The sequence below is a fragment of the Pleurodeles waltl genome, chromosome 4_2 (genome assembly GCF_031143425.1).
Source record: "Pleurodeles waltl isolate 20211129_DDA chromosome 4_2, aPleWal1.hap1.20221129, whole genome shotgun sequence".
Classification (NCBI taxonomy): domain Eukaryota; kingdom Metazoa; phylum Chordata; class Amphibia; order Caudata; family Salamandridae; genus Pleurodeles; species Pleurodeles waltl.
Genome location: NC_090443.1, coordinates 255,017,867 through 255,162,045, shown reverse-complemented (window position 1 = coordinate 255,162,045; position 144,179 = coordinate 255,017,867).

Below are 144,179 nucleotides of genomic sequence, written 5' to 3'. Positions count from 1 at the left end.
TCAAACTCACAAAAATACCATAGTCGATATTGTGATACAGGCAGTGCTTCTGAAGTTTATCCAGCACCCTGTCAAGCTCTAAACGAGCGTAAGCCGTTGTGAAACAGTCTATGAAAATATTAAATTGTTACATGCAGTAGGGTACTCTTTAGCATATTTTCAGTAGAGAGCGGCGGTCTCATCATCGATAAACTTGCAGCTGGACACATTATAACTAAGTGAAAAAAGGTACTTAAACAACTCCTCCGGATCTGCTATTATGGTGGTGTTTGGTAGGTTTGTACTTTGGTCAAATTTTCCCCATAAGGAGTTCAGGCAGAGCTTGGCTAAGGGACGCCTGGCGGGGTTGACTTTGATGAACTCGGGTCTCAATCTTGTGCCTTTGTGAGTGTGGTAATTGTCAATGTACTTTTGCTTAGAGGCCAGATCGACACACTATTCAGTAAAGCCCGAAACCTCCTGTTTGTCTCTCAGAAAGAAGTTGATATACTTAGAAAAGAGACGTGTTGATCTTCTTTCAAAGTGCCATACCTCCACTATTTTACACAGTCTGTAGCCTTTCTCAAGGGCCGTTTGTACCTCAATGCTACACCAGGTACATATGAGCATCCTCTGCTCATTGCTGTGTCTACACTCGTTAGTCTCTTTACGTTTGTAGCAGGTTCAACACAATGGGAACATGAGCTTGCCGTCGACTCTGAACAGTAGCACCAGAAAGTAAAGCCCCCATGGCGGGTGGGATATGGCACTTAATGAGCCCAAAATATTCACCTACGGGCCTAAAGTCCCTAAAGATGATGGTGAGGTGGCCTACAGGGTATAACTTCTGTTTGTTCACAAATGGGTACAAGCCTGTGAAGTCATAATAGTGTATTTTTTCACCCGCAGCCCTGTACAACTGTATAGCATTTGTACAACCGCCAAATGAGGCATTGCGGGGTTCCAAAGGCTTGGGTAACTGTTGCCTCAAAATAAAAAACGCTAGTTCCGCATCCGAAGTTAGCATGTCTAGCCACTCATGTTCTCATAGGGTTCTCATTACAAAGCCTCGGTTTTCAACATCTTCAGCCTTCATCAGAGTACGGCAGTGTAAGTATTCAAACTTGGTGCCCAACAGTCTGTTAAACTTGTGGGTCTTGTAACAGCGGGGCAACGGTGGTATAAACAACCATTGTACTCAAAAGCCATGGGCATACCATTAATTATAGCGTAGCCTTTTAGATAATAAGGCTCCACTCGGTATTCACCGCTCTGTAAGTCGTGTTGAATTAAGATGTTTTCCTTGTCAGAGATGTACATGAGCCATTGGATGGAGGGGGTTGAATAGCGCTTCTGTTGGCTGTTATAGAGGTTGGGCGGTACTAGGGCTGTGGTTCAGGGCTTCAGAAACATGTGTTTGTAGATAGACATACACATGGAAGCAAGCAGGATATTTTGGAAAGGGTCTATGTAGTGTACAGTCTTTTTCTCTGTTCAGGTATTGCGCTTCAAAACTTTAACCCTTTTGGTCATTTCCACCACTATGTCTCTGAAAATGTTGTAGTCTTTTCGTAATATCATTATATCCGCCTGACAGTATGCTTTCAACTCTGTTTGAAAATAAAAAGTGATTTTCACGGTTTTCATTGTACCACTGTAGAAAGCTCTCTTTCTCAGTCGGCATCATAAATTCGACACCGTTGCTGTCAGGTAGTAGCATGGGCCCTTCATGATTCTGATTGGCCCAGGTGTTAAAAAAGTGAGGGAAATAACCTTTGCACCCTGGGAAACCAAAGGCTTTGGGTAATTTGCTCAATTTCATGGGTAGAAAATTAAGGGTATTCGTGAACCTTATTTGAAAAGGCACCGCCTTTAACAACTTCAGTTTGGAACCCTGGGCAATGAGTTCTACAGCCATCTTTTCACCAATCATGGTCTGCAACATAAAGAAGGAGTCGTACACTTTCAAGTTATAAGCCAGCAGAGTGTACCTGTAGAATTTGGTATGCATGAAAGTGGTGAGGAAATCATTCATGCACGTACGCCCTTCAAAACCCCAGTTGTCATCAGAAGTTAGGATGATGAGCATAAATATAATTAGGCTGATGTACACTCTATATTGAACACTATGTAGACTTCGGTTTTGATCTGAGGGAACCCTTTAACCATGTAACACTTGTGTTCTTTCCCAGTGTGACAATATACCTTACACCTGGGACATTCGCATTCCTTTGCATTTATGCACATAGGTGACTTAGCACCTGCATCTCTTGCAGTCTGCTTTAGAGACACAGCAAACAAGCCTGTTATGTATGCTCAAGCAGTTTTGCGAGAAACAAAACATATTACATGTTCAGCACCGTAATTTTTGCTTTGCGAGATCAATACACCTGTCTCTATTGCACATTTTACAGTGCTTTTGACAGTGGTGAGCTGTCTGTGTGTTATAGATATGGTCGCAATGGGTATACATGTACTTGGCTCCTAGAAAACTCCTCAGGTTCAAAATACTGTAAATGTGATTTTCATGATGGAGAACATACATGGTCTTGTTTTTTGTCCGCTCCCTGGTCGGGAAGTACTTCCAGGACCCGTTGTGGTAAAGAACTTTTACCGTAATAGCAAAATAGTTCTCAAAAACACATTCTGTTGTGTGGTATTTCAAGCCCCCTATGGGCTTCAGAAGCTCTAGATATAATGTGAGCATCGGGTGTAGTGTGATCCATCACTAACCCTGCTATGCTAGCAGCCAGACATGTGTTGGATGTCCCTGTATTAAAGTTGAGCAACCACCTTTGTTTCTTACCAATGATCTTATTATACAAGATGCTCTTTAATGGTCTGGAAACACCACCTTCGCGACCATTGACAATGAGGGCAAAAACTCTTAAGGTGCCACATGCTACTATTTCAGCCCTACTCTGTAGCAGGCTAGAGAGGTTTTCTAGAAATCCGACAGCGTCAAACATGTTGTGGGCGTTTCTGATGGATGAACAAGGGCTGTCATTGCTCTGCCCATGGAAGCGTAGTTGGAAAAAATCATTAGGACCCACATTGTGTAACAGCTTTTCTAAGAGCGTTTGTACGGCTTGATGGATAGCTATAATGCCATGATTAAAGGAATTTATACAATCCAGGTTAACAAACCGGAATTCCTCATAATGCTCAATAGTGTTAAACCTCTCTACAGTATGACTGTACCTTCTAACACTTTCTAAAAATACCAGTTCTGAATCCTTGGCTTGAGGATCATCACAGGATGGTGGGCTCACTGAGGTATCATTCACTGGCAGTTGACTATGGCTCAGTGTTGGCGTATTTTTATACCTCCTTGGAACATTTAGTCTGGCTTTCTTTAATTTCCTTATTAAAAGTTTACAGTTTCTATTGCTACTAGCCCACTCCTGTTTCTTCCAAGCCCAGCTCCTTTTAGGTAACTCCTAATTTTATGTTTTGAGGCCTAGCGGGGGTCAATTTATAAGTTACGCGTGCTGATTGCGATTTTTTTATTTTGAGCGCTCGGAAGAAGCGTAGAGCTATAGTGAGTATATCCAGGATCTTCTTTTTATATTTAGACCTGTGGACACTAGTATTAATAAATGTGGTTCTTAAATTCCTTAGGCGACCCCACACGCTTAGTCACGCCTGTGTATTACTTATGTCTGCAGCGGCTGATTCACATGATTGGACCACCTCCCGCCTACACAACGCCATCCTCTGGGTTAAAGCCCTCAGGACGGCTCTGGAGGATGTGGTATTCTGGTTTTCCCCAGTTTTAAAGTCTTGAGGCTCAGTCTGAATTTTAGCTTTCTAACAGACCGGTGTATTTCTTTCATTTATGTGATCAGGACTCTAGTGCAGTCTACAATGTCATGTTCTGGGTCATTACTTGAGATGTTAGATGCAGGGTTTATATTTCCCTAAGCCATACCAGCTGTGGACCAGGACTAGTAAAAAAAACAGGGCCCCAATGCGAACACCTGGGTGTTTCGGAGGACTGTTCCTTGCTAGACGGGGTTCCAAAACTTAGATTTTGTGACCCGCTATCACCCGTACTATTGACATGGTATGTTGAAGAGGAAGAAGACTGAGGAACATATACACTTGAGGAGGGACTGGTGGGATTGTACGCTCCCGGAGGTATGATTGGGGACATCAGATATGGGGAACTTAAATGGTGATCACAATTGCTTAGAGCCATGGATGTGTGGGATTCGCAGGGGCTAGGATCGGGTGATTGTTGACCTGGAGATCGCTGCGCCTCTGGGTCTATGCTAGAAGGCCTGTTGTGCTCAGTGCCTGCTATTGTTTCTGAGAAGCACTACAAAGGCAGCATAAGAGTCCTCTACGGTGTGATAATTTTTCATACCTAGAGTCCAAAATAGTTATAGGAGTTTTGGGGACCGATCCATTGGTAACTGCCTCTACATTACCCGTTTTAGCCGTAAAACACTAAAACCCCTGTGGGCTACTGGGTCCTGTCAGAAGCGTAACTGTGTTTTTAACCGAGAGATCTTGAGGAACCATTTGTATCTCAGGGACCCGGTTGCTTCTTCTTATGATTCTTTAAGGAACAACAGTTTATTTTAGGGTTGTTGCACTGTTTGGGATCCCTGTCAGCGGTTTTAAATAGTAGCTTAAGTTGTGTGTCTGCAGGTGTAACGGCTCCATCGCCTGTGTGTCCCAACCCTTGCAGAAATGTACTTTCTGTTGAAGTGGTCGATGTACCGGTGGTGGTGCTTATTTGTAAAGTGGTGAAGTGGTTAAGGGCTGTACCTTGTCAATGCAAATTATCTGTAGACCCTGGTCGTTGTGTGTCCTGACACCCAGCGCTGATCTCCGTGGCTGTTGATGACTGTGTTTTGTAAGACTCCTGTGATGTCCTTTAAAGGTGACGCTGACCGCTTACTCTTACGGCGGACTTCTTCTGAGATCTTCTGTCACAGTTCTATGATCTGAAAGATAAAAAGTAAATTTTAAGTATTTTTAGAACCGCTATGTTCTACAGGGAGAAAAAAAAGTAGGCAGAGAGAGAGAGACAGAGAGGCGTTAGGATTTGTTTGGCACTACATTTTTAAAACACACCTGATGTGTTCCCACGTTTGGGACCTATCTTTATAGGGGGTGCATGTTCAGGCGCTGTAGATTTCCTTTTCTGGCCTGCCTTTTTAACGCCACCGTTCACATCTTGCGCCATTGACACACTGCTCGTGTGCACCCCCAAACGTTCTGTACAGAAGAGGAAAAAAAGGGCACACTTACAACATAGCACAGTGATTGTTAGTGTTCTCTGAGGCACCTGATAATTGTATTCACCAGTAAGAGGTGTATCTTGTTGCGCTGAAGACTTAGCGTCTTGAGCCTCTTGGATCCACTGTAGAGCTTTGACAGCCGTCTGTACTTCATCATCATATCCTGTATAAAGAAAGAAAAGTATCAGAAAACATTATTAGAAATAAAGCAAAATAAATAATAAGACTAGGTCGTTGACACAGGTTCCCTAACTATAAAAGTATAGATAGCTATACCTTGCTGAAAGGCATCCATTTCCTCACTGGTTGGTGATCCTACGTACAAAAAGAGACATACTTAATTTTAGACTCCATTCATTTTTATGGTACCATCATAGCACATTCATAAATATACCAAAAGACTGTAAAAGCACTTACTCAAATAATTACATACTCAATTCAGCAAATTCACTTAGGTTGTTGGCTAATAAGTACACTATCATCCTCTACACTGTTCTGAAGGTACAATACACAAAGCATCTTGTTCACATCCCCAAAAACCGTACCCTGTTTATTTTAAAGTCCACTGGGTGGCGCTGTTGCGCAACATGAGATGTAGGAATCTGTATATAAGGCATTATTTATATGGTTCCAGAGCCTCTGCTGCCTTATTTTACTCATATTACAATGCCACCTCAAGTCCTTATAATGTCATATAATTACAGTAATTATTAGAAATATAAAACATAAAACAATTAAAAAACATTACAGTTCATTATATATATACATGTACAATAGAATGGAAGCCGGATCCCAGGATCCACTCCAGGTTTTACACTGACTCCACCATGCTCTAGACCATGTGTGGGAGTTGAGCTCACTCTAAGCACCAGCCTACAGGGTGAAGCAGATAGGCAGCCTAGACACAATCTTTTTTTGAAAAACTGCAGTCTGTGCAGAGAACATGAGAGGCCCCCAGCATTGTTCTCAACATTTCCCCAGGACATCATGAGCCTAACCACAGGTCAGTGGAATGCCTCTCAACGCTTGATGAGCTTTTATTTTTTATTTGGTCATTTATTTATTTTTGTTACTTTATTTTGTATTTTATTTTATTTATTTATTTTTTTAAACATTACTATGAGGGCCTCTGGGGTCCCAAGCCTCGTGCTCGGGGCCCAAAGGCCCCAGCTGTTTTGGGGGGCCGCAGGATATCATAAAGGGCCTGAGGGTCCAAGGGCGTGAGGCTAGGGCCCTCAGTCCTGTACCTCGTGCCAGGTACGTCCTCCTCCATAGGGTGGCAGGAGGTCGCACACATCACGCTAGACACCCTTTAACCCCTGCGGCCTCTGAGAGCAAGTACTTATATTAATAACATGGGTCGCCAAGAGATTTGCTGCTCGGCGACCCAGACATTAATATAACAGATCTGTTCTCAGAGGCTGCTGTTTGTTATGCTAATGACGGAGGTCGCGGAGCCGCAAATCGCTCGGTGACTCGCATTATTAACTTAATAGACCGGCTCTCAGAGGCCACCCGGTCTCTGGGAGCCAGCGTGTTAAATTAATAACAGTGATCGCCACACTCGCTCTGCGACCCACACCCCTTCACTTTGCAGGCCTGCTCTCAGGGACCGCAGGCAATAAGGCTGCGGTCCCTGAGAGCAGGAATTGTTAGGTTAATAGTGAAGGGCGGCAAGCCTCATGTGCTCGCCGCCCAGTGCTTAATTTGTAAATAAAAATGTGCTGGTGCCCAAAGCCCTCCTCTTAAACACGCGGCTGCTGCAATTAAATGTGGGGACACGGAATACTGAGACATCGTAATCCTAAAGCCATCCTGGGCCTTTTTAATACATTTAAAGCCACTCACTGACTCTTTAGCTCACTCTGCACCTTCCTGCTTTCTCCCATTGTGACACTTTTTTGTTTTTCTCTTCCACTGTCTTTCCCAAATGTGCCTTTTGCACACAGCAAATGTTTGAGGCAGAAGAGTAAGTGCCCTCAAAAATAAGTGCTGGTGCTCATCACCGAAAACAACAAGCACAAATTCAGCACTGTCGGCCACCCTCCAACCCATAACTTTGCATGCATGCTCTCAGGACCCTCAGGCTCATAGCCTACGGCCCTGTGCAACAGTCTTTTTGGCACCCCATACACCACCAATAAAAACAAGGTGCCCTACATCTCACCATAGTCCTCCTTTCACACACATTTATATTATTTTAAAATGCTTTTAAAGGAATACTTTACCTGTGCTGGCAAGTATCCATACGAAATATAGTTCTGTTCTTAGCAGCAGACGTATTAACCATCCTCACTACTTTATGGAGAGTCAAAACTAGCGGTCACTAGTAGGTACATTAATTATAAGCGGTATATTGACAATTTTATTGTTTCCTAAAAGCTGAATGCACTAGGAACTTTTCATAAATGGCAAGCTTCCTCAGCTAGCACCCCTATCCAGAGTTGCATACCGTATGACCAGAACACCAGCCACCCATCTGCCCCACCTTTATGGTAATGGCCACTTAGGGTAGGAGCGCTTGATTGAGGGTGCTGAGGGATGCAAGGGTTCGCTATGGGCGCCCCAAAGCACATTTTATCACACTTATAACACATTATGTGTGCCACATAAATAGAATATAGTAATAATAAATAAATCAAATAGAAAACATGCCGTTAGATAATAGTGTTAAAAGTACATGGCACATATTACGCTCTGTGTGACCCAGGGAAAGGGCTAGAGACAACATCAGGTTGGAATCACATTACAAAAATATACTAAGAGGCCATAGTTATTTACCTTAAATAGAAGCTGGTTTGCATTACCAGTTTGCACTCTGCCCTTCATATTTTACTCCTTGATGGTCAGTGGAGAAGCCCTGCTTCCTACAACCTTCAATACCCTGCTCACAAGAAGAGTCTTGTGAGATGCTTGTGTGCATAATACCTTTTGGGGGGCTTTTATGCTTGCTACACCAGGCTAATTATGCATAGGCATTGTGAAGGGGTGGGCTTGGAAACATATTATGTTTAGAATTTCATAACATGTCACTTGAGGGCTACCACTTTCTACATGGACATCTGCTAAGCATGTATGGGTCACAGACGTTGAAAGTTAATTGTTTGACGTAAGCAGAAACAAGCAGGCCTGATAAGATAATTGGGGTGGTGGAAAGAAGCTCCTCTAGAAACTATGTATTTGCCTGAAGACCCCCATGTGGGCTGTTAGGCCTCACTTATTTTCCCCTTACACACAGCTACCCGCCTTAGGTAACTATGATTTGTGTTTTTAAAGATCATGCTCTATGTCCGTATATACCCTGCTTGGCCCTTTCTGTGCCTGTGGGCTTGATGATTATTTTCTTTAAAAATAGGTCACCATCGTACATTACATCTAGGTTATGCAATGCTCGGGAGGGTGGGTGGGGGCTCTGTAGTTCCACCACACCTCCCTCTGAGAAGCCACACTGCAGCTCAACCAGCCAGACGGCATGAACATGCCCAGACTTTTCCTCTTAGGCACAGAAACACGGTTCACACCTGACCAGCCACCATTTTACACAACACATACAACTAGACACTAGGGACAGCAACAGATTACGTCATCACACAGTGTCACAACACACATGACTCACCTACACATACGTCAGTTCCAGGGCGGGCTCCCAGGGTCACTGGAAGTCCCAGTAACGGATGTGACATCACTTCCTAGGGGGCAGAACAACTGTCACTTTTTGAATGATGAAGAAAGGTATCCCTGAACACTACTGATGCGCACCTTAATTTTCCCTTAAATCTGTCCCCAAGTGTGACACTAATTTCTATGGACCTAAATTTTATGGGCCTCCTTTAGCGTCTAACTTTCCTGGTGAAAATCATCTAACTTGTGTTTGTCATGATCAGATAACTTGGTTAGGTAACTAGGAGGAAGAACACTAAAAAAATGGAAACAGTAAGTGGAATGCAGGAGATGATAGCTTGCGTTGCCTCAAGGGCCAGATTTACAAGGCCCTAGCACCACCAGTGCATCACTTTAAGTGACGCACCGATGGTACTTTTAACAACACCATATTTACAAGGAGGTGTTAAGCCACTTTTTGTGGCTTAATGCCTCTTTGTAAAAGTGCCCCCAACACAGTTTTCTGCATTAGAGGGGCACGCAATGGATGTTGCCGTCGGTGTTCCACCACAACACCTATTGCTTTTGATGATGGTCCAGTTTTACAAGAAAGCATAAATCTGAGGCAGCACAAAAAACTAACACCACCCCAGGGTTGGTGTTAGCAAGGCATAATAAGGGGGAATAGTTTTATTCCTCCTCATTTTTTGCTCTGTCTTTCTGTGCTACATTCTGCAGCACACGTAGAAAGAGCAAAAGGCCATGAGTGGTTGTTCATGTGCAGGAAGGTGCTCCTTCCTGCACATAAACAATCATTCTATAATAACGATTTGTTACTTCTATGTTTGCTGCATTCTGCAGCACACACAGAAGTGCCAAATTGCCATCATAGATTTGTTATGTGCATGAAGGGGCACCTTCTTGCACATACACAATCAATTCCCTCAATGCAGATACCCTTGTACTATGGTGCAAGAATGCCTGCATCGGTGAAGGCAGCCTAATTCAGCGCCAGTGCAGGGGGACAAACAGGGGTGAGCCATATTTCTATAAATACTGCGCATCCCTGATTTCAAAAGTGGCACGGGGCTGCTATTTTTGGTGCATCACTGCGCTGCACCACTTTGTCATAAATCTGGGCCAAAGCCTTTGGAAACTCTATTCAGCTTTACTCAGTTGGCTCACCCTTTGCACAGTTTTCTATTCTTGTCTCTCACTAGTGGACAGAAGTTACAGTCTAATGTCTGAAATGAGCTCTACAACCTTGAAGGTAGTAGAGCATGATGAAGAACTGACCTCTTTCTGTGATTGTTGCTGGCACATCCAATTAATTTGAGAAGACATGCATTTTTTTGAACAGTTACATATTACTCTTGAGTGATGGTGACCACTTCTTGTAAGATTCTCACAGCTAAAGTCCAGCTGAAGATTTATTTTAATTACTTCAGGTGGATGGTTTGAGGCTGGTTGACATATTAAAAAGCTGATGCATACAAATAAACTAGTGGTCCCAAAATCTACCTGGCTCCTCCTGTATACATACAGGAACCAGGGTAGAAAAGCTAAGCTTCATGAAGAACTCATCGAAAGGCGTATGGATTCTACGATCTTCCATGATTACCTAACGGATATAAATGCACTTTTTCATGGCACTTGGTGCTCCTATGGCAGGTATGTAGGGCACAGCTAGCAGGACTATTTTATCTTCCTTAGAGCAGATAAGGAAGTTTTGATCAGCTCTGATATGCAGAGGAAGTCAAGGAGGGACTCTGAAATAAAACTATAAACATTTTCTCTTTTTCTAATTTCAAGAAATAAAAATGTATCTTCTTGATTGAAACCGTCACTATGCGCTCCATCTCGGGTTTGTTACTTGAAAGCCCTAATCGTATTGATGAATTTTCAATACCATCAAGGAAACAATGTTTCTCCTTTTCTTAGTAGCCTTCTTACAACCTGATTTGGCCCCACTGCTTTTTACTTTTAAGGCCTAAGATAGAATGTTTTAATCATCTAGTTCCTGACCTAACATTGCTGCCATAGCCCTATTCTTTGACATAATTAGTAAATTGCTTGGCCTTTCTTCGCTAACATTGGCCAGTCAGGGTACAAATCCACAAATAGATATAAATGTACACATTTGGATATTACTATTTGTGGAAAGTATCAGACAACGTTTTTGTATTGGTCTCCTCTTTCCCTGACGGTATGATTGTTGAGGGTTATTCACACGGGTGCGAGGAAACTGAAAGGGTGGATGGAGGACAAGCATAGTTTGTCAGACAGCAGAAGCCTTTTGAAAATGAGTTTTCATCCCATTCATTTTTGATGACTGGTCCATTTCCCATGTGGTATCAAGGGTGATACAGCATGGCTACTTTTTAGCTCCTTTCATGACCTAAGCGTAGAAAAATATTTCTTCTGTCACTCATTTCATCATAGTTCTTCTTGTGCTATACCTCTGAGTTAATGGGTTCTCCGCTCCAGAACATTTTTTGGAAATTTCAGTTCTAGTTTGTCAGTCTTCGATCAATTTCTGGGGCATAGGTTTCAAGGTCCCATTTCCTTTAACATAGTTGTGGCAAATATAATACTTTCGTTAATGCAATGTCAAGCTTAAGAGAGTCGTACACTTCAAAGCCCTGATTTTCTAGACACAAACTTCAGTTGGCATCAACCATGGAGCGGGTTCCTCTAATCCCAACTTGCATTCATTCACGTACCTAGAGCTCGTGCGAAACATTTTGGTGGCTTGGCTTTTCAGTAGCAGCCCAAAACATGGAACTCGTTCCATCTAAATCTGCGTCAAAAATCAAAACAAGTCATATGTTGGCAGACTTCTTTCAAGAGAAAGAAATTAAATAATTCCTTCAATGCTAACAAGAACTTAAACTAACTTCCACTGCAACATTGGGTCCTTCACCCAGAAAATAAAACAGTGGCTATTCGTTCCTCCATTCCATGGGAAGAACTCTGTTTTTCTGATACCGCCACCAAAGGCTTTATTTCCAAGATCTCTGCAGCATTAGGAGATATGGGCGTACTCCTTGTCTGGCAGAATATGAAGTAATGCATAGGATTGTGTGTGTTACTATATCAGTAGCACAGTTGCAGAATCCTGGTCTGACATCCCTTGCTTGTGCAAAAGTGTCCAGAATAGAGAGTCCATGTATAAGCATATGACAAATTGGCATCTATTCTTATCCCACATAAACTGAAGCATGCATAACACTGCTGATGGTGTGTGTTGGGGGGATGCAGGCAAGAGGGAGGGGACAATGCAATTTGGTGGGCGTGTAAGACTCTGTCATTTAAAGAGAGTGCTATACTACCCAACAAAATCAAATCAATAGACGATCATATTGGGCCTTCATCCAGCAGAGGTATTGAACCTTTCTATAACTGATTGGAGATGGAAAACGAATATGCTATTAGCAGCTAAGCAAATTATTTCACAGAGATGTAACCCCACAGCAATCTCAACTGTTGAGGAATGGGCAGGAAAATTATGGGTTCTGTTGGCTAAGGAAAATGGACTTGGAAGATCAATGAAAGAGGGGAAAATATGAGAAATCCTGGCATTCACTACTGAGCTATCAGTTGAATAAGTGGATGATGTTTGCATGTCCGGAGACATCGATATCACTGCAACTGTTATCACCAACATCAAGTTGAATGACAGCCTTATGTTTGCACATATTAGGATGAAAATGTCAGAGTGATGTTAGGTGTGGATTCATGATTTGATGGTAAGATTGGGGTTTGACTGTAATCCACTTGGAGTAGAGGGGGGACGTATGGAAGGGGGATATTGGAGGGGCTGGAATATAAAAGGAATTGAACCATTCAAGTTTTGCTCATGCATTCATGTTGGAAATATTGTGTGATGACTTTGTTTAAAAATGAATCAAAAAATGTAATTGAAAAAACCCACAGAAATAAATTGAAACTGCTGAAGACATCTCAGTTCAAACAATAACTGCCTTGACTCTATTGGGCTCAAAGCGGCCCCACTGAGCGGCATGTCCTTTCTCTTCTGCTCTTTTCAGTAACTCTCTGTCAGTGCCGGGCTTAGGATATTTCAGACCCTGCTCAGATTATACTTTAGGGACAGCCATGACACAAGTCGAATCATCTTTCATTGCTAATATTTTTATTTTTGCAGATTGTTATCCTTGAAAATGTAAAAGAAAAACAATAATAAATAATGTTAAATAAGTAGGCTAGATAAACAGGCCTAAAAGCAAGAAACAATGAAGGAAAGCATAGACATTTGAAAGAATAAAGCAAACAATGTGCAAAGGCTAACTTGAAAACGTCTGGCATCAAGGAGGCGTCTAATAATAGCATATAAGTAAAACAAGCATTTGCAATGCAACGGTTCTCGCGTTTGCTCATGTTAGAGCTGATCGCGTTGTAAACTCCTAACCCGACTTTTCATCTATCGGCAAAAGTGCTTTTATGTACGTAACCCGAAAAAGTGAAATTAACTGTGTAAAGCACTCGACTTCTGCCAAGCGAAATCGCGCTAGGAAAATAGAGAAAAAGTAGTCCACGATCCGACAGAAAACAGCAAGCCTCGCATGTTTTCTGTACTTGGTCGCTGCGCTCGAGGAGGGCTAACCACCGGAAAAGGCATGACGTGTGCATACCTTCCACTAATGAAAGCAAGCAGATTTTACTAGGCAAGCCCACGAACCAATCAAACACACTGACGTGACGTTGACAGGGCTCCGAGCCCTTTTCTAATAACTAAAGCATCTCGCTGCGATACGCATGCACGAGGGCACGCAACGCAGGCTCGACCCTAAAAATGATAAAAAAGTGTGTGGGTGGTTTGGGTAGTTGAGTGACTGCCTTGATAAGATCCACTCCAAATCCTGAAATACAGAAATATTTTCTGCCATTTATAGCGTAGATATTCAATGCAATCAATAAGGCCATGATGGATCGGTGATCTAAAAATAAAAAATAAAAATTACATTAATTTACACCAAATTTGGCACTCTGACACTTGCTAAATTTCTGTGAAACTTTCTGGGACATTTTCAGGCAGTCTGCTAAATGAGGATATGAGACACTAGTGACAATAAACTATTGAACTTTTAAAATTCTGTGAAAGCTGTCAGTATTCTGGCTATTTGGCCTCTCTGAGTTTGTGTTTCTGAAGCCTTAGTGAGTTCCAGTGAGAAGTCTATAGTACATTAAAACACATTGGAAAGGTGACAGGACCTGAACTACGGTGCTCTGCAGTAGAGGACGGGTAGAAACTACACCACATTCGACAATTTGAACTCCTAATCTAAGGTGGAAAAAAAGCTGACCACTAGCAGCCTGCACTTTAAACTGAGCAACACCCCAGGCTACAAGTTAAAACAACATCTGCATCATTACCGTCACACGTTAAAAACAAGTTGCTTGAACTTGTTTTGTTACAGATAATGAGAAAATATACTTACTGGAGATGAATACATTGAGAAATGCGTTCATAAATTGCTCTGCCCCTTGGCAGGGTTCCATACACAATGTACCGCACATACAGCTGTTTGTTTTTCCTGCTGTGCACACTTGAAAACTCACACAGGCCAATGTAGAGGAGGCTGCTGGCCTTCCTACAGTGCAGCAGATTATGACAATGAAGTTCCGACAGTTATCCAAAGAGGCACTGTGCCCTTACATTACCTTCTACTGTTCTGCGATGTCAGGGCTAGCAATTACATAGCCAATGTTTACAGAAACCATGAAAAGTCTCTCCCTTTCTGAAGGAAAAGCCAGTTTACAGGGATTCTGAGGCACACACACCCTTCTGCCTCCTCGCCCCTTTGTTCTTTGTTGCCTCCATAGCTCACTGTGCCCAGCACTTGACAGCGCTGGCCGACGAGAGCACTGGCACTGAGGGGTAGGGACTCTGATGTCAATGGTAAATTTATGTGAAATTTTTGGAAACATTTTGAAGTCCCCCTAAGTTGCGGGCCCTGCGCACTGTCTCTATTTTAAGTTTAACGTCCTACGCTCATGTTCTCTAAAACAGCAAGAGGCCTAAGTGAATGGGTGCTCCATAAGTTAAAATGAACATAATTAAAAAGTCCACACACACTTCTGTTCTGCAACTGCAGACCAACAGAAATGGCCATGCTCCATGACTCTGATTTAGTTGCTTTTCCCACTATTACTATTTGCCAGTATTTTCTAATTGGCAACTTGTCAACTTTTCTAATTGGTAACTTGTATAATATTTAAAACATACAGCGTGACTTCTCAAAGTCACATCCAATCCATTCTACATCCATCCAATTTCCCTGGAAAAATTATAGTTAAAAGAAATCACAACATCGAATTTTAAATTTATGAGTTTCATATTATGTTTTACATTTCATTGAATTATCCTGTATTTCAGTGATGGCACCAGTGAGACCCGGGTTATGCAAACAGTTTTTCTTCACGTACATTTCTTTTGTTGAATAGTTAATAATCATTCGTGTTTTTTTAATCATTTTGTGGTCATCGTGTCAAGGCTATAATTCACAGTTGTCAACGTAGGGTATAATTCCATTATGAGAATGCATGACATTTTAGCAAGTACCCAATAATGTAGACACACCGACTGATGCTTGCTTTCTTTTTAGGTAAATGTTTCATGTCCCGAATTTTCCTCCTTACTCTGGAAGAAACGCAATGTAAAGTGATATTTATTTTTTTCTTTTTGTGGATGGAACCTACTGCCATTATTACAATGTCCATATAGACATTTCAAATTCAAAATAAGTTCTAATTTACTGTGATATTATTTTCTTGACAGCATTATGAATGTGAATATGTTTAAACAGTTATCTTAAACATGTTTTAATTGGAATTCAAACAGTAGAGCTCCATGACACAGAGGGAATGTTTTTCTTTTAATAATGGAGGGGTAAGCCACAAGCAAGTGGTTAAACTGTTCAATAATTTATACGGGCAGCAGGGTGAGAAGGTAGGTGGAAATCGTGATCACAGACCTTTGTGCCAAGAGAGTCGCCTGGGCGCATAATTCCTCATTAAAAACTGCAGAGCACTGCGCCTTCTCAGCATGGAAAATAACATAAATGATAATATATGAACTACAAGTCCCTGCTGGCAAACACAGAAAATCTGATAACATCTCATTATTGTTTAATATTACTTTAAGTAAATTCAAATGTGGAACTTTAGGATCGCTCCAACTTTTGTTTTCGTACTTAATTAACTGTTATGTTGTCCTTTCTAGATTACATTTTTATCAATACACTTTAGTCCAATCTGCTAGGTGAATTTAAAACACCTCTGGAGCTCCATGCACCCTTGGCTGAGATTCTGATCCTACCTCCCAATCCACTGGCAGGGTTCTAAAATTCCTAGTTCTTGGTGGCCCTTTCCAAGTAAACTAGACCTTTACGAATCTAATAAAAGACGAACAGACTTATCGCTACTCACAGCAAATCAAGTCCCAGAAGTCATCTCTCATTGAAATCTTAGGAGCATATTTAAGAAATACGGTGCTGCACATAGTGCAGCACCACTTTTTTTAACCCTTTAGCGCCCCCCTACTACCACCATGTGTGTGCGCCGTATTTAAAATACAGCGCTCCATGGCAAAGGGTAGGGGGCAATAGCATAATTGTTTTAATGCTATTGATGTACTCTACAGGAGTAGGGCCAACATTTTGGCACTAATGCTAAAGTGTACATAGGGGCCCATTGTATTAAATGGAATGCATTCTTTTACCGCCTGCTCTGAGCAGGTGTTAAAAGTGCCAAAAAAATGATGTTCCTTTTTTCGCCCCCCCTAACGGGGGAACAACCCCTTTTCATACATAATGCCTGGTGCATGTGTAATATAGAGCAAAGAATTACAAAGTGGCACAATGCATGCATTACCTTTTAAAATATGCCTAGGGTCTGCCTCTGCAGCCTGTTGTGCAGTTTGAAACTTTCATTTTGACCTAGCAAAATAAACGTTTTCCCAGGCCTAAATCTTTTTTTAATGCATATGTCACCCCTAGGTTAGGCCTTCAATGCTCATAGAGCAGGTTGTCTGGTATTTAGAAAGTAGGGCATATGGGTTTAAGTATTACATGTCCTGACAGTAAAAAACTCATAAAGACATTTTTCACTTTTGTAAGGCCTATCTCTCCATTAGACTAATACTGGTTATCTTTGTACACCTAATAAGAGCAAACCTTGGATTGGGAACAGCTATAGAATTTATGCTTACAAGAAAATTAATTGTAATCTAAAACCTTCTTCAATGGTAAAGTCAGATTGTAAGTTATATTTTTTTTAAAAATGCCAGTTTTATAAAGTTGTAAAAACAACAAGGCGATGGATGGAATGCTAGAATTAATCTCAGCCACTGGCAATTGCTCGGTCTGCATCTTAATCCACTATTTTTTGGGCACCATGACAACTCAGTTTTGATCTCGCCATATGCAAATCAGTCTTAAGCCATGTATAGCTTGGTTCCAGCGGCACAGTGAGCCACATCTGGGCATACCTGGCGCACTTAGGGTGTAAAATGTAAAAACAACAAGGTGATAGATGGAGTGCTAGAGTTTATCTCACTCACTGGCAATCGCTTGTGGCTTTTTCTCAATCCATCGTTTTATGTCCACCATGCCACGCCCACCTATGACTCAATTATATGCAAATCAGTTTTGGCCCTGCTCCTTATGGGAACAGTCCAGCCTGAACTGCCAAGCTAAGTCCTCCCAGAACGGGAACACAAGCAACCTAGGACCAGCTTCACCATAGTTAAGGCTCTTCTGCCAGGAATAGCTTGGTTCCACTGGCACAGTGAGCCTGGGTCCCACATCTGGGCATACCCAGCGCACTTAGGGTGTCGAATAAAAACACAACAAGGTGATGGATGGAATGCTAGAATTAATCTCAGCCATTGGCCATCGCTCAGGCTGACATGAGGTAACATAGGTGGTCATTACAACCCTGGCGGACGGTGTGCCAACAGGCCGGCGGTAAATAAATTGCAACTACGACCGTGGTGGAAACTGCCAACAAAGACAGCCACTTTAACACTCCGACCGCCACGGCGGTACAAACAAACAGCTTGGCGGTCGCCACCAACAGACAGGCGGAGGACAATGTACCGCCCACATTATCACAACCTATCAATCTGCCACATTTTCCGGGGCGGATTCCCCATGGACAAAAACACTGCGGAAACAGGACTCCGAAGGGAAACCACTCACCTCTACAAACCCCGCGAGGAATCCGCACGCCATGGAACCCGAGCTTCATATCCTGCCAGCCCTCATGTTCTTGCTCCTCTACCAGGAGCACGAACGCCGGCAGCGAAGACAACGGTAAGTTCTGCACCTACGACACAGGGGAGGGGGGAGAGAAAAAACAGGGACACACACACGCAACACCCCCACCCTCACCCTCACCCACTACAACACACACACTAATACAGCATGATACATTACAGTTACACCCCCTAAACCCCCCGGAAGAATGCAAAGACAAAAGCAAATGAGTGTAACCAATGTTTTATATTAAAATCCAGGACGCAAAAATATATATACACCATTAACAAATATATACACCAAGAATAGTAGTCCAGGTAGTGCTCCATTGTAGTCCATGGAACACTGGGCCCACAGAGCATGGGCGAGGCCCACACTCAATCCTCGAACATGATGGAGAGGGCACTGCAGGGGCATCAGATAGCAATAAAACAGGCACCTCAGGGGAATGGAAAGGGGGGGCACCTCAGCCGGTTGAGTGCACGATGCCAAATCCACAAGTGGGCCACATGCCCACTGTTCAATCCTGGGGAGTGCAAAGCCATAGTCTCTCAAGTCTCTAAAGTGGGTGGGTTGCCCACTGCCATATCCTGGAGAGTGCAAAGGCACAGTCTCTCAAGTCTCTACAGTGGGTGGGTTGCCCACTGCCATATCCTGGGGAGTGCAAAGCCACAGTCTCTCAAGTCTCTACAGTGGATGGGTTGCCCACTGTGCAATCCTAGGGAGTGCAAAGCCACAGTCTCTCAAGTCTCTACAGTGGGTGAGTTGCCCACTGCCATATCCTGGGGAGAGCAAAGCCACAGTCTCTCAAGTCTCTACAGTGGGTGGGTTGCCCACTGCCATATCCTGGGGAGTGCAAAGCCACAGTTTCTCAAGTCTCTACAGTGGGTGGGTTGCCCACTGCTTTATCCTGGGGAGTGCAAATCGACAGTCTCTCAAGCCTTTACAGTGGGTGGGTTGCCCACTGCCATATCCTGGGGAGTGCAAAGCCACAGTCTCTCAAGTCTCTACAGTGGGTGGGTTGCCCAATGCTACATCCTGGGGAGTGCAAAGCCACAGTCTCTCAAGTCTCTACAGTGGGTGAGTTGCCCACTGCCATATCCTGGGGAGAGCAAAGCCACAGTCTCTCAAGTCTCTACAGTGGGTGGGTTGCCCACTGCTACATCCCAGGGAGTGCAAAGCCACAATCTCTCAGGTGGATGCCTTTCTCCACTGGTTCTGGAGGGGGCCTTGTGCCCAGAGTGCTTCATCCTGCCAAGGGCAGAGGTAGTGGATGTATCTCTCCACTGGTTCTGGAGGGGGCCTTGTGCCGAGAGTGCTTCATCCTGCTTGTGACAGACTCAGTAGCATCAGTGCCCTTGGCGCTCAAGGGCCAGCGGTGCTTGTTGTGGTGGTGTCCTTGGCAGCGGTGCTTGTTGCGGCAGTGTCCTTGGCAGCGGTGCGTGTTGCGGCAGTCTCCTGTTCAGCATTGCTTGTGGCAGCGGTGTCCTGTTCAGCGGTGCTTATGGCAGCGGTGTCCTGTTCAGCGGTGCTTGTGGCAGCGGGGTCCTTGGCAGTGACTCAGCTGCTGGCGGTCCTTTATGGCCCAGTGGGACTGGTGCTGGCGGTCCTTCATGGCCCAGCGGGGCTGGTGCTGGTGGTCCTGTCTGGCCCAGCGGGGTTGGTGCTGGCAGTAGCCTCCTGGGCAGCTGGGCTGGTGCTGGCGGTGGCCTCCTGGGCAGCAGGGCTGGTGCTGGCGGTGGCCTCCTGGGCAGCTGGGTTGGTTATGGCGGTGGCCTCCTGGGCAGCTAGGCTGGTGCTGGTGGTGGCCCCCTAGGTAGCAGGGCTAGTGCTGGCACAGCGGGGATGATGGCAGTGGCCTCCTGGGCAGCGGGGATGATGGCGGTGGCCTCCTGGGCAGCGGGGATGATGTTGGTGTTCTCCGCCGTGCTGCTCTTCCCAGACTTGCACACTTTCTTGTGGCCCTTTCCCACCTTGGAAGGTGTCGCAGCTGACTCCACACTCCCACCTGTAACCCTGGTTGCTGGAGTCTTCCCCCTCTCCCGCCAGGCACTGGCCAACTTTTGATGTTTGACAGGTGGGGGACTGTCTGTGCTGTGGCTCCGTGCCACACTGGCTGCCCTGGTGGCCGGTGCACTCCAGATTCCGGTGACTACAGGCACCACTGGTCCCAGAGATGTTGTGGATGAGGTGCTAGGTTGGGACCTGGAGAGTCGGGCCCTACGAGACTGACGGGGTGGGGGAGGTGAGAGAAAGAGGTCAAGGTTGGCCAGGAAAAGTTTATTTGGGACACTGGGACGGGTATTTGGAGGGGGTTTGGGAGTGGAGGAAGAGGTAGTGGTTGTAGGAGGTGTTCGTTTGGTGACTTTGGGTGAAGGTGCATGCGCTGGAGACTGTTGTGAGGTGGATGGCTGTTGGGTTGGTGTGTGCCTGCGTTTGTGTATCTTGGGAGGTGGCCTAACAGACACACTGGGAGAGGACACAGAGGACGTGTGAATGGCAGTGGGGGTGGTGACTGCATGTGAGCGGGGTGTGGTGGTATGTGTTCTGGTGATGGAAGTAGTGGCTGAGGATGTAGTGCATGCAGGTGTGAGTGTAGACGAGACTGGGAGGGAGGGAGACGAAGAGGAGGGGGACACAGTGGAGGCAGTGGATTTTGGTGTGTCTGCATGTGTGTGATGCTTGCGTGAGTGCCTGTGGGATGTGTGGTGCTTATGTTTGCCAGAGCTTCCCTTGTGTGGTGAGGTGTGTGCATGCTGGTCTGAAGGTGTGCGTGCGATAGGCTGAGGTAAAGGGGATTGGGTCTGGGTGGAGAAAGTTGGAGGAGGGAGGCTAGACACAGGGACAATGTCTGCCATCAGTGCTGATGCCAGAGTCTGAAAAGCCTGCAGAAGAGCCACCTGACCAGAACGAATGCCCTCCATGAATGCATTTCTTTGTTGCAACTGCCTCTCTACACCCTGGATGGCATTCAAAATGGTAGACTGCCCAACAGTGAGGGACCTGAGGAGGTCAATGGCCTCCTCACTGAGGACAGCAGGGGTGACTGGGGCAGGGCCTGAGGTGCCTGGGGCGAAGGTGATGCCCACTCTCCTGGGTTAAGGGGCACGGGGCAAAGGCTGAGGGGCTGCTGGGAGGGCGGTGCTGGTAGGGGGCATGGTGGCTGTACCTGTAGATGCGGGGGCACAGATGTTGCCACCACAACAAGGGAGATCCCATCAGAGGATGAGTTCGTATCACTGGTCTCAGCTCCTGTCCCCGCCCTCCATGGCCATGTGGGATGTAGCTCCCTCCTTCTCCGGTGCCACTGCTCCTCCGCCTGATGATGCTAATGCACACAAGAACAGGGAGACTACAAAAAGGGGGGGATGACAGAAGAAAGACATGTTGGGTGCATGCATTACCGCTACCATTGGCGGACACGACAGACACAAAACCCCCTGGCACTAGGCCGCACACTTGGAGTCCACTGTTCAATCCCCGGGACATGGCCTACAAGGCTATGGCTGACATCTGCACACATGGATGACACAGGAGCCTGACTAGGTGTAGGCACTGTACACAGGTGGGGTGGGGTGCCACAGGGTCTGCCAAAGAAGGGGACCTAACTAGCACACTCGCCCTGGCCTAGGGAAACCCACAGCCCACCTCCCCGACACAGACATCTCCACTGCACGCAAAATCAGCAGAATAGGCACCGTCCGCTGGGACATGTGAGGAGATGGCGGCATCCTCCGGTATACAGACCACCGGTGGACCTTTCGACAATGGAGGAAAAACATGTGATCATCACCTACAGGCTTGATCGTGCCACAATCCTGGAACTGTGTGCCCAGCTGTCCCAGCCTATGTTTTCCAACGTGTTGTCCAAAGTGTTGTCTGCCCTGCTGAGACACATGCGCAGCTACATAGTTTTCCCTCAGGTGGAGGATTTGCCTGTCATGAAAGGTGACTTCTATGCCCTGGGACATATCCCCAACTTCATAGGTGCCATTGATGGGACACATGTGGCTTTGATACCCCCGCAGGAGTGAACAGGTGCACAGAAAACGGAAGAGTTATCATTTCATGAATGTGCAGATGGTGTGTTTGGCCGACCAGTACATCTCCCATGTGAATGCCAAATTCCCTGGCTCAGTGCATGATGCTTTCATCCTGTGGAATAGCAGCATCCCTTATGTGATGGGTCAACTCCAGAGGCACCGTGTGTGGCTATTAGGTGAGCACCTGGAAGCAAGTCAGTGGGAATGGTTGTCTGGATCTGGGGATATCCCTATGGGTCAGTGTGTGTCTAACAGTTGTCCCTCGCCATTTGCAGGTGACTCTGGTTACCCCAACCTGTCATGGCTACTGACCCCAGTGAGGAATCCCAGGACAAGGGCAGAGGAACGCTACAATGAGGCCCATGGGTGAACTCGGCGGATTATAGAGCAGACCTTCAGCCTTCTGAAGGCCAGGTTCCGGTGCCTCCACATGACAGGTGGATCACCATTCTACTCGCCAAAGAAGGTGTGCCTGATCATCGTGGCCTGCTGTATGCTTCACAACTTAGCTTTGCAACAACAGGTGCCTTTTCTGCAGGAGGATGGTTCAGATGGCAGTGTTGTTGCAGCTGAGCAGCCTGTGGACAGTGAAGACGAGGAAGCAGAAGAAGAGGACATGGACAATAGGAACTCAGTGATCCTGCTATATTTTCAGTGAGACACAGGTAAGAATACAAACCTGCTTACTACATGTACTTTAACACTACTACCTCTCAACTGTCTGTCATTTTCACCCAGTGTATGGTCAATGAGTTGTCACTTTCACTTACGATTTCACAGATGTGGGTCCCACTGTGTGACATCTGCTTTGCTTCCTCATGGACTAGAGCTGTGTGACATAGGTATGTTGACATTCAATCTGAAAGAGCCTTTTCACAATGTAATTGCTAATACACTATTTCAAAATCACAGACTGACTCCAGATTGTTTTTTGCTTCAAGGGTGTTTATTTAAGTGCTCAATAGTGGAGGAGGTTGTAAAATGGTGAGGGGTGAAGGTGTAGGAATGTCCATGGCAGAGTCCAGTCTACTAGTCTCACAGGTGCATTGCCCAAATGGGCATAGGAACTGGAGCTGGGGCAGTTTGAGGATGGACAGGGTGACAAAGTGCGACAGATGGATGACATTCAGGGTGGTCTCATTTCTTGGCGGGGGTCTTGGCATCATTCTCTGTCTTTGTCCTGGATCTCAGGGACCGTTTGCGGGGTGGTTCACCCTCTGCATGGGGTGGGGTGCTGGTGTGGTGGTCCTGTGGCGGTGCCTCCTGTCCGCTAGCGCCGGCGGAGGTGGTGGGCAGTTCATCATCCAGGCTAGTGTCAGGGGCCTCTTCAGCACCCCTACGATGGTGACCAGGGTAGAATTGATTGATCTGAGTTTCTCCCTGAAGCCCAAATACTATTCCTCCTGCAGGCGCTGGGTCTCCTGAAATTTAGCCAGTACCGTTGCCATAGTCTCCTGGGAATGGTGGTAGGCTCCCATGATGTTGGGGAGGGCCTCACGGAGAGTGGGTTCCCTTGACCTGTCCTCCCTCTGTCGCACAGCAGCCCTCCCAGTTCCCTGTGTTCCTGGGCCTCCGTCCCCTGGACCGTGTGCCCACTGCCACTGCCCCCAGGTCCCTGTTGTTGTTGGGGTGGTGGGTTAGCCTGGGTTCCCTGTAGTGGTGGACACACTGCTGCTTGACGTGTCCTGGGGACAGAGGTATGGGCCAGCTGGGTGGGTGCTGTGCTGGTGTTTCCAGAGGGAGGAAGCTCTGTAGTGGCCTGTGACTGTGTGATGGGAACCGACTGTCCAGAGGTCCCCGATGGGTCGGGCTGGTCATCTAGATCCAGTTGGACAGAGGTGCTGTCATCACTGTGGGCCTTTTCTGTTGGTGGTGTGGACATGTGTGGACCCTCCTGTCCGGTGACGTTGGGTAGGGGTCCTGCAGGGGTATAAAAGGATGTTTATTACAAATTGTGTGTGACATGGTGTGCAATGTATGGATGACCGTGTACCCCAGTGCTTGCATTCTTGTGTGGGACCTTGTGTGATAATTTTTTAGGGGTGTGTGTGGGTATGTGCAGTGGCCATGGATTGGTGATGGGTGGCCATGCTTAGTAGTTGCATGCAGGGCTTGGTGTTGGGATGGGTGGGTTGTGATAGTGGGACATTTGTGAGGTGTTGGAGTGATGAGGGTGTGGGTGGGGTATGTGATAGCATGCAGGTAGGGTGGGGGATGTAGTAGTTAAGATTTGACTTACCAGAGTCCATTCTTCCATCTACTCCTGCGAGGCCCTCAGGATGCAGAATCAGCAAGACCTGCTCCTTCCATGTTGTTAGTTGTGGGGGAGGAGGTGGGGGTCCGCCGCCAGTCTGCTGAACTGCAAGGTGGTGTCTTGAGACCACGGAACGCACCTTCCCCCATAGGTCTTTCCACCTCTTCCTGATATCATCCCTATTTGTTGGGTGCTGTTCCACTGCATTGATCCTGTCAACTATTCTTTGCCATAGCTCCATTTTCCTAGCTATAGAGGTGTGCTGCACCTGTGATCCGAATAGCTGTGGCTCTACCCGGACGATTTCCTCCACCATGACCCTGAGTTCCTCCTCAGAGAACCTGGGGTGTCTTTGCCGTGCCATGGGGTGGTGTGAGTGATGTGTGGGGTGGTGTGTGTAGTGATAAGTGCGGTGATATGTAATTGTGTGTTGTGTGAGGTGCGTGGAAGTTATGTGGGTGATGGTATTGTATAACTGTGGATGCTTGGTAGTTGTTTGTAGTGTCTCTCTCTGGCCTTCTCTCTGTAATTTTGTCGTAGGGGTTGGTGGGTGATGTGGGTGTGTGTTTTATATTGTATTGAGTGTGTGGGAGTGGTGTGTGTATGTGTATCAGGTGTGTGTATTTTGTATTGTCCAATGTGGTGGTGTTTTGGAGATGTGTGTGTATTTTGAGCTTGGCGGTGTGTACCACCAATGGAATACCGCGGTTGAAAGACCGCTGCGTGGATTTGTGGGTCGTGATAGTGTGGGCGTATTTCTGTCGGCGTGACGGTGGAGGTTTTGTTTTCACCAGTTTATCACTGACCTTTGGTGTGGCGGATTTGTGTGGGTGTCTGAATTTTGGCAGATTCCGAGCAGTGGGTCATAATGACTGTTCAGAATTCCGCTGCCGCAGCATTGTGTTGGCGGTCTTCTGCACGGTGGTAAGCGGCTTTTACCGCCAATGTTGTAATGAGGGCCATAGTGTGCAAAATAACGATGGATTGGGATGCCGACTGGGTAATTACCAGTGGCTGAGGTTAATTCAAGCATTCCATCTATCACTTTTTTATATACTTTTAGAAAGTTGGCATTTTTCTGCCCAAACCAAATGTGCCTTTCATCAATGTGGTGGGTCATATGACTGTGAATCACACTGTTGATGTGGCATATGTATTACATCCAGATAGTGAAACAAAGAAAGCCTATTTGTGAGAGAAGCAGTTGTGTTCTGCCCTGATTAGACTTTAAAGGGCCCTGCTTCTCAGCACACACAAAGGAACCTGACCCCATACCTGCTCTTGCCTTTGTCACCCTAGACAGTTTGAAGTCAGCAGCAGGGAAAGAGTGAGAACTAATCAGAACCTGTTTTGGGGATAGGTCAGGGAATCCCCACACAGAGGGTGACACCAGGGATAAAAATTGAATCTTTAGAACCACTAATCCCCACATCAGAACACTTGTGGATATGTGGAAGACTCAGAAGAAGGACTGCCCTACTGTCTGGGGAAGATAAACTTCCCTGCTGACTGAAGGATGAGGATTGGACCTGCTTGCCTTGAACCCATTGACTACAAGGGGCAGTTGTCTAACCTCCTGTGTAAGGTACATGAACACAAGCTTCCAGAGGCCTCCCTGCAACTGTCCAGCTGACTAGCACCCACTGGACCTTCCTGATCTGTGCTGTTGGCCCCTGCTTGAGGGGGTCCTGAGTCCCAAAAGGTGCTGAAAGGTCCTGGACCCTTGGCTGACATCAGTGTGAACTCTTCCTGGAAAAAAGGTGAAGATACAGAAGTGTTGGGCACCTCTGGACTGCACAGTAACATTTGAGAATTGACTACCAAAGTGAAGCACCATCGGGACATGCTCTTTGTGCTGGCACCGTCTGTCCACGATAACCACCAATGTTTGACCTGTATTTAGCACTGACATCCCCTGACAATCGTCAACGCGAAGCTCCGGTCAGTTGCTGACTCTTTGAGCTATTGCAATGACCATCTGTCAAGCTCGACCTGCTATTTGCACTGACAGCCTCCTCCTAGCAACCCCTGAATGGCACTCCTCGGCATGTGTTGGGAAAGTAACTCTTCAGCAGGACTAGCCTGGTCCATGTCTCCCATTCTTGCTCCATCACGGTTGGTCTGACCTTGTGACCTTTTTCAGTTCCAGTCAGACAAGATAACCATAAGTAGCACCTTGTGCTTTGTGGTGCTATTTTAACTGAAACCCCATATCTCCAGTATTAGACCTGATAGTCTTAGGGTGGTCTTCCCTCAACTTTTTGCCTGCCTCCTTCCATTATTCTGATCTTGTTTTTGCTGGTTTTAGGACTCTGCGCACCTTACCCCTGATGACCAGTGGTAAAGTGCTTGTGCTCTCTCCCTAAACATGGTAACATTGGCTCCTACCCAATTGGCATATTTAGTTTTCCTATATGTCCCTTGTAAAGTGCTCTAGCTGTACAAGGGCCTGTAAATGAAATGGTACTAGTGGGCCTGCTGCACTGATTGTGCCACCCAGGTAAGTAGCCCCTTAATCATGTCTTATGCCTGCCATTGCAAGGCTTGAGTGTGCAGTTTCACTATCGCTTTGACTTGGCATTTAAAACTACTTGTCAAGCCTTAAATTCCCCTTTTATTACATATAAGTCACCTCTAAGGCCCTAGGTAACCCATATGGCAGGGTGCCATGTATGTAAAAGGCAGGACATGTATTTGTAGGCTTTACATATCCTGGTAGTGAAAAACTCCCAAAGTTGTTTTTCACTATTGTGAAGCCTGCTCCTCTCATAGGCTAGGATTGGAAATTCCATATATGCTTTTAAATGGTAATTTCTGATCACAAAGGAGTAACTCTTTCATGTTTGGTAGGGTTGGAATAGTAGTTAGAAATTATGCTTACTAGTGAAATTGGATTCAACATTACTATTTTAGAAATGCCACTTTTTAGAAAGTAGGCAATTCTCTGCACTTACTGCTTTCTGTGCTTTCCAGCCTGTGTCCAATCTTTGTCTGGTCTGCGCTGCTTGATAGCTCCCCTTGTGCATTCACCCCCAGACAGCCATAAACACAGGACACTCAGCTGCATCTGCATTCATTTGCACACTGATGGGTCCTCCTAAGCAGGAAGGCTGGAAGGGTTCTCATACTTCAAAAGCTAGTGGCCTGACCGCACACAAATGACTGATACCCCCCACATGTCTTTTGTCAGACAGGACTGGGTTGAAATGGAACTGATGCACTTCAAAATCACATTTTCAAAGTCTCCTCCACTTTAAAGGCACATTTGGGTATACTTACTGGGTGTGTGACCTGCTCAAATCAGACACTTCTGAACCTACAAATGGACTCTATCAGAAGGATTGCAGTGCTGCCGAAAGGACTCATCTGGACTGCTTTTCTGGAAGGACCACTCTCCTGCTTGTTGCCCTGCTGCCTGTTATGCCCTGACTCTGCTGGAAGGATTTGGCCTTCTCACCACAAATTATTTCCAAGGGCTTGTCAGCATGTCACCCGTTATGAAGTCTCAGGGCCATCAAAGACTTCACCTAAGAGAGAAAAAACACCGTTCTGGAAAAATCACCAAAATACCTACAGAATTAATGCAGCACATTTTTTGAGGCTAAAAAACTGATGCAGCGCCTACAGAATTGACACAGTGACTGATTCCTCATCACAGTGCATTTGAATTTCCCACACAATGCCGCTGGGCATCAATTTACCATCAACCCCACACTGCAATAAGGAACGGAGGCTGCGTGGCTGGACATCAATGTATCTCTTTGCCTGCGAGGAAATAATCAACGCATCACCTCGATCCCGCTGGAAAAATTAACACATCACTTTACTTTACGATCATCTCCTCTGCGGCCCTCAACGACTTTATTTTTGATACATCCCAGGTATGTTGTGCTTAAGAGAGAAATCCATTGATTCCTATGGATTAAGACATATTTAAACCTATGAAAAAGTGATATCTTGACTTATGCATATTGGATTTTTGTTGTTTTGTTCTTGTTTTATTCAGAGAAATAATATCTATCTTTCTAAACTGGTATGGAGTACGTTTTGTGGTGTTTTCACTCTGTTACTGTATGAGTTAGTGCACACATACTTTACATGTTGCCTTCTAAGCTAAGCCTGCCTGCTCAGTGCCAACCTACTAGAGGCTGAGCACAGAATACTTCAGGTTGTGTTGTGACTTACCCTGAGTAGGATTGTGGTCCCTACTTAGCCAGGGTGCTAAAAAGTTTGTGTGAAGAAGATGTGCACAGCCCCTAAGCGCCAGGGATTTTATCATAGGTGCAAAAGTTATAGCGCCACCACCACCGATGCTAGTGGGAAGGGCTTAGAGGCAGTCTAATTCCAGTGACGGAATGATGGTATGGAGGAAGTTGTTGCATTTGCATCCCGGGCTTTGACTACGGCAGAAGAGAAGTACTCTGTCATTGAGAGGGAGATCCTAGAATGTGTTTGGGGTCTTAGACACTTTAGGCACTTTGTTTGGGGCTACAAGGTGGTGGTGAGGAGATATCACAAGCCTCTTACAAAGGTACTCATTTCTTTGGGACTTAGTAATGTGTCACCTAGGATAACGGGATTGTCGATACAGCTTTTGGACTATGTGTATGAGGTACGGTTTGTCCCTGGTGTCCATAGTAAAACAGGAAAATATCTGATTTTCAAGCAGGTTACCGTTACCCATATGTGACACAAAGTCTGAGTGGGAAGAGTGTCTAGTGCCAATTCTTTTCACTGAAGGACTACAAAGCATTGAACCTGAAGTATGATCAACTTCTTTGGCACAAGACATTGTATTTTCTGTTGTCATGAAGCATACTAAGGAGGGGTGGCCAAGTAAAATTATTTTTGAATGAGAATTGACACCTTTTTGGGAGATAAAAGTTGAGTTATCTGCAGAGGAAGGATTCTTATTAAGAAGAGGCAAACTTGTTCCCCATAAGTATGTGAGTGAGACAATTGTTAACCTGTGCCATGAAGGTTACCTGGGCATTGTTAAGACTAAGAGCACAGTCAAACAACCTCATTGGTGACCAGGCATGGATAAAGACATTGAAAGTCTAGTAAGGGATTGTATTAAGTGTGCAAACTCTGACAAGACTATGGTAAGTTTGAAATCACCCTTACACCCCACTGAGGTACCATGCATGCCATGGGAAAAGATTGGTATCAACGTGATCGGCCCTGTATTAATGGGTTTACCAAATGGGCAGTAATAATAGTGGATCTTTTTTCACAATGGCCTGAAATCAAAGTAGTACGCAAAGCAGACTCTTGGACATTGGTGAACCAAAATGGAAGAGGTATTTGGCCGGGAGGACTTACCCAAAGTTATAGTGAATGACAATGGGGGACAGTTTATTTCTGATGTTTTAAAGACCTTTTTGAAAATAAACTGGCATCATGCACAGAACAACAGCCATATATATTCTTGAGGGAAATGTGGAGTGCTTTAATAGGGTGATTAAGCGTATAATTGAACTTGCCAACAGTAATGGTATGATTTGGGAAAATTAACTGCAGAAAACCATAAGTGCCTAGAGAGTGACCTGATGTGAACCACCTGATCATACCCCATTTGTGTTGATAAAAGGGAGATCTCCCCACACTAAGGACAACATGGGGAGTCTGGAAAATACCAGAAGGGTTAATTGGCCCCCGAATAAAGTAGAGGGAGGATGGAATCTGGGCAGGAGAAATACACGGCAAGATATAATGCTTTGCATGGGGCAAAGGAGGTGATACTTAAGGTGGGTGATCTGGTGAAAGTAAAAAAAAAGTAGGATTGTATGTATGTAGAGTAGAGAATAGGTATTCCGAACCTTTGAATGTTATCAGTATTTTGTGCAACTCTGCTCTGTTGAGATTAGCATTGTTTAAAGGAGTTGCCTGTGTACCCATGCCTCATTTGGTTCAAAAACTGTTGGAGCTAGTGGAAAGTATGATTGGATTGATAACATACCTTCTAGTTGTAAAGATGAAGCCATGGACACTCATATGAGTCAAACCAGGGTAAGGGAAGTAGGCAGTGATAGTGCCACTAGTGTTTCCGCCAGCACTACTTGTAATAATGAGAATCATATTCATGAGTAGGGACCACCCAATAAGAACAGGTCTGGAAGAGTAAGCGTGAAACCTAAATATTTTAATGATTATATAGTAACTTTGAATTCAGTGGTGCAACTGAAGTATGAAATTACTTAGCGTATCCTTTGACAAGTTGTGAATACAATTGTGAAAAATGTTTCACAATGCTATTTTTTAATAGAATCTGTTTTTATTAGGTATTTAGTATACATCAAGCCGATTCAGTACTTAATGAACATAAACCGACAATATTACCTGTTAAGCTCATTGCTACATTTAATCAATCAACATAAACATTGTTATTATCCACACCTTAAGACCACCTATGTATATTCAAACTCCAGATATATATACTTTTAAAATCATTACTTTATTTCCTTTTCCAAATTTGTTGTAAGGTTCCCTCTCGTTCTCATATGTTTCCTCATTTGTTGTGTCACTTAGGGGGTGATTCTGACCCCGGCGGTCACGGACCGCTGGGGCCAGGGTCGGCGGGAGCACCGCCAACAGGCTGGCGGTGCCCCGCAGGGCATTCTGACCGCGGCGGTTTGGCCGCGGTCAGAAAGGGAAAACCGGCGGTCTCCCGCCGGTTTTCCGCTGCCCTATTGAATCCTCCATGACGGCGCAGCTTGCTGCGCCGCCATGGGGATTCTGACACCCCATACCGCCATCCTGTTCCTGGCGGTTCTCCCGCCAGGAACAGGATGGCGGTATGGGGTGTCGCGGGGCCCCTGGGGGCCCCTGCAGTGCCCATGCCAATGGCATGGGCACTGCAGGGGCCCCCGTAAGACGGCCCCAAAAAGAATTTCAGTGTCTGCTTTGCAGACACTGAAATTCGCAACGGGTGCAACTGCACCCGTTGCACCTTCCCACTCCGCCGGCTCAATTCTGAGCCGGCGTCCTCGTGGGAAGGGTTTTTTGCACTGGGCTGGCGGGCGGCCTTTTGGCGGTCGCCCGCCAGCCCAGTGCAAAAGCCAAAATACCCTCAGCGGTCTTTCGACCGCGGAGTGGTATTTTGGAGGGGGGAAGTCTGGCGGGCGGCCTCCGCCGCCCGCCAGACTCAGAATGACCCCCTTAATGTTAGACTGTCCCTTGCTTCACAGCTGGATATTAATGTGCCCCAGCTTTGTATGTCTTTTTCAGCTTCACTGTCTGTTTTAACTTGTCTGAGATGCACCTCCTCCGCCACAGCCCGTTCCAGCATGTCCCTCTTCCAATGCTCCACATTTGGGGGGTCATTCTGACCCTGGCGGCCGGTGGCCGCCAGGGCCACCGACCACGGGAGCACCGCCAACAGGCTGGCGGTGCTCCCACGAGCATTCTGACCGCGGCGGTTCAGCCGCGGTCAGAAGCGGCAAGTCGGCGGGCTCCCGCCGACTTACCGCTGCTCGGGGGAATCCGCGCTCCGCCGCCATGAGGATTCTGACAGCCCCTACTGCCATCCTGTTCATGGCGGGAAACCCGCCATGAACAGGATGGCGGTAGGGGGTGCCGCGGGGCCCCTGGGGGCCCCTGCCGTGCCCATGCCAATGGCATGGGCACGGCAGGGGCCCCCGTAAGAGGGCCCCGCAAAGTATTTCAGTGTCTGCCATGCAGACACTGAAATACGCGACGGGTGCAAACTGCACCCGTCGCACCCCTGCAACTACGCCGGCTCAATTCTGAGCCGGCGTCCTCGTTGCAGGGGCATTTCCTCTGGGCCGGCGGGCGCTCTTTTGGAGAGCGCCCGCCGGCCCAGAGGAAATGTTAGAATGCCCGCCGCGGTCTTGTGACCGCGGTGCGGTCATTTGGCGGCGGAACCTTGGCGGACGGCCTCCGCCGTCCGCCAAGGTTAAAATCAGGGCCTTGGTCCCAATTGACCCAGCCAAGTGATAGCCACCCTGCTCTTGGCCAAGAGCGCCAAGAGAAGTGTCAACTGAGGAAGTTTATACTCCATCTTTCTCATCTTGTGAAATTGTACATGTCCCAGTAGCCCAGCCATTGGGTTATGATCTATATGTATCACACAGGATTCCTCTAGGTGTTGTATTACTGCCTCCCTGCATGCATTAACCAGTTGACAATGCCAAGCTAGATGCAGAAATGTTGCTAAACATTCTTGGCATTAGTGGCACCCTTCTGACTTTGACAGGTCCATATATGAAGTAATAATGGTGTAAGCGCAAGGAGGTCACTGGAGGCGTGTCGAGGGCAGGAGCCCTTTAAATTTCTAATCGCGCTCCCGCCGTCGCGGGAAGCGCAAGGAGGTCACTGGAGGCGTGTCGAGGGCAGGAGCCCTTTAAATTTCTAATCGCGCTCCCGCCGTCGCGGAAGCGCAAGGAGGTCACTGGAGGCGTGTCGAGGGCAGGAGCCCTTTAAATTTCTAATCGCGCTCCCGCCGTCGCGGGAAGTGCAAGGAGGTCACTGGAGGCGTGTCGAGGGCAGGAGCCCTTTGAATTTCTAATCGCGCTCCCGCCATCGCGAGAAGCGCAAGGAGGTCACTGGAGGCGTGTCGAGGGCAGGAGCCCTTTGAATTTCTAATTGCGCTCCCGCCGCGCGGGACGCGCCCGGGCAAAGCCCGGGCCAAGGGCGGGCCCGTCCTTGCCCGTCCGTGCCAGGAAGAGGCAGGGCAGGGCCACCCCCCTGACATTCATCCAAAGTTGCATGGACATGCCAATCTACACGTATGGCTGCCTGAAGGTACTGTGTTGATACTTACTCCTAAATAGGTCCTTTTATAGAGGGCCTTTGGACCGTATTCTCCACCTATTGTTGCGACGCTCTTTCCATTACCCGATAAATACTGGAGTGGGGACAGGCTGGGCCTCTGCCTTTTTTTTTTTCTTTTTCTCTAACTGGCAAGAGGTCTGCTTAGATCTATAGTGGCAGCTTAATCCATGGGAAAACGCAAGGCATCAGAACCCCCAAGGGGAAAGATGAATTCTGTAAAAAAACTTAGGAATGCGGGTGAGAACTGCACGATAGCTGAAATAGACGATCTTATTGAGGAGGTAGAGTCACTACTATGCAGTAGGACCACTATTCGGGAGGGCCCCGACAAAAAGATTACCTCCTATTACGCAAAAAAAATCAAACCAGTGGAAGATAAAGCGATAGAGATCGTTTCCCAGCAAGAGGGGGAGGCACCATCTGATGTCAGGACTGTTAGCCCTAGGGTTGCTGCAACTAGACCCTTGCACCTATGCACCATTGATAATGGTAGGAAGAAGAGCCATATCCAGGAGTGCGAAGTTAGGTGCTCCAATAAATATACAGTCTTGGCAGAACTTGATAGTAGTAACATACAGAATGCACAAGAGGGGGAACCCGTGGATGAATTACACCCATTTATCCCAACTGTACAGCTAGATAGTGAAAGGATCACTCCTTTCAATTCAGAACCAGGGAACCCTCTAAAAAATAAAACAAGATCTATAGCAGATCTTTATGATCTAATCACCGGATTAATCCAGGAAGTTAGGGATTTGAAACTTGAAGTCAGAACCTTAACAGATATTGTGGAAAAGGAGAGGGGTAGGGGCACCAATAGAGGCCAATGCGAAAGGGAGTCCCCCCCCATATCACCCCATCTACAAGGTAGATCCACATATCCTCAAAATTCGATTACTAACCCTAACCTTACCCCAGCTACAGCCAAGATTGTACAACAACCACAGGGATGCACGATAGGGGTCAATGTGGAACATATTGGTTCACGCAATTCCCAGAGAAGAAATGATAGTAACTTATGCCAAGGAACAGGGAAACCACAAAGAGATCCCCGCTTGGTAAAAGGACCCCAAAAAGGAATTTTGGAACTTACTTTGAACTCCTATCCCCAAGCATCTAATGATTATAACAAAAACACCATATGGAACCCATACTCTGAGGAGGATAGGTCTCCTACTAGGATCATTGTTGTTCATCTGCTAAATGTTCCAAAATTACCCTTAAATAGCAGAGAAGATGAGGACTCCTTAAAAAATAAGCTTATACATTGGATCAGGGCTAAAAGACACTGTTTATCCATAATTCGATCAGATATTAGGGGGGCAGAAAGAATCCCTGGAGAGAGGGGGAAACCTGACGTTATTGCATTAACACTCAAGGATGGAAGATTAATCAGAGGTTTGATTGACATGGAACAGAGAACCCCCGCCCCTAATTCCAATGCCATGAGGTTTAGCTTGGATCCATTAACTACCAAACTTCGAGCACAAAGGCATAAACTTAACCACAATGAGGGACTGCAAAAGAGAAACTGTGATTCAAACCTTGAGAGAGTAGATTGACTAATCCAGATAGATCAGGCACAAGTGGAACCCAATGGGGACCAAATAGTAGGGGAGCCCCATGAAGGGATTGATCTCCATGCTATAGGGGCAGGGAGCGCAGTGGAGCCTTTGTATGGTAGGAAAAATTTAACAACTCACCCGAGCCATACTCTCAATGCCACAAGCCTAAACGGAAGGGGTCCTATCACCATGATTTTATGGAATGTAGCTGGCTTAAAAAACAAGCTTATAGACCCCAAATGGCAGGACTATATTGATCGACACCATGTCTGTCTCTTCCAGGAGACGTGGCTTAAAGATCCACTGTATAAAGTAGGATATAAAACCTACTTTATCAGTGCAACTTCAGCTGCCAGAGGGAGACCGTCTGGGGGGTTGGTTGTATGGGCGAAGATCTCATTAAATGTTGAGATACGCATGCAAGCCACTGAGTCGGAGGACATTCTATGGTTGACAATGGGAAAAAAAAATAAGATAATAACCCACTTGTTTAATGTATATATAAGACCTAGAAAGTTAAACGTGGAGTCTCCTGAAATAACTCTACTAGACGAGCTGCTCAAAAAAATTCCAATAGGTGAGACAATTATGATAGGGGGTGACCTTAATTGTAACTATGAACCTATAATTGGATTCGAACATTTAGCAGAAGAGGAAGACCGAATGAGAACAATTCCTTACCTAACAATAGAAAAAACTGTCCCAGGCACAGTGGCCGCACTGCAAATCATGAGCCTTACATTAAACCATGGACTGAGGGCATGCAATGGCAGAGTGGGTGAAGTCGGCCTTAATCTGGTTACTTTCCAGAGAGGCAACTCAACTTCAAAAATAGATTACATTCTGCATAGTATAAGCACATGGGAAAGACTAGCGACCTTTAAAATTGATAAAAGAAGAGATAGCGATCACTTCCCGCTAATAATTGAATTCAAGGCACACTTCTTAGATTTGGACTCGAAATATATAGAACATGATAAAGTGAAGTTACAACCCACCCTCAGTAACAACAGAAGGGTTGTAAAATGGCCAGTAATACTTGGCAATCAGGTCACTTTGATAAACATTTACAACATATTTTCTGATCTCTTGGAGCCTTATGCAGAAAATAAACCTAGTGACATTCCTATTACGGCCATCCACCAGTCATTGAGCACTATGTTAAGACCTGTCCTGACTAAACAGTTACAGAATAAGCACATAAAGGAGAAGGCCCAAACCACCCCTAACAGTCCATGGTATACTATCAAATGTAGAGAGAGGAAATGAGTACTGGTAGAGGCACTAAAGCAAAAAAATCAATTAGCCATACAGCAGGCAAGGGCCAGTTATAAGAAAACGCTGGCTATTGCCCAACGCAACTGGGAGGACCAAAAATGGCAAGACCTGCTGGTAGCAGCGAAAAGCAATGATGCAAGAACCTTTTGGAAAATAGTTACCCATGGTAGCAAAGAGGGGATATTTACTACAGACCATCACATAGACCCCGAAACTTGGGTTAACTATTTTACATATCTTTACTCTGACCCTCCCACCTTCGATCTCTATCCCTCAAGACACAAAACCCCAGTGGCTTGGGGTATTTTACCCGAGTTACAGTTTAGTCTGGAGGAGACGGTGATTGCCATTGAAGCAATCAAGCCAGGAAAAGCCCCCGGTTTGGATAAGATCCCGGGGGATCTATTCAAACATAGCATAGAAATCTGGGCACCTTATCTAAACCTTTTAAGTAATGCTATAGCAAGGGGAGGCCCAATGCCCGAGACATGGACAGGGGCAGAAATAATCCCAATCCACAAAAAAGGATCCAGGGAAGACCCAGAGAACTATAGACCAATTAGCCTCATAGACGTCACACAAAAAATTTATGCTAGACAGATCCTGAATAGAATCAATATCTGGATAGAAGAGAACAGCATAATGTCTATATACCAAGCAGGCTTTAGACAACAGACCAGTACAGTTGACCAGGCCTTTAGGCTATTGACAATAATGTGGAAATACACTAGACTAAAGAAAGGCCACCTGTATATCGCGTTTGTGGACCTGCGCGCAGCCTTTGATCTGGTGCCGAGAGACTCCTTATGGGCAGCATTAGGAAAACAGGGCATGCCGGGGAACCTCCTGGGCCAGCTGGAGAGGCTACATGAAAATACATTTGCAAAGGTCCGGTGGGGGCCAAAAGGAGAGTTGACAGACCCAATACCTATCAAGAGGGGGGTGAGACAGGGCTGTGTGCTCGCCCCAACTCTTTTCTCTTTATACATCAATGATCTGGTTCATCATCTGAAACAAAGTAACCACGACTCACCAAGATTGAATGATGATCCAGTCCCCGCCCTCCTTTTTGCAGATGACACCATCCTATTGTCTCAAACTCCAATGGGCCTGCAAACTCTACTAGATAAATTCAGTGAGTATTGCAGCTTGAAGGGGTTAGAAATAAATGCAAACAAGACTAAGGCCCTCATTCCGACATTGGCCGGCGGCGGTCGCCGCCGGCCTGTCGGGGGCCGCCAGAATACCGTTCCGCGGTCGAAACACCGCGGCGGTGATTCTGACTTTCCCGCTGGGCTGGCGGGCGGCCACCTTCAGGCCGCCCGCCAGCCCAGCGGGAAAGAGGCTTCCACGATGAAGCCGGCTCGGAATCGAGCCGGCGGAGTGGAAGCTGTGCGACGGGTGCAGTTGCACCCGTCGCGTATTTCACTGTCTGCAAAGCAGACAGTGAAATACATTTAGGGGCCCTCTTACGGGGGCCCCTGCAGTGCCCATGCCAGTGGCATGGGCACTGCAGGGGCCCCCAGGGGCCCCGCGACCCCCCCTACCGCCATCCGGTTCCCGGCGGGAGAACCGCCGGGAACTGGATGGCGGTAGGGGGGGTCGGAATCCCCTCGGCGGCGCAGCTAGCTGCGCCGCCTTGGAGGATTCCTATGGTGGGAGACCGCCAGTGTTGCCGGTCCGACCGCGGCTTTACCGCCGCGGTCGGAATGCCCATTGGAGCACCGCCGGCCTGTCGGCGGTGCTCCCGCGGTCCTCCACCCTGGCGGTTTGAAACCGCCAGGGTCGGAATGAGGGCCTAAATACTTAACTGTTAACCCTCACAAAGCACTCAAGAGAAACATTTGTATTAGAGGGCAGGCACTGGAACGAGTTAAAAATTTCAACTACCTAGGGATACTGCTTGATGCCAAATTGTCATGGGCGCCGCACATCAATAAAGCTGCTATCTCCTTAACTCATAGCTCTATGGCAATCAGTAAAAATTACAAATGTTCAAGGTCGAGTACTGTGTCACCAGTATTCGAGATCTACAGGTGCAAAGCACAGGCCGCTGCTCTGTATGGCGCAGAACTCTGGGGATTCACAAAACTAACTCCATTGGCCACTCAGGAAAATAATTTCATGAGGGGGATATTGGACCTCCCTCCATCGACTCCGCTGATTCCCTTAGCCAATGACACTAATATGAAACAAATAGGCAAATTGGCAGCCCTGAGGCCCCTGCTCTACTGGTGTAGACTTTGGACAACCCCTGAACTGATCCAATACAGGCAAGCCTTAATTGAGATCATGGGCTTGGACAAGACTATTTCCCTCCCGTGGCTTTATTATATCAGGCAAAGCTTTTACAATTTAGGGCTGAAAATCTACTGGGATGAACCGCATATACTCACAACCCAATCAAAGATCCGACTAAAGCAAGTATTTTGGGACTTCATCTTTAATAGCCCTCTTCATAGCAAGGATTCAGGTAGACTAACCTTAAGTTTTCTGGATTTTAAACCACTACCGAGCGCTGAGGAATGGATTGATACCATTCAACCTAGACAAGCAAAAGCTTTATTTATGAAGTATCGATATGGGATTCTCCAGGTCAAGGCTTTTACCTTCAAATGGGGTCTCCTGAATGGGAGTAATCATGAGGCGACCTGCGAGCTATGTAATATGGAGACTCCAGAAACGACGGATCATGTCCTTTTAAATTGCATTGCCTACGATAAACTAAGGAAGAAATGGATCCGACCCATCTGCAGGAACGTTGGAATCAGGAACTACAATGAAGCTGCCCGATTTTTGAGATCCAGCTCGATACCATATGTTGTTTTTGGTCTAAGCCGGTTCTTAATAGCAATTTCATTCATCAGAGACAAGGCGGGCCTGAGGTTGTAGGCGCTCTAATTCAGGCAAAACTCCCAAAGTCAACCTATGGATCCTGAAATCGATAACTGGGAGTCACCCTCTGCAATTCAATGGCCTTGGGACCTATAATCGGCCAAGGATATATCTAGCTCAGGGGACACTGTCTATGCCCGGGAGGACCGTAGCTACTGGGAGGTTGATTAAGTTACCTAGAATGGTCATTGTCACCTATGAAACTTGTTCCTGGATTCTGATATTTATTTATTTTTTATCCCAAAAAATCTCCTCCTAGTTAGGCAAACAAGTGCCTGATGGCACGGGAGGTAAATTTTATGGGTTTTACAAATGAAATACTGTAATCGATTTTTACCTACTGTTTTTAAGATCAATATCAGATAACTTGTTTCTAGTAGATAAGTGAATATTTGCTGCTGCTAGAACAATGTGCCTTTTTGCATCACTCGATCGTATATGACCTCTAAGCAATATAGGCACGTAAGAAAGAAAGGAATCGTTGGGCCCTAGGGATTGTTAATCACTTTCTAAAAATTAGTCAAATAACCCCTCACGTGATGATGGTATCTATATTGCTAAGATTGTAGAGGCAACTTGAACCTACTGGAGGCAAATAATCATTCAAAAGCATATATCCTACTTTCATAATGGTTACTTTTTGAGCTAGTCTGTAGTTAATGATACTACTAGCAAGATAGCAATTTTAACTGTTTTTGTATTAAGGCTTATACTTTAGGGGTATTTTATAAAATTTTATAATATTCATATGGCGATCTGCATGATGATGTGTACTGTATATTTTGTAGTGTTTTAGTGATTAATTGTTGATTTTTTAATAACATTTATACCCATAACTCGCCTATTTGTATTGTATGGCCCTGAGGGAGCTTTGGTCTCGATCAGTTTTTAGTGTTTCTTTGTCTTTTTTCTTTTAAAAAGTGTCTTTGTTCCTTCTAGAAATGTAAGAATTTTGTCAGTGTGCTTTTATGGTATTGTTTTACCGAAATAAAGCTGTAAAGTAAAAATAATGGTGTAACATAGGGAAGATTTACCTAGTTATAGTGGGCCAATTTAAATCCTGCATTACTAGACACCGTTAGAACCAGAGAACACACCCTGTGCCATTGCGAGTCATCTATCTGTTCCCCCAGTTCTTCTTTCCATGCAGTTTTAGACTTGAACTGAAGCCTGGGTCTTTCGGTGATCAGGGCTTCATACCTATGTGTGATTAAATAGCGTGTCCCTCCCAGCAGGCCCCGAAGTAATATTGAGTTTGTTGGAGCACTGGGGTAGTCGGGCCAGATCCCTTTGATTATATTTATTATACTGGTGTGTAGGAGAAATTGGCCCTCCCCCCAGAGTGAACGTGTATTGTGCTGCCCCAAAGGAGTCTCCAGCCCGGCGGCCATGACTAAGCCGCTCATGGCATTTTGACCCCGCCCACTGCCATGGTTTCCATGGTTTCTGCACCTCCACGGAAACCACAGCGGTAGGCACTATCAGTGCCAGGGAATTCCTTCCCTGGCACTGAAAGGGGTCTTCCCCTACCCCCTCCCCATCCTGACCCCCTTCCCCACATATACACACGTACATGCACATACATACACACCCATACACACACGTGTACATACATTCACCCATGCATGCATACATACATACACACTCACTGCAAAACACGCATATACACACACACACTCGAGCACACGCATTACACATGCATGCTGTTAGACCTGACAGCCTTAGGGTAATCACCCCTAACTTCTTGCCTGCCTCCCTCCACTTTTGAGATACTGTTTTTGCTGGTTTTAAGACTCTGCACACTTTAACACTGCTAACCAGTGCTAACGTGCATATTCTCTCGCCCTTTAAGCATGGTAACATTGGATCACACCCAATTGAGCTATTTAATTTAGTTATAAGTCCCTAGAAGAGTGCAATATATGTGCCCAAGGCCTGTAATTTAAAAGCTACTAGTGGGCCTGCAGCACTGATTGAGCCACCCACTTCAGTAGCCCATTAATCTTGTCTCAGGCCTGCCATTGCAAGGCCTGTGTTTGCAGTTTCACTGCCAATTCAACTTGGCATTTAAAAGTACTTGCCAAGCCTAAAACTCCCCTTTTTCTACATATAAGTCACCCCTAAGGTGTGCCCTAGGTAACCAATAGAGCAGGGTGCTGTGTAGATAAAAGGCAGGACATGTACCTGTGTAGTTCGCATGTCCTGGTAGTGTAAAACTCCTAAATTAATTTTTACAATTCTGTGAGGCCCGCTCCCTTCATAGGCTAACATTAGGGCTGCCCTCATACATTGTTTGAGTGGCAGCTGCTGATCTGAAAGGAGTAGGAAGGTCATATTTAGTATGGCCAAAATTGTAATACAAAATCCTGCTGACTGGTGAAACTGGATTTAATATTGCTATTTTAGAAATGCCACTTTTAGAAAGTGAGCATTTCTCTGCACTTAAATCTTTCTGTGTCTTACAATTCACCTCTGGCTGGGTTTAGTTGACAGCTCCTTGTGCATTCACTCAGACACATCCCAAACACATGGTACTCAGCCTCACTTGCATACATCTGCATTTTGAATGGGTCTTCCTGGGCTGGGAGGGTGGAGGGCCTGCTCTCACACAAAGGACTGCCACACCCCCCACTGGGAATCTGGCAGACAGGAATGAACTGTAAGGGGACCTGGTGCACTTTTAAGCCACTCTTTGAAGTATCCCCCACTTCAAAGGCACATTTGGGTATAAAAACAGGGCCTCTGCCCTACCACCTCAGACACTTCCTGGAGAAGAATCCTGAACCAGAACCTGCACCCTGACAAGAAGAACTTCTGGCTGCCTAAAGGACTCACCTGACTGCTTTCTGAAGAGGACTGCTGCCTTGCTGTTGCCCTGCTGTCTTGCTGCTCTCTTGCCTTGCTACAGAAGTGCTCTCCAAGGGCTTGGATAGAGCTTGCCTCCTGTTCCCTGAAGTCTCAGGACCAAAAAGACTTCAGCTGAAATCCTATTGTGGTGAAAATCTGATGCACCGCCTGCCAAGAACGACACACAGCCTGCTCACTGTGAAAATTTCACAGCACGCCGAGTCTGGAACGACGCAGCCCGACTTCACAAACAGAAGATCGATGCAGTGCCTGCGGCGCAACCGGAACTTCAATGCACAGCCCTACTGGATCAACGCAAGCCGACTCAGAACGACGCTGCCCGACTTCCTTAGAGGAATTGACTCAGCGCCTGACGTGCGGAAGAAAAATCCACGCATTGCCTACCGGAATCGCCGCAGCCGCTGTGACTTCACTCCACAAGCCTAGGATTCCACGCATCGTCCCCGGGGCATCTGAAAACCCTGAAACCCAAAGAGGATCCAAGTCTGTGCACCGGAAATCGACACAACGTCTTTCCCACTTGGAAAATAACGGCGCACACTCACCGTTTTCCATGTATCTCCTCCTCTGCGGTCCCTTGTGAGGATTTTTCTATGCATACCAGGTATTTTGCCCTTTAAGAGACCCTTGTTGTTTCTAGGAGGATCTAAGACACATTTTATTGCTCTTACAGTAATCTTTTAACTCTAAAGACACTTGATATCACTTTCAGTGATATCCCTACATTCGTTTATTTCATCTTTAATCGTTTTGACCTGCATTTATTCAGATAAATATTATATATTTTTCTAAACACTGTGTGATGTATTTTTGTGGTATTAAATTGTGGTATTGTATGATTTATTGCACAAATAGTTTATACATTCCCTTCTAAGTTAAGCCTGACTGCTCAGTGCCTACCTGCTAGAGGGTGGGCACAGGATAATTTGGATTGTGTGTGACTTACCCTGACTAGAGTGAGGGTCCTTGCTTGGACGGGGTAAACTGACTGCCAACCAAAGACCCCATTTCTAACACATGCACGCATTCAAACACAGTCACACAAACACCCCCACACACACACCACACCCCCACATCCTCCCCTGTTGGAACACCCGACTTACCTGCTTGCAGGGGGTCCTCCGGCAGGAGACGGGACGTGGCGCTACTGCCAGCAGCAGCGTCCACCAGCTAAACACCACCAGGCTGTATCATGGAACATGATACGGTAGGCGGTGTTTTGCTGGCGTGGCGCTGCTGCTGCCAGCAGTGCCACCTTACCGCCGTCTGCCGCCATAACTGTCGCCGGAATTCCACCAACCTTCTGGCGGAATTCCAGCGACGGTCATAATGGCATGAACGGTAGCCACGGTGACAGTATGTTGGCTGCCGTCGCCATGGCAGTAGGCAGCATTTGCCGCCAATCTCATAATAAGGGCCTAAGTAATACATTTCCAAATTCAGTAAGGAGAGGCTCCCCCCGCGTTGGCAGGCATACGCATTCCTGTGCCACTCTGCATCTTCCACCCTTCCAAATAAGTGTGTTGAGCAGTCAATACAATCACTGAAATGTCGCCCTAGGGAGTGTATCAAACAAGTGTTGTAGTTTATATAGGCAACAAGGCAAAAAAACATTTTAGCCACTGCTATTCGTCTAATCATTGATAGTGGAAGTGTCTTCCAGAGTTGCATCTAGGCCTTGAGGCTCTTTACCACTCAATCTATATTATATTGTACACATTTCTGTTGTGTGGCCGCTATCATCACCTGAAGTACTGACACCTATCCGCTTCCCAGTGCAGTGGGAGTGACAGAAGCATCCCACTCACATTTATGAAGAGGCCATTAATGTCACCAAAGGCATTCAGATATTGTAATAATAAGGGTAGCGACTCTCTAGGGGTTTTAAGGTAAGAGATGAAAGAGCATATCGTCCACATATAACGACACCAGATGTGTTGTCGCACACCAGATGGCCCAATTCCACAGGGCTTGTCTAATTTGGATCAACAGAGGCTCCAGGGCCAGCACAAAAAGCAGAGGTGACAGTGGGCACTCCTTGCTTGTCCCTCTACTCACAATCCAAGGGGTTGAACACACCCGCACCACTCTCACCCTAGCCGTTAGTTCTGGGTATAATAATGGTATCCATGACTGAATCAAACTCCATTGCTTCCAGTACTCCCATGAGGTACTGCCAATCGATAGTATCAAAGGCCTTAATAATCTCTACAGACACTACTAGCTTCTCTTCCATGGAGTCAGCAGTCTCATGTATTACGTGTATTAACCCTCCCAGGTTCATGGTGGTGCTCCTGCCTGGTATGAATCCACATTGGTCTACATGGACTAACCGTGTGACCACTGTGTAGCTGGAGTGCTAGCAATTTACAAAGGATCTTTGTGTCAGTATTAATCATGGTGAGGGGCTGGTATGAAGAGGGTGGTCCGAGCCTGGTTTTAATGCCATTGTAACACACCCTTCTCTCATGGTGGGGGGCTGGATCCCTTTTGAGTTTGCCTCTTGGTATACCTCTGATAACGGTGGGCTAATGTCTGCTCTATAGGCGTAGTAGAATTTGGCCGGAAAGTTGTCACAACCCAGTGTTTTCTCCCAGGTACTGTTGTAAGGGTCTGTCTAATTTCTTCAAGTGTGATAGCCGCATCCAATTCTTGTGCTGCCTGTTCTCCAATATGTGGTAAGGTGACTCAGCCACTCTGTTTCGGTTCCATTACATGGTCTAGAACAAACCTATTCAAGTGGGCCTTAAGTGTTTCAAATATCACAGTTTGTGTATAGGCATTTCCCCTGCAGTGTGGCTTCATCATTCCTTTCGTTCCTATCTCCTGGTGATATCCTTTGATAATCGGAAAAGTTATTTTCCTTGTGAAGGCGTTCAGCTTGTAGGGCTTTCAGCACCTGAACATCAGTCCCACGCTTCTGTCTCTAAGGACTGCCTTCTTTGCTTCCCATTATGTGGCCCAACATTGTGTACCTAACCAATTTTCTGCAATGTAATGTTGGAGTGTTTCCACTAGTGTTTTCCTCCCATATGTATCTTGTAGTTTGTCAGTAGGAAACCTCTATGTATTGGACAACCCAGCACTGATTCCCCATTCAAGTGAGCATACTACTAGAGCATGGTCAGACAGATTACGAGAAAGATGTAACACCTCCAGAGCCTCTGAGATCATATGGTCTGACATCAATATCTGATCTAATCTACTGAATGTGTTGTAAGTCTATGGGTAGCATGTGTATTCCTGCAGCATAGGGTGTACTTCTCTCCAAATATCCCTTGGCCGCAACAGGGCCATCACTTCCCTCAATTGTGCTGTCATCCTAGGCTTGGCAGTTTGCCATGAAGGCTAATGATCCAGGTCCCCATCAGTGACGCAATTAAAGTCTCCCACCCAGACAAATTTAACAATTGCGGGAGTAATCACTTCTCTAATTGTGTCATAAAAGAAGCTGTCATCTATATTTGGCCCATATCAGTTTACGAACGCCACTTCTATTCTGTCCAGTTTGTCCTCAACATCAGCTTCCATGTACATCAGAGAAAAAGGCAATCCTGGGGAAAACGATATTAATACTCCTCAGGAATGGGAAGAGTAATTAGCATAATATACTTGACACCTCAATTTGTTAGCAAGTTTTTGTGCTTCTTGTTCAGTGATATGTGTCTCCTGTAAACATGCAAAGTCTATACCTTGCTGTTTAAGTATGGAGAGCACTCTGTAGCGCTTCTGATAGGATTCTAGTCCCTGTACATTTCAGGTGAGGAGTTTCCACTTACCCAGGGCAGGCATAGGCAGTCTGTTACATGTGGTCTGTGTGCAAGAAAAATGTCATAGCAGTGCAGCAATAGTCCCAAAACAAAAACTTGTAAAACATTTCAACATAACATTTCCTCCCACCACCCTCTCCCTGGGCAGGAAAGTGTTAACCTGTTTCACATTCTCACCTACATATCTGGATGTGCCTGGACATGCACTTTCTTCCCCCTCCCCAGTGGTCACCAGTGATCCCCTCTTCTGAAAGGGACTACCAGTTGTGACTCCCCTCTTGTGACCCCTCCGTTGTCAACATTTCAATTAACTCAACAGTAATCAATCCTTCCTGCCCTACCTTGCCAGGGTCAGTGTCAGCAGTCAAAGGGCAGGCAGAGTGCGGCGACAGTTGAAAGTTTTTCTCAGCCTAAGAATGCATCAATCAGCACAGCAGCATCTCTCAATTGTACTTCCCTTTCAGAGACCAATGGCCATCACAATCCAATGGGGCACTTTTTGGTGAGCTGTTTCCTCTTCCTCCTGTGCTGTCAACCAGCATTCATGGCAGCATGCACCCCCCTTAATAGTCACTGCTCATTACTTATTAATATATCAGTGTACCAAACATAATACAAGTGAGCCCTCACAGCTGACAGAATAACAGTGCCTGATTTTGATTCCACACACAGTTCACATGGCTTTGTTCTTAATTGCAGCGGGCGTCCTTGTCCCCAATCTCTGTCTCAGGAACTGTGTCAACTTGGCTCGAGGGTGTAGTAGGAGTGTTCTCCATCTCACTGGAGGAGTCCTATGCCTCCGATTCCGGCACCTCGTGGCGATCATCTTGTGTGGCAGTCATCATACCATCCTTGTGGTTCACCACTCGGCCAGTGCCCCTCAGTGAACCACCGTTGGGGTCTCTGATTTCCTTAATTTGTGCTAGGCAGGTCCCCGTCGTTCGTCGACATCCTGCATTGGATCAGTCATGTCAAGCCAGGACCAGACCTCACCAGACTTAAAACAAATGAGTCTTCCTTGAATACATAGTTTTCAGTTTGGCTGGGTAGAGCAGCATGTATTGTACATATTCAGGGTCCTGTGATGTTTATTTACTGCAATAAAGGTATTTCATAATTCTTGGACTTTACGTGCATAATCAAGATAGAAAGCAATATCACACAACTCAAATTGTGGAGTATGGTTATCTCTAGCCTCTCTGAGGATGGAATCTCTATCTCTATAATTTAAAATCTGGGCTATGAAGACCCTGGGAGGGGGCCCCAGTTAAGGGTTAGCAGCCAACGTCCTATGTGCCCTATCAACCAAAAAGTTTTATGAGAGTCCCTCTCGTTTCAACTCCGTGCGCACTAGGGATTCAAGGAACTGTTCAAGGAACTGCCCTTCTTCTCCCTTGGGGAATCCAATGAGGCAGACATTATTCTTCCTCGAACAGCCTTCTGTGTCTTCAGCTCTATCTTCTAATGCTGCTGTGACTGTAGTCATGTGTGTCATCTGTTGCTTAAGTTGTCATACCTCAGTTTGTAGGGTGGTTATATTCGCCTCTGAGACCTCATCAGCTACTTTACACAGGTCCGCTTGAGTAGATTAACTTCTATTGGGACAACGGCTATCTGCCCCTATTGGGCTACATAAGACACCCCTATTGTCTCCATGAGAGCAGCCCTCTTAGGTTCCTCCGATCTGTCGAATGTCCCATCCTGAGTGTCCCTTGCCTGTCTAGTGAGCCTTTGTACGGCCTGGCGTGGTGTTGTATATTGCGTGATGGTATTGCCCTGGGGCTGCCACTGCACCCGATTCTTCACCATGGATTCAGTTTGTTTCATTTACAGGGCCACAGGCAACATTGTCTAGGGCCATGTTATGATGCCTTGCAGGTATTCGCCATCACCGGTCAGCACATCAAGGTGTATTTACCACACTCTGACAGACCTTCGGAGGTGTTTAGGGCAATTGTGTCCTTTCTGAATAATTTCATTAGTTATGCTGTTCGTAAATATTCAAGTATGTAAGCTTTCAATAATATCTACCATCTCATCTCATCAGATCTATATGTCTCCAGGCTTCCTGTTTGAGTAGTATTGCCCATTCTTTTCAAGTGCCTTCCCAGCATCGAGCCAGGCTATGTCACGGCTGTATAGTGAATCTTGCATCTCTGCAGCCCCCCTAAGTGGCCCCAGACACTCTGCCGGTCTATCGTTTCACTGTGGTCGATGAGGACCAAAGAGGCATCAACACGCAGGTCCCCCTATCCCAGTAGGTGCATGATGGCCCTCTACTGCAGCAATCAATTCACAGTTCTCCAACCATTTAATGCTCAGCAGCTGTCTTGTTTCCCATTGCTGTTCCTCTATTTGATGCAGGCCAAAAAATGAATAGGATTTCTCCACCACTACAGTGGGAGCGGCCAGGTACCCAGCAGGTTCAGTGTTCAAAGGTTTCTTATAATCTATAGTGTTGTGTCTGATGCACGAGGATCAGGAATATGGCAGGTCTCAGGCACCTTCTTGGTGTGATGTATGGCTACAGGAGGGGAGGGGACGGTTCCCCACGTTCCCATAGAGGCAAAGCCCATCCCCTACTGGCCATTTCTGCCAGGTTGGTTCCCTTTACTGCACCAAAGAGCATCCCACATGGGGGAACACCCGTCGTCTCAGAGGGAATCTCAGGGGAGCGCCCCTCTGCACTCACTGTTCCCACCTCCAATGTCACGGGCTGCTGCGGACACTAGTGTCAGCGGCTTTGCATGAGGCTCCAGGCCCCACTGTGACTGGCTGCCTCGCTTATTGCCCTCAAGCTGCCTGTGGCCCCATAGTAGCACTCCCTCTCCTCCCACGGCTTATCACAGGCGTCTTCAAGTCTCTGGGCCGCTGATCTTGATGGCAGGCCGAGGTGCTCTGCAACCACAGAGCAGGACCTCTGCCGTCATCTCAGCAGTCCCCAGGAAGGGACCCCGTCTCTCAGCCTGCCAGGCTCCGGGGCTCCACATGTGGGCCTCAACCATAAAATAGTCAACAGTCATCCAGAGAGGTTCTGACAAGCCTCAGCCCTCTACAGAATCCCCGGTCAGACTCTTGTATCTGCCCCATCACTGACCACCTCCCCTGTCAGTGGTACATGAGGCCTTCCTTGCAGCCAGGTTACGGGCTGGGTCTGCTCCGAGCAGTCAGTTGAGGCCTGATGCCGGATCGTGAACAATATCCATCTCCAGCAGAGTCGACAGAAATGTTTTAAGCCTGCACTCTGTTTATTCAGAGTGCTGTTAAGTGTAGGATGTTGTAGGGTTCAGAGGTCGGATGCCGGAGTTCCCTAGGAGCACGTCCTGTCAGCCGTGTTGCTGACCATCCCCCCCTTACAATGCTATTTTAGTATGAAATTGTTTATTGTTACTTTTGACAATTCCATTTGATAGATAATTCATCATATGCATAATCCTTAGATTCTGTGTAGTTACATCTCTTATTTTTTTGTAAATGTATTTTTTTTTGGGGGGGGGAGTGTTGTGACTGCATTCACATTTAGAATGTTATGAGGTCAGGCATAGGAATGTGCTCATTATAATACATTAATTCATAGTAGAATGTTATGAGATGAATGAAGAGATGGTTGATGTACAAAGGGTTGTTCTTGTCGTCCCTGCTGATGCCAGGGGTTATGAGTCTGAGAATAAATCTTATAACAACTTTGAATGTTGACTGGATTAACACATAACAGGGCACCCTGTCCAAGCCATGTGTGATGGAGACCATCCCCCATCCCCCAGGATCTAAATGACCCCCATTGTTTTTGACAAGATATTATCTTACTCATGCTGTAGCTTTACTTTCCAAATGTTCTCTGTGGTAGTGTCGAGAGTCCTTTGCACTCTGTAAGAGACCATTTAGCTTGATGCTCAGCCAGTTATTCCACCCTGCAATATAGTTGTCTTGTGATGTCACAAGGAATACAGAGCTAGCAGCTTTAATAAGTGAAAATTCAATCATCTGTGTTCAAGAGTCCTGGGAACAGGGTCCTTTTAATTTTAACAGTTACAACTCATGATTCATTTTCGCAAGGATATAATGACTGAAGGCACCAAATGCCGAGCAGGTGCATATCTATAAGGTTCTTCATGCAGAATCCATAGCTTCTAAGGGAAACAAGGGAAATCAGTTCATAGTTTTTAACTTGGATGTCCACAGTGGGCATAGCTACTATATGGACACATTGAAAACTCTCAAGTCATCCCCTTAATCATTATGAGGAACTTTAACTCAAACTTCACAGCTTCCCTGAAGGAATGGGTCCTACTGGGGCTTTTCCTGTTATTGTTGACAATAATGTCCATGGTTATTAAGTTTTTCTAGTAAGTAGAACAATATGGGTGTACCACAGCCTTCCAATCAAAAACTAATTTCTTATGCAGCTGTAATGAACTTTGCCCAAAATCTAAAAAGGAAGACCGACCAAAATGTCTTGGATCTAAGACCTCAGAGTGGTTTAGCTGGCGGGTGCTATTTGTGCTGTAGATGATTTGGAAAACCACTAAAGTCTTATTTGCAAACATATGCCATTTTGTGATGTACAATGATATTGCATTGTTGAAGTGGTTATGTAGCAAAAGGTCAAATTGGGGGCAAACAGTAATTCATGCGACATAGAGGAATAATATTAAATAAAGAGAGGTTTAAGAAAAAGTCTAATACAGTTAAAACACGTAGAATACATGGAGAAATTATTGTGTTTTTGTTCAAAGCATAAAGGATTACCAAGAACGTCCGAGTAAACTGAAGTTTAAGAAAAGTAGTGAGGACTAAAGGAAGAGGTTATTAGAATTCAAGAGATTATATTCTTTTGGCTATTGTTAGCAGGTGATCCACTAGATTAGTGTCAAGTAGAAATAGAAATAGCAGTTGGAACCTGGTCTCACCATTTATTGTCCCTTTACTGTACAGCAAGTTACCCTACAAAATGTACCTAATGTGATTCGGAATGCCGCTCTGGGAGTCATACCAGGTTGAATGACTAATTAGAGTCCTTTGTGCCTCTAGTTTCCAAGCCAGAGTGTATGTCTGTTGTCTTAAAATCAATCACTATTGGAATCTCCTTACAACCTAGCTTATGCAGGCTTTCTTGAAAAGCAAGGTTCAGATGTTTGAAATTACAGAAATATAAACATTTAAATACAAAATCTGAATGAAGTTATCCATCTTCATGTAGCTTGATGTCCTGGTTAGACATATGCCTTTAAATCTTTAAAAGGATTCAATACAAAGCCTGACCAATGGGAAACTTCTCTGATTTTCATGCAGCAGGAAAAAACATACTTTAGAAGGTGCAGTCAATGTCAGACTACTGAGGGAGCTACCAACAGTTATGCCAGGACTGTATTACAGTTTGACAAAGTGACAGTCCTTGCTGTCTATTTATTATTGCAAATAGGTGCTCGTTCAGACAGGCCACTCAAACTGATAGTGGAAACTAAGTAGGGCATTTGGCAGAGTGGGAGGTCATGATGTAAAGGAAAAAGTGAATGGTGGAATGCTTGCAAAAGGCTAAATCTCTAGCCATCAAGCAGGCTACACTGCAGTCCATCATTTTACATCCACTATGGGAGCCCTGCCATTATTTGGATGACCCCCACCTCTGGTGAACCCTTATTCCCTACCTTATTTAGTGGTGGGAGAACCACTCCACTTTCAATGGTAAAGACTGACTTGGCTCTGATGTTAGAAACCTCATACCACATGACATGTCAACACCAGGGCCACTGGGTCACAGTAGAACCCGCCCTCTCTATTTAGGGTATGGTGTCTGCCACTAATGTTTTCTGCCGGGTCGGCCATGTGAGGCATGGCGATCCCAGGAAGGAAAAAAAGAACAATTTTCTTGAAGCACAAGGACCAAACTCACTGCATGTGGGGGACATATTTCTTTTGTTTTTCTGAATGAAATCAGGGCGGCAGAGATGAGATCCTTCATCGCCCTTTATGACAGTTGGTCTACCTTCCAGTTGATGAATAATTCCCTATAAAAATTTAGTTTTACGTTTGTCTCCTGCATCTGAATTATCATCTCCAATTTAATAGTTTGTGCTACAACACAAACTGAGCAGGTGGCACTCTTTTGAGCTTGTCGATGGGAACCAACATGCCTGAAAGAGTCTGGGTTGCCAACAGGAACCTAAGTTCTTTACTATACACCTGAGTAACTTCCCAAGTTACCTATGCACAGTGAATTGATTCCCCAAAATTACAGAAAATAAGATCCAAATTGTGCTATAGGCAGGCAGTCTCATCATTGGCGATAACACTCAAGTCGATCTGCAGTGATTGGTGGCACAACTTAGAGGTTATGCACGGCAAAGCCCCATGCCAATATAATATCCGAAAACAAAAAATGATATCACTGGTGAAAAAACGAAAATATACATTTATGGCTGGACTCTCCACCTGTTGAAATATAATTTTCCCTTTTGCTATTTTGGTGTAAGCAAAGATGGCTATTGTATCGCTCAAGGCAATATGCGATGTGGTGTACAATGTGGTAACTTATTGAAAGCATTTCCTCTGATATTTATTTGGACTAAGAAACGTGCTCATAAATGTGGAATTATACATTATAATTCAGACCAATAGATAGCACTCTTTTAAGCATGTCGTTGGGCAACCGAACGCTTGAAAAAGTCTGGGTTGCCAACAGGCGCCTACGTTCTTTACAATAAACCTAACTTCCCAAGTAACCTATACACAGTGAACTGCTTCCCCGAAATTAAAGATGAGATATAAATTCTGCTAGAGGCAGACAGTGACACCATTGGTGATTAGACTTACGTTGGTCTCCAGTGATTGGTGGACCGGCTTGGAGGGTATACATGGCAAAACTCCATTCCAACACAAAATCCAAAAGCAAAAATGATATCACTTGTGTTAAAACGAAAATATAAATTTATGGATGGACTGTACACATGTTGTTTTTTTTGTTGATATTTTAGTATAAACAAATATGGCTGATATGTCGCTTAATGCAATATGCGTTGTGACATACAATGTGCTGGCAGTATTGAAAGCGTTTCCTCTGATATTTATGTGGAAACGTACTCATAATATGTGGAATTATACATAGTATTTCAGACCAGCGCCTACAAAAATGTATAGCGTATCTCCCAACAATTAGTCCAACATTTATGACAGTTTTCCAGGGGGCTGTCAGGGTTGCTGCAAAGCTGTGAGCATTGAGATACGATATTCCAACCTTGAAATACCAGTGTTTGTACGACCAGCTAAAGACTTTGTGTGCGGTGAGTGATTGATTAATTTTATCTGGTAATCACAGCTCTTTATCAGAAAATGCTTTATGTTCTTAGTAATTGTATTTTCTGTCTGGTCGTCCAATTTTGTATTCACAGAAAGACAGTCTTTTATTTGATTGATGAAGGACTTATTAATCTTTTATAAATCTGTCTGTTGTCTGTATATTGATGGTAAAAGACCACCAAATTATCTAGGATATCTCAGGGAAGATTCAGGAATACATTAAATTAGATTAAGCCAGTACTAATCCTTGTGATATGTCCAAGGGTGCTATTACGGGGTGTGAAAAGGAGCAACGTATTTTCACTTCCTGGCAATGATCCTGTAAATAGGATCTGAACCGCTGAAGAATCATTCCATCGATGCAAACATATGTGGAAAGCCTGTACAACAGTCGTTTATGGCTAACAGTGTTGAAAGGTGCTGATAGGTCTAGCAAGGTTAACATGCATGAAAAACCCGGCATGTTTCGTTTTAATCCACATTTTTGTATTCATCTTTTTTGAAGATGAGGTTTGCACTTTCACTGCTATGCCAGGAGCAAGCTCCTGATTGATAGCTGTCATGTTTTCATACATTAATGTACAGAGTTGTTTAGCTACATGCTTCTACATGACTTTCAAAACAAAGGACCAGAGGTATCATTAATTTCAATAGCGATGACCAAATTGCGATTTTTTGTGAATCGCAATTAAGTAATCGCTATTAGAATGGTGATTCTCAAGGACTCGCAAATGGACTTATCTCACTAATATTCATGAGGTAAGTTGCAATTTGTGACCCATTGTGAATGGCTACTTTCACAGGGATTGTGGCCTGCTGGGCTCAGCAGACCACCATGTCCATGATTGCTTTTAAATTAAGCAATCTTTTTTTATTAAATGCAGCCCGTTTTCCTTAAGAGAAAATTGGATGAGTTTAAAAAGTGAAAAATGAAAAGTATTCTTTTCATTTTTTAAGAGTAGGCAGTGGTCCGTGGGACCACTGTCTGCTCTTAAAAAATGTTTTCACACGCATTCGCAAAAGAAGGGGTCCCTTGGGGACCCCTTCCCTTTGTGAAAAGGTTACCACAAATTTGAAATTGGTGGTAACTGCGATTGTTTTGCAACCGCATTCACGGTCACAAAACAACCATACATACCTCTACAGTTTGGTATTAGGAAGGGACGCCCTTGACACTCCCATTCCTAATACCGAATCAGTATGTAGTTGTAAATCCAATTTGAAATTCAGTAACAAGTTACCTAATCTCAAATTGGATTTGATAAATACCAAAATGCATTTTTGCAATCACAAACGGCCCGATCACAAAAATATTTGGTACATCTAGCTCTCAATGTAAAACAGTGGCAGGGCAATGGTTTTTGTTGCAATTAGGGTCAGATTGGGATCTTTGGGTACAATACCATGGTTATTAGCGTCTTCTGTAATGTTTCTCCATAGAGCAAGTAGAAATTAGATTGCAAAGTGTAGGAAAGTACTATCTTTCTTGGCATTTACCCCCAATTTTACATGTGTGTCAGTTTGTTTTTGCCTGTCTCACTGGGATCCTGCTAGCCAGGACCCCAGTGCTCATAGTTTGTGGCCTGGATGTGTATACCTGTGTGGTGCCTAAATGTGTCACTCAGGCTCTGCTAAACAGAACCTCAGTGCTCATGCTCTCTCTACCTTTAAATTTGTCACTATAGGCTAGTGACCACTTTTACCAATTTCAATTGGCATACTGGAACTCCCTTATAATTCCCTAGTACATGGTACCTAGGTACCCAGGGTATTGGGTTCCAGGAGATCCATATGGGCTGCAGCATTTCTTTTGCCACCCATATGGACCTCAGACAAACCTTTACACAGGACTGCCATTGCAGCCTGAGTGAAATAACACACACATTATTTCACAGCCATTTTCACTGCACTTAAGTAACTTATAAGTCACCTATATGTCTAACTTTCACTTGCTGAATGTTAGGTGCAAAGTTACTAAGTGTTAGGGCACCCTTGCACTAGCAAAGGTGTCCCCACATAGTTCAGGGCCATTTCCCTGGAATTTGTGAGTGCGGGGGAACCATTACACGCGTGCACAACATATAGGTCAATACCTATATGTAGCTTCACAATGGTAACTCCCAATATGGCCATATAACATGTCTAAGATCATGGAATTGTCCCCCCCATTCCAAATATGGTATTGGGGAGCCAATTCCATGCATCCTGGGGGCTCCACTATGGACCCCCAGTACTGCCAAACCAGCTCTCTGGGATTTCTCTGCAGTTACAGCTGCTGCCACCCCACAGACAAGGTTCTGCCCTCCTGGGTTCTGGGCAGCCCAGTCCCAGGAAGGCAGAACAAAGAATGTCCTCTGAGAGAGGGTGTTACACCCTCTCCCTTTGATAATAGGTGTTGAAGGCTGGGGAGGGGTAGCCTCTCCCAGCCTCTGGAAATACTTTGAAGGGCACAAATGATGCCCTCCTTGCATAAGCCAGTCTAAACCAGTTTAGGGAACCCCCAGTCCCTGCTCTAGTGTGAAACTGGGCAAAGGAAAGGGAAGTGACCACTCCCCTGTCCATCACCACCCCAGGGGTGGTGCCCAGACCTCCTTCAGTGTGTCTCAGACCTCTGAAATCTTGCTTTCAGAGGTGTGGGGGCTCTCTGGAGGCTTATGAGTGGCCAGTGCCTGCAGGTGACATCAGAGACCCCTCCCAATAGGTGCATACCTGACTAGGTGGCCAATCCTCCTCTGAGGGCTATTTAGGGTCTCTCCAGTGGGATTTTCCTCAGATTACGACTTGCAAGAATTCATCAGGGTTCCTCTGCACTTCTCTCTTCGACTTCTGCCAAGGATCGACCACTGACTGCTCCAGGACGCCTACAAAACTGCAACAAAGTAGCCAGAAGACTTCCAGCGACATTGTAGCGCCTAATCCTACTGGGTTTCTCAACTGTTTCCTGGTGGTGCATGCTCTGGGGGCTGCGTGCCTTTCCCCTGTATTGCAAGCCACAAAGAAATCTCCTGTGGGTCGACAGAATCTTCCCCCTGCTCCAGCAGGCACCAAACTTCAGCTTCACTGGTACTCTGGGACCCTTCTCATCCTGACAAGCGTGGCCCTTGGAACACAAGTGGTGGACCCAAGTGACCCAGACTGTCCAACTGTCCAAATTTGGAGGAAGTAAGTCCTAGCCTCCCTTCTCCAGACAGTAATCCTGTGAACCGCGTGATCTGCAGCTACCCATGTGCACATTTCCAAGAAATCCTGTGTGCACAGCTGAGCCTAGGTCCCTAGCACTCTGTCTTGCGATGCTCAGCTCCCTGAGTTGATCTCCAGTGTCGTGGGACCGCCTTTTGCAGTGTTGAGATGACCGCCGTGTTCAGACTTCTTGAACCCATGTTCAAGGACTTCTGAGGGTGCTTCCTGCCTGTGCGTGGGCTCTCTATGTTGCTGAGGGCCCCCTCTGACTCCTCTCCCAAGTGGTGACATCCTGGTCCTTCCTGGGCCCGGGCAGCACCCTTTTTCTTCAACTGTGACTCTTGTAGCTAGCAAGACTTGTTTGTGGTATTTTGCCAAGGAAACAACTCTGCATCCTCCAGCACACCGTGGGAAATCTTCTGAACATAGAATAACTTCTTACCTCCTTCTGTTGTTGCAAAACCTGCAGCTTCTTCCAACTGGAGGCAGACATTTTGCACCTTCAACCGGGGTTTAGTGAGCTGCTGCCCCCTCTGGACACTTTTGTGACTCTTGAACTTGGTCCCCTTCCTTTGCAGGTCCTCAGGTCCAGGAATCCATCTTCAGTGCTTTGCAGTCTGGTGTGGTCTTTGCAAAATCCTGTATCACAACTTTAGTGTGTTTCTGGAGAAATAATAGTACTTTACTCCTACTTTCCATGGTCTTGGGGTGGGATATCTTTTACACCTTTAGTGTTTTCTTATACTTCCAGCGACCCTCTACACACTACACTAGCCTAGGGGTCCATTTGTGGTTTGCATTCCACTTTCTTAGTATATGGTTTGTGTTGCCACTAGGCCTATTGCATCCTATTGTATTCTACAGTGTTTGTACTACTTTCTGACTGTTTTACTTACCTGGTTTGGTTTGTTGTGTATATTATGTGTATGTTACTTACCCCTTAAGGGAATGTATCCTCTGAGATATTTTTGGCACATTGTTACTCAAATAAAGTACCTTTATTTTTAGCAACTATGAGTATTGTCTTATTATATAGTACCTATATGATATAAGTTGTATTGCATGAGCTTTTCATGTCTCCCAGTTCAGCCTTCGCTGCTCTGCTATAGCTACCTCTATCAGCCTAAGCTGGTAGAACACTACTACTCTACTAATAAGGGATAACTGGACCTGGCACATGGTGTAAGTACCATTGGTACCCACTACAAGCCAGGCCAGCCTCCAAAACAAAGTTAGCTAGGTGTGGTAAAATCTTGTCAAGTTGATAATTGGATGGTTTGGTAAAGACTAGAATTAACTTCATTCATCTAGAAGGGAAGAAGGGTTAATGATCTTCAACTAACAATGGATAACCTGTGTGTGGAGATTAAGCTGGCATGAAGTATCAATAATACATCAGTATGTGTCTTATGAATTGTATTGTAAAATAGGTTTCCTGATTAAGGTTTTAACTACTTTTATTTGTGCTCATGGATGTAAGTTAAACTATTTAGGATATACATTTTATTAATAGTGTACTGTGTTATTTTACCTTCTTAGCTAGAGTAGCTGCGGACTTACGCCTTCATTTCTGCTTTGGGAACTGCAGATTTAGGCCCATATTAAAGAAAAAAGTAGAGCATCAGTGCTGATTTGCCACTTTTTCTGCACCCACCCTTACCACACCTAACGACACCATGATTGCACAGTATTTATGATACTGCACACCATGGAGGTCGTTAGCACAATAGTATCAACATTCTTGGTGCTATTGTAACACTTTGCTACACTAGCATCAACAATTTTGGTGCTAGATTAGCAACATGCAAGGAGGTCCATAGGTTTCAATGGGAGCATAATTTTAATGCCTGTTCTAAGCAGGTGTTAAAAATGACGCCAAAAATGGTGCAGTGACATCTGTAAAATTTCACTGTGCCATTTTTGCGAGCCTCCTGATGCCGGAACGCCCCCCTTCATGAATTACGCCTGGCACAGGCATAATGTGGCTCAAGGATTTACAAAGTCAGACAACGCACGCATTGCACCACTTTGTAAATGTGGCGAGTGGAAAAAGCCACCTTAGAGTAAAAAAAAAAATGGCGCTATGGTGGTGCTAAGGTCTCAGTAGGGGGCTCTTAAATATGCCCCTTAGTCTTTCAGATCGCTATGTAGGTGAGACTCATCCTTTGTTAGCTCTAGTTTTCATTCTCTTTTTCTTTTGATTGCAAGAGTGACTTTTAGTGAATCGCCTTCTGCTTTCTCTCATTATCATCATAATTATTAATATACTTAGGCAGACGTGCATAATGTCAGACCAGTGAAGTCAGACTAGTTAATTAAATATGTCTACAATAGGCTTGTCTGAAAATGGTATCTGACCTCAAAAGTAAACACTTCCCTTAATCTCAGAGTTATTAGCAGATAGTTCTTGGCAAGGGTAAATTAACTTTGTAATATTGTAAATGACCTAGAAGTAAATTAAACTAAATAGAAATAGAATCATGAGAATCAAGAACACACACTACACAAATAGCTGGGCCATTCACATGTCAGTTCACAGTAACAGTAACAATCATTAGCCCCCAGGAACACAAAGAGGCTGCATTGGGCTTCCCCTAGAAATATTACCTCCCAATTTTCATGTCTGGGTTGGCAGAAAAATGCCAGTTCTCATATGAAACTCAAAATCATTGGACCAACTATACCAGTTCTATAGACAATTCTTACAGTCAGGGGAAAACGTCAAAGTTAAGGACATCTCTTCCACTGTTCATCAGATAGATATACAGGGTTTCTTCTTGCAGGCAGATAGGACGATCTTCCATCTTCACCTTCAAACAGGTTTCTCAGAATCCAGAATGTCAGATGTAGGTTTCAAAGACCAAATCCACCTTTTTATCTGTGGTGATCTCAAAACAGATCCTATCTAAAATTCCACATACCCTTTGTCACATTCAAAGCAGCATTATGAGTCTCCTGTTCTGAGGAAATCGATTGCACTAAGAATTCAACAAGACAGAATTCTAGCACATCGGTAAGCAGCTCATCTATTCTGCTCACAACCATTCCAATTCAGCTGTCTGTACCAGAAATGAAACACACTCCCTAATTATAAAAGGGCCCGGGCCTTATAAGGAGAGGTGAGAGTCTGTATAGGTTTTTTCTTTGAATATGAGACGATATTGCTGAATCTATTCAACAGCAAATGCCGTCTTGGCACTCTCAGGTCAGACCCTCTGTTATCTATGGTGTACTGTGTGTTTCCTTTGAAGCACTAGGTTACAGATGATAATCATCAGGTGTCGTCTGAAATGTTGGCTTTCCAGACAGATTTATCCTACAGGAATGTCCTGGTGTGTGGTCACACGAATGATATTTCATATCCCAAAATTGCTTATACATACTAACTAAAATATAATTGCAGTACTGCTTTAGACCAAGCTGACGAGAGGCGAAACACATTAATCAATAGATGCAAAGTATTAGCTGCTTTAAATTACGTGAGTAGGGAGCACGATTCAGCACATGGCTTTTAGACATCAATGCAGTGTTAAGCAACACTGCATACTTTAATCCCTCTGTCGTGCTTCATCATTCACTAAACTGAAGGCTTTGAAGCTATTCTATCAGAGGATCATGTATAAATAATTTGCAAACGCATAAATACAATTTTAGCAGAACACATTACGCTGTGCTTAGAGACTAAGCAGTCATCCAAATTGAAAAGGAAGAAGAGGATCACCCCAAAATGATACAATATCTCACACTAACTACAATATATCCTACCACTGTGACTAGTTGTATCTATATGGTGGTATGTCAAGGTAGTGGAGTCGGTGCTTAGTGACTAAGCAGTCATCCAAATTGAAAAGAAAGATGATTACACCAAAATGATACAATATCTCACACTCACTACAATACCCTACCACTGTGACTAGTTGTATCCACATGGTGGTATGTCAAAGTAGTGGCGTCGATGCACTGATATCTAATGGTGTGGTGTCCATGAAGGGGTGTGACAACATAGTGAGTTGATGTGCTGAAGGCTCACCGCTTTTCCATAGAATTTTACAATTAAAGCTTCTAAAGGTAGGTTAATACATTTTAGTATTTTTTAAAAGTCAAAAGGGAATGTAAATGTTGTATAACATTTGACGGATTTATTACGCAAACAACTGAAATAACTGAAGTTGTTTATCACCAAAGAAACCTGGCGAAATCCTTATGACCCTACTACAGCAGTATGGGAGATTTATTTGTTTATAATTGTCAAAGAATATGACAAAACCAAGGGCCTTATTTATACTTTTTTAGCGCCGCATTTGCGTCATATTTTGACGCCATAGCGTCGCAAACCTACAAAATTCAATTATATTTTGTAAGTTTGCACTGCTTTTGCATCTAAAAATTACGCAAATGCGGCTCAAGAAAAGTATAAATCAGGCCCCAAGAACGGCAGTACGGCTGTAAATAAATAAAAAAATAAAAACAACAAACATGAATGAAGGAAAACACTGAAATAATGTACAAGCACAGCTATGTAGAATTAGAAACAAAGGCAGGCGTATAAAAATATAAATGGCAAAGGAGAACAAAGGGGCTGTTTCTCACCTAGTAATTCTGAGAAACATAAAATAGAGAACAACTTTTCTTGAGCCCTTCAGTGTCCCCCCAAACGCCACCATATGTGCACTGAATTTAAAATACTGCATACCATGGCGGTAGTCAGGGATACTAGCGTCATCATTTTTTATGCTAGTTCAGAGCATTGCAGGAATAGCGTAGAAAAGTTGGATTCCATTCCTGCAAAGCACCCAGAGGCCAACTGAAAACAATGGGAACCTACCTCTTTGCAAGCATAACAAATGCAGATAAAAATGATGCAAAGAAATCTCGTAGATTTCTTTGTGCCATTCCCCGCCCCAAGCGCCAGAATGCCCCATTGCATACATTAAACCTGGCAAAGACATAATGTGGCGGTAGGGGTTACAAAGTGGCGTAATGCAAGCATTGCACCACTTTGTAAATATGGTGCAGCGGATTTGGCCTTCCAATGCCATATTAGCCTAAAAAAATGACACTAATGTGGCATTGGAATGGCGCTAGACCCTCTTAAATCTGGGCTTTAGTGTCCTGCCACCCAGCCAAAGACCCTCTCCTAAACCCTCACCTTCCCCCTCTGCAAATATATAAAAAATAACTGAACTCCTGCCACCCACCTACCACCCTCTGCATAAAACCCCTCACCAAATATCTGAATTGAAAGAAACTGGCCTCCTGCCACCCCATCTTATACCCCCGACCTTAATCCAAATCCCCCCAAAAAATAGACTGCTGCTATCCAACACTAACACCCAATGTAATTCTTTTGCTGCTGTATTTATGGATTTAGTGCATTTGCCACTTAATTTAACACATAGTTTTTCAAATTAGAAGATTTAACCTAAAAGATTGTTTCTAGTACATGTGTATGAAAATAATACTGCCAGAGAACGTGCAACACAATTTGCATCTTTTAGCCCATAATTCAGATAATCTTGCTAGCCTGACAATGTAAAGTCTCCTCAGAGTGGTTTGGGGACTGTCATTATGATGATGAGATTTGTATTTCACAGGCAACCTTAAAATATTGTTGGTGACATGGCTAAGCGCCGATGGATTAGGACATGAGCTGCAGCTCTCCCAGCCGAACTCCACCATCCAAGGGCATCCTGCACATTATTTGCCCAATTGAACCCAATCACGCAAGTGGCCAAAGCTCCCTGCCTCAGTATGGCCAACTTCATATGCTAATCTGCTGATTTGCTGGGGAGAAACATGTGGTCCATTTCCAAGATGGTGGAGCAGAATGAAGGTGAAGGCTGCATATCACCTTGCTAGCTTCCCTGCCTGCCCAGAGCTGTGGTGTGATCCCAATCAGGGATTGAGGGCACCAAGATAATGTGCCCCAAGGATGCAGTGCACTGCTCCCCTAGCAGAGATCCCAGCTGTGAACGAAGCTGCCAGGGACTGAGCGGCCTGCAACATGTGTCTGTTACTTGCGGAAGTGCACCTGCGGAGCAGGCACTGAGGAGCTACATGTGAGATGGAGTCCTGCAGATGCGGTACACCTGAGGTGTTGTGTGTCAGAGCGTGATCCAACTGCCTTACGATCTTTGGTTTGCTGCTCTGTGCCCGGCACTACAGATATGGGGACACCCAGGGGAGCTTTATCAGTGTGGCCTGTAAGGGCAAACTGCCATGCCCGTCTCCTGCCCTCCCACATTGCCCTGAAGTGCAATCTGGTCCCAGTCGGGAACTGAAAATTATGAGAACTTGGTAGCGCTGTCACAGCCGGGAGGCCGGGAGGAGAGTCAAGCAATAGGGCAGGAGCCCTTTAAATTATCTTCGCGCTCCCGCCGTCGCGGGTAGCGCTGTCACAGCCGGGAGGCCGGGAGGAGAGTCAAGCAATAGGGCAGGAGCCCTTTAAATTATCTTCGCGCTCCCGCCGTCGCGGGTAGCGCTGTCACAGCCGGGAGGCCGGGAGGAGAGTCAAGCAATAGGGCAGGAGCCCTTTAAATTATCTTCGCGCTCCCGCCGTCGCGGGTAGCGCTGTCACAGCCGGGAGGCCGGGAGGAGAGTCAAGCAATAGGGCAGGAGCCCTTTAAATTATCTTCGCGCTACCGCCGTCGCGGGTAGCACTGTCACAGCCGGGAGGAGAGTCAAGCAATAGGGCAGGAGCCCTTTAAATTATCTTCGCGCTCCCGCAGCGCGGGACGCGCGCGGGCGGCGCCCGGGCGAAGCCCGTGCCAAGGGCGGGCCCGTCCTTAGCCCGTCCGAGACCGGAGGAGGCTGGGCTGGGCCCCATCTCTTTCACCTGTAGTAAGAGAATTACTTGTTATCTAAGAGTTGTTTAAGAGAGTACAGATTATAGCACCATCCTACTATTCCTAAATTGAGAAGCCTATTCTTCACTCAGCCCTTCCCCCATTAATTCCTCCTCTAAGCTACCCCATTGCGGGCATCTTCCCAATATGGGGAAAAGGAAGGCTATAGATTTACCAGCACAATCCAAGGGTACTAAAATCGCAAAAAAACGCCCAAGTAGACCTTTGAATCCAGCTATACCCAATGGGTTAAACCCATTGGATGAAATAGATCTCCTAGTTAAAGAAGTTGAGTCTATGTTAGGTACACAAACAACTCTAGGGGCAACTAATTTAAAGAGAGGCCCCCCTAACGATAGGAAAATCCCAGAGTTATTTAAAAAGAAGGGGTCAAGGGATCCTACAGATACTATAATAGGGGTAGATGGAGACGGGGCCCGCATAATTGCAAGGGCCCCCTACCGTTACCCACTTATAACATAGCGAGTTCTCCAGTATCCCAGCTGGGTCTCCCACACGTACCACATACACCAACCCTTCTACCATTGACTCCGGTGATCAAGGTGGTCCCTAGCCTATTCTGTACTAATCGTTTTGAACCTCTATTGGTAATAGAGGACTCGCCCGTGCCCACGAGTGTGCCCAAGTGCAAGTCAGTAGTTGGAAAACCCAACCCTAGTGTTATTTCACCGATCCCCCAGCTCGAGCCAGAAGGCAAAGAACCAGCAGCTAGTAGAGACAACCTGGCTACAGTTCTCCAGAGAGTTGATGAAGTTAAGGGACTGGTTTTAGTATTAATAGATCTTATGAAGAGCAATCGTGCTTGTGCTGGACTTTGTAAAGTCTGTGGGGAGGTCAGGGGGGAAGAAGTCTTCCCATTATCTGCCCCACCAATGGGGACGGAGCTAAGGGACAATTGTTGTCTCCCCACTAGAAGGGGGACAGCTCTTCTAGGGAGGGAAGACTACCGTTGTGATCCCAATATCGACAACATGAGACCCAGGAGGTCTACAAATGTACCTAGGCACAGAGACCGTCAAGGTAGTTGGTCAAGTAATCTTACTAGTGACAGGGCCAGAGGTAGGACTAGCAAATCCGACCCACCGGAAACTGTCCAAGACTCCAGCCTTACACAACCCCCCAACAAGTCACATAAGACTCCCTCTAACAACATCACTCTCTCCCGATACAATACTGAGAGTATAGTTAATAAAGAACAGGACCTGTTTATAAGTCAGGGAACAAATAAAATCTATTTGACTAATGTTCCAAAACTATCGCCAGGGTTAGCTGAGAATCAAGCTTCCTTGATCAACAAAGTCATACATTGGATACGTTCCCGACGAAGTTGTCTCTCTGTTATTCGTTCTGACATAATATCGGCCAAGAGAAGCAGCATCACAGGGACCAATCTTGACATAATAACTATCTATTTTGAAGACAAGTATATGGTGACACAATTAATGGATTTTGATCGTCGTACCCACTTGGAACATGCAACAACCAGGGAGGGAATTAGACTCATGTTACACCCACAAAATACTGGACAAGCCATGGGACTGGCAGGATCTGATGGTTTAACTAATTCCCGCGGAGATGCTGCACGAAAGGAAGTTAATCCCAGGCTGTTGCCCAATCCTGTATGACTGACTACTGAACTAGTAACTAATGTGACGGCCTGCTCCAAGGCCTTACATTTTACTGGGGATGACAAAACATTATCACCAAACACTTGTAGTACTGACTCGAGTGTGGTAGACGCTGGATGCACACCCGTGGTGACAAACCAAGATAAATGTACATTAGAACTTATGTCATGGAATGTTGCCGGCCTGGCAAAGAAACTAGATGATGGTGAATGGGCCTCTTTTATTAAAAAAACAGACATATGTTTGTTTCAGGAAACTTGGGCGGAGGATGCCACCAATATAGATGGATTTCTCTCATTTAGTGCACCTGCTATACCTCCAGAGAAGGGGAGGGGCCGGGCAAAAGGTGGGCTCTTATTACTTGTTAACAAGAATTTGCAGTGTGACTACAAGCTTTTGGGAATTGATTCTGTAGATCTAAAAGCCATGTGTATTACGTTTAACAGAAGATTATCAATTGTTATTGTTAATGCTTATATACGATCGGTCCCAAATGGCTCCGAGTCCCATACCCTGGCTATTCTGTCTGAATTTGTAGGCAGCCTCCACCCCTCAACTATTCTAATCATAGCTGGAGATTTTAACTGTACCTTCGAGCCTTCTATTCTCACAAGTGGTTTAACTGATGAAGAAGATGAGCAGTGGGGGATCCCACAACTATCTATTACCCAGCCTTGCAAAAAATCTCGGGTGGCCATGCAATTAGCCACATTATGTTTAAATCATGGCCTTAGGGCCTGTAACAGTAGAACTCCATCTGATATGAACAGCGCACCTACTTTTAAAAGGGGCATGTCGACAAGCACTATTGATTACTTCTTGGTAGATGTTAGGTTGTGGCCCCAATTGGTAGATATGAAAATAGAAGTAAGATGTGACAGTGACCATTTCCCCTTGCTCCTTACTCTTTCTGGAGAAACGTTCAGGAGAACACTTAATAACCATGTCACAATCATTCCGCCATCTTGTTGGAACAACAAATTCACCAAGATTACATGGCCAAAAGTGGTGTCCAACCCTCATCATATTAGAGCAATATATCAGATTTTTTTAAATAATTTGGCAGAGTATGAAGACCAGGCAGTGGGGAATATTCCGATTCTCAAAATACATGACAACATGTATACCCAACTACGGTCTTTTTTTTATAAAACAAGGCGGTCAAAGACACATGAAGGGAAAGGGGCAAGCAAGGGATGGTTTGATGAGAGGTGCTCAAAGGCTAAGTCTGGGTTAAGAGTTGCAGTAATGTCTGGTTCCCAGGGGGAAATTAAACAAGCCAGGTCCCTATACAAAGCAACTTTGTCTAATGCTAAAAAGCAGTGGGAGGATTCCCTGTGGCAGGAACTATTAGATGCTTCCAGAGAGAAGAACAATAAGCGTTTCTGGGAGCTTCTGTCTAAAAGAGAAAATGGAGGTAGGAGTTGTCCCAGCAACCATATCCAACCAGAAAGCTGGGTAGAGCATTTTACTACTCTCTATGCCCTACCAGAGGGCCCAATGGACACCAATGTGGCCCACTCTCCAACAGAATTGTTGGAACCAAATTCCCGTATGGCCCCCCAAGTGGAGTCTCAGTGTGTCCCTGAGCGTTGCCTCATTTTTAAAATAGAAGAGACCCTTGAGGCTATAAATAGCCTAAAACCTGGCAAAGCACCTGGACCAGATAAGCTCCCTGGAGATCTTTATAGATCAGAACCACATATCTGGTCCTGGTATATAAATGCCATTTCAAATAGTATAGCGGCAGGGGGGCAAATTCCAGGTACATGGAAGGGGGCAGAGATCATACCCATTTATAAAAAAGGGAATGCTAATCTCCCAGCCAACTACAGGCCAATTAGCCTTATAGACAACCTACAAAAGATCTTTGCAAAACAAATTTTGCAGAGGTTAATCAATTGGGTTGAGGAGTACCAAATCCTTTCCCATCTACAGGCAGGGTTTCGTGCAAAAACAAGCACGATAGACCAGGTTTTTCGATTGGCCATATTGCATTGGAAATATGTACTTGTGGCCAAACAATGCCTGTATGTGGTATTTATAGACCTGCGATCGGCTTTTGATTTGGTCCCAAGAGCCAAACTGTGGGAAGTGCTGGGTAGATTGGGAATCCCAGAGGATCTATTACTCCTGTTAAAACGACTGCATGAGAACACTTATGCCCAAGTGAGGTGGGGTGAACAAGGCGAACTGACAGAACGGATTCCAATCAGAAGAGGAGTTCGCCAAGGCTGCGTGTTAGCCCCCCTACTGTTTACTATATTTATCAACGAAGTAGTAAAGGCTGTGTCCACAGGCCAGAATGATGCCCCTTCCCTGAATACACAAAAAATCCCTATCTTGCTCTTTGCCGATGATTCACTCCTCATTTCTAAGACACCAATGAGGTTGCAGACCCTTGTTGACCGGTTTAACCAATTCTGTAGCGATTATGGGCTGGAGGTTAACATTAACAAAACAAAATTGATGGTCTTATCCAAGGGACCTAGGAAAAGATGTTCCATCCACATTGAGGGAGTACCGCTGAAGGAAGTAAGCTCTATAGATTACTTGGGAGTTAGGTTAACCAGTAAACTACTATGGGAAGAGCAGATTACGAAAAGTGCAGGGCTCCTTCAACATAGAGCCTCATCCATATTGCGTTTTTACCAAAGCTCCTTTACAAAGGTTGTTTCCCCAGCAATAAAAATTTACACGGCTAAGGCTCAAAGTGCAGCCCTGTACGGAGTGGAGGTATGGGGTTACGCTAACTGCAATAAGATCAGTGTGGGGGAAAACAACTTTGCAAGGGCTTTAATTGCATGTCCACGCACTACACCCTTGCTTCCAATATTTCTAGATCTGGGGCTAAGCCGAGTAGCAGATCTAGCTACTCTAAGACCTCTCCTTTATTGGATTAGATTATGGACAACCCCCGAACTAGATATATATAAGACCGCATTACTCGATTTACTGAAATGCCAAAATGCTAATACTCTTCCCTGGATTCGCCATGTGGCCCATTGGCTTAGGCTTTTGGGCTTGGGCGACTATTGGGAAAATCCCCACAAATTAGAGAGACGGCACAAAAATGTTTTAAAGTTAACCTACTGGTCTTATGTTAAGGACAACTACATAATCCATATATCCCATGGTCGCTTAACTAATTCCTTTACTGATACTAAATGGTCCCCAAAGTTTGAATCCTATTTGGATGTGATACCGGACTTGCAAGGCAAGAGCTTATACGCAAGGTTTCGTTTTGGCTCACTGCCCCTGATGTCATTGATTCATAGGTGGGGGTCGATTAATCTTCCCGATACATGCCCTGCCTGTGGCAGTATTTTTGAAACCATTGAGCATTTTATGTTCTTCTGCCCAGCCTATGCGATTCCGCGAACAAAATGGATCCGCAAGATTTGCAGGGACATGGGATTCAAGAATTGCTCCTTGGCTCTACGGGTTCTAAAAAGCCATAATTCAGCTGACGTAATTCTTTCAGTAAGTAAGTATTTAGCAACAGCTTGGCGCATACGTTGCCATCTTCAAAAAGTTATTTAAGGTCTTATCTCTATATAGGTAAGATTTAGAGCCATATGTGCAAATCAAGTTATTTTTTAATATTTTACACCTATTTACAGACATGTATTTATTTATTTACTTAAGAATTATTATATTCTGTTTTATGTGCTTTTATGGTCATTGATGAACTAAGTTGATGATGAAGATGATCTGGATAAAGTGGGTTGGATAGGGCTCGGAATAGATTTTTCAGACATTATGTAGGTAATCATTATGTGTTTCTGCCATTTTAACACTAGTTTTAGCCATAAAGAGCTATTTTTTATGCATCTGTCTGGCACTCGTGCCATTTTAACATGAATCCGATAACCATTTTAAGTTAATATATAAGCTTTTTATCACTGTGTCTTAACGACTTGACAGTGCTTAAATTTGCCAAATGATTGTGCCGGTAGTAGGCTCTCTTTGTTAAAGTATGCCATCTAAATTATTAAGGAATTATATTATTATGTAACATCAAATCAGCACTTTAAATTTTTACATCTTGGGTCGGATAGTTTGTATTTATCTTGATGATGATACCATCTGGGAAATATGTATTTTGAAATCACCCCATATTGTTTTAAGAGTTTTAAATATTTGTACTATTTTAACGTTATGAAGTAATTGTCTCAGAAACCCTGGTATCTAAATGTTAAGTTATGTATCGGGATCAATGGTGGATTATAGTAGGCCATTGCCTATAGAAGCTTTTCCTATTCTAAACCTTACTATTTCCAGCCAGTGTAAAAGTATAATGAAGAAAACGTACCTTTTTTGTACAATTTAATATGTAACTTTTATGACCTATGGTCGAATAAAGTATATGATGATGATGACTTGAGAACTTGTGCTTTGGGACCAGGGTCCCGAGTGGCGAACCCCAGCTCAGTATGGTGCCGCTGGGGCCCATGTAGCCTGTCGAAATCTGCAGAGAGCTGTGAGTGCACCACTGAGAACTGCATATTGAACCTTTGCCTGTACAACTGCATTTTGAGGGTGGTGTGGAACTGGGGAACAGTGTGGCAGAAGAAGGACCCAGCTGCCTGGTTGTTTTGGCTCTGCTGTTCGGTACCAGAGGCCTAGGGGACAGGTGCGCCAAAGTGGTCTCCATCACTGTGGCCTGAGGGGGTGGATTGCCAGGTGCCTGTGGAGAACCGGACAGAATAGCTCTGTGCTGGGCTTTGAACAGGGAAGCCTCATAAAACTCTGGAGAACAGAAGGCCCCTGCTGCACAAAGACACAACAGGTCAGCTGGGGGGACTGTCTGCACTCCCCTGCCCGGAAGGCCCCAACTGTTCTGCGACTGGGGGACCTAGGGTGCTACACACAATAATTGCTGAGCAGATAGAACACACAGCCTAATCTCTGGGTTGACTATATCACCCTGTACTGACAATTGAGTGAGTCTGGCGCAGTCCTGAATATCTGGACACCCAGGGGGAGCCCCCCCAAACAACTCGATGCTGGAAATGTTTTGCCCTCCCCCACCACCTATCCCTGTTAAACTCCTACGAGTTACAGAGTTGTTAGTCAGAATGAGTTCTTCCTTTAGTGCCTTTCCTTCAGAACCCTGAAATGCATCATCTGGCATAACCCCATCACTTTGAGGGACCCCTTGAACTTGAAACCTGCTTGGAGTACTGATTGAGGATACTAATAATTGTTATTAAAAAAAATGGGGATCAAGGTGAATTGAAACCGCATCTTCTTCCTTTATTATGTGTATGCAATTTGTGGCACTTTTCGGTCTAGGGGGTTGTGAGGGCCAACCCCCCTAGACCTCAAATAGCCATGGGCTCATAACATTGAAAAGGAGACCCAGCACATCGAAATGTCCATTAATATCCACAAAATTATCACATTTCTTCAAAAATCACATAATTCAATAGAGTTCTTATGAAAACTTTTTGTTCTTTATTTATCCACAATGACAATATCTAATCCATCATAGCCAATGCGTTTCATCCTCACGCACTTCTTCAGGGCTATAAAAAATATACAAATACATAAGCTATCAATCAATACAATATTCTATATACATCCTCCACCCATATTAAATATAAAATGGCGTGAAATTTTTTTAAATCATCAATAATCACAATCATGGCCGACCACCCCTCTTCCCTAGGAGTCACTTGTGGCCCCTGTTGAGCGCATAGGAGTGAGAGAGCGTAGTTTAATATTACATATTAGACGTGAAATGCTTATACCTAACAATGCTGCATACAAAACGATCATAAAATATTTTTCGCTTAAATGTATTCCTGACATGATTATAAGTGTGAAGTTACTATTGTGCACATAAACTAATGTCGACTGCAAGAAATAATTGTCTGTGAACCGAATATATTAATGCTTACGAATATTGCATTTGTATTAAAAAAAAACCCATAGGCCTTAAGTTAGTGTGAGTTGAAGTTTTAGCTGTGTAGCTCTCATATTGAAGCATATTTTTCAGTTTTTCCAGTGTGCTGACTTGCAAAGGGCCATGACCCAGCATTTGTTCTTTTCTTTGTAACAATGCTAGTTATATTCCCATCCGAATGCTAGCTGCTTTAGTATATGTTTTATACATTTTGCAACAATATTAGAAACATTCAAGGAAGATTAAGCATGGAAAAGAGAACTCTTGACCTGAAAAGCGTGCCAAAGAATGAAGTAACCCCGGATGTGCCACCTACGAAGACGTCAATTATGAAGACCATTCAAAACGTTATAAATTATCGTGAAGTGTAAAATTGGATTACCTAATGTATAATTTGATAGGTTGAAGATAGTGGGTACTTTTGGGGATACTGGGTGGTATGCTCCAGGGTTATTTTCCTAAGGATATTGGTAGATTTCATGTTTTGCCATATATAACAATGTTCCTTTATGGGCATGTATGAGGTATTTATGACATGTACACATATTTCTTTATTGTAATTCCTGACTGCTGTTTATGTTGCAGAATCCTGAGTACTTATGTGTTCCATTGTGACAACTGCTTATTTTGCGGAGTATTAGTAACTTGTGTAACGTTCTGACAACTGCTAAGGTAGCAGGGTATTACTGACGTGTAATGTTTGGTCTAATTATGTATTGTGCAATACAGTTTTATTTTACATAGCTCAGTGTTGTGTTTACTTTGTGGCGTACATATTGCATCACATGTGTTGTGTGTATTGTGCAAGTGCTTTACACATTGCCTCCGGGTTAAGCATGACTGCTCTTGATAAGCTACCAAGAGGGTGAGCAGGGGTTATCTTGGACGTGTAACTCCCTTGCCCTGACTAGAGCGGGTGGGTTTTGCCTGGCTTGAGTGCATACGCTAGCCAACCAGTAAACCCCATTTCTAACACCCAGGAAATGATCCCCACTAACACAGAGGATGGGACCTTGAGCACTGGCCCTCCAGCTGGGGGGTCGTCATGGCATCACATTGGACACCATACTGCAAGCCATTGCCGCATCTCAAGAAAATTCATACAATGGTGATGGACATGGGGCTCATGAGAGACGACCAACAAATGTTAGCGGAAAGGTTCACCACTACTGAATCTTCCTTAGAGGACATTACCCCCGTAATGGCAACCATGCGTGAACGGATGTTGCATATGGGAGGTAGGGTTAAGCTCTTGGAAATTAGGGCTGAAGATGCTGAAAACAGGGCCCTGAGGAATAATCTTCGGATGATAGGATTTCTGGAGCACGTAGAGGGCATTAGAAGTAGATTTGAGGAGTACTATACACCATTATATACCCTGCAGCTGGTCTTTCTCCCGCCCAGGTTCTTGATGAATTCCTAGACCTAGAGGGTTTACCAATGTTGATGCGTGATGATGACAGATGACTTAGGAGGAGCCAAAATAATCCCCTGTATACTCCTATGGCCTGCTTGCAGGGGGGGATCTTGCCCAAATAAAAATAAAATCACTACCTGATTTGTGGACCTGACTGGGATCCATGCAAAGTGAAAAGTAACCAGGCATGGGAAAGTCTCTGTGGGCCATAGGCTGACCAAATGAAAATATGACCTCATTAAGCGGGCTAGGTATAAAAGTGCAGCATTGTTCAGAGAGGCGGGAAGAGGGCACAGGACGATTGATAAGGATCCGCTGTGGTACCATCTAGTAGATTTTCTTAAAGAGTCTGAGCTGGAAACATTTAACTGTTGCCCACTACCAGTAGGTGAAATGGAGGGGGAGCATGTCTAGACATCTGCTTTTCAATGCAGCATAGGCTATGAGAATCATTGAATATGTGGTAAGCTGAACTGCCACTCAGCACATGTGGTAAATTATATTTCACAGGGCGACTGAAACAAGTGGTAAATTATATTTCACAGGGCGACTGAAACAAAAGCAGGGGGTTTAGAGGGGTTATATTAAATTTGGGAAGGGATGATATTGCATTATGTACATTATATTGATATCTAAGAATGTATTAATTACAATTGTATCATGACTGATGACCAACACATATTGACATGCATACTCCTCTGATATTGAGCCCGGGACTGTGTTGATTGTAATGATGAAAACTAAAATAAAACATTTTGTTTAAAAAAAAGACCCTTGAAGTTTTTTCTGTATTTCACGCTTCCCGTTGGTATGGTTTTATACACTGAATTTTGTGCAATAAATCGACCAAAACACATAATAAATAAAGAGAGCATTTCTTAATACCTACACATATTTTACTTTCATTTAAAGTAGTCAGGCACATATACTTATCATTTACTTTATGTAGTTATCATTTTTATAGAGGTATAGGGCCTGATTTAGAGTTTGGTGGATGGGGTTAGGTTACTCCATCACAAACAATAGTGAGGTCTTTGTAGGTCCTATGTACTGAGATGTACATTAGGACTTGGGGCCTGATTTAGAGTTTAGCAGACAGGTTACTCTAACACAAACGTAATGGATATCCTGTCTGCTGTATTACAATCCCATTATATCCTATGGGAATCGTAATATGTTAGATGGGATATCTGTCATGTTTGTGATAGAGTAACCTGTCCACCAGACTCTGAATCAGGCCCTAAGTCTTAATACACACCTCAGTACACAGGACCTACTGAGTCAACATTACTGTTGTTAGTGTGTCTGACCTTAATAAGTAAATTTACAAGGGGACACGAATAGGTTGATGAACCTTTTGACTCGCAATTAGGATGCTCCCACCATAACTCCAGTACATGCAGATCAATAATCAATGACAAATACACAACCTCAATAATCAACAATAATAATCAATAATATTCAATAGAGTCAGTAATTGTCACGCAACATGACCTTTCAGCCATGAATAACCACACCTTGTAGTAAAAGTTAGAATATTTATTTCCCTATATTAACAATGCTAAAGTCATATAAATTAACCTCAAAGTCAAATTAAACACATACAGAAAGAAAACTGGCTTTCCAAAGCGAAGGAAAAACATAATTTAATCAAAACTTGAACTATTACACATTCTAAGGTTACAGTGAAAATTAATAACAAGGACAGTTTGGTCAACTTGATCATATACAAGTAGATTCAGCAAAGAAACTCATCAAGCATAATTCCCTATTAGCAGATTTTCATTAGTGAGGATCCATAACTAACATCAGATTAGCATCAGCATGTTGGGCTTCATGCAAAACAATTTAGTAACACAAATTTGGAAAAACATCTATCTATGGCTCTCGCAAAACAGTGTGGTTGGTACCTAGAGAGAAAATGCAAATATGCATAACAGACACATAGATTCAATTACTACCTCTCCTCAATTGGATCGGCATGAAAAGATAGTCTTCATCATCAGGACATCAATTAATCAGCAATGCATCAGGATTCAGCATCAAAGTTCAGAAAACGCAAAGTCTCTAAGCAATAAAGTTAAGCACGTCTTTTGTCAAGATGCAAAAATAGGCAAGAAAGGGCTCTTCCCTCTCGGTGCAGTCTCGTTAAGGCGAATTCACTAAAACTATTTCCCAAATCCCTATTGGTCAACGGATCGCATATTCATACTTTGTCCATTAAAACTAAAACTCCAAATCTATGAATTCTACTATTACTCCGTTCATATGTCGTTGATTGGTTGTCCTGCAATGTCCTCATCATCCAGCTCATCAGTTAGCAATATTGTTGCAGCTTCTACTCCAGTCAGGGACTCCATCGTTCTCCTCCTGAGAAAGTCAGTCTTACACACATTACACACAAAATGTTACATTAGCAAGAACAGCATCTTCTGGCAGTCGGTTCTCATGAGAAAAGATTCTCAGCTGTGAGCACATCTACACAATGCAATGGAAAATCACAATTTGACTCTCTAGGACAGCCATTTATTAAGCGTTGAGAAATACAGCTTGACATGAGGCCTGACAAGTAGGCCAAGACCTTCGCTAAATTAAGGCCTACAACTAATAAAGCTAATACATAATGCATAACTTTTAATATGACATATTACTATATTAGTCAAACATATGCTCAGCATTTAATAGTATTAGACTATTAATAAGTACACTTTGTGAACATGGGCGGCCACACATTGTAATCACATTTTCAATTGCGTGATTTATTTTTCTATGTTACTATATTTTCTACACAAACCCATTAATCAGAATACATGAATACTCATTAATAATTTTTATTAAAACACCTGCACTAGCAATCCCTCCTCTGATGACTAAATGTGTCATCACACTAACGCCCACTCACAAATTTTAGCATCAGCTAAAATTCTGTCAATTCAATCACTTCATACCTTTGTTCCCTTTTTGAATTTTCCATGTACTATTTTTCCCTTTTCATTTCTTTCCTTCTCTGATCATTCTTTGAACCTTCCAATTTAATTCTTTTGCATAATTTACACAATCCCCATATTCCAGTTAAACAAACTGCAACAATTAATATCCGCTGCAAGATTTTCAATAGAATCCCATTCCAAATGTTGCTGAGCCATTGAAGCAAAACCTTCGGCAATCTTTTCCCAAACACCTAGCTCTTTCAATCCTTTCAAATCAGCACTTTAATTAGTCTGATTAGTAATTAAGCCTCTAATTTCTCTACTAATATTAGGAATATACTAACAACAATGCCTAGAATTAATCATTCTACAAACGCCGCCATCCTTCGCTAAAAGAATGTCTGAAGCAAGATTCTTCTGAAGAGTCATAGCTCTTTCAGCAGCTTATTCAGTATCAATCAGGAGTTTTCAGCATGTTAGCCATAATAGTAGACAACTTTCAAATCTTTATCAAATTCAGAATAACTCCTACTGAAGGAATCATTGCTCCAAATATATCTTCAACTATACAAGAAGGAGACTTCCTCCTCATATGGTGTAATTCAGTCAGTTTCTGAAACTTCTTGAAATCATCCATTTTCTAAAGCTTTGGGAAAACTATTCCCAAATAACACGTCCCATACCATCCTCTTTGAAGATGGGAATAAGCATTTAGACCACAGATGTAGAAAATTCCAGGAATCGCCGGGTCCTATCAATTCAACATAAACATCCATTTACTTTGAAACAAAAACACATGCTTACATTCACTCTTTCCCATGAATAAAGTGTCAGTGCGTGATTTAGGCCTATATATACAAAGTTTCCCTATGTGTTGCGCTTCTAAAGCTAATTTCTCTTGCATTTTAATTGCACTATAAGCATAATCATGCCAGTAGGTCCTTTTCTCTAAGCCTTTTTCTAACTTCTCCTTCATTGCCTTTCTCCTATCCTCTGTGTAATCTAAGAAGCTTTTCTCTAAAGATGTAAGCAAGCATGGCAGATTATTCCTGTGCGCAAAAGCTGTGTCAAACGTCAATGTAGGTTCAAAGAAACCTCTAATACTATGTCATTATCCTTAGCTACTCTAATCAAATACCTAATTATAGGGACAAATGAAAATAAAACATCATGATTCGAGCAAAAGTACTGGATGTACTCCTGGTTATAAAATCTTGTTAGTAGTAGACTGCAACGTATTCCATATGTTAAAGGCAAAATATGGCACGTAACTGCTTCCTTGACTGATGAAAGAATCTGTGTACACACATAACAATTCATCGCATCCATCGTCTCAACATACTCACTCAGCAAGCAATAGAAGACAGAAGAAAGTTCTCCTTGCGCATTAGGATCCCCATTCAAATATTTCTCATCTAACCTAAACCTCTCTATTGCTGTTAGTGCAGTAGTTCTCTCAAAAGCAGAAGTATGGTTGGCATCACTCTTATCAAGAACAGACATACCCACAATCAACCCCACAAATAATATCCAACACATAATAGCTAAACCAATACTCATATATTTATAGCGCCTACTATTCCTACTGTGCTGGCTAATGTTACTCATGATCTGTAAAGAATCAGAAAGCAGAAGAAAATTTAGAAAAACTGCAGCAAAATCAAAAACAAACAACTCTTTTTTCAGCAGTTATTTACAGCTTTCAGTCTTACTTCCAGTATCCCTTGTCAAAATCGGTAAGCAGCTTGTCAAAATCAGTTTTCAAAAGTCAAATCAGGTTATCAATGTCTCTTCCGGTTACTTTCAACAGTCTCTTTCTCAAATGTTTCTCTCGGATTGTTTCAACAATTCAGTTCATCAGCTTCTTTCAAGTGCCAAAATACTAACCCGGAACGTCTCTATCAAAACAAAAAGACAAAAATTATTTCTGCCTCTAACTTGTAGTTGCATACGCCCATTCAGGACCTGCATATCTTCAACTTGCTATTCTCTCTTTTCAACTTTCGATTACCATTCAATTCTTCTTCACTTAGATCTTCTCTCCTTGTTGTATTTACTTCTTCCCCGATTAAAGTCTCAACAACCACTTCCTTTCCCTTTCCTTGTGACTCCGGCCACTTATCTCCTTTCAGTGGAACTTTTATCAGTGTTCTCTTCAGAGTCGAACTTGAAACTTCCCCTTGTTTTGCGGTGTTTTCTCTTGACGGACCTGCAACAGGTTCAGGAGGAGTCAGATCACAGTGACTTTGATCCACCTCAACTTCTTTCCCCTCTGGATCTGGCAATTGCTCTGTTGTCTGTCAAGATCGTCTGCTTCTGGGAAAGCCCTCCTCTGACTAAGAGCTCCTGCTGTCTCAATTGAGATAGGCTCTCAGTCACCCTCCTGGAGGTCTTCTCCTTTGTCTCTCACAGGAGTGACTGAACTGTCCTCAACTGGCTCAGATCCGGTCTCAGTTCCCCTTTGTTCTCTTTCTGGCCCTGAGACTTGTTTCACTGTTGTTGGTACTCTCAACAACTCCTCTTCCTCATGATCCAGTGGACATGCCACTTTCTTCGTGTGACTGGCATAGATCCAATCCAGAATTCCAGCGCACTTCACAGCTGTGGTAGTTTTCAGAACTACCTGAAAAGGTCCTTTGCAACGAGGCTCCAAACATGTTTTCCTCACGTGCTTCTGGACCACAAACCAGTCTCCGGCTCTCAGGTTGTGCCCTGGGTCATGGATCGGTGGCAGTGTGGTGGCTTCCAACTGCTGAGAGAAAGAGCGAACCACATCAGCCAGACCTTTGCCGTAATCCAACACCATATCATCTGTAATGCTGACAAGTGCATTTGCAGGCACCGCTGGCAACCTCATGCCTCGGCCGATAAAGATCTCATGCAGCAACAATCCTGTCTTCCTGTCGGGTGTGTTTCTCATTGACATCAAAACTAAAGGCAAAGCATCAGGCCATTTCAAATTTGTGGATGCATACATCTTTGCAACTCTTGATTTCAAGGTACCATTCATCTGTTTCACTAGTCCTGATGCTTCTGGGTGGTAACTACAATGCAACTTCTGCTCAGTGTTTACTGCTGCACACAGTAATTTAATTACTTCATTGTTGAAGTGACTTCTCCTATTTGATTCTAAAGAGATCAGAAACCTGAAAGGCAATATCTGTTCCCTAAACAGTAGCTTAGCTTCTTCGTGTAGGATAAGTTTCGATCAAGTGACTAAAAATGCAAACAATCACCAACACATATCTCAAACCTCCAAACACAGGCACTTCAAACACATCCAGCTGCACTCTGCTGAATGGACCTCCTGCTCTTCCAATGTGGCTCAAATTAACCACTGTCCCTTTCCCAGCATTGAATTGTTGACAAATGACACAATGATGGCAAACTGCTTCAGCAACCTGTCTAAACCTTGGGTTAAACCAATCATGTTTGAACAACCGAATCATGGCATCCCTCCCAACATGTGCTTGACCATGATAATACCTAGCCATTTGAGACAACAGACTATTTGGCAAAACCAATTGACTTCTCGTTTCATATCTGGTCAACCTCGCACCAGTCAAATATTGGGCTTTTGTCCTTGTAAGTAGAATCTCAATAGAGTGAGGGACCATTATAGTCAGGGGATGTCCCATCACAGTGCTTTCCCACTTGATGGCCAACCGTTGCAACTGTGCATAAACAACCTGGTAAGGCTGCTGCAACTGGGTTTAAAGTAGCTGAAAAATATGCTAATGGGCAGTTTACACCTCCATGCATCACGCTCATGACAAAACAAAGTGAAAGGTTTTGTGCAGTCATGCATACACAAAGCTGGAACCTTGCACAGACTCTCTCTCAGTTCACTGGACCCTTTCATTCCAGCTTCGGCAATGGTCTCAAAATGACTGAACATTTTGAAATCCATTGGCAGCAGTAGCTCACCATCTCTAAAAACATCCTGACATTTCTCTGTGTGGTGGGGGGATTTATCTGCAATATGGCTGTAATCCTTTCTCTGGATATCTTTCTTGATCCTTTTTCAATCTGGAGACCCAAGTATTTCACAACTTTTTGACAGTGTTTCAATTGAAGCCGAGACACTTTGTCCCATATTTATACTTTTTTAGCGCCGTATTTGTGCCACTTTTTGATGCAAAACGGCGCAAACTTACAAAATACAATTGTATTTTGTAAGTTTGCGCCATTTTGGCGTCAAAAAGTGGCGCAAATGCAGCACTAAAAAAGTATAAATATGGGCCTTTGTGACCATTCATTCCCAAATGGTTCAGTAAGGCAATTCTATCATACTTGCACTCGTCTTTTGTTTTAGACACAATCAGAAAGTCATTAATGTACTGCACCAAGGTCGAGTGGAAAGGGAATTCCAATGACTCAAAATTATTTTTCAATATCTAAATGACTATGGAAGGTGACTCTGTAAACCCTTGAGGAATTCTGCACCAACAATAAACTTGATCCAAAAATTTGAAACAAAAGAGAAATTGACTGTCCTCATGAAGAGGTACAGAAAAGAAGGCCTACGACAAATCAGTGACAGTGAACCACTCAGCATCACATGGAATCTGAAACATTAGCACGGCTGGATTTGGCACCACAGGGCAACATTTGACCACAATCTAATTTATTTTTCTCAAATCCTAGACAATTCAAACTTTCCCACAGTGCTTTTGCAAACCTATTATCGTCGAATTACATGGGCTGCTCAATACTTCCTTCAAAACACCTTGCTTTACAAAGGCTGCAGTGATCTGGGCGACCTTCATAAGGACATCTTATGGCATGTGGTACTGCGAAAGTTGAGGAAACACTGCATTTGGCTTTACAGTACCTTTATCTGTCTCAACTCCCTTTATCAGACCTACTTCTTTTCCTATCAAATCCCACACTTTCTCCCTAACAATTCCCTGCAAATCAGGATGAAGCTCTTTCACTGTGAACATCGGGAAAAATTCAATCAGAGGGTACTCCTCATTTGTAGTTTCACACTCTATCTCTGGGGCTTGGTCATCTTCATCATCACTATTCATCTAAATCTAAATTCCATCTTTTGAACAGGTAATCGAACATTTCGTTTTACACAGCAAGTTTCTCCTCAGTAGGGATACCGAACTTGAATCACAGACTACGAATTTGTGCAATCCCTGAAAGATAAAAATTTTAACCTGAACTGGTTCTGCAATCGGGTTGGTCAAATACTGATTCGCTACTCCTACAATCTGAACTGTTTTACCTGAAAGGGGCACGTTTGGAACTTCTGCACTTCTCACTGTAGAGCATGTAGCTCCTGTGTCAACCAAGAATGTAACTCTGTGACCCATAACTGTTCCCTTTACATAAGGACCTCTCTGATCTACTTCTAATAAGGTTGCAAGCACACTTGGCTCCTCATTGAACTGTCGCTCATCCAATCATCATTTATTCCATTCTCACTGTGTAGTAGGAATTGATGCACTGTGTTATTACTTTGGCTAAGCCTCTGATCCGTTACCTGTTGAGAACGCATCATCTGTTGCTGTTCTGTTGGGGCTTGAAGTATTTGAAGTTGTTGTCTAGGTACCATAGGAACCTCTTGTTGCATTGGCTGCAACTGTTTTATTTGTACATTTGGCATTTGCACCTTCTGCATGGGTTGAAAATTCTACACTTGATTCACATTATTTAAAAAAATTAGATTAGGACCTCTCACTCTCGGCCCTCTCATGTTCTGGAACAAGTTGATTTCACTACTTTTCTGATCAACACCTTCCTGACCCATTATTGGACATTCCTGTTTCCAATGTCCAACGGCTCCGCAAACGTGACATGGCAATGATTTCTTCATTCCCTGCACATCATTCTGAACCCCTACGGTATCCAAATCTGGACCACGATTCACAATACATACGTGAGCTCTAGCTCTCATCTGAGGCTAAAACATCATGGGGGTTATTCTAACTTTGGAGGAGTGTTAATCCGTCCCAAAAGTGACGGTAAAGTGACGGATATACCACCAGCCGTATTACGAGTTCCATAGGATATAATGGACTCGTAATACGGCTGGTGGTAAATCCGTCACTTTTCCGTCACTTTTGGGACGGATTAACACCTCCTCCAAAGTTAGAATAACCCCCCATGTTTCTCTGCTGCTGCTGCTGTATCTGTTGTGGAAAATTCCCTTGCATTCCCGTTTGAGCAGCTTTAATCTGCATCACCATCGCCTTCTCATTCAACTTTTTCTGCTTCATTTCAGTGTCATCACTACAGTATTTTGCATACTGCAACACCTCATCAATCGGCTTTGCTTGCCAAAAAGTCAAATGACTCTTAATCATCTGGCTAATTTCTGGTCCCAACCCTTCCACAAATCTGAACACAAAATGAATCATGTCTTTCACCTCAATTGTCTCTGTACTACTGTAATGTTTGAACGCCTTCAACAATCTCTCATAATGCAAATGTATCGACTCCTTTTCTTCCTGAGCTGTCCTGTTATTCCTCTGCCAATCAAAATTCTTGGGCGAAATTCTCGTTTTCAAAAATTCAATCACTTTATAGTAATATTTCATTACCTCAGGAAATGGTGCAACTGTATTTTTGTCTCTTTCTGGTTTGTTTGTTGGCCAATCTACACTCATCATACACTCTATCCACAGATCAGCTGGAACCACTATCTCTAGTAATATGTTCAGGTCCTCTCATAGGCACTTTACAGGTTTCACAAACCTGTCTGGCTGCTGATACCACTCTACTGGCTTCTTTCTCAATCTTGGATAATCATTTGTAAATGATAGAATGTCACTTCTGCTCCAAGAGACATGAATACAATTCCATCCTGGAATCTCCCTCACTGTTAAAATTTTGACTGGATCTTGACCTTGCTGCACATTTTCAGTCAGCTCCATAGAATCCCTTTTCCTCTTGTCTCTTTTGTTCACGCATCTGCCTTTCCACTTGTCTAATGATCCCCAGGTGTGGGCACTTTGAAGCAATTCCTTAAGGTGTGCCTTCATTCCGGCAGATCTCATGTGTTCAAAATCTTTTGTCTCAAAATCGAATCTATAACTCCTTTTCAAATGCATCGCCTTCTGTATTTCTATGCCGTATTTCTCTGCCCGGTCTGCTATTTTCTGATGCACATTGCTCACTTCCCTTATAATCTTCGGGCACAAATATCTCAACTCTGCCTCCGTGTAGGATTCCACACCCATAGTTTCCTCAATAAGTTCACCTGCTTTCATGCTTAGCCTAGGATAATTCAAACACTCCTCTCCTTTAGGAACACTCTGTGGGTATTCAACTTGTCTAACCATTCAGTCAACTGCAGAGCTGTCAAACCTTGCAACAAAATGTTACTGGCTGGGACTGGTGGCACCTGCTGTGCAACTGCATTCAGAGTCTGCGGTTTTAACAATTTCAAACTCTAGCTAATGTTTGACTCTACCATAGTATCTGGAAGTGCTACAAATGGACTGAGGTCTAACAATAATCTTGATCCGTCAAAAGTCTGTCCCACAGGTGAGAATACACGTGGATTTTCATTATGTTCTCCCCTCATTATATTCTGGGGCATGTAACCCTGCTCACCTACAGTAGTTTTTTTTCTGTGCAAATAAGGGTACAACTGACCCAACAGTCATAGGTAGTGATATGGCATCTGGGGTTGGTTTCGCACTTACGCTCTGTGGGACAGTAACTCCCATGTTCTGATTCATCATTGAAGACATGTCTGACTGTGTCCTTGTTAATGGAGTGAATCTTGGCCTTACCTGTGGCTGCACTTGGGACAGTAAAAGTGGAGTTGGTTCAGTCTGAACCAACATTGGTCTCGGGAAAATCTGTTCCGTAGGCACCATTACGTTTGAAGTTGTTTCCATAATGGGCACATCAGGATAAATTCTCTGAACCTATGGCAGTTACAGCTGATTTTGTACTACAGGTGTAGTAGGTACATTAAGTCCACTCTGCATCGCATTCTGAGTCAGGCTAGCATTAACTTGCACCGGACTCGTTGTTCCATTAACCTGTGTAAGAGCTGTGGGATCAGCACTGGTGCTCGGATCACTCTCATGTGCTGTATATGGTGGTGAGTGATTTCTCAATAACTGTGAAATAAACTCATCATCATCTGATTTTTCCTCCACTGTTGAAGACTTTCTAGCCTCCCTGCTTTCAGACGGACTTCTATTAGTCTTTCTAGTAGCTTTCCTTCTTTCCTTCTCATTGTCGTGCGTAATTGCCGAAAACAACCTAATTCCGTGCAAAGTCTCCATCCTCCACACTCTTTGAGCACTGTCCCACCTAACCCCTAGTCTTTTCTGCCTTTCTCATCCTCCTCTCAAATTTCTGTTGCTGTTGCTGTCTGGCTGCTAGTTCCCAAATCACTAATGCCTCAAACTGTGCTGGTCTTGGAAGGGGCTATGATTCATATAGCACCATCCTTAAATGCTCCAAAACCCTCAAATTGAACGTCCCATTTGTAGGAAATGCTAAGTTCCCATTCTTCTCTATGACTTTGCACCATTGCTTTAGCCAAAGACATGATGTGACACACTTTTCTTCCATTACAATGTAAGCTGGTGTACCTTCTGGTGGTGTAGCCTCATCGATACTCATTATAATACATGTATTGCCCCTTAAAGCACTCTTTACAGCTTTAAAAAATGTCATCTTTTGACCTTTTTGTTATTCAAAATCAAATCAGGAAGTGACTTTTAATCCCAGAATTCCCTTCACCTACTTTCTCAACAAATTGCCTCTCACAGACGGCTGCCAATCCGTGTACGACCTTTCTCACTAACTGACCTATCCCAGCCCGGCTCCAATGACATCACACTCACACGTACCTCTGGCTGACGAACTCTTGAGGCTTATACTCCCCAAATTTTGATTCTCACAAACTAATGCAAAAATTGCGACCACTAATCAAAAAACAAAGACCAAATCTGCTGGTTTACTACAGGAAAGGTAACACAGTTGCTTCAGAAACTTTACGGAATTTTCACTGACGGCTCTTCCTGCACTTATAGTTACTCCCTCTTTCTCAGTCTTCCAGATTCGCAAGCAAAACTCAACCTGCAGATTTTACTCTCGACTTATCAGTGGGTCTGTCCTGGTGCTCAAAGGACTCACCAAATCTCAGTTGAAATTTTCTTTCACTCCCTTTGACTCACACTCTGACTTGTTGACCATGCCTGATCAACCTACTAACCCAGACAAATTATAACATAAAACCCATGTGTCTCATGCACTTTTCAAATAAATTCCGGAGTCTTAGACCATGCAGGGTCGGTACATTAACAACCATGTGGACAATTTTTTAGCACAAAGCGCCACACACATGTGAAGTTCGTCGACTTCCCTACTCTCACACTGTGGAGTACTCACACTCCTTCTACAACTTCATTTGGAGTACGTAAACTCCCTAAACCCTCACAAACCTCACAATTCACCTATGATTTACATAAACTGTGCAAGCGCAACCTACTTCATTCACACTGTCAGTAGAACACCGAGAACACAGAGAACACCCTCAAACAACCATTAGCAAGATCTCAGATTCTGGGAAAGTCATTTCTGGATGTAGGGGAAAGTTTTCTCTCCAATTATCATTAAAAAATAAAATCCAAATCTCAGTAATAATGAACTCTCAAAAGACCAGATCATCAAGCTCCTACCATCTCTGTTGATCTTTATGTCTTCCTGCTACCACCTCTGCGACCATCAATCCTACTGCTATCTCTGTTAATGCATGTTATCCTATTCCAGATGCCTATGCTACCATCTCTGGGAACACTTACACCAGGCTCTGATAGAGATGAACCTTTACCTCTGTTAGTATCTCTGGACGTCTATGATGGGCTATTAAGGAGACTAACCATTACCTCTGTTACTGTCTCTGGTAGCACCTGTTACTCTCTACCGGACTTCTATGATGGGCTCTTAAGGAGACTAACCATCACATTTCACTGTTAGTGCATCTGACCTTAATAAGTAAACTCACAAGGGGACGCGAATAGGTCGATGAACCTTTTGACTTCCAGTTAAGATGTTCCCACCGTAACTCCAGTACATGCAGATCAATAATCAATGACCCATACACAATCTCAATAATCAACGATAATAATCAATAGAGTCAGTAATTGCCACGCACCATGACCTTTCAGCCATGAATAACCGCACCTTGTAGTAAAAGCTAGAATATTTATTTCCCTATATTAACAATGCTAAAGTCATGTAAATTAACCTCAAAATCAAATAAAACACATACAAAAACAACACTGGCTGTCCAAAGTGACGGAAAAACATAATCTAATCAAAGCTTGAACTATTACACAATCTAAGGTTACAGTACAAATGAATAACAAGGAAAAGTAGGTTCAGCAAAGAAACTCATCAAGCATAAGTTCCTGTTAGCAGTTCTTCATTAGTTAGGATCTTAACTAACATCAGATTAGCATCAGCATGTTGGGCTTCATGCAAAACAATTAAGTAACATGAATTTGGAAAAACATCTAACTATGGCTCTTGCAAAACAGTGCGGATGGTACCTAGAGACAAAAAGTAAATATGCATATCAGACTCATAGCTTCAATTACTACCTTTCCTCAATTGGATCGGCAAGATGAGATAGTCTTCGTCATCAGGACATCAATCGATCAGCAAGGCATCAGTATTCAGCATCAAAGTTCAGAAAATGCAAAGTTTATAAGCAATAAAGTTATCTCTTGTCAAGACACAAAAATGGGAACGAAAGGGCTCTCCCCTCTCGGTGCAGTCTTGTTAAGTTGAATTGACTAAGACTATTTCCCAAATCCCTATTAGTCAAGGGATCACGTGTTCACACTTTGTCCAATAAAACTAAAACTCCAAATCTATGAATTCCTCTATTACTCCGTTCATATGTCATTGATTGGTTGTCCTGCAACTTCCTCATCATCTGGCTCGTTAGGTAACAATATTGTTGTAGGTTCTACTCCAGTCAGTGTCTTCATTTTTCTCCTCCTGAGAAGGTCAATCTTACACACATTACACACAAAATATAACATTAGCAAGAATAGCATCTTCTACACAATACAATGGAAAATCACAATTTAACTCTCTAGGACAGATATTTATTAAATGTTATACAGTTTGACATGAGTCCTGACAAGTAGGCCAAGACTGTAGGAGGGTGTTCTGGTTTGTAGTGGGTACTTTGGGTACTTACACCTTATACCAGATCCAGTTATCCCTATTGGTGAAGTAGAGGTAGCTATAGCAGAGCAGCTTAGGCTGAACTAGGAGACATGCAAAGCTCATGCAATACCACTTATAGTCACACAGTGCTTATACACAAGTAAAGACAAAACTCAGTGTTACCAAAAATAAAGATAGTTTATTTGGGTGACACAGTACCAAAATTATCTTAGAGACAATACTCCTTCTGAAGGTAAGTAATATACACAATTTGTACACTAGACACCAAAATAAGGTAAGTAATTAGACATAGGATAGTGCAAACAATAGGAAATGCTATAGAATGCAATGGGAAAAAATTGGTCTGAGAAGCAACACAAACCATATTTTAAGAAAGTGGAGTGCAAATCACAAATTCCCCCCAAGAGAAGTGTAGTGTGTGCAGAAATGCTGGGAGAGTAAGAATACAGTAAAGGTAAGTAAATTACCCCAGCCCAGAGCCCAGAAAAGCAGGAGTAAATTACTGCAAGTTTCCTTAGGACACACTACACCTCATGATATGGATGATTGCAGTAACCAACCAAGTCTGCAAACAGCGACTGCTGGATTCCTGGACCTGGAGACATGCAAAAGAAGGGGACCAAGTCCAGAAGTCGAAAGAAGTTCCAGGAAGGACAGGAGACCCTGCCAACCCAGAAGAGGGCGCAAAAGAAGAGTCACCAGTTGGACGACGGTTGCAGGAATGCACCCTAGGAAGATGCCAGTGGAATGCTACATGATGCAAAGGATGTCCCACGATGTAAAGATGGATGCAGACATGATTTTGTGTTGAAAGTCGCAAACAAGCCTTGGTTATGTCAAAGTTACATTTTGCGTCAAAATGGTGCTGGCTGGACCCAGGAGGGACCTGCGGGCCTCAACTCTCTGTGCTGAGGAAGACGGGGTTCTCAGCACTTTAGAGAGCCCACAGGATACCAGGCAGCACCCACGGCAGTCCCAGGACATGGGGACAAAGAAGGTCCAAATTGCGGTTGATGCAGCACTACAAAGAAGGGTCCCACGCCGCCGGAGGTTAACTCAGCAAGTTGAGCATCATAGGATAGAGTGCTGGGGACTTGGGCCAGGATGTGCACAAAGGAATTTTGCAAATAGTGCACAGAGACCTCAGGAGGTGAAGAAGATGCAGTGCACAAGGGGATTGTCGCTCTCAGGGAAGGCAAGGTCTTACCTCCTCCAAATTGAGTCAGCAGGACCTCAGAACAGTCTGTGTCGATGAAGTCCACCCTCTGTGTTTCTAGGAGCACTCTTGTTGCTCTGAGAGTAGTCCAGGACTAACGTTGTCGACTTGGAAGGTGCCTGCATGAGCAGGGGAGTGACTCCGTCACCTCGTGGGAGATTTCTTTGGTCCTTCTCATGCAGGATGAAGACAGGGAGTCCTCAGAGTGTGCACACTGTTGAAACTGTTGCAGTTGCTGGCTGGAGCTGAAGTTGCAGAAGAAAATTATCCCTTGTGGATACTTTGCTGCTGTTACAGTGGTTCCTGGAGCAGGCTGTGGTTGATCTGAGGTCAGAGGATGAAGTAGTAGCTGCAGAGGATTCCGGCTGGAAACTTGGAAGTAGAATCTGATGAGAACCCACAGGAGAGACACTAAATAGCCCTGTGAGGGGGATTGGCTACCTTATCAGGTAAGGACCTATCAGGAGGGGCCTCTGACGTCTCCTGCTGGCACTGGCCACTCAGAGCCCTCCAGAGTGCCCCCACACCTTACAAAGCAAGATTGCTGAAGTCTGGGACACACTGGAGGAGCTCTAGGCACCACCCCTAGGGTGGTGACGGACAGGGGAGTGGTCACTCCCCTTTCCTTTGTATAGTTTCATGCCAGAGCAGGGGACAAGGTGTCACTGAACCGATGTAGACTGGTCTATGCAAGGAGGGCACCATCTGTGCCCTTCAAAACATTTCCAGAGGCTGGGGGAGGCTACCCCTCCCCAGCCTGTAATATCTATTTCCAAACGGACAGGGTGTAACACCCGGCTCTCAGAGGAGGTGCTTTGTTCTACGTTCCTGGGACTGAGCTGCTCAGACCCCAGGACGGCAGAAACCTGTCTGTGAGTGGTCAGCAGCTGTAGCTGCAGTGGAAGCCTCAGAGAGCTGGTTTGGCAGTACTGGGGGTCCATAGTCCAGGATGAATGGAATTGGCTCCCCAATACCAGATTTGGAATGGGGTGACAATTCCATGATCTTATACACCTTACATGGCCATATTCAGAGTTACCATTGTGAAGCTACATATAGGTATTGACGTATACGTAGTGCACGCATGTAATGGCGGCCCTGCACTCACAAATCCTGGGAAATGTCCCTGAATTATGTGCGGGCACCCTTGTTACTAACGTTCAGCAAGTGAAGGTTAGACATATAGGTGACTCATAAGTTTCTTAAATGCAGTGAAAATGGCTGTGAAATAGTGTGTGCACTATTTCAAGCAGGCTGCAATGGCAGGCCTTTGGAATGGTTTGTCTGAGCTCCTTATGGGTGGCAAAAGAAATGATGCAGCCCATAAGGATCTCCTGGAACGCCAATGCCCTGGGTACCTAGGTACCATATACTAGGGACTTATAAGGGAGGTTTAGTGTGCCAATTGTAATTGTTAAATGAAGTCACTGCCTATAGTGACAAATTCTAAAGCAGAGAGAGCATAAGCACTCAGGTCCTTATTAGCAGAGACTCAGTGACACAGTCAAGCACTATACAGACACACACATTATGCCAAAAACTATGAGCACTGGGGTCCTGACCAGCAGGATCCTAGTGAGACAGGCGGAAACATACTGACATACATGTAAAAAGGGGATAACATGCCAAGGAAGATGGTACTTTCCTGCAAAGACCGTCGCTAAAATAATGCCTACAACTAATAAAGCTATTACATAATGCAACTTTTAATATGACATGTTTCTATGTGAATCAAACATATGCTCAACATTTCATAATATTAGACAATTAATAAGTACACTTTGTGAACATGGGCGGCCACTCATTGTAATCACATTTTGAAATGCGTGCATTATTTTTCTACGTTATTATATTTTCTACACAAGTCCATTATTCAGAATACATGAATACTCATTAATAATTTTTATCAAAACACGTGCACTAGCACTGTTAAGCACTGATTTTCTCTTTTGTGTTTAAATACAAACTCATTAGGGTTCTCTCTGGATTTAATGCTGCAGGCCTTGATGAAATAAAAAAAACAATGTTCTCAGAATCCACAAATGTTAGTGTTTTTTGCAATGCAGTTTGAATCCATGCAGTCTTGAAGTGTAACTCACCAACATCAGCAGCCACATTTGAAATTCTAGGATGTGCTTCACACATCAACCAAAACCTGATGCTTCCAATTTCATGTTTCTCAGTAATCAAAGCTCCTTTATCTAGTTTGCTCCCTTTAGTGCACACTATCTCTCTCTGAAGATAATCAGTATATATGGTGTCATCCTTTGTATTTTTGATAATAGTCCAACATACAATAATGTCTTATAATCGTCCAGATCCTGGGAATGGTAGCTAGAGCCAGTTGCACTTATTGGAGTTGCCTAGAGGGGGTGTAGGAGGAGAAGTGGTGGTTGAGGTAGGCAGGTCCGATGTTGTGGAGGGCCTTGTATGCATGGGTCAGGAGTTTGAAGGTGATGTGTTTGTTGATGAGGAGCCAGTGTAGGTCTTTCAGGTGGGCATAGGTGTGGCTGTGGGGGAGGATTACCAGGATCAGCCTGGCCGCTGCATTCTATATTCTCTGGAGTCTTGACACCTCATTAACAACCAAAGCTGAGCCCTCAACCTTCTCCTTAAACTTGTAAATGGTCTGCAACTTGTTACCAACAACGCCTCCATAGCTGCTATTGTATTCACGTTCTCCACTACATGGCTAGCATTCCTCTGGCTATAAGGATCAGAGGTCTACGAATGCCTCAAATTAAATATAACATGGACGTAATTATTTCTGATACATAATCAGTTTTTAAAATCATTAAGCCTCTGTTAAATGCTTAAGAGATCTCTTGAAAATGTTCCCCGTGGTAGCATGTACCTCTAGAGAGGCAGATACAGAGGGCAAAGAGAAAATATAAAGACATGTTCCAAAGTTTAATGTAGGATGTATTCCATGTAAAGGATATCCAACACAATTTAAAGTAGGAGCCAATTTGACTAGTTACCATTCTACAATCTGTGTTATAGTGAGATCACAGAAAGGCAGCAGCAGTTCTTCCTTTGGGACAGAACAGCATTGCCCCACCTGCTGCGAGTTCAGCAGTGTGAGAAAGTAGCCTCTTTCTAGCACGGTTACCCCCACTTTTGGCCTGTTTGTGAGTGTGTGTCCGTGTGTTTTTACTGTGTCACTGGGATCCTGCTAGCCAGGACCCCAGTGCACATAGATAAAAACCTATATGTCTATGTGTTTTGCCTGTCTCACTGGGATCCTGCTAGCCAGGACCCCAGTGCTCATAGTTTGTGGCCTAATGTGTATGTTGTCAGTAGTTCTTGACTGTCACTAAGGCTCTGCTAACCAGAACCTCTGTGCTTATGCTCCCTCTGCTTTTAAATTTGTCACTGTAGGCTAGTGACGTCCTTTACCAATTTCAAATGGCATACTGTACCCCCCTTATAAGTCCCTAAGGTATGGTACCTAGGTACCAGGGCATTGGGGGTTCCAGCAGATCCTTATGGGCTGCAGCATTTCTTTTGGCACCCATAAGGAGCTCAGACAAACCCTTCCACAGGTCTGCTATCGCAGCCTGCGTGAAATAGTGCACACACTATTTCACAGCCATTTTCACTGCACTTAAGTAAATTATAAGTCACTTATTGGTCTAACCTTCACTTGATGAAGGTTAGGTGCAAAGTTACTAAGTGTGAGGGCACCCTTGCACTAGCAAAGGTGCCCCCACAAAGTTCAGGGCCATTTCCCAGGACTTTGTGAGTGTGGGGACGCAATTGCACGCATGTACTACATATAGGTCAATACCTATATGTAGCTTCACAATGGTAACTCCGAATATGGCCATGTAACATATCTAAGATCATGGAATTGTCCCCTTATTCCAAATCTGGTATTGGCGAGCCAATTCCATGCATCCTGGGGGCTCCTGCATGGAACCCCAGCACTGCCAAACCAGCTCTCTGAGGCTTGCACTGCAGCTACAGCTGCTGGCACCTCACAGACAGGGTTCTGCCCTCCTGGGGTCTGATCAGCTCAGTCCCAGGAAGGCAGAACAAAGCATTTCCTCTGAGAGCCGGGTGTTACACCCTCTACCTTTGGAAATAGGTGTTACAGGCTGGGGAAGGGGTAGACTCCCCCCAGGCTCTGGAAATGTTTTGAAGGGCACAGATAGTGCCCACCTTGCATTAGCCTGTCTACACTGGCTCAGGGACCCCTTGTCCACTGATCTGGAGCAAAACTGGACAAAGGGAAGGGGAGTGACCACTCCCATGTCCATCACCACCCTAGGGTTGGTGCCCAGAGCTCCTCCAGTTTGTCCCAGACTTCAGCCACCTTGCTTTGCAAGGTGTGGGGGCACTCTCGGGGGCTCTGAGAGGCCAGTGCCAGCAGGTGATGTCAGAGACCCCTGCTGATAGGTCCTTACCTGATAAGTTAGCAAATCCCCCTCTCAGGACTATTTAGGGTCTCTCCTGTGGGTTCTCTTCAAATTCTGCTTCCAAGTTTCCTTCAGGAATCCTCTGCAACTACTACTTCATCCTCTGACCTTGGATTAACCGCAGCATGCGCCAGGAACCACTGTAACAGCAAGAAAGTATCCAGAAGGGCTACTTTTCCTCTGAAACCTCAGCTCCAGCCAGCAAGCAACTGCAACAGTATCCATGGTGTGCACTCTCTGAGGAATCCCTGTCTTCATCCTGCACCAGAAGGACCAGAGAAATCTCCTGTGGGGTGAAGGAGTCACTCCCCTGCTCAAGCAGGCACCTTTCAAGACGATGACCGGTCCCCTTGGACTCCTCTCACAGCGACAAGCATGCTCCTAAGGACACAGAGGGTAGACCCATCAACGTGGACTGTCCTAAGGTCCTGCTGATGCAATTTGGAGGAGGTAAGACCTTGCCTTCCCTGAGATCTACAGTACCCCTGTGTTCTGCATCTTCTTCACCTCCTGAGGCCTCTGTGCACTATTTGCACAATTTCTTCATGCACTTCCTGGCCCAGGTCCCCAGCACTCCATCCTGCAAAGCGAAGCTCGCTGAGTTGTTCTCAGGTGGTGTGGGACCTTCATTTGCTGTGCTGTACCAACCGTGTTTTGCACCTCCTTTGTCCCCATGTCCTGGGACTCCTGTGGGTGCTGTCTGGCATCCTGGGGCTCTCTAAAGTGTTGAGAGCCCCCTCTTTCTCCTCACACAGAGTTGAGGCCCCCAAGTCCCTCCTGGATCCAGCCAGTGCCATATTGATGCAAAACGCATATTTGTGGTAACCAAGGCTCGTTGGCAAATTCCAACACAAAATCACATCTGCATCAATCTTCACGTTGTGGGACATCTTCTTTTGCACCCTCTTCAGGGTTGGCAGGGGCTCCTGCCCGTCCTGGAACTTCTTTCGACTTCTGGACTTGCTCCCCTTCTTTTTTAGGTCTTCAGGTCCAGGAATGCAGCAGTTGTTGTTTGCAGATTTGGTTGGTTACTGCAATATCCCAATCACGAGGTGCAGTGTGTCCTAAGGAAACTTGCAGTACTTTACTCCTGCTTTTCTGGGCTCTGGGGTGGGGTAATTTATTTACCTTTACTGTATTCTTACTCTCCCAGTGATTCTGCACACACTACACTTGTCTAGGGAAAATTTGTGATTCGCATTCCACTTTCTTAGTATATGGTTTTTGTTACCCCTAGACCTATTTTCTCCCATTGCATTCTATAGCATTTCCTATTGTTTGCACTATCCTATGTCTAATTACTTACCTTATTTTGGAGTCCAGTGTATATATTGTGTATAATACTTACCTCCAGAAGGAGTATTGCCTCTAAGATATTTTTGGTACTGTGTCACCCAAATAAACTACCTTTATTTTTGGTAACACAGAGTATTTTCTTTACTTGTGTATAAGTACTGTGTAACTATAAGTGGTATTGCATGAGCTTTGCATGTCTCATAGTTCAACCTAAGCTGCTCTGCTATAGCCACCTCTATCAGCCTGAGCTGCTAGAACACTACTACTTCAGTAATAAGGGATAACTGTACCTGGTATAAGGTGTAAGTACCCAAGGTACCCACTACAAACCAGGCCAGCCTCCTACATTAGCAGTAAACCAATGTAAATATTAAATTGGTTTTATTACCATTTTATCACTTTGAGCGTGCCACCAGTGAATGTGAGGGCAAGGCGGGGATGATTCTGTTGTTTAATTAGAAGATTAACTGCAGGGATGACAGGGAAAGTACAGAGTGCGCATGTCAGATTAGCCGGGTGTCTTGTGACAGCCTGCCCAATATGTGCATTTCTGCTTGCACCTATCCAGCAGCTGTTAAACAGCAACCAAAGGACTGCACAGGCCCCCAGTCTCAAAATGAGCATGGGGTAGCCTGCTCTATCCAATCCTGACGACTTTTCTCATTCGAAAAACAGTATGAAAGCAGCTGCAGGATTGGTTAGCTTTGCGTTAGCGTGAAGGGGATGTTTCATCCAATCCCGAGTCCTCAACCTGACAGCAGGCAGCAGCTCTCAGAGCCTACTTAGAACCATTGTTGCAGACACTTCTTCATCTATGAATTTATGGCACTTCTTTATAAAGTTCGATAATCTTCCTTGGGCATGTGGGGCAGCCCGGCAGAGAGGCTACCCGTGTAGAAAGCCTCAGTGTGTCAGAGGGAGGAACTAGGAGATTCTACTTGGCTCCTTCTCTCCACTTTGCTCCCCTTTCTTTTACAGGCATCTTGTCTCCCAGGAGAGCTGTTAGTTATTGAAAACAAAGTGCCCTTTAAAAGGCTAATCGCCTCATTCTGCCTCCCCTTTACCAGCCTAGGGCTTTGTGGGACCATCTGAAACATAGCATTCTTGCCTCGCTGGAACGAAAGGCCTGCCAATTCGTGAATGTCTATTATTAGAAGTCTTTTATCTTCTTTGTTAGCCGATGGTGCTAGCATGTAGTAAATAATGCCATAAAGTCCTTTTGCAGTAGGTAAGATGCTTTATCCATCCTCAGCGCACAGAATAAAGGTCCTTTTCCTCCATTTCCCTCTCGGCCAGCTTCCAGTCCATGGGATACAGAGGGGTAGCGCTCTGTCAATGACGTTGGACGGTGTGTCTCACATTTAGAACTCATGGGAGTGCAGTGCCAAGTGTATTGAGAGAGCCTGCGTTATGGGACCTGCCATTTACGCTGCTTCGAAATTTGAGGTGTGCAGCCACTGCCAAGTAATCTAAGGTATGGAGTGCTTAGGAATCTGATCTGAAGCCCTTTTTATTGTAGTGAAGACGTACATTTTGAGGTGAAATGTTTTCTCCTTGGTCACTGCTGCCTGCTGAAGTGTGTAGAGCGATAGTAAACACATTAATGCCACACTGTCTTGAAAAAGGGAATAATGGTCAGAAGTGTGGACGGTGACATTCACATTTGAAGCAATTGAATTTGCCTTCTGTGTTTTTTTATTTGTTAATTGCCAGTTATGTCCAGCGTTGAAGGTGATATTCAGATCTGAAGCAAACTAATTTGCCTTCTGTGGGTTTTCAAATGGCTTATGTGCAAAATGTCCATAGTTTTCAGTTTACTGTACAATTTGCACACTACAGTAACTGTTGAACATATTTAATGCAGTAAAATACAGGGCAGTTTTAAATGTGTTTAAATAGTTCAAGACTACACATTCACAATTGCTCTATAAAACTCCTTCCTTTCTCAAATGTGCTTTAAAATACACCATTTGCATTGTTTTCTTCAAAGTTTTCCCCAAACAGCCTTTCTGTTGATCTCAACGTAACACTTCTATCCAACCTTTACACTCCACCGCTTTCAAATGCCACCAGCAGCCACTGCAGACATGCTTGAAGGTGAGGGTCTGAGGACAAAACAGGCCATGTAAAATGAAACTCACCCTTCCTCAAACATGACGATACCTCAGGGATACCTGTCATCACTAGGGTGGCTGTTCATCACATCATTAAATGTGTGTTTTTTTGGTTAGACTGTTGTGAATTCTCACCAAAAGCTTGAAAAGCTTGCAAACATTGCCAAGTTCTATGCAAGTTAGGTTTTCATGGGAAAATCAGGGCCTTCACTATGCTACAATACATTTTCAAACGTTTTATGACAATGCAGGATGAAGTGCTGAGTGACTCACAAGGAAAGGCAAAGAACGGTGTACACTTCTGAACAAGATGCCTGCAAATTAATGATGCGAAAAGGACACATCCAGTTTCAGTATGAAGTAAAGTTCACAAGAGATAAAATACAGTTTCACATATACCAAAGGAAATTGGTAAACCCTGTGAACTACTTGAAGCCAATAATCATGAAGTACGCAAATCTTTGCCTGTTTAATAAAAACTTAGCACGTCACATACTTAGCATACATACTGGGGAATAAGTAATTGAATCAGAGGACATCAGATTGCTCATTGATAAGGCTATGCCGAATCAACACAAAGAATAATTATTTAAGGTCGGAATGGAGAGTTGTGCCACGCCTGAGAGCAAGCCAGAGAATCCACAGATGAAAAAGGTAAACCAGCGTTGTAATTGATGCAGAACACATTAAACAACAAATATATTGCCTGTATGGGCACAGACCTTATTCCTGCATGTGTCCCTTCCTTCTGGTGATTTCCCTAGAATTTTCTATTGTGGCATATTGTGTGGGCCTCCTAATTAAAGGGAACTCAAAGAACCCATGATCTTGTACCTTTTAGGGACAAACGTACTGCTCCTTATGATTGGAAACAGTAATAATTAGTATTTCCATGTTAATCTCAAGGGGTAGTTAGTGGCAGCAATGTGTAGTTTTTTGTTATTTTTTGACTAGTACTAAGTCTGATACCCTAGTGGAAACTCTGATGTCCTCCCATATTGCTGAGGTGTCTCTTTGGAAGCCCTCAGCTAGCCCAAGATGTTCAGAAGACAAATTGCCCCAAGAATTGACATTCTACAAGTGAAGAGGTGGGGAGGGCACTCAATCTCTGTGCTCACATTCATACTTCTTTTTTTATCCTTTATCAAGTGCCCACTATCATCCATGCATCATGGTGTGAGTGTGATAATAGATACATCAGCAGCCTGAAAGGGCATACGTTTCAGCAGAAATGTTCTTATTCCACTTGTCAGTATTGAGATCATTCTTCCTTCATTGTGGAGGTATTTGTCTTAAGTCAATTAAAGCCCAGTCCATGAGATATGCATTTTTAAGTATACCCTAACCTTAACACATGAAACATTTATATCTGTATGGGTATGAGTCAATAAATATAGAAGTCCCCCATAGCCAGGGCCACTGCAAGCATTTTCCACGTAAATATGGATTTGCTGTTTTTGGCAGATAACCCATCTTCGACTGCATAATCTGATTATTTTAACAAAAAATATTGCTACTTACTCAAATTGATCAAAAGTTACTAAAAATCAACGATACATGCTTCCTCACAGTTGACGATCTTTTGCAAAGTTGAGTGGTAACATTTCTGTTGCATATTTTTTTATGTTGCTGTCAAACTGATACTAATGAGGTGAAACCTTTGCAAAATAGTGTTAACATGTAGGAACAACAAAATAATCAGGTAATACTGTCACACAAAATATGCTGCATTACTCTACAAAACTTGTATTTTCTTGATACATAGTTTAGGCAATCATGCTACATAATTTGGTCTTTCCCTGCTACATAATTCAAGTTCCCCTTCCTAAAGCCTGCATTCCAGTCCATTGTTATTTTGCACACCATGCCACCTAAGTTTTGAACCAGCCAAATGCAAATCAATAATTAACAGTGGTTGATATTCCATTGATCACTTTTTAGTATACCTTAAACTTTCTAAAAGTGGCATTTTAAGAACTGTGACTTAAAATCTGCCTTTACCAATGCAGAGGATTTTAAATTACAGTCCTTTTGAGTGCAAACACCATATTTATATCTGCTTCCAATCAAAAGCTATCATTTATTAAATTTAATAAGGTAATCTCACATTAGTCAATGGGAGAGACAGACCTTCAAGCAGTGAAAAATGACTTCAGGAGTTTTTCATTACAAAGACATGTAAAATGTAAACCCACATGTCTTACTTTTTAAAAATAATACTCTATAGCCTCTAGGGTCTACTTTAGGGGTAATTTATATTTTTTTAAAGGAAGGTTCAGATGTGGCAAAAGGCTTATTTAGCCAGGTTGTAATATCAGTTTTAAATTGCAGTACAGGTTGCAAAGGCAGGCCATAGACATGTTTTAAAGGGTACATTAGTGGGTAATAAAATGAGTGTTGTGGGCATACTCAAAACATTTAATTTACAGGCCCATTGTACATGTTGTACTGTTTACTAGGGACTCACAACTAAGTGAAATGTGCCAATTGGATGTGAGCCAATTATACCATGTTTTAGAGTGAAAGTACAAACACATTAGCAGTGGTCAGCAGTGGTAAAGTGCACAGAGTCATAAAGACAACTAAAACAATTTCAGCAAAACATGAGGAGTGAAGCCAAAAAGTCTGGGGGAATACAATGCCAAGGATGTCTGGTCCAACAAGAGAAAATCAAAATTCACTGTCTTTAGACAAGTTAGGTGAAGTGTGTCAGCTATGCCTAAGTGTATAGAAACAGGAATACATTTAGGGGCGCCTGTGTAAAATAGATCCAAAAACGAAGGAAGGAGAGAGAGTGCCAGACAGTGATGTGAATTGTTAGAGTCCTGCAGAACACTTCTCAGAGTAGCTTGAGATAGACCAGACTCCTGTGAATAGAGGACAGGGACACAAATGCCCTATTTAAAGAGTAGGGACCATCACTACAGATGTCCTGCTTCATTGTTAACTTCATGTGAGATGCAGACACTTTAGTGTACCTAGTCAGTTAGGAAGGGCTTTACTCCTTATGTGTTATATGTTTGTAAACCCCTGTAAGGGAACATACAGCTCCACCCTCTTTCTGCCAAGTCTACAGAACAAAGATATGTGGCTGAACAGCTAGTGTGAGAAGAAACTAAGGGGCTGAGTTAAGAGCCCCTAGCGCCAACCAAACACACATTAGTGTCCTTTTTTGGTGTTAGATGGCCAAAAAAGCAACGCCATATTTACAAATGTATGCATTGCTCCACTTTGTAAACCCTTGCACCACATTATGCCTGTGTCAGGCATAATGTATGCAAAGTGGTATTCCCCATTGGGGGGGGGGGGGGGGTAGCAAAAAAATAGCTCAAGGTAATCCAAGAGATTATCTTGCGCCATTTTTGTTTTGGCACTTTTAACACCTGCTCAGAGCAGGCACATAAAGGGGGGCATGCCATTGAATACAATGGGCCCCTATGTACTCTGCAGGTGTAGCGCCAAAAGTGTGGCTCTACTCCTGCAGAGTACATCAATACCGTTAAAAAAAGGACTCTTTTGCCCCGACCCTGTGCCATGGTGTGAAGTATTTTAAATATAGCGCACACATGGCAGCGATAGGGGGGTACAAGGAAAATGGCGCTGCAGTAGGAGCAGCTCCACTTTTCATAAATCAGCCTCTAACTTTGCTGAAACCAGACTTAACTCACAACAATTAGTGGCTCCACATTGCACAAGTTAATTTGGTAGCTGAGTAGAAATCATGGGTAGGTTTCCCAACTCAATGTTCAGAGATTGTTTTATTGAACAGTGTACAGATTGCACACGTGTATCAAAAGAAATAATTATTAAATCCAGGGCTGGCCTTTTTGGAAGGCAGGAACTATCACTGAATAGTAAGAGCTACTGAAGACAGGAAGTTGTTTAGAAAATAAATCCACAGACCAGAACAAGAAGAATCTCTGTTTTAATGAGTTATCAATATCTGCAGAGCACTGATTGCAACATTGAGGACAAAACTAGCCAGATGCTCTCTTGTCCCAGTAAGTGTTCCTCCAGCCTAAATCTCTCATAGCCCCAGGGCACGGCCTCACTTTTATAACCTGGAGGCAAACACCTCACTTAAAAGACAAAGGCCCTCATTACAACCCTGGCGGTCGGTGATAAAGCGGCGGTAATACCGCCAACAGGCCGGTGGAAAAAAAAATGGAATCATGACCATGGCGGAAACTGCCAAGATAGACAGCCTCTTTAACACTCCGACTGCAACAGCGGTACAAACAAACAGCGCAGCGGTTAACCCCAACAGACAGGCGGAAGACAAAGTACCGCCCACCCTATCACAACCCGGCAATCCGCCACCTTTTCCGGGGCGGAACCAACGCAAACAAAAACACGGCGGAAACAGGTCTTGGAAGGGAAAACACTCACCTCTCCACACCCCACGAGGAACCAGGACACTATGAAGCCAGAACTCCAGATACTCCCTGTGATGGTATTCCTGCTCCTCTATCAGGAGCATCAAAGACAGCGACGACGACCACGGTGAGCACTGCACCTACAACACAGGGGAGGGGGGAGGGAAAAGAGAATGACACACACACGCAACACGCAACACCCCCACCCACACCCTCACCCACAACACCATACTCACAAATACATGCAGCAACATTACACATACTCCCCCCCCTTCAATAACGCAAGAACAAAAGGAATTGATGTGAACGAATGTAATAAATAAAAATCAGATAGTGAAATTACAAAATTCAGTAAATACAAATATGTACACCAACTACACAAGTCCGGATATTACTCAAACATCGTCCGTGGATCAGAGTCCCAAAAGGCATGGGCGCGGCCCACACATGACACCAGACCTCAAATGGAGAGAACACTGCAGGGGCATCAGATCGAAAAGAAACAGGCACCTCGGGGGGAAGGGGGGGCACCTCAGCCTGATGAATGCACAACGCAACTGCTGCATGAGGGGGCTCCATGCCCATTGATGTATTCTGGGAAGTGCAAAGCCACAGTCTCTCAAGTCTCTCCAGTGGGTGGTTCGCCCACTGCTTTATCCTGGGGAGTGCAAAGCTACAGTCTCTCAAGTCTCTCAAGTCTCTCAAGTGGGTGGTTTGCCCACTGCTTTATCCTGGGGAGTGCAAAGCCACAGTCTCTCAACTCTCTCCAGTGGGTGGTTTGCCCACTGCTTTATCCTGGAGAGTGCAAACCCACAGTCTCGCAAGTCTCTCCAGTGGGTGGTTTGCCCACTGCTTTATCATGGGGAGTGCCAAGCCACAGTCTCTCAAGTCTCTCCAGTGGGTGGTTTGCCCACTGCTATATCCTGGGGACTGCAAAGCCACAGTCTCTCAAGTGGATAACAGTTTCCACTGGTTCTGGAGGGGGCTTTGTGCCCAGAGTGCTTCATCCTGCCAAGGACTGAGGCAGTGGATGCCTTTCTCCACTGAAAGTCGTGCATCATGGAAGCTGGCCAGGCTCCTGGAACTGACCACCAGCCTCGGACGACTGACCACTGGGGATGGCAGCCATGTCAGCGGGGGTGCCACAGACTCAGGATGTCGCGGGGCCACTGGCGTTGCTTGCCGCGGGGTCAGTCGCGGCGGCCTCTGTGGCATCGGTGCTGGCGGCAGGCTCTGTGGCGGCGGTGCTGGTGGCGGCCTCTGTGGCATCGGTTCCTCCATGGCGGCGGTGCTTGCGGCGGGCTCTGTGGCATCATGGCTGGCGGCGGCGGTGCTTGCGGCGGCCTCTGTGGCATCGTGGCTGGCGGCGGCCTCTGTGGCGGCGGTGCTTGTGGGGGGTCTGTGGTCACGGTGCTGGTGGCATCCTCAGTGACTGCGGTGCTGGTGGCGGGCTCAATGACTGCTGTGCCAGTGGCGGGCTCAATACAGCGGTGCTGGGCTAAATGACAGCGGTGCTGGTGGCGGTGCAGGTGGCGGTCTTCTCCGCCATACAGGTTGGCGTCGGCATGGACTGAAGGTGTGACACTGGTCCAAATTGTCGGTGCCACCATGCCCTCTCCGGACCTGTCCTTTATTTGCTGGCCCTTCCCCACCTTGGATGGTGGTGCTGCTGTCTTGCCACCATTCCCTTTAGTTTTTCCAGAGCCCTTGGTGGCAGGTGTTTTCTGCTTCTCCCTCCGGGATGTGGGCATCTTTTTAACTTTTGCAGGTGGTGGATTGTCCTTGCCATCGCTCCGTGGCACACTGGCAGCCCTGTTGGTTGGCTCACTCCAATAGCCCGCAGTTGCTGGCACCACTGTGCCTGGTGATGTGGTGGCTGAGGTGCTGGGTTGGGACCTGGAAAGCCTGGCCCTAGGGGAAGGACGGGGGGAGGTGTAGGGAAGAGGTCAATATTAGCCAGGAAAAGTTTTTTAGATCCACTGGGACGGGTAGATGGAGGGGGTTTGGGAGTGGATTAAGAGGTAGTGGTTGTAGGAGGTGTACGTTTGCTGAATTTGGGTGAAGGTGCATGGGCTGGAGACTGTTGTGAGGTGGATGGCTGTTGGGTGGGTGTGTGCCTGCGTTTGTGTATTTTGGGAGGATGGCTCACAGACACACTGGTAGAGGACACAGGGGATGTGTGAATGGTAGTGGGGGTGGTGAGTGCACGTGAGCGGTGTGTGGTGATGGGTGTGCTGGTGATGGAGGTAGTGGCTGAAGATGTAGTGCATGCAGGTGTGAGTGGAGACGCGACAGGGAGTGGAGAGGAGGAAGTGGAGGAGGGGGACACAGTGGAGGCAGTGGATGTTGTTATGTGTGCATGGGTATGATGCTTGTGTGAGTGTCTGTGGGATGTGTGGTGCTTATGTTTGCCTGAGCCACCCTTGTGTGTTGAGGTGTGTGCATGCTGGTCTGATGGTGTGCTTGGGATAGGCTGAGGTACAGGGGATTGGGTCTGGGTGGAGGAGGTTGGAGCGGGGAGGCTGGACAAAGGGACAATGGCTGCCATCAGTGCTGAGGCCAGAGCCTGAAATGCTCTCTGTTGGGCTGCCACGCCAGAATGAATGCCCTCCAGATATGCATTTGTTTGTTACAAATGCCTCTCGATACCCTGGATGGCATTCAGAATGGTTGATTGCATAACAGTGAGGGATCTCAGGAGGTCAATAGCCTCCTCACTGAGGGCAGCAGGGCTGACTGGGGCAGGGCCTGAGGTGCCGGGGCGAAGGAGATGCCCACTGTCCTGGGAGAGCGGCCACGGGACACACGCTGAGGGGCTGCTAGGAGGGTGGTGCTGGTGGGGGGGTGACGGCTGTATCTGTTGATGCGGGGGCACAGAGGGGCCCGCCATCGTAAGGGAGCTCCCATCAGAGGAGGAGTCGCTGTTGCTAGTCTCTGCTCCTGTCCCCGCCGTGGAGCTCCCCTCACCCTCTGTCCCACTTGTGGCTTCAGACTCCATTGTCTAGCCCTCCAGGGCCAAGTGGGATGCAGCTCCCTTCTGCTCCGGTGCCACTGCTCCTCCACCTTATGATGCTATTTCACACAAGAACAGGGAAATCACAAAAAGGGGGGAGACAGAAGAAAGACATGTTCAGTGCAAGCAATACCACTACAGTTGGCGGACACTACAGACACAGCAGCCCTCTGCACTACGCCATGCACTTATAGTTCCTTGATTATTCGCAGGACCATGGAGTACAAGGCCTATGCCCGATTGCTGCACACATGGAAGTCACAGGAGCCTGACTAGGTGTAGATGGCTCTTACCACTGGTGGGGGTGGGGTGCCACATAGCCTGCCTCACAAAGTGACTTTGCCTATAAAGCTCGCCCTGGCCTAAGGGAACCCACTGCCCACCTCCCCCACCCAGACACCTTGTAATGCGCACAGAGTCAGATGGATGTGACAGTACTCACCCCCTTGTGGCTGCTGTGATGCCCTCAAGCGCCCATCCAAATCTGGATACGTCACCACCAGGACCCAAAACATCAGGGGGGTCATGGTGAGACGGGCACCCCTCCTATGTTGGGAGGCCATCCCCAGCTGGGCCTCTGCCGTCTTCTTGCTCCAGCGTCGAATGTCCTCCCATCTTTTATGACAGTGGGTGTTCCGTCTGTGGTGGGCCCCCAGGGTCCGGACGTCCTTGGTGATGGCACGCCAAATATCCTTCTTCTGGTTGGTGCTGACCTAGAGGAATAGTACAGTGGAAAAGGTAAAACTTTAACCGTCTGGGCCGTCACAGTCATTGGCCCACGTTCCCACCCTTGCCCTGACACACATACACTCACCATCCGCTCATGCAGGGCTCAGTCCCCCCCATGTATCTTCCATCCACAACACTCCAAATAGGCATTGCCCATGCAGCATGCTCACAGTGTACTCACCTGTTTGTCTGGAGGACTGTAGAGTAGCGTGTACTGGGGAAGGACCCCATCCACTAACTTCTCCAACTCCTCTGAAGTGAAGGCAGGGGCCCTTTCCACAGACACATGAGCCATCGTCGCTTCCAGACTGAGGTCACATCAGCACTTGCAGTGTAGGTCCTCTCCTGTCGAAGGTCAGGTATCAAGTGAGAGAACAGACAGAAAATGGTGGTCACGTCTGTGGCGGTGCGTACCGTCACCGCCGGCGTACATCGTCATTGGCTCCTCAGACCCATAGGATCCAATGTTGACCAATGCAGGATTGCGCTGCGGTCTTCGATCACCTACCGCAACGGTGTAGAACGCCAGTGCAGTTACATCATATCCCCTTGTCCCACCTTACAGGTCAGGCAGGCGCCATTTCAGGGGGCCACATGGCATTAATAATAACTGCGTCACACCTATCTAGGCCTTGCATACACATAGTAACAGGCACATTGCTGATTGACAAATGTGTGCTAATTATTTTTTGTAATATCTCAGTGTTGGCTGACTCTCTGCTCGCTGTTCTCATCCATAGGGCATGTCCGCTGGGGCAGGTGATGAGATGGCGGCATCCTCCAGTGTACAGACCCCTGTGGACCTGTCGACAATGGAAGAGAGACATGTAATAATCACCTACAGACTTGATCGTGCAACAAACCTGGAACTGTGTGCCCAGTTGGAGCCAAACCTGATGTCAGCAATCCGCCATCCCACTGGGATCCCCCCTCTAGTGCAGGTCCTGTCAATACTCCATTTCCTGGCAAGTGGGTCTTTTCAAACTACAGTGGCCATTGCATCAGGAATGTCCCAGTCTATGTTCTCAAACGTGTTGTCAAGAGTGTTGTCTGCCCTGCTGAAACACATGCACAGCTACATCGTGTTCCCTCAGGTAGAGGTTATGCGTACAGTGCAAGGTGATTTCTATGTCCTTGGACATATCCCCAACATCATTGGTGCCATTGATGGGCCACATGTGGCCTTGGTACACCCCGCAGGTGTGAACAGGTGTACAGAAACCGGAAGAGCTACCATTCTATGAATGAGCAGATGGTGTTTTTGGCCGACCAGTACATCTCCCATGTGAATGCCAAGTTTCCTGGCTCAGTGCATGATGCTTACATTCTGAGGAATAGCAGCATCCCTTATGTGATGGGGCACCTCCAGAGGCACCGTGTGTGGCTAATAGGTGAGGACAAGGACCCTATACACTGTGAATAGTTGTCTCGGTCTGGGGTTGTCCCTAAGGGTTAGTGTGTGTCTAACAGTTGTCCCTCAACATTTGCAGGTGACTCTGGGTACCCCAACCTGTCATGGCTACTGACCCCAGTAAGAAATCCCAGGACAAGGGCAGAGGAACGCTACAAGGAGGCACATGGGTGAACTAGGAGAGTGATTGAAAGGACCTTCGGCCTCCTGAAGGCCAGCTCCGGTGCCTCCATATGACAGGTGGTTCTCTCTACTACTCACCAAAGAAGGTGTGTCAGATCATCGTGGCCTGCTGTATGCTGCACAACCTAGCGTTAAAACAACAGGTGCCTTTTCTGCAGGAGGATGGTCCAGAAGGTGGTCTTGTGGCAGCTGTGGAGCCTGTGGACAGTGAAGAAGAGGAGGCAGAAGAAGAGGATATCGACAACAGAAACAACGTTATCCAGGAAAACTTCCAGTGAGACACAGGCAAGAAGATGGCACTACCTCACACATTTCATATTATTGTTTGAGCTAGCTTAAGTCTGTCACTTTCACCCAGTCTATGGACCCTGACTTGTCACTTTGCCTTTCCATTTCACAGATGTGGGTCCCACTGTATGACCTCTGCTACATTACCTCATGGACTAGAGCTGTGTTACATCGGTATGTTGACAATACAATTGACATTGCTGTATTCCATAGTTATTGCAAATACCCATTTGTGAAAGCACAGACTGACTCCAGATTGTTTTGTGATTCAAGGCTGTTTATTTCAGTGCTAATTAGTGGAGGGGGTTGTAAAATGGGCAGGGGTGATGGTGGAGGAATGTCCATGGCAGAGTCCAGTCTATTTGTTTCACAGGTGCAGTGTCCAAAGGGGCCTAGGAAGTGGAGATAGGGCAGTTGATGGATGGACAGGGTGACAAAGTGGGACAGAAGGATGACATTCAGGGGGGTCTCATTTCCTGGCAGGGGTCTTGGCATTGTTCTCTGTCTTGGATCTCAGGGACCGTTTGCGGGGTCGTTCTCCATCTGCAGGGGGTGGGGTGCTGGAGTCGTGGTCCTGTGGCAGTGCCTCCTGTCCATTAGCGCCGGCAGAGGTGGTGGGCTGTTCATCATCCAGACTAGTGTCAGGGGCCCCTTGTTGTGCCACAGTGTCCCTCCTGGTCTTCACAATGTCCTTTAGCACCTCTACAATGGTGACCAGGGTGGTGTTGATGGACTTAAGTTCCTCCCTGATCCTCAGATACTGTTCCTCCTGCAGCCGCTGGGTCTCCTGAAAGTTGGCCAGTACCGTTGCCATCGTCTCCTGGGAATGATGGTACGCTTCCATGATGTTGGAGAGGGCCTCGTGGAAAGTGGGTTCCAGGGCCCGTCCTCCCCCTGTTGCACAGCAGTCCTCCCAGTTCCCCTGTTTTCCTGTGCGTCTGACCCCTGAACCATGTGCCCACTGCTACTGCCCCCAGGTCCCTGATTTTCTCTGGGTGGTGGGTTTGCCTGGGTTCCCTGTAGTGGTGGTCACACTGCTGCTTGACGTGTCCTGGGGACAGAGGGATGGGCTTGCTGGGTGGGTGCTGTGCTGGTGTTTCCTGAGGGGGGAGGTTCTGTGGTGGCATGTGCCAGCGTCAGGGGACCCGACTGTCCTGAGGTCCCAGATGGGCCGAGCTGGTCAACTTGATCTAGTTGGACAGAGCTGCTGTCATCACTGTGGGCCTCTTCTGTGGGGGGAGTGGACATGTCTGGAACGTCCTGTCCGGTGACGATGGGTAGGAGTCCTGCAGGGGTGTAAAGGCATGATTATTGCAACTGTGTGTGCCATCGTTTGCAATGGGTGGGTGACCCTGTTCTCCAGTGCTTGCATTTTTGTCTAGGACCTTGTTTGATAATTGGTTTGGGGTCTGTGTGGGTATCTGTAGTGGACATGCTTTGGTGATGGGTGTCCATGCTTTGGTGTTGCATGCAGGGCTTGGTGTTGGGATGGGTGGGTTGTGATAGTGGGACATTTGTGAGGTGTTGGAGTGATAGGGGTGAGGGTGGGGTATGTGATAGCATGCAGGTAGGGTGGGAGATGTAATAGTTAAGATCTGACTTACCCGAGTCCATTCCTCCTGCTACTCCTGCGAGGCCCTCAGGATGCAGTATAGCCAAGACTTGCTCTTCCCATGTTGTTAGTTGTGGGGGAGGCGGTGGGGTCCGCCGCCAGTCCTCTGTACTGCAATCTGGTGTCTTGAGTCCACGTAACGCACCTTCCCCCGTAGGTCGTTCCACCTCTTCCTGATGTCATCCCTAGTTCTTGGATGTTGTCCCACTGCGTTGACCCTGTCTACAGTTCTGCGCCATAGCTCAATCTTCCTAGCAATGGAGGTGTGCTGCACCTATGATCCGAATAGCTGTGGCTCTACCGGACGATTTCCTCAACCATGACCCTGACCTCCTCCTCAGAGAACCTGGGATGTCATTGAGGTGCCATGATGTGGTGTGGGTGATGTGTGAGGTGGTGTCGGTTGTGATGTGTGAGGGGATGTGTTTGCGTGTGTTGTCTGAGGTGCGTGGATGTTGTGTATGTGATAATGTTGTGTGCCTGTGGATGCTCGTGTTGTTTCTAGTGGTGTCTCTTTCTGGGCTTCTTTCTCAATTTTGGTCGTAAGGGTTTGTGGGTGATGTGGGTGTGTGTTTTATATTGGATTGGGTGTGTGGGAGTGGTGTGTGTATGTGTATCAGGTGTGTGTATTTTGAATTGTCCAATGTGGTTGTGTTTTGTAAATGTGTGTGTATTTTGAGCACAGCGGTGTGTACTGCCAATGATTTACCGCGGTTGAAAGACCGCCGCGTGGATTCGTGGGTCATGATAGTGCGGGCGTATTCCTGTTGGCGTGACGGTGTCGGTTTTGTTAGCACCAGTTTATCACTGACCTTTGGTGTGGCGGACTTGTGTGGGTGTCTGGATTTTGGCGGATTCCGGGCTGTGGGTCGTAATAGCTGTAGTGGAATTCTGCCACCGCAGTGGTGTGTTGGCGGTCTTCTGCATGGCGGTAAGTGAAATTTACTGTCAATGTTGTAATGAGGGCCAAAGTGTTGTCCCACAAACTATGCTGTCCTTGCCTACTTGAGATCACATAGACACCTTTAAGAATTGCAACAAAGTTGCTATACTATGACATTGCTGACCACAAGTTGTGAAACAATTACTTCTCTCCTCTCATTTCATAAGAGCACTGCCCCAGCCCAGGGATTCAGGTGCAGAACCACCAGACCTTAATTGTATGCTTCCATAAGACATCTGATGAACATACACTTTGGGGGTGATTCCAACTTTGGCGGGCGGCGGAGGCCACCCGCCAAAGTTCCCCCAACAGAATACCGCTACGCGGTCAGAAGACCGCCGCGGTTATTCTGTGTTTCCCGCTGGGCTGGCGGGCGACCGCCAGAAGGCCGCCCGCCAGCCCAGCGGGAAACCCCTTCCCACGAGGAAGCCGGCTCCGAATGGAGCCGGCAGAGTGGGAAGGGTGCGACGGGTGCAGTAGCACCCGTTGCGATTTTCAGTGTCTGCATGGCAGACACTGAAAATCTTTTAGGGGCCCTCTTACGGGGCCCCTGCAGTGCCCATGCCATTGGCATGGGCACTGCAGGGGCCCCCAGGGGCCCCACGACACCCCTCACCGCCATCCTGTTCCTGGCGGTCAAAACCGCCAGGAACAGGATGGCGGTGAGGGGGTCGGAATCCCCATGGCGGCGCAGCAAGCTGCGCCGCCATGGAGGATTCCTCAGGGCAGCGGAAAACCAGCGGAAAACCGCCGGGGAACCGCCGGTTTTCCGTTTCTGACCGCGGCCATACCGCCGCGGTCAGAATGCCCTTGGGAGCACCGCCAGCCTGTTGGCGGTGCTCCCGCGGTCCCCAACCCTGGCGGTCTCAGACCGCCAGGGTTGGAATCACCCCCTTTGTCTTGAAATGGGCACTTTGCCCACATGGGTTGGGGTTTGCTGGGCCAGAGTAACCTCCAGTGGCGGCTGGCAGCTTTAGGAGGGAGAGGGGTGGGCGGTTTAGCACACAAACACACACTCATTCTTTCATGCACAGACATGCATGCACATCCATTAACAACACTCATAACATTCAAACATGCACCGCATGCACCAAACATTCATTTTAAAAGTTCACACACACTCATTCTTTCACACACAAGCATGCATGCACATCCATTAACAACACTAATAACATTCATACATGCAAGCATGCACAAAACATTCATTTTAAAACATCACACCCACACACATTCACTCATTCGTTCACACACGCATGCATCCATTAACACTCATAACATTCAAACATGCACGCACACACTAAACATTCATTTTAGAAGATCACACACACTCATTCTTTCACACACACACGCACGCACATCCATTAACAACACTCATAACATTCAAACATGCACACATGCACCAAACATTCATTTTAAAACATCACACACACACTTATCTTCAGCCTCGAAGTCCCAGGAGGGTTGGGACTGCTGTCTTCCCTCATTGGCTGACCTTAGGTCCTCCTTAGCCTCATCACAGAGTGGGATGGGGTCAGCGAGACTGATGACCCCAGCCCACTCGGTCACGAAGTGTCACTGATTGACACTCGCCCTGGGCACTTCAGGGCTTAAACCTGAAGCGCCCAGTTTGAAGTCAATGGGTGATGCTTTCCTCGTCACCCATGGGAGGGCCTCGAGGCACCTTTGCTGAGCCGAGGAGGTCACGCCCATTGGAGCTGCGACCTCCTCAGCCCAGCAAAGTTCAGCTCAGGCAGCCAGGAGTCTGCGCAAATAGCGCATGTCTCACTCCTGGCTGCCTGAGCTGAAAATGAAGAGTGTCTGTCAGGCTGACCTTTGTTCAGCCTGACAGACACTCTTCATAGGGGACAAAAGGTGGGGGGGCTTGGCCCCTCCACCTTAAAGAATGGGCCATACCAGGTAACCTCTCCCTCAGAGGGCTGTGTACCATAAAACTGATATGCTGATTCTCCAGAGAGTAGAAAAATTAAAGCTATTGTGCAGCTTCATCGGCGGCACACTAATACTTCCACTTCCATTACGACCATCACCAAACTTACCAGAGCAGCCTGCGCACTTGCACATTAGATGACAGAGCAGGTAGAGGAACAAAGAGCATGTAAAGTGATGAGTGGGCAAAGACCAAAGACTGCTACACCGTTTTAGGAAGGTTGCTGCAAAAAATGAAGATGCATTATGTACAGGTGGAAAGAAACATGCCCCTTGGGGCACAATTTTTGTCCCATATTGTAACTCTCAAGACATACAGGGTCATTTAAGATCTGGTGAGAGCTTGCCTGCCCATTGAGTTAGGTGAGACCTTGGCCTTTGGTCCCAAGCCTGAGGACCCCGCCTTCAATTACAAGAATATCACCTGCCTGCAGTGAAGTGAATCTGAAGTCTATTATCATATAGTTCACAAACTATGGGGGTGATTATAACCCTGGCGGTCGGTGATAAAGCGGCGGCCAACCCGCCAACAGGCTGGCGGTCCAAAAAATGGAACTCTGACCCTGGCGGGAACCGCCAATGCAGCCCGCCACATTAACACTCCGCCCGCCACGGCGGTACAGACAAACAGCGCGGCGGTCACCGCCAACAGACAGGCGGCAGACAATGTACCGCTCACACTATCATAACTCACCAATCCGCCACCTTTTCCGGGGCGGGGGCACCGCCGATAAAAACACGGCGGAAACAGACTACGAACGGGAAAACGCTCACCTCTACGCACTCCACGAGGAAGGAGGACAGCATGGAACCCGAATTAAACATCCTACCTGCTCTCGTCTACCTGCTCATCTACCACGAGTACGAACGCCGGCGCAGACGACAACGGTGAGTACTGCACCTATGACACACGGGAGGGGGGAGGAGGAAAGCTTACGGCACACACATATGCGACCCCCACCCCCCCAAACTATGTACACACCAATGCAGAGCAACAAGTCACAGTGACACCACCCAAACCCCCCTGAAAAATGCAAAGACATAATTAAATTGTGAATAAAAACTTATGTACAAAATAGGCTCTGAAAAGTATTGGTCAACTAGCCAAAAAATCAATATCAAAACAATTCTATATACAGTGCAATGGATAACCGAGGCAATTAGTCCTGCACATCAAAAGAAAATCGGAGTGTCCGTGGGCCAAAGTGTAACAACACAAGGGCAAAGCCCACACAGGAGACCTGAGTCCTTTGGAGAGAACACTGCAGGGGCATCTGATGAAAAAATTACAGGCACCTCAGGGGGAAGGGAAGGGGGGGGTACCACAGCCACATGAGTACACGACGCCAGATCCACGAAGGGGCCACCATGCCTACTGTGCCATCCTGGGGAGTGCAAAGCCACAGTCTCTCAAGTCTCTACAGTAGGTGGGTTGCCCACTGTTACATCCTGGGGAGTGCAAAGCCACAGTCTCTCAAGTCTCTACAGTAGGTGGGTTGCCCACTGTTACATCCTGGGGAGTGCAAAGCCACAGTCTCTCAAGTCTCTACAGTAGGTGGGTTGCCCACTGTTACATCCTGGGGAGTGCAAAGCCACAGTCTCTCAAGTCTCTACAGTTGGTGGGTTGCCCTCTGTGCCATCCTGGGGAGTGCAAAGCCACAGTCCATCAGGTGGATTACAGTCTCCACTGGTCAAGGAGGAGGCATGGTGGGCACAGTGAACCGTTAACAGTGCATGCAGGAAGGGCCCAGCGGAGCGGTGCTTGAGACGACGGGGCCCAGCGGAGCGGTGCTTGAGACGGTGGGGCCCAGCGGAGCGGTGCTTGACAGGAAGGGCCCAGCGGAGCGGTGCTTGACAGGAAGGGCCCAGCGGAGCGGTGCTTGAGACGGCGGGGCCCAGCGGAGCGGTGCTTGAGACGGCGGGGCCCAGCGGAGCGGTGCTTGAGACGGCGGTGCCCAGCGGAGCGGTGCTTGAGACGGCGGGGCCCAGCGGAGCGGTGCTTGAGACGGCGGGGCCCAGCAGAGCAGTGCTTGAGACGGCGGGGCCCAGCGGAGCGGTGCTTGACAGGAAGGGCCCAGCGGAGCGGTGCTTGAGACGGCGGGGCCCAGCGGAGCGGTGCTTAAGACGGCGGTGCCCAGCGGAGCGGTGCTTGAGACGGCGGGGCCCAGCGGAGCGGTGCTTGAGACGGCGGGGCCCAGCGGAGCGGTGCTTGAGACGGCGGTGCCCAGCGGAGCGGTGCTTGACAGGAAGGGCCCTGTTCAGCGGTGCTTGACAGGAAGGGCCCTGTTCAGCGGTGCTCTTCTGCACGGCGGGGCCCTGTTCAGCTGTGCTCTTCTGCACGGCGGGGCCCTGTTCAGCGGTGCTCTTCTGCACGGCGGGGCCCTCTTCAGCGGTGCTCTTCTGCACGGCGGGGCCCTGTTCAGCGGTGCTCTTCTGCACGGCGGGGCCCTGTTCAGCGGTGCTCTTCTGCACGGCGGGCCCTCTTCAGCGGTGCTCGTCCAGTAAGTCAAGGGAGCCAGACCTGGCCTGGACTCCCTGCTCAGTCGCCCTCCGACCGTGCTGTTGCTGGACCCTTCGGTGATGGAGTCCTGGGCCCTTTGGTGTCCTCCCTAACACCCGGGATGGGGCTTGTGGGGCCCTCCTGCTCCGCGCTCCTGCTGGCTGACTTCTCCGCCTTGCTGCCCTTTCGCTCCTTAGATGGGGCTCTCGGGCCCTTGCCTCCCCTAGATGTGGCTGGTGAAGTGGGCGAACTTTGCTCCTTGGGGGCAGCCGTGTCAGTCCTCTCACGGCGGCCCTTTAGTTTCCTGGTCCTCTTGCCTGGGGGAGGGCTGGCTGTCCCCTTGCTGCTGATTGAAGTGTCACTGCTGGCAAAGGGTGGACTCCAGAACCCATGCACCACAGTGACACTCGAAGCTGGGCTGGTGGTGGCTGAGGTGCTCTTGGGACTCTTTGCAGATGGAGGGGGTGGGTCATGGGAGGGAAAGAGGTTAAGATTAGCGAGGAAAAGTTTTTTAGGACCAAGGTAAAGGGTAGGAGAAGTGGTGATGGGAGTGGAGGAAGAGGAGGTGGTTGTAGGAGAGTCAGGTGTGCTGTCTTTGGGTGCAGGTGCTTGTGCTGGAGGCTGTCGTGAGGTGGATGGCTGTTGAGTGGGTGTCTGCCTGCGTTTGTGTGTCTTGGAAGAAGGGGTGACAGACACAGTGGGAGAGGACACAGGGGACGTGTAAATGGTAGTGGGGGTGGTGACTGCACGTGTGCGGACTGTACTGGAGGGTGTGCTGGTGATGGAAGCACTGGCTGATGGTGGTGTGCATGCAGGTGTGAGTGTAGACGTCATAGGGAGGGAGGAGGGAGACGAGGAGGAGGGGGACACAGAGGTGGTAGTGACTGTTGGAATGTCTGCATCTGGGTGTTGCTTGCGTGAATGCTTGTGGGTTCTGTGGTGCTTGTGTCTGGATGAGCTGCCCTTGGGTGTTGAGGTGTGTGCAGGTTGGTCTGATGGTGTGGATGGGATAGGCTGAGGAACAGGAGACAGAGACAGGGTGGAGGCAGTCAGAAGAGGGAGGCTGGAAACAGGGACAATGGCTGCCGTCAGTGCTGAGGCCAGAGCATTGAACGATCGTTGATGGGCAGCCTGACCCGAGTGAATGCCCTCCAGGTAGGCATTGCTCCGATGCACTTCCCTTTCTACCCCCTGGATGGCATTCAAAAGGGTAGTCTGCCCAACAATGATGGTCTGAAGGAGGTCAATGACCTCCGCACTGAGGGCAGCAGGGGTGACAGGGGCTGAGGTGCCTGGGGCGAAGGAGACGCCCGCCTTCCTGGGCGAGCGGGCACGGAGCGTAGGCTGAGGGGCTGCTGGGAGGGCGGGGCTGGTGCGCTGGGTGGCGGCTGTACCTGTAGAGGCGGGGGGCCCGGATGTTGCCGCCACCGCTAGGGAGCTCCCATCCGAGGACGTGTCGGTGTCGCTGGTGTCACCACCGGTCCCCGTTGTGGTGCTCCCCTCGCCCTCCGGATCACTGGTGCCCTCGGTGTCTGTTCCTGGGCCCACCGGGGCCTTGTGACTTGCAGCTCCCTCGTGCTCCGATGCCAAATCTCCTCCGCCTGATGATGCTAATGCACACATGCACAAGAAGATGAAGAAGAAGGGTGGGGGGAGAAAAACGAAGACCAGGTTGAGTGCCTGCAATGTCAACACCGTTGGCGGAGAGGACAGACACAGGAGCCTCATGCACTAAGCCGCGCATTCGGGGTACACTACTCAGTACTTCTGACTAGGACAACAGGTCTAGAGACGACAAACGCGCACATGTGTGATGCTGGACCATGGATAGCTGTACTTGTCACCCTACAGAGGTGGGGGCCGGGAGCACAGGGCCATGCCTAAAGGAGAGGACTACACTACAGAAAGCGCCCTGGCCTAATGTCACCCACAACCCTCCTCCCCCACCCAGGCGCCTCCACTGCGCAGAAAGATAGCAGAATGTGCTGATACTCACCCCCTTGTGTCTGCTGTGATGTCCTCAAGCGCCCATCCAAAACAGGGTAGGCCACCGCCAGGATCCGGGACATCAGGGGGGTCAGGGTACGACTGGCACACCTCCTAGGTTGGGAGGCCATCCCCAGCAGTGACTCGGCGGTCTTCCTGGTCCCGCGGCTGATGTCCTCCCACCCCTTGCGACAGTGGGTGCCCCGTCTGAAATGGACCCCCAGGGCCCGGACTTCTTTGGCGATGGCACGCCAAATGTCCACTTTCTGATGGGCGCTGACCTATTTGACATGTATAGGGTGGGAAGGAAAAATTCATCATTTTTCTGCATGTTAGATGTGATTGGCCCCCCCTCCCCAACCTTGCCATATGGCACATGCTCTCATCTGTCGTGCGTTGCACTCCTCATTCGCCCCCCACCCCACCAACTTACATCCACCCCACTCCACACAGGCATAGGCCATTCAATGGGCACCAAGTGTACTTACCTGTTGGTCTGGAGGACCGTAGAGTAACGCATACTGGGGGAGGACCCCATCCACAAGTTTCTCCAACTCCTCAGACGTGAAGGCAGGGGCCCTTTCCCCAGTCGCAGCCGCCATTGTCACTTCCAGACCGAGGTCACAGCAGCACTTGCAGTATAGGTCCTCTCCTGTGGATGATCAGGTCTCGAGTGATTAAGCAGATAGAAAATGGCGGTCACGCCCGCGGCGGTGCGTACCGCGGCGGTGCGTACCGCGACCGCCGGCGCACCTCGTCATTGGCTCCTGAAACCCATAGGCTTCAATGTTAACCAATGCGGCTTCGTATAGCGGTCTTCGACCGCCTACCGCCACGGTGTGCCACGCCAGCGCATTGACCTCACATCCCATTGTCCCACTTCACAGGTCAGGCAGCCGCCATTTCAAGGGCCCACATGGCATAATTTGTACTGCGTCACACAGGCCTAGGCCTTGCATTGCCACACATACACGCCTTTCAATACATAGATAACCGTGTGCTATGCAAGCTGTGGTGAACGTACCTGTGATTTGCTTGACTCCATACTCCATGTTGTCCTTCCTAGGCACCGTCCGCTGGGACTTGCGAGGAGAAGGATGAATCCTCGCGTGTACCGACCGCTGGTGGACCTGTCGACAATGGAAGAATGCCATATCATACTACGATACCGACTTGACCGAGCCACTATACATGAACTGTGTGCCCAGCTGGAGCCAGCCCTGATGTCCCCCATCCGCCAACCCACAGGAATTCCCCCTCTAGTGCAGGTTCTGTCAGTCCTCCATTTTTTTGCAAGTGGCTCATTCCAGACAACAGTGGCCATGTCATCTGGAATGTCTCAGCCTATGTTTTCAAAAATTTTGTCTAGAGTGTTGTCTGCCCTGACGAAACACATGCGGAGCTACATTGTATTCCCTGAGGAGGTTGATTTGGCCACTGTGAAGGGTGATTTTTATGCCCTTGGACATATCCCCAACATAATTGGTGCCATTGATGGGACCCATGTGGCTTTAGTACCCCCAAAAGACGATGAGCAGGTGTACAGAAACAGGAAAAGTTACCATTCTATGAATGTCCAGGTGGTCTGTTTGGCTGACCAGTACATCTCCCATGTGAATGCCAAGTTCCCTGGGTCAGTGCATGACGCGTATGTGATGCGTAATAGCAGCATCCCTTATGTGATGGAACAGCTACAGAGACAACGTGTGTGGCTAATTGGTGACTCTGGTTACCCCAACCTGCCTTGGCTATTGACCCCAGTGAGGAATCCCCGGACCAGGGCAGAGGAACGGTACAATGAGGCCCATGGGCGAACTAGGAGGATCACAAAAAGAACCTTTGGCCTCCTGAAGGCCAGGTTTAGGGGCCTGCATATGACAGGGAGATCCCTGATGTACTCACCAAAGAAGGTGTGCCAGATCATCGTGGCCTGCTGTATGCTTCACAATCTGGCATTGCGACGTCAGGTGCCTTTCCTGCAGGAGGATGGTCCAGATGGTGGTGTTGAAGCAGCTGTGGAGCCTGCGGAGAGTGAAGAGGAGGAAGACGAAGAGGACGACACAGACAACAGGGACAGAGTTATCCAACAGTATTTTCAGTAGCACACAGGTAATAATCACCCACGCCATTTAACATTTACTGAAAGCCCCCTGCATCTTTACTTTGTGTATTTCCCCCCAGTTCTTTTAAACTGATGTTTGATTTTCCCTTCCCTTTTCAGTGCTGTATGACCCACTGCGTGACTTCTGCTTGGTTAGCCCATGGACTAATGCTTATTGACATCGGTATGTTGTCATCACAAAAATAACAGAACATTATTGATCAGTAATGTGTTATACATTTGTAAATAATACAGGCTGACTCCTGAATGTTTTCAGTGCAATGAGTGATTTATTTTTATTGCTAGATATTGGTACATGATATTAAAATGGTGATGGGTGAGGGTGGAGTTATGTCCATGGCAGAGCCCAGTTCTCAGTTTCACAGGTGCATTTTCCATATGCCTGTGGAAGGATGGAGCAGGGGCAGTTCAAGGTTGGACAGGGTGACACTGTGGGACAGTGGGATGACATCAGGGGGTATCTTATGCTGGCGGGGGTCTTGGCATCCTACTCTGTCTTCCTGTGAGATCTCAGGTTCCTCTTGCGGGGTGGTTGTTTTTCAGCAGGAGGTGGGGTTCTGGTGGGCCGTCGTTCTGTGGGGGCCTCCTGACCACTAGCGCCGGCGGAGGTGGTAGGCTGTTCCTGGCTAGTGACAGGGGCCCTTTGTGGTGCCACATGGTCCCGCAATGTGGTTTCTATCCGGTTGAGGGCCTGGACTATGGTCCCCATAGCGGTAGCGATGTTCCTGAGTTCATTGCTGAACCCCATGTACCGTTCCTCCTGCTGTGCCTGGATCTCGGTGAACCTGGCCAGTACCGTCGCCATCGTCTCCTGGGAGTGATGGTATGCTCCCATGATGGTTGTGAGGGCCTCTTGGAGAGTGGGTTCCCTGGGCCTGTCCTCCCCCCCCTGTCGCACAGCAGCCCTCCCAGTGGCCCTGTTTCCCCGGGCCTCTGTCCCTTGGACGGTGTGCCCACTACCACTGCCCCCAGGTACCTGTTGTTGTTGGGGTGTTGGGTCAGCCTGGGTGCCCTGTAGTGGCGGACACACCGCTGCTTGATGCGTCCTGGAGACAGAGGCATGGGCCCGCTGGGTGGGAGCTGTGCTGGTGTTCCCAGAGGGGGTTGGGTCTGCTGTGGCCTGTTTCTGTGTGTGGGGAACCGACTGTCCAGAGGTCCCCGATGGTCCGGGCTGGTCATCAGGTTCTAGGTCGACAGAGCTGCTGTCCTCGCTGGGGGCCTGTTCTGGGGGTTGGATGGACAAATCTGGACCCTCCGTGGCGGTGTGTTGGCGTTCGGGCCCTGCAGGGGTAAAGGAGTATGGTTATTGTTTCTGTGTGTGCCATGGCGTGCATTTTGAGTGCCCTTGTCCCCCAGTGCTGGCATTCCCTTGTGGGAGGTGTTGTGAGGGTGGTGGTGGGGGGTGTATGGGTATGTGCAATGGTCATGCTTTGGTGGTGGCTGTCTATGGTTTGTGTTGGCATTCAGGGGTTGGTGTTGTTTAGGGTGGGTTGTGCTGATGAGACATTGGCAGGGAGGTTGTGTGCTGGGGGGTTGAGATTGGGGGTGAGGGGGGGGGGGTTGGCATGCTGGTGGTTGGGGGGGGTGAAGTAGTTGAGATTCGACTTACCAGAGTCCATTCCTCCGTGTACTCCAGCGAGGCCATCAGGATGCAGGATGTTTACTACCTCTTGCTCCCATGCTGTGAATTGGGGTGGAGTGGGTGGGGGTCCGCCGCCAGTCTTCTGCACAGCGATGTTGTGTCGCGACACCATCGAGCGCACCTTCCCCCGTAGGTCGTTCCATCGCTTTCTGATATCTTCCCGATTTCTGGGATGCTGTCCCACAGCGTTGACCCTGTCTACGATCCTTTGCCATAGCTCAGCCTTCCTTGCTATAGTGGTGTGCTGCACCTGTGTGCCGAAGAGCTGGGGCTCAACCCTTATAATTTCCTCCACCATGACCCTGAGTACTTGGTCCGAGAACCTGGGGTGTCTTTGGGGTGCCATGGGGTGGTGTGGATGAGGTGTGGGGTGGTGTTTGTGGTGATGTGCATGGTGATATGTGGTGATGTGTGCGTAAATGTGGTGTGGGTGATGAAGTTGGGTTCCTGTGTGTGTTGGGGTTTTCGATTGCTGTGCTCGCTCTCTCTATCTCTATCTCTATCGCCTTCTCTCCGATTTCCAACTAGTGGGTGTTTGTGGGTGATGTGGGTGTGTGTTTTATAGTTGCTTGGATGTGTGGGAGTGTTGTTTGTATGTGTGTCAGGTGTGTGTATTTCAAATTGTCCAATGTGGCTGTGTTTTGGAGCTGTGTGTGTATTTTGAGCGCGGCGGTGTGTACCGCCAATGGAATACCGCGGTTGAAAGACCGCCGCGTGGATTCGTGGGTCAGAATGGCATGGGCGTGTTTGTGTTGGCGTGACGGTGGAGGTTTGGTCATCTCCAGTTTTCCGCGGCCCGCTGATGAGGCGGCCTTCCTTGGATGTCGGGTTTTTGGCGGTTTCACAGTTGGTGGTCAGAATGACCGTGGCGGTTTACCGCGGCCGTGGCGGGAGAATGGCGGACTTCTGACCGGCGGTAAGGGCCTTTTACCGCCGAGGTCAGAATGACCCCCTATATTTCTTCTATATTTCTTCTTTCATGTCTTTTGAGTCATTCTGGCATCAGCTCCCTAACAATGATTTTGGGTGACAGTTAAGACAGGTGTGGATAGGGGAAAAACGACAGATGGTGATGTGTAGAAAATAATTCTTAGCACTGTGGGAGCATGCGCTAACCTGCCAGTTCTAAACTATGAAAAATACCAATTTGATTTTTTTGAAGGAATGCTTCCTAAATATTGGGGCATTAAAACCTTGAATATTCTTACGTGATCCCAATTTTGGATGGTCAGCAGACAGTATTTGTAGGTCAATTAAAAAAAAATACCATTGCTGCCTTGAAATTTAATAACCAAAAATATAAATTAGACTAATGCAAGACTCATCTCTTCAACACTGCATTTAGTTTTTGCGCTTTTTAATGAAAATACAAACTGTGATTAGTAGAGTAACCAACAGCCACCTTAAGCAAGGTCTGCCACTGGGACTGGGGGCTCTTCAACTGGACCCTACTAAAGTGTTAATTGTTAGCTTATGGGTCACATCTGTCTGCAGCTCTGCAGACACAATGCTCATTAAATAATACTGTTAGGGAATCCCTTACCAAAAGGGCACTGGAAGGTGTACTGGTCTGCTCAGCAAAGGAAACAAAGAAAGACAAATGATAACAATATGGGACAAAACAGAGAAAGGGAAAATTTTAAAAGTGAGCATGAGAGACAGATATAAAATGGGCTGTGTATAAAGCTGGTTATATATGTAGTGTACTAATGTAAGGGGAAACTGTGCAGATAGTCCAGGGCGTCCCTTAATTGCTGCAAGGGTTGAAATAATTACCCTAAAAGCTCTCTTTTGTGGTAACGTGGGCGAGCAGTTACGCTTATCAAAGGATAGTGCTAAGCCTGTATTGCATACACAGAGCCAATAAGTGAGACACACACTCAATTAAAAAAAAATCCATGACCAGTTTATAAAAATAACACACATTTTTGAATAAATTTAGACACCAAGATCATCAAAATTAGGTAAGTACTTTTTGAGTTGTCAGTTTTTAAATTACGGTAAAATACACATACAGTAGGCTGCAAGCGGTAATGTTATCCTATGGGGAATAAACATATACCCCAAAAGGGCACTAAGCAATGACTTATAGAGCTAGTCTTCAGGAGTTAATGTAAGTATGGGGCAAGGTCTGAGGCAGCACCAGCAGGTTGCTTTGAGGGTGTTAGAAATGGGGTCTCTGGTTGGCAGTCAAGTTGCACTCTGTCCATGCAACGACCCTCACTCTGGTCAGAGCAATGGAGATACACACTTAAGGTAACTCCTGTTCACCCCCTTGGTAGTTTGGCTCAAGAAGTCAGGCTTATCTCAAAGGCAATGTGTAAAGTATTTGTACTAAAACACACAGTACTAAAGTGAAAACATTACAAAGTGGACACCATACCAATTTAGAAAACTAGGCAATATTGATCTAAATCAAGCAAGAACAAAATGACAAAATCAATCATACACAAGTAAAGTTCTGATTTTTTTAAATAATAGATTCATACTCCATAGAAAACAATGGAAAAGTTGTTGTTACACAAAGTACCTGTTTTGTGTAAAAAATATAGCTGCACGGGTGAGCCTGCATCGCAAAAGTCAGCAATGCATTGTTTTTCTCTCCCGCAAGGGAGTGATGCTTTGATTTCCAAACAGGGCACCTCAGGTTGGTGCAGGTTCGAGTTGATTTTGACACTCAGTGATGATGCATGTGAAATATGGCCGCATGGTAATGGAAACACAATGCATGGGATTTGCATTGTTTTCAGCAGCCGCAAGCAGGTGTTGCATTGTTTCTCCTGCCACAATGTAGGTGATGCGTCAATTTCCCAGCTGCGAAGCAGGTGGTGCATCGATTTCAGCCACAAGGCAGGTGGCGTGTTGTTTTTACAGCCACGTTCAGGTGGTGCGTCAAACATTTCCCTCCACGTCTTAATGTGTGTGGATTTCAGTCTTTGTTCTACCAGCTTCACCTTTCAAGGTCCAAGGGACTGGATAGGGCACCACTTGGCAGGGCAGGAGTCTCAGCAGAGAGTCCAGGTGGTGGAAGAGGAAGTCTTTGATGTCCCTGAGACTTCAAAACCAGAGGCAAGCTCAATCCAAGCCCTTGGAGACACTTCATAAGCAGGAATATATCACACAGTCCAGTCTTTATCCTCTTTCAAGTAGAAGCAGCAGGCCAACCCTGCAAGTCACAGTCACAGGCAATCTGCAGTACTCCTCCTCCAGCTTTTCTCCTTGGCAGAGGTTCCTCTTGAATCCGGGAGTAATCTGAAAATCTGAGGTTTTGAATCTACTACTTATACCCCTTGAAGTAGGCAAACTTCAAAGGAAAGTCTCTGTTGTTCACAAGATCCTGCCTTGCCCAGGGCTGGCTCCAGACTTACACCAGGGGGTTGGAGACTGCATTGTGTGAGGGCAGGCACAGCCCATTCAGGTGTAAGGGTCAGCTCCATTCTCCACTCTAGCCCAGATGGCCCATCAGGATATGCAGGCTACACCCCAGTTCCCTTTTTGTCACTGTCTAGTGGAGATTCAGAAATAGCCCAACTGTCAGTCTTACCCAGACAGGGAATACACAAGCAGGAAGAGTCACAGAATTGTTTAAGCAAGTAAATGTCCACTTTCTAAAAGTGGCATTTTCAAACTCCCAGTCTAAAAACTAACTTCACCAAAAGATTTATTTTTAAATTGTGAGTTCAGAAACCTCAAACCCCTTAACTCTATCTGCCCCCAAAGGGAAACGGCACTTACAAGATATGTAAAGGCTGTCCCCAAGTTTACCTATGAGAGAGACAGGCCTTGCAACAGTGAAAAACTAATTTGGCAGTATTTCAGGACATGTCAAATATACCAATACATGCATTACCTTTAATATACACTGCATCTGCCCATGGGGATACTTAGGGCCTACCTTAGGGATGTCTCACATGTACAAAAAGGGAAGGTTTGTGCCTGGCAGGTGGGTGCAGTCCCACTAGTAGCATTTGATTTACAGGCCCTGGGCACCTCTGGTGCACTTTACTAGGGACTTACTAGTAAATCAAATATGCCAATCATGGAAAGCCAATCACCAATACAATTTACACAGAGAGCATACGCACTGGTTAGCTGTGGTAAGGTGCCCAGAGTCCTAAAGCCAACAAAAACTAGTCAGAAAAAACGGGAGTAAGGAGGCAAAATGTTTGGGGATGACCCTGCAAAAGAGCCAGGTCCAACAGGCGCGCACTGGGGCATCTGGGTGCAGTGGTGCCTTACAACGTCGGGTGTCCTATTCACTTTAATGGGAAAAGGTCCTGGGGCAAAGAGGCTACAAGTGGAGACTGTGTGACGAGTCTGGGTGAACCCAAAGAGAGACTCAGGTCTTGACGGTCTAGGGCATTTGGGGACATCATTGGTCCACTTGAACTCGAGCTGTGGAGCTCGTGTGCAGTGGGACTTTGAGGCGTTGGGTCATGCTACTGGAGAACCTTGTGGTTTTTGGTTCCTGTAGAAACAGGCTGCAAGCAGTGACTGGGGGACCAGTCTGGCCAAAACCAAGTGTGGGCACAGTTCTTGAGGGTCTCAGATCCTGTGGGCATCGTCGACTCCATTGGACTTGGGGTGTGGGGCTCGGATGCAGAGGTGATTTGAAGTGCCTGGTCACAGTGGTTTGAGACTCATCTGTATCTTTGTTCTGCCGAAGAGGTTCAAAATAGGACAGCTGGGCCACACTCAATGTGGGATTGACTATCTCTGAAGTCCCATTGGTGCCCGGACTGGACACCACAAGCCTTGGCTGCTGCAACTGCTCCCGTACCCAGGGTATTGGTGCTGTGGGGCTCATGGAGGAGTCTGTGTCCCAAACGCACTGGGGAGATGGGGCTGACCTCCTAGAGCCTCAGTAACCTCTTCCTGGTAGCTTTCTCTCTCGGTGGGCCCAATGGTCACCAACACGGTGGACTAGACAGCTGCTTGCAGTGCCTGCAGATGCAGGGGAGTAGCTCCTCTACCCCAAGGCAGATTGTTCCTGGTTGTTGAGGTGTTGGGTAGTCCTCTGAGTGTTTGGGGAGGTTGTCCAGTGCATTGCAAAGTTCATCCCAGCCATTGTTGAAGGAGATGTTGCATATCAAAGGCGACCGGAACTTTGAAGTCCCTGGCTTTGGCATGCAGATTTGCTAGCCATCCTGTTGGCAAAGGTGGTAACACCTCCTGCCAGAGCAGGCATTGTTTCTGACCTCTGAGAGCACGAGGTTCTCACCTCTACGGAATCAGAAACTCATCTCTCATGGCAGACTGATCAATACCAGTCAGTCAGCACACTAGAGGACTAGTAGGCTTAAGGGGGAACTTTTAAGGTGCCCTCTGGGTCTATGTCATGATAAATCCAACAGTGGTATCAGTGTGAATTTATTTAGACAGGTGTTTGATACCAAACACCATTATTTTCCATGCAGTCATCATGTAGCTGGGTCACTCGTGATGACCAGTGCCCAGTTCATGGTCTAAGATGGCTACTGGGTCACCTGCAATATCTAGGAAATGAATTAAACATCACTGGGGCATATATGCTCATTTAGACATGACCTCACACATATTATACTGCAGCCTGCCTTAGGGCTCTTAAGGTCTGCTGTAGAAGTGACTTAAATATAATACATGCAATAACTTTGGCACAGCACATAATGAGTGTTGTTTTCACTTGGGACCTGTGATGGCAGGCTGTGTGCAACTTGTGTGTGGGTCTTTAGGGTCCATTTTTAGTGCCCATGCCCTAGATACCTGGGGTACCATTTACTATGGACTTACAGGACTGCTAAAGTCCTTTGGCAATTGTGTTACAGTTAGACATAATTCGTTTTAAAGGAAAGACCACTAGCACTGAAGTCTGATTAGCATGCCTCAGTGCACTGCCAGGGTCTGCATTTAGTTGTTCTAATTGAGGCAAAAAGTGGGGGACATCTGCAAAGAAGTTCAGTTTCCTACAGGGAAAAAGAAGAAAAATAGGAGGAGAAAGGAAGGAAATGCGAAAGGAAATAAGGGAGAAAATGTGAAGGGTAGGATGGAAGGATGAAATGATGGGTCAGAGAATGAACGGATTAAAACGTAACAGAGTACTTGGGAAAGAGTGAATGATGTGCTGAAGTAATAATGGATAGACGGGTACACAGAAATATTGATGGACGGGTGTGTGAAAGGATGAATATATATATAAAAGAGTGAAAAGTTGGATGGTGGTTGGATAGGTGGCTGGATGGGAAGGTGAAGAATGGGTAGAGATATCGATGAGTAGATTGAAGTGTGAAAGGATAGATGAAAGAAAATAGGATGGGAACTAACACTAGGACAGTCAGGCTGCTGCTTAACATGTGATGTGTGATTAAAGATGTGGGTCAAATGGGGGGTGTTTTAATTTTCTGTCTATTCCCTTGACTGTGATTGTCTCACCATTTTGCCCAGTGCTCTGTGACAAAAGGTTATGCCTTTTTCTGCTTTGCGAGATAACTCTGGGCCTTTCACTTTTTAAGAATGTGTTTTTGCATGAAATGTGGTATTTATCGTCTAAGTAATGGTCTGTTTCTTTGCAGATATTGCTAATGCTAAACAATCGCGTGGTATTAAAAGAAAATCAGACGCTGCAGTCCAGGCAATGTGCTTCTTTCAACGTCCTCGGAGTTAAACCGATTACTTAAAATGTATGTTTGAAGGACTTTAAATGCAAAATAATTGAGTGACGTTTGTCAGGGAGCTGTTTATTTATCATCAGTGCATTTAATGAAGACTGAATTTCCATTGATTAAAAAGTTGGAGATAGAAAAGGTTAACAAAAAAGTACTTTGAGCAGTTGAAATCCAGCCACTGGAAGAGATAGCTCTGTTTGTTTTAATGATTGTGAAACCTAATATAGTTCTCTGGCATCTTTTGTGAGAAAACCACAACCAATGACGCATTCACATTTTTTTAAATTTTGTGTTTTCATTCTCCCACCGCTATAGAAACTGAAAAATTACTCTTACTCGGAAACATCTCCCTTCTTTGAATTGCCCAAACAGTAATGGCCCGACTGGCAAAAATATTCAAACTATTCTTACACAGTAGGAATAGTGACATCAAGGATCATGTGGATTTGTCATAGCAGCCTATCAAAATTTTAAAGCTGCAACTTAGTATGTAATAAAAAGACAAAATGCAGAATGGTCTGTGTGGGCCTGAAAACGTTTACATTTTTCTGATGGTTTGCCAATACCTATTCGCTTCTCACTGATAGCAGCTTTTAAAAACATGGCCAGCAAAACGATGGAATAACGTGCCAATTATTATTTTGTTTGTCTTTCTTTGCTTTACAAGTCCTTGTGATAAGAGGAGCCAGTTCAGCTCGCCTCAAAAAAGGACAAGTGCTCTTGCTGTCAGGACACACATACCTGTGCATCATACCCCTATAAGAGCAGGAAGCTCCTTCTACTACTCCTGCGGCACGAGGCCTGACATTTCTAGTGTTTGCCGTTCTGGTCCTATGCACAAAGAGCCTGGATAGAACCATTCTTCACAAAAGGTGTTAACACTTTGGAGAGTGTGGGCAGAAGCATCTTTAGAGTCTGTTCAAAATTACTTTTGAGTCAGGGACAATGCCTTCATTACTTATCAATAACGGCATTACTCCTAGTCGTACTCCTTCGCCTTCCTTATTAACAAATGAGGCCCCTTGCCTCCCCTAGACACTTACCTTTGCAAATAAAACACCCCCCACCCCTTCCCGTAAGTAAACAAGCCAACCAGAAACCCAGGGGCAGATTTATGGAAAGTGGTGCTTCACAGAGTGCAGCACCCCTTTCCCTGCGCCCCTTAGCGCCCCCCTACCGCCACCATGTGTGTGCTGTATTTAAAATAACGTGCACCATTGGGCATGATAGAGGGCAATACTGTCATTCTATATGATACTAATGATGCACTCTGCAGGAGTAGTGAACAAAATGTTGGCGCTATTCCTGCAGAGTACATAGGGGCCCCTTATAAATAATGGAAGCCCCCTTTTAATGCCTGCTCTGAGCAGGCATTAAAAGTGCTGAAAAAATGTTGTAAGGACATCTCAGACATTTCTTTGCGCCATTTCTTCAGCCCCCCCTAACAGGGGAATGCCCACCTTGCATACATTATGCCTGGACCCCAGAGGGAGGCTCGGAAAGAAAAGTGGAGACGGATAGCACTAGAAGAACCCACTCCAGCCCACTCTTCAACAACTGCATAAAAGGGAACCTATTTGCTCGTGGCCAATGTGGAGCCACCAAAATCAACTGTGTCCTCTCTCTCCAGAGTCTCATCCGAAAAGCCCTGACCACCTGAAAGGGTTGGAAGGCATATAGCAGTCCCCTAGCCAAGGACAAGTCAACACATCCACCGCCCAAGCCAGAGGACATTGATACCGGGATCAAAACCTCCCCACCTTCGCATTCCCTGGTGAAGCAAATAGGTCTATCGCTGGGAGACCCTTTCTCAGCACGAGGAGATTGAACAGAGATGAGCATAGGGAAAGATCTTTGGAGGATAGAATTCCTCTGCTCAACAGATCAGCCTGGATAGGACACTGTCCACCGCCCGAATCTACAGGGCCTGTAGGGACAGAACAGAAACTTGTACCCACAAGAAAATGTCCTGAGCAACCAAATTCAGAGTCTTGAACCTGGAACCCCCCTGTCTGTTGGTGTAGGACTTTGCCACCAGATTGTCTGTTTGTATGAGCACCGCCTTCCACCACAGGAGCCCCTGAAAAAGCACCAGTGCCAGAAGAACAGTTTTCAACTCCCTCCAATCCAGGTCCTCTGACACTCCCGAAGAGACCAAAACCCCTGAACCTACTCTGACCCTAGCCAAGCCCTCCACCCAGAGAAACTTGCTTCTGTTGTAACAATCACCAGAGCCAGAGGAGACGGGGTCCCCTTGTCCAAATGCCTTTGCTCCAGCCACCACAACAGTTCCCTGCAGAACGGAGCTGCCATTGAGAGAGTCCAAAGAGACCAATGGGAGAGAATCCAGTTGACCAGAGTGTGCAGATGAAATCTGGCCCAAGGGACCAGGAACACAGCCAACGCCAAGTGGCCCTGCACCCGTAACCTATGTAGAGCTCGGGGAGCAGCCTGAGCCAATAAATACAGAACCTGATCCTGTAGGCTGACCAACCTCCTTTCCAAGAATGTCACCAACCCTCAGAGTCAGAAAATATCCTCCAATGAACACCATGTCCTGGGATGGATCCAAAGCTGCTTCACACAAAAATCTGTGTTCTTGAAGGACCTGCAATACTTTTGTCAGATGAGCCCCTAATTGGGACTCAGTTGGTGCCTGAACCAAGAGATTGTCCAAGTAAGTACACACAAACACCTCCTCTGCATGAAGAATAGCCAGAATTTTTGTAAACACCCAGGGTGAGGACTTCAGCCAAAAAGGAAGAACACAGAACTGGAAATGTTCAACCCATCAGAAACTGCAGAAACTTCTGAGAGGGCACTGTGACGGGAACATGCAGGTAGGCATCCTGCAGATCCATGGATGCACAAAAGATCTCCTGGACAAATTAGAAGAATAATTGCTTGAACAGTCAACATTTGGAAATGCTCAGCCTTGAATCAAGAATTGACCCACTTGAGATCCAGGACAGGGTGAAATGCCCCAGACACTTTCTGAACCAGAAACAAGAGGGAATTGGCCCCCTTACTGAGCTCCGCCACAAGCACCCTGCGTATGGCCCCTCTTTCCAACAATTCCCGGACCCCATCTAGCCGGGCTGACCTCTTGTCCCCTACAACAGGAACCAGAGTCGGCAGGACCTGATTGAACTTTATTGTTTTAGCCAAGTTCCCACAATGTTCAGCACCCATTGGTCTGACACATCCTGCTGCCAAACGGACAGAAAATGGCGTAGCCTGCCACCAACCAGTAATGTCCCACCGGTACAGTGAATGTCAGGAGCTCTTCTTTGAGGCCACGCTCTGAGGAGGAACAGTTCGTTTAGGAGAGAATCGGGGCTGAAACCCCCTCGTCCAAAAGGGAGATGTCCAGCAGAGTGACTCCCTTTATTTGGCAAGGCATGCTTCCCCTCCTTAAACGGATTGGAGATCATGACAAGTAACTGTTCCCCAAAGAGCGTCTGACCAGTGAAAATCATCTTCATCAGGGAGGTCTTCTCCCCAGGGTCAGCCTTCCACTGTCTCAACCACAGTGAACGTTTGGCTGCAATCAATGCCCCAGTGGAGATAGTGGACGTGCATATAAGATCTGAAGAAATGTCAGCTAGCAACCTTGCCTGCTGTTCCATCACTGTCAATAAATCAGAGTACTCAGACCCCTACTGAACGGCCACAGCCAGTTTATCAAAGTCCTGTACCAGGGATTGTGCCAAATAGGCCGAGTAGAGACTTGCCCTCAAAACAAAATTCTCAGCTGTAAAAGTCTTCTTAAGACCAGAGTCTGCCCTCCTATCTGTGAAATCAACAGGAGTACAGTCCTCCAGACTGACAGCTGTCTTGCCAATTAAGGTAGTCTGGATCAAATCCAGACAAACAGAATGAGGAAAGTCATCCTCCCCCTCCACAAAATAATTTTTTTGCTGAAACTGTGGGACCTGAATCTTATCCTTATCCTTCTATTCCCTCAGCAACATCTCCTGAACCGGACCCTGAAAGGGCATGGCAAATTTGGAAGGTGTAACTTATTGGGGAAACAAAGCTGACCCTGTCTCCGCTGACTGGAAAGAAGGAAAGCCCAAGTTATCCCTCAAATAGGCCAGAATGTCCCAAATCTCATCACGGGAAACATACTTCCCGCCTGAAGAAGTAGATGGAGCCTCCAAATCCATGGCAGAAGAATCATCGTCTGCCACCAAAGTCATAGGCTTAGATATCCTCCTGGGCTTTGCTGGGCTATCCTGAAGAGCCCTTGTCACTGTCACCTCAATCATCTCTTTCACCTCATCCCTAGACATGAGAGGCCCCCTACTGGACTCCGAGTGTCGCAAGTCCTTTTTTGAGGGAAAAGAACCTCCTACTCTTCTGAGGAAGAAGTAGTTGACAGCACATGGTTTCGCTTGCTAGCCCTTTTCCCCTCCATGTTCCAATACAAATGCCTAGCAGGGCACCTTAAGTAAAGGAAACAATCCCCACTCCAAACCAATGGGAGATTGCCAGCAGAGCTGCAGCAGGAATCAATCATAGTCTCCCAATTCCCCCCCCCCAAAGTGGAAAGAAAAACGGACTCAAACCCATTCCTACCTGAATATCAGGGAAAAAACGCCATAGAAAATGCATCCTGACAAGCAGAAGCACCGACCCGGAAGCTCAGCCCCAGACTCCATTTCAGCATCCGCCGGCCACGTTCCAACACTAGCCTCCCTGCCAGCACAGAACGCTGCCAAACTGGAAGACTGCCACTTGGAGCTCCACACCCTGCAGGGATCCTGACACAAAGACCCCCATGCCCCTCCGTGGAGGAGGAAGAAAGGTAAGTCTCCTGGAAGACAAAGAAGAACAGGACGGGGGCAGGGGCTTTTTATTTGGGAAGGGAGGGTTTCAGGGGAGGTAAGGGGACTCATTGGTTAGTATGGCGAGGGAGGGACGGAAGGTAATGCCAAATACCTAGTGTCATATTTCTGGAAAATAGGTTGGGAATAGTAAATTTTAGTACAAAGCTGTCCAAAGGTCTTTGCATGATAAGACTTAACAACTTGGTGTTTAAGCACATAGTTAACTACTTAACTTTAGTTAATGCTCAGCTCATTACACTGGAGCGAGGAGAGGGAAGGGTGGTGAAGGATGACTCTTGCCCAAGCTCTCTAACACGCAGTGAGTGGAATCTGTTCTCTCATGGTAAGTGTGAGTTTCAGTTCCAAACAAGTATTCTTGGGTGTCATCAGCTTGGGAGTTCTCAAAGCCCGAATTGATGCCTACATTCAGAGATCGGTTACTTTAAAAACACATGAGGCATAGACACCGGCCACAAAGTGTGATTATTCAAGCTACGCCCATGCAAAAAAATAAGTGCAAAGGCTTGCAAGATTCCTATGAACATTGATACCAGCAGAATACCACCTATTAGTACGTTTACTTCAGATGTAGGCAGAGAGTGCATAAAGAACACATCAGATAAAACTTGTAAGGAATTTTTACATATGGCATAATGATTGTATTCTATTAGAGTTCTTGTGTGATACAAAGACTCAAAGAATACGATGTACTTTTGATTAATTTACGTGAATATTTGACATAGTGAATGCAAGGGCCAAGGCTGTCAGAGAGCTTCAGGTAGAACATGTTGTATAGTAGGATGAAGGCAGAGCCTTAAAAAAAACATTAGTGATAAAGAAAGCCAGAAGGAAAGACGTTAGCTGGAAAAATGATATAATATAAAGGAAATATAAGTGAAGCAGTAACTGAGTACAAAAACGACCAGGCAGAGAACAGCGGTCATCTATCTCATAAGGCCATAGTCAGGTTGTGTATTGGCCTTGGTCCAAGCTACACTAATCTCATTTGTGAGGTCTACATTTCATTTGGTTTAGATATTAATAAAACCTCTTCCTCGAGAGTGCCCACTGGTTATCTATCACATGGAGTCATATTCCAGTTGCGTATTGGCCCCTAGGTTGAGGAAGACTAAGACAAGCATGACACTGATATTGTGTATGGTAGTCAGGCAACCACATATAGGAAGAGGAACAGTGAGATGTGCAGTACGGATACCTTAATGTAGCCACGGGCACATGGTTAGGGCAAGTAATCAAGGTTGAAAAGAGCTTTTTATTTCTCTTTTGAAGGCAGATAGGGAGGAGTGGTGCGAATGGTGGAAGAAGTGAGTTTCTTTTTTTTGGGATTGTGCTACCAGAAAGGTCACATATATTTACAAAGGGCCAGACTTACAAGGCCCTAGTGCCTCCTTGCATCACATTAGCGTGCATTTTTTTACACTAATGAGGCTCAAGGGGGCAATATTTGCTGCACCATATTTACAAAGTGGCACAATGCATGCATTGCGCCACGTTGAGACCTCTTGGGCCACATTATGGCACTCATTACGACCCTGGCGGTAAGTACCGCTTACCGCCATGCTGACTGCCGCAACATACTGTCGCCCCAGCAGATTACCGCCACCCATATTATGACCCACACATAGCAATCCGTCACTATATAGCCACACACACAAGTCCGCCAGACCAAAGGTCAGTGATAAACCGCCGGTAGCAAAACGCACACCTTTACAACAACAGAACAATGCCCACAGCATTAAGACCCACGAATCACTGCGGCGGACATTCAATGGCGCTAAACCATTGGCGGTACATACCGCCACGCTCAAAATACACACAACTGAACAAAATGACACCACATTGCACAATTCAAACTACACACACCTGACACACATACACACACCACACCCACAGCACTGTAAAAAACATACCCACGTTACCCACAACCCTTTACCAATACAAACAAGTGCCACAAGAGTGATGGCAAGACCACAGACAAGACCACAGACACACACCACCATCACCTACAGATCATCCGTGCACCCTATATCACACACCCCAACACAGCACCCCACATACCCTCACCCACACCACTCACAATACACCCATGGCAGCGCAACAACACCCCAGGTTCTCTGAGGAGGTACTAAGGGTCATGGTGGAGGAAATCATCTGGGTAGAGCCACAGTTATTCGGATCACAGGTGCAGCAGTCGTCCATTGCTAGGAAGATGGAGCTATGGCAGAGAATCATGGACAGGGTCAACGACGTGGGACAGCACCCAAGCACAAGGGATGACATCAGGAAGTGGTGGAACGACCTACGGGAGAAGGTGCATTCCACAACAGCAAGACACCAAATAGCTGTACAGAGGACTGGCCATCATGCATCCTGAGGGCCTGGCAGGAGTAGGACTGGACTCTTGTAAGTCAACTCTCTATTACTATCACCCCCCCACCTGCATGCCATCACATACCCCCACCCTTACCCTCACACTCATCACTTCACCACGTCCCACATACCCCACCATCACAACCCACTCATCCCAATTCCAAGCCCTGCATTTAACACCAATGCACGGACCCCCATCACAGACATGCATGGACACACATTACTAAAGCATGCACACTGGAGAGAATCACCTAGCCCACAAAATTACTACTCACACAAGGAAAAGCTGCCAGGGCAATAACAACCATAGAGGTCAACACACCCATGCACAAGATGACACACACAGAAACAATAACACTGCATTTACATCCCCACAGATCCCTCACCCAACGTCACTGGAGAGGAGGTGCCGGCAACTTCCAGTCCACCCCCAGAAGAGGCCCACAGTGATGACATCAGCTCTGGACACCTGGATCTGGATGACCAACCTGGCCCATCAGGGATCTCCGGACAGTCGGTAACCCAGGCACAGTCCCATACCACCACAGAGCCTTCCCCCCTAGGAAACACCAGCACAGAACCCACCCAGCGGGCCCATACCTCTGTCCCCAGGACACGTCAATCAGCAGTGCGTCCACCAATACAGGGACCTCAGGCCACCCCACAAACAAATGACGATCAGGGACCTGGGGTCAGTGGCAGTTGGCACACAGTTCAGGGGACAGAGGCACAGGACAACAGGGAAGCTGGGAGGACTTCCGTGCAACAGGGGGAGGACAGGCCTAGGGAACCGACTCGCCAGGAGGCACTCACCAACATTCTGGGAGCATAACACCATTCCCAGGAGACAATGGGCCAGATACTGGACAAGTTGCAGGAGACCCAGCGGCTGCAGAAGGACAGTACCTGGAGTTCAGGGAGGACACGAAGGACATCAACACCACCCTGGTCTCCTTTGCAGGGGTGCTGGCAGACATGGCCAACACCATGAGGGAGGCAGTGGCACACCACCGGGCACCTGACACTAGCCAAACCGATGAACAGCCGTCCATCTCCTCTGCCGCTAGTGGACAGGAGGCCCCACCACAGGAACAACAGGCCACCAGCACCCCATCCCTTGCAGAAGGAGAACCACCTGCAAACGGTCCCTGCGATCCAGGCAGAAGCCAAAGAACATTGCCAAGCCTCCGCCAGGAAATAAGACTCTCCTGATTGTCACCCTTGTGTCTCACTCTGTCACCGTGTCCACCTCCAACTGCCATTGCTCCACTTCCTATGCCCCCTTGGACAATGCGCCTATGATACAAATAGACTGGACTCTATCCTGTACATTCCTCCATCATCACCCCAATCCATTGCACATCCCCCTCTAATCATTAGCACTTAAATAAACACCATTTGAATAAATACAAGTATGGAGTCTGTCAAATCATTTAACCATGTATTCATTTAACAAGCTTTAAACACTGCAATATTACTGTACAGTAATATATACATAGGAATGACCTGTAGTTGGCTGCAGTCAACACACCAGGAGCAATAGTGGGGCACGAATATCTGAAAATATTGATGTCAAAGGGTACAGCAAGTGGCCATAGAAGTGGTAAAATCAGCCTGCCAGTGATAATGTCAAACACAAAACTGTCAATGTAAAGTGTAATTACAGTGTCTTACCTGTGTGTCATTGGAAGTACTGACGTATTATTGCACTTTGTTGTCCTCATCCTCATCCTCTGCCCCCTCATCTTCACTGTCCACAGGGTCCACTGCTGTCACAGGCCCATCTCTAGCTTCATCTTGCTGCAGAAAAGGCACCTGGCGACAGAAGGCAAGGTTGTGCAACATACAGCATGCCACGATGATCTGGCACACCTTCTTGAGTGAGTAGTACAGTGATCCACCTGTTAGATGGAGGCAACAAAACCTGGCCTTCAGGAGGCCGAATGTCCTTTCTATTATTCATCTTGTTCACCCATATGCCTCATTGTTAGGTTCCTCTGCCCTTGTCCTGGGATTCGTCACAGGGGTCAGTGGCCATGAGAGGTTGGGGGGACCAGTCTCCTGCAAATATCGAGGGACAACTGTTAGCCATACGCTAACCCTTAGGGCCCACACCATACCCATAAACCAACATCCCCTGGGTGGGAACCAGGGCTCACCTATTAGCCACACCGGGTGCCTCTGGAGTTGAGCCATTACATATGGGATGCTGCTATTCCTCACAATGAAGGCATCATGACAGACCTAGGGGCACACTACCTGCACATTCATCGAGTGAAAGCTCTTTCAATTTCTGAACACCTGTTCATTTCTCTGGGGGGGGGCAAATGCAACATGTGTACCATCAATAGCCCCAGTTACGTTGGGAATATGTCCCATTGCATAGAAATCAGTTTTCTCTGTGGCCAAATCCTCCACCTGGGGGAAAACAATGTAGCTGCACATGTGTTTAATCAGGGCAGACAATACTCTGGTCAGCACTATTGAGAACATTGGCTGAAACATTCCTGCTGCCAAGCCCACTGTCACTTGGAAGGAGCCACTTGCCAGGAAATGGAGAACAGATAGGACAAGAGGGGGGATTCCGGTGGGTTGACGGATAGCAGATATCAGGTCAGGTTCCAATTAGCCACACAGCTCTGTGATTGTGGCCCTGTCCAGTCTATAGGTGAGGATAATGTGCCTGTCCTCCATTGTTGCCAAGTCCACTAGGGGCCTGTACACGGGGGATGTCTCCATCTCCTATTCATCTGCAGTAGTTGCAATCTAGGGGGCAAACCGTGAGTAGCTGGTCAGTATTCCATATTTCCAAACACTATACTGCATTGCCTGTTGTGACTGTAACACAATATTGTTGTATATGCCCAAATGGTGCCTATGTGTACTGTGATGCAGTTAGGTGCATTGGCCTGCCGTCCCCCTGAAATGGCGTCTGCCTGTCCTGTATGGAGGGACAGGTGGAAATTAGGCAATTCTGCTGACGTTGTGTGCAGTTGCGGGAGGAGGTCGAAAACCGGCATGCAAATCCTCATTGGATACCATTGGACCCTATGGGTTACAGTGGCCAATGGTGATGTACTCCGATGGTGACGGTATGCACCACCGTGGATGTGACCACCATTTTCTATCTGTTCACCAACTTGCTACCTGATTTTCAACAGGAGAAGACCTACACTGCAAGTGCTGCTGTGACATGTGTCTGGAACTGACCATGGCTCGTGTCACTGGGGAAAGGGAACCTGCCTACACCACTGCGGAGAGACTGGTGGATGGGGTCCTAGCCCAGTACCGAATGCTATATGGGCCTCCAGACCAACAGGTGAGTACACTGTGAGCACGATGAATGGGGCATGAATGCATGGATTGCTATGTGTGAGGGCCTCATGTGGGGGTGTTGGGGTAAGGGCCCTGGGCAGCGTGCTGAATGTATGGTGGGCAATGTCGGTGCATAAGGGGATATGAGGGCTATGGTGGGCCACGAGAGTAACAGGCAGGACGGTCTGACTGATACCTTTTCCTATGTGTATTTCTCTGCAGGTCAGTGCCTATCAAAAAAAGGGTATGTGGTGTGCCATTGCCAAGGATGTGCAGACCCTGGGGGTCTACGGCAGGCGGAGTACCCACCGTCGCAAGCGGTGGAAGGACCTGAGACGCTGGGCACAGAAGGCTGCAGAAGCCCAGCTGGGGATGGCATCCCAATGAGGAAGGGGTGCCCGTCGAACCATGAACCCCCAGATGGCCCGCATACTGGCAGTGGCCTATCCGGAGATGGATGGGCGCTTGGGGGCATCACAGCAGCCACAAGGGGGTAAGTACAGTGCCCCAATATACTACTTGCGCGTGGTGGGTTGGCATCCGGATGGGGGAGTGCAGGGTAGGGCCCATGCTGGGCAGGGTCTGATGCCAACCTCCTCCAACCAAGCTAGTAGGCCTCCACTACTGGGCAGGGGTCTGTGGGTCTCAGGTATGCTGCAATTGGCGTTAGGTATCCCTGTCCATGGCCTGGTGACTAGCATTGTGACTGGTAGTGCATTGCCTAGTGCATAGGGCTATTCCCTGTGTGTGTCATGTATGGCAACGGTGGTGTTGTTGCCTCTATTGACCAAGGGTATCCTATGTCTCGCCACCCCCTATTCGTTTTGTCACCCTGTCCTTATGTGCATTAGCATCATCTGGCACAGGAGCAGAGGCACTGGCGATGGGGAGAGCTGCATTCCACAGGGCCCAGGAGGCTGAATCCACCGACGGTGAGGACACCAGCGGGACAGAGGATGAGACAAGAACCACGGCGGAGACAGGAGGGGACAGTTCTGACAGTGATACCTCCTCCGATGGAAGCTCCCTGGTGGTGGCGTACACCTCTGTGCCCACCCCAACTACAGGTACAGCAGCCACCCCCGTACCAGCACCGGCCTCCCAGCAGCCCCTCAGCGTGTTTTCTGTGCCCGTTCACCCAGGAGGGTGGGCATCTCCTTCGCCCCAGGCACCTCAGGCCCTATCCCCGTTAGCCCTGCTGCCCCGAGTTAGGGGGCTGTTGATCTCCTGCGATCCATCTCTTTTGGGCAGTCAACAATTGTGAATGCTATCCAGGGGTTGGCAGCCCATTTGCAACAAACAAATGCATTCCTGGAGGGCATTCACTCTGGCATGGCGGCCCAACAGAGATCAATCCAGGCTCTGGCCTCTTCCCTGATGGCAGCCATTGTCCCTGTTTCTAGCCTCCCCCCTCCAACCTCCTCTGCCCAATCCCATTCCCCTCAACCCAAACCTGTCCCAAGCACACAGGCAGACCAGCATGCACCCAGGACAACACACAGGAGTGGTTCAGGCAAACAGAAGCACCACACATCATCCCACACGCACTCACACAAACACCATCTAGATGCAGACATACCAACATCCACTGCCTCCACTGTGTCCCCCTCCTCTTCATTCACCACCTCCCTTCCAGTAGCGTCTACACTTACTCCTACATGCACTACATCCTCATCCACTACCACCATCATGCCTATCACTACGTGCCCCTCACTGGCAGTCACCACCCCCACATCCATGCACACGTCCCTTGTGTCCTTTCCCACTGTGTCTGTGCCCCCTCCTCCCAAAGTACACAAACGCAAGCACTCAGACACCCAACAGCCATCCACCTCACAGAAACATCCAGCCCATGCACCTGCACCCAAACCCAGCAGACACCTCCAAAAACCACTTCCTCTTCCTCCACTCCCAGACCTTCACCCTCTTCCCACCCCAATGTCCCTAATAAGTTTTTCCCCTCCACTATTGACCTCTTCTGTACTCCTCCTCCCTCGTACTTCACATCAGGCCAGGGTTAAGAAAACCTAGGTAAGCACCTCAGCCGCCCAGTCCTGGGGCACAGTAGTGTTGACAGCTACTACAGGTAGGAGAGGATCCCTGGCACCAGGAAGCAAAACTGACAGGGTGCCTGCACTAGGTGGATCAAAGAAGGGCAAGGAGGCACCACCAGCTGCAGGTGTGAAGGGCATGGGGCCATCCCCAGCTGCTGATAAGAAGGGCAAGGGCCTGCACTAGCAGGTAGTAAGAACAGGAGGCCTGGCGCTGGGACTCATTCTGAACCTCCACCACCAACCATGGTGGTTCAGCCCTCTGTGGCTGCAGGGGATGGGCTGGAGCCTCCCCCCACCCTGCTAGCACTGCCACCAGCACCGCCACCTGCACCACTGCCAGCAGCAGCAGCCCCAGTGGGCAGACCTCCAAGGCTGCAGGTGATAGGCTGGAGCCTCCCCCCACCGCTGCCAAAACTGCCACCAGCACCACTGCCAGTAACAGCAGCCCCAGTGGGCAGCCGTCCGAGGCTGCAGGGGATGGGCTGGAGCCTCCACTGCCAGCACTGCTACCAGCTCCGCCACCAGCACCACTACCAGAAGCAGCCCCAGTGGGCAGCAGTCTGAGGCTGCAGGGGATTGGCTGGGGCCTTCCCCAACTACTGCCAGCACCGCCACCAGCACCACCCCCAGCAGCAGCAGCCCCAGTGGGCAGCCATCCAAGAATGTAGGGGATGGGCTGGAGCCTCCCTCCACCACTGCCAGAACTGCCACCAGCACCACCGCCAGTAGCAGCAGCCCCATTGGGCAGCCGTCCGAGGCTGCAGGGGATGGGCTCGAGCCTCACCCCACCACTGCCAGCCCCGAACCCAGCCCCCCACTGACACCACTGAGCAGTATCACCGCCGGTGGACAGTGTGTAGTACTGCCTCCATGGGCTGTTGTGTATCCTGGCGCCTGCAAATCCTGTCTGACACCCAGGTGAGAGACTGTGACCTTGCACTCCCCAAGAACTGCATCACAGGGCACAAGGCCCCCTCCAGAACCAGTGGAAGAGCCATTTCTTTCACCCCATCCTTCCCAGGATGAAGCACACTGGACACAATGCCCCCTCCAGAACCAGTGGAAAACCCATCCACTCAACCCATCCTTCCCAGGATAAAGCACATTGGGCACAAGGCCCCCTCCAGCACCAGTGGAAGAAGCCAGCCACTCACCCCATCCGTCCCAGGATAAAGCAGACTGGGCACAAGGCCCCCTCCAGAACCAGTGGAAGGAGCCATCCACTAGAGAGACTGTGGCTTTGCACTCCCCAGGACAAGTCAGTGGGCAAACCACCCGCTTGAGAGACTGTGACCTTGCACTACCCAGGACAATTCAGTGGGAAAACCACCCACTAGAGAGACTGTGACCTTGCACTCCCCCAGACCAAGCAGTGGGCAAACCACCCACTTGAGAGACTGTAGCCTTGCACTCCCCAGGACCAAGCCGTGGACAAACCACCCACTTGAGAGACTGTGGCCTTGCACTCCCCAGTACAAGTCAGTGGGCAAACCACCCACTTGAGAGACTGTGGCCTTGCACTCCCCAGGACAAGTCAGTGGGCAAAACACCCATTTGAAAGACTGTAGCCTTGTAATCCCCAGGACAAGTCAGTGAGCAAACCACTTACTTGAGAGACTGTAGCCTTGCAGTCCCCAGGACAAGTCAGTGGGCAAACCACCCACTTGAGAGACTGTGGCCTTGCACTCCCCAGGACAAATCAGTGGGCAAACCACCCACTGGAGAGACTGTGGCCTTGCACTCCCAAGGACAAGTCAGTAGGCAAACCACCCACTTGAGAGACTGTGGCCTTGCACTCCCCAGGACAATTCAGTGGGAAAACCACCCACTAGGGAGACTGTGACCTTGCACTCCCCCGGACCAAGAAGTGGGCAAACCACCCACTGGAGAGACTGTGGCCCTGCACTCCCCAGGACCAAGCAGTGGGCAAATCACCCACTTCAGAGACTGTGGCCTTGCACTCCCCAGGACCAAGCAGTGGGCAAACCACTCACTTGAGAGACTGTAGCCTTGCACTCCCCAGTACAAGTCAGTGGGCAAACCACCCACTTGAGAGACTGTGGCCTTGCACTCCCCAGGACAAGTCAGTGGGCAAAACACCCATTTGAAAGACTGTGACCTTGCACTCCCTAGGGCCAAACAGTGGGCAAAACACCCACTTGAGAGACTGTGCCCTTTTACTCCCCAGGACAAGTCAGTGGGCAAAACACCTACTTGAGAGACTGTGGCCTTGCCCTCCCCAGGACCAACCAGTGGGCAAACCACCCACTTGAGAGACTGTGGCCTTGCACTCCCCAAGACATCGCACAGGACAAGTTGCCCCCTCCAGGACCAGTGCTGTTGTACCATCTTCCAGCTGAGGTGCCCCTCCATTCCCCGTCCCCCTGAGGTGCCTGTGTATTTTCGACCTGATGCCCCTGCAGTGTTCTCTCCGTGTTGTGGCAGGAGTGAGGTACGGCCTTGGCCTATGTGCTGTGGCCCTATGGCCTACGGACACTAAGGACTGAGCAGTGTCCCTCCATTTGTAAATATGTATATACGTTTGTAATTTGATGCACTTATTCATGTTCTTTAATCGTATTACACTCACTTTCTCCCAATCATTTTGTCCTTGCATTATTCCTGAGGGATATGGGGTGGATATGTAATGTTACTACATCTGTTTGTGTGTATGGTGTTGGGGATGAGGGTGTTGCGTGTTGGGTGTCACTCTCTTTTACCTCCCCCCTCCCTTGTGTGCTAGGCTGCAGTACTCACTGTGGTCTTCGCCGGTATTGATGTTCGTAATGCAGGGAAAGGTAGACGAGCATGGGAAATATGTGCAACTTGGGCTCCATGGTGTCGTGGTTGTTCCCTAAGTCTCCAGAGGTGAGTCCTTTTACTTCTGTGTTCTGTTTCCACCGTGCTTTTGATGTCATTGGTACTGCCCCGGAAAAGGTGGCGGATAGGCTGGTCATAATACAGTGGGCGGTACATGATCTTCCGCCTGGCTGTTGGCTGTGGTGCTTGTTGCTACCGCCGTGGTGGTCGGTGTGTTAAAGTGACTGTCTGTCTGCTGCGGTCATAATTCCATTTTTTTTACCGCCGGCCTGTTGGCGGTATTACCGCCGCTTTATCACCAACCACTAGGGTTGTAATGAAGGCCAATGTCTGCATCAGGCATATTCTATGGAAGGGGGAATTCTGGTGTTAGGAGGCCTGCAAAAATGGACTGTGCCACTTTTTGGCGTCATTTTTAATGCTGGCACAATGCTGGCATTAAAGTGACACACTCATTGCAATCAATGGGCCTCCTTGCACTTTGCTGCACTAGCGTCAACGTTTTTGGCGCTAGTGCAGCAAAGCGGCACAATGGCGTAAAAAATGTTACCGCTATTGTCCTAACATGCACCTTGCGCGCCATTTTGTAAATATGTCGCAACCATGGTGTTGTTAGGTGGTGGTAGGGTCACGCAAGAAAAGTGGCACGTTGGGACCCATGTGCCACTTTCTTGTGAATCTGGCCCTAAGTGAGGGATGCACCCGTAATTCATTCCTTGACCCTCCCTCCGACCCCTTCTTCTCTCATCCTTTTTAAGTATGCATAGGGGTAAAAGAGTGTGAATGAACTGATTAAAATCACCAAGACGTCTGAGTTCTGTGGACTGAACATCAAATCATACCTGACTGAGCAGGAGAAGGTGGCATTTGGTGTGGTTTGCGACAAAGGTATGAGTTGAGTAGAGCAAAGAATAAGCAAGAAAACTCTAATCAATAAGTAGAATTAATCACTTGCCTGGACATTTTTCTTTAGAGGGTGGACCCCATTGCCCGGTCCCGCACGCGAGGAAACTAAAAAAAAACAAACAGAAGGGAAGTATCATCCTGATGCAGAAAAGGAACCAAGACACTATGGGGGTTATTCCAACTTTGGAGGAGGTGGTAATCCGTCCCAAATGTGACGGATTTACCACCAGCCGTATTACGAGTTCCATAGGATATAATGGACTCGTAATACGGCTGGTGGTATATCCGTCACTTTACCGTCACTTTTGGGACGGATTACCACTTCCTCCAAAGTTGGAATAACCCCCAAAATGCCAGTAAACGGAGAATTAAATAAGTCCACATTGCAACACTTACCGACCTCGCCCTCTCAACTGTGCCACGCATCCGTAGAACTACAACCTGCAGTAGATCATTCTCGCACCTCGCCACCTAAACTTGGAACACTCTTCCCACCCACCTGCGACAGACCAAAGACCTCCTCACCTTTAGGAAAATTCTCAAGACCTGGCTGTTCGGGCAGTAGCAACACCCCTCCCCAACCATCTCCCCCCTCCCCTCCTCAGTGCCTTGAGACCTTCACGGGTGAGTACTGCACTTTACAAATCCCTGATTGATTGACTGATTGACTTATTTTTCTCCATTTTACAAATTCCATCTAACATATAACAATACAACCTAAATAATTCTGCATAGAAGTTACAAATATGAGAGTCTCCGTTACTTGTTCAAGACTTCAAACTCACACAAACGTCACACCTTTATTAAAGATGTAGGGAACACACCCTATCTTTCCTGATAGATGGATCCCTCAAATGTGAGCTTGAGGTTATTGTTGACTCAGAGAGACACTGAGAAAAATGGCAATATTTGGTTTCCTGGAAGAAGTAGGATATCTCCTGGAAACCATGGGAACCTGCACATTTTGTCCATCATCCTTGTCTGGTAAAGACTTTCATAGAAATAGCACTAAAATATTTGTTAGAGGAGCCTGAAGATAAGGATACTGCCAAGATTCAGGCCTGACACAGATATGGGATCAAGCATAAGGCTAGTTGAGGCTGGAAACCTTTGAGAACCGGACAGTGGGAATTGAAAGGAATTCAACAAACTCAACAAACCTGTTTCACAGAGCACCCTTTCTGGTTCTTAGTACACTTCTGGGGCATTAGTGTTAAAGCCTCTATGTAAGATCAGTCCAACATGGTTTTGATAATTGCCAATGAGTCATAGTATTTTTGTGGCTCACTCCACTACATATTAGATTTCAGTAGTTTAACTTTCCCTCATGTTTATTTGTTTCCTTTCAGTTCCATCACGTTCATGATACCGTTTACTTTCTTCCACCTCTTGGCCAGTGTGCGTCATGCCTTTGAGTGTGCTAGTTCCTTTTACTGCCACAGGGTGTCCCTGGTCTCTTTGCTGTCGTGTCCTGGCGTTCTTATCTTGTTTTCCAGTCTGCAAGGGGCTTGTCACAGCAACATCTGATGGCGACATCGGTAAACCTGAGTCTCTCTTGTTCTACAACTATCTCAAACTGATCTGTAGATGGTGTTTGACAGTAGTTTCCTACTTACCTTATTAGCTGGTTGGTGATTGACTACTCCTCTGCACGAAGCCTACCCTATATTGCTCAATGTCAATGACAAATCTATTCTGAGGTCAAGCTCCAGTCAGGGTTTCTCTATCCCTTCCGTTCCCTGTTTTTCCCAGATTCATACAGCAGACAAGTTGTTACTTTCACACACCCATCTAGCAGATCAGGGATAGGATGGTCTTTCAGCGGACTGCTCACCAGTACTATGACATTCCAAGTCAAAACCTACTTTATATTTTGAAGTATGTGTAGTTTTAGATATTCAAGACAGCTGAACTGTCAAGCCTGACCTAAAGTGTTTTGCAAATCTTATGATTTTGTATATTCTTTTTCCATCTCAAACTCTATCCTTTAGTCTATTGTGTGGTTTCCAAACCCTTTTTTTGATAACTGAGCTTTCGCATCATTTTACTCACGGTTTTTGAATATCATTGATTTCCTCGTGCATTTCTCATGAATGATTCATGGAAATGTACCCTTAGCAAAACAATGGACTGTAGGTAGATTATGTTACTTCTACTCAAATGTCCAGCCTCATTTCCATCTTCCAACTTTCTGTACTCTTCAGAGGTCCCTATTTTTACAGACTCCCATTTTTCTTCTTCGTCACACATCAACCAGTCACCCACATCCATCTTTGACCATTTTTGTCTGCTCATTGCCACCTACTGAGAGAGTACTGTAACATATTTTCTATACTCAAGAAGTAATCAGCTACATAAGGCACACAAAAGTTTTTCTTTATTATTGTTTCCAGTTGTGCTTCATGCAAGATGGTATAAACATCAACAGATTGATAAAGCCTATTAGAGAAAGTAAACTGGGTTCCTCTTCCAGTGGTGTCTCCGGTGAAACGCTGGTAAATACTTATCAATTGAGTGGGTGTATTGCAGTCTTCATTTTGTACCTATCTACTTTGAAATACGACCACTGTAAATTAATGCTTGAAGATCAGCTTAGTGTAAACCAATAAGTTCAATTGTGCAAATGATCCAGAGGATTTCTTGTCCCTCCAACAGAGTTTTTTGATTGCACCTGTGTAAGTGGTATTTCTATAGTACAGACCTAGCCAACAGGCAGTGGAGAAGTACAATGTCAAAGACAAGTATAAAGTGAATAATATGTGTGCATGTGATACTTCTATAGGTTGAATTGAAATGGATCACCTTTTGTTCGTAAAGTTTTGTGAAAATTCATGAAACAGGCCAAAGTTATGTGCACCAAAAAAAAAACGCTCTATCTATGGAAAAGCAGACATAACTATAACTACGTAGTGGTGATCTATCTATCTATCTATCTATCTATCTATCTATCTATCTATCTATCTATCTATCTATCGAAAATTCACTGAAAAAAACAAAGGTTACAATTATTTCAAGTAACTATAACTTGCGGCCTAAGATAACTATAACCTGTGCCTGTGCCATACACAGTTTTTAATTCAATAACCTGACTGCTAATGTTTTGTTTATATTTTTAATGATGTTATAGAAGTTGTCATGAGAGCTATAATATCTGGGGTAATTAGCAATGCATGGTGAGGGTGTGAGTTACAGTTACTTTATGCCACTAATTATAACTGCTGAATTTCTATGGTTTTGTGCGAGTAAATTCAGAACGTAATTACAACGTCTCTGTATCCTTTGGTTTTTAAGTGAGTTTTTAAGTTTTTTAAAATTCTTTTTCCTAACTATGATGTCTCTGTAACCTTAGTGTTTTTCAGTGAATTTCTATGTTTTTTTAACATAAAGTAGTTTTCACTACTATACGTTAATCTAACTACTGCCACATGTGGCCT